This window comes from Parasteatoda tepidariorum, chromosome 10 (assembly GCF_982258835.1).
Source record: "Parasteatoda tepidariorum strain Cologne lab strain chromosome 10, Ptep-v5.0, whole genome shotgun sequence".
In the NCBI taxonomy this organism is placed as follows: domain Eukaryota; kingdom Metazoa; phylum Arthropoda; class Arachnida; order Araneae; family Theridiidae; genus Parasteatoda; species Parasteatoda tepidariorum.
The window spans coordinates 38,379,208-38,523,386 of record NC_141764.1 but is presented as its reverse complement, the minus strand read 5'-3'; the positions used below and the strand labels follow the sequence as shown (position 1 = coordinate 38,523,386).

The following is a 144,179-nucleotide window of genomic DNA, read 5'->3' as shown; positions in this document are numbered from 1 at the left end:
AAAATTACGAGATAGGAAAAAGAAAAAAAAACAGATTGGCTATTCAATATATATATAATTGGCATATTGGTGACTGATTGAGTCAGCAAATTGGTAATTGGGAAAATCATCGTACCGTATAATTAGTGAATGTGTTAATAAGTGAATGAGAAAATCAGCGAATTTGCGAATAAATGAATCAGTGAATCAAATAATGAATAATTCGAGGAATCGTGGAGTCAGTTTATAAATGAATAAAACTTCATAGGCCTACAATTTGGGTTAAGGCTTCATAAATTTTGGGAAGGGATTTCATGCACGCATTCAAATGCTTCAATACAAACAGACAAATTTTTATCAATTAGAAAAAAAATCAAAATTAGGAACAATTAATAATTCAGTAAAACTATCTGCTAGTTATATTTGAAGCATGTGGTGCCATAAATTGACTCAGGTTTACCTATTTTTTCTATTCCCTTTTTAGCCTTACACGTGTTACCCAACTTACGAGTTTGCCAAACTTTATTTACTAAACCCGAAGACACTTCTCCTACAAGCGCAACAATGAAGCCCATGAATCACTTCTATCCCAAGAATAGTTCCGATAACTTTTCGAATTTTGGAACAATTCTTCCATCCCTCCCTCATCCCACACCAGCATCGGTATTTCAAACAGTTTCTCAAACATTGCTTTTCGAGGGGAGTATCTTGGCTGACATCATCATGACGATGATGATTCTCAAGAAGACCAGGCAGTGAGTCAATGGCCCACTGTCTACTTCCATTACTTTGCCATTAAGGCCAGCTGACGGCAAAGCGACGGCTGTTGGGTATTCTCTTTCCTACAAAACTCACTCCACCGCTGTTGCAAAAGGGAGGGTTGTTCAAGCTTTGTTCACTGTATTTCCTACCACCCATGCCTACCTTCTCTCATTTATGGTTATTTGTTTCAATTTTTTTTTTGCACCTTATCATGTGACCGTGGGATGTCGATCAAAAAGTCTGAAAGATTGGAGAAAAAAAACGATACTAAATTTTTTATTTGATGTGAAGTTATCTAACATGTTTTTTGGAGTATGTTAAAGATAGAAATTTAACTGTACCCACCATACTAGACACATCTTAGCTTTTTTGTGTGGATATCAATATTTTTTATGTGCCATGGTTTATTGTATGCCAATTCCAAAAAACGCACCAAAAATATTTTGATAAGTTAGTCATTTGCGAGTTTTTTGGAGCATGCGCCAGAACCTGTATCGCACTTACAAGTAGGTATATTGTTGTTGTTTCGAATGCTTTTTCGAATACCAGCGGGGATCGAACTCCCGACCTCTTGGCCATGGGCCCATCGCCCTAGTAAGCAGGCTATCCCCGCCATTTTCGTTTATAAAGTAAATTGGTGGTTCAAGCAGATTTTCTACCATGTTGATGCTTCTATTTAAGTTGAAAAATCTTTACAGTAGTTTTTTTTTGATAAAAGGGTGTTTTTCTCGAATAAATTGTTCTTTCCCTTAATTTAATTTTGATCCCCAAGGAAAAGTGGGGGCTATCCTCAGTAGGGCTGTATATCCAAAAAAGGCAGTTTCAGTCTCTGGCTGAATTGAATGCTACTGTAACTGAAAACTGGCATAATATTGATCCTACTACTCTCCGGTTATTGGTAAACGTAAAGCAACATCGCATACTTCAATTATAATGAAACGGGTATTTCCGGGTATAATCAGATGTGACTTTTTTTTCGATGGGACACTTTCCCCCCTTTTTTTACTTACTCAACTTTTTCCTATCCAGAGTGTGAGTTAGTTCCTTTAAATAAGCTTTTGGGTTGGTTGCCAGCAGGGATTGAACTCATGACCTCTCAGACGTGGGCCAAACGCCCTACCAACCAGGCTATCCCGGCCTCTCAACTAGATAATAAATATTGAGTCTGTTATGTGCTGAAAGCTAAGAGTTATAAAAATAGTGTTGCCTTTAGGTTTTAAAATTGTTGAACTTGTTCAAAATATGTTTAACAGTAAGCAATTTCTGAAAATTGCAGCAGTCAGGCGCAGGTTCGTTTAGTAAAAGATACTTGTGAGTTATGTGGGTGTGACCAATACGCATGTTTATTAAAATAATTTCACTCTTACAACTGATACATTGGTTTTCTATAAGTGTCTATATTAGGTTTAATACTGGGTTGTTGCTTGTATTGTTTTCTCAGTTATTTTACCGGTTTGAATATAGTTCTCAATCAATAATATTTTTAATATCCGAATAGGTAAAAGGATTGTACCGAAAGCTTTCTGAGGAGCTTTAGTACATAGAGTGACGGCCAGAACAGAGCCACATATCAACAAGTTCACAAAGCGGTTATTTAGTTTTCTCTTCTAATGTAGAAGACCTTGCCTTGTAATGAAGAAGACCTTACCAGTAAGTTTTTTTTAAATCTAGTTTTAAAAAAATAATCACCGGAGTTTTTATTTATGTAAGAGCACAATAAATTTCCTTAGAGCTTTATCTTGTAAAATGTTTGTTCATTAAAAAACTACACGATTTTTTTTTCGTTTGCATAAATGTTATAATACCTGGTCAGGTAATAAATCCAAATTTTACCGATTACTTAGAGTTAACACATAAATTTTTTAACGGGTGCCCAGAATTAGCCGGGAAAAAAATTCAATTTTCAGGGGAACCTGGTCAGGGCAGATTTTAAATTAATGTACTATTATCTTAGGGACAAACTTAATTACGTCAGTATCAGTTTTCGTTCTATAATACGTTTTAGAGTACCAAATTGTTTTTTTTTTCTTCTTCAAATTCTACAGTGCCGAATGTGAAAAGCACCCGAACATTATTTTTAGAAGTTGCTTAAATATTTTTCAGCGAGTAAACAAATTCTTGTTATTACGAACTTGTTTTTTTTTATTTAGTTTCTTTAAACAGCACGGAATTCAAGTATTTATCAATTTTTCCATCAAATATTAAAATGATTTCTTTTTTTAAAGTTTTCACAAAATTTTTATTAGGGGGTGAGGAAATTTCAAAACCTATCTGCCCTTCAAAATCCAATCATCAACCAAACTCTGACACATTTTGGAATCCCCCCTTCTCTCCACCAAAAACCAAAATCCCTAAACAAGCAGAGAATGGATTGCATGCCTCAGTCGAAATCTACATACGCATACTCGAGCACGTGACTCCAGTTTTAATTTATTTCCCGAATATCTCTCTCAGTAGTTCTGTTTCAGTGGGGCGCACCCACGTCAATGAAACCCCCCTAGGGCGCCACCGAGCGTTGTATTTGTTGGCAGTGACCTTTTCGGAATCCCTACCGACCCCCCGGGGTTTCCATTTCCCCTTCCGGGTGTTTACAGGGGGAAGGTTAATGCCTGAGATTTGGCTTATATTGCTTCCTATCTAATACCGAAGGGGTTTAGAGGTCAATATGAAGCCTTATTTACCATCTTAGCCCTGGTCCTGGTACTATACCATAGTACCAGCTGAGAATTATAAATGATGATCGTTAGGGAAAGGATGGTTATTGAAATGTTAGCTATTGATTTTTGAAATTGAGAGGACATTTTGGATGATATCTTTCGGTCAAAATAATATTCATTAATGGATAAAGTTGAGTATGAGATATGGAAAAGGTTGAAACACAAAACATATGAACTTTCAATAATTATTCTTATTTTTGAATTTGTCTTGTTTTGAAGACAATTTTTTTTTTCTTTTTATAAAAAGAAATTTATGGATTTTTCTTAAAACACGATGAAGGCAGTTTTATAACAGATGTTTAAATCCACCACTGCAAAACAATGTTACTTAATATGACGCACATTTAACAAATATAAAGTCATAATAGAAATTGATAGCGTAGTTACTTTTGGTACATACATACCAAATCTTAAGTGATAATAGAAATTCATAATGAGCTTATGTTACTTTTGATACATATTTACCAAATTTAAGGGAAAAATAAAAATAAAGAGCATATTTATGTTACTTTTGATACATATTTAAAAAGTCTAATGTGATAATTGAAATTAATAGCATACTTATGTTACTTTGGATACATATTTACCAAATCTAAGGTGATAGTAGAAATTGACGGCGTAGTTATGTTACTTTTTATATTGTTACTTATGATATTCACCAAATTTAAGGTGATAGTATAATTGTGCAGTTCTGCTGTATTAGTTTTGTCTCATATTTAACAAATCTGAGCTGATATTAAAAATATATAAGCTTTGTTATGTTAATGTTGATACATGTTTAACAAATATAAGGCGATAGTAGAAATGTACAGCGCAGTGATGTTACTTTTGATACTTATTTTTCAAATATAAGATAATATTATAACTTTATAGCATATTTGTGTTGCTTTTGGTATACGTGTATCAAATATTAGGTGAGAGTAGAAAATTTAATAAGGTAATATTAAAAATTTATAGCATATTTGTGTTGCTTTTGGTGTACGTGCATCAAATATAAGGTAAGAGTAGAAATTTGTTACGTTGTTGTGTTATTTTTTACTCATACTTAACAAATATAAGTTGATAGTTGAAACACACAGCGTTATCATACTAATTTTGATATATACTTAAAAATAAGGTGACAGTTGAAATATACAACGTAGTTATGTTACTTTTGAAGCATAATTTGCAAAGGTTAGGTTATATTTAAAATTTATTGCTTATTTGCATTGCTTTTGGTACATGTGTAACAAATATAATTTAAAAGTACAAATTTAAAGAGTATTTTTTAAAATTATCTTGTTTACTCTTTATCGAAAATTTAAAATTGAGTGTGATTTTTAAAAAACCCAAGCCCTATGCTGTTTTCAAGTTCTCGCGTGCAACATAGTAAGACATTGTACAATATCCTACTACATCGAATTGCATTAAAGTTTTTCCTGGACAAATTTATCCCAGAACTCTGTAAGCTGTAAGCTGACACATTCAATCACGTAATCTATTTTAAATTACAAAGTTCATTGAAACGTCATTAGGCAAGTTCACGTGACAAATTGTCAAACTGTTATTGCTCGTCATTCGTAACAATTTAACTTTAAGAGGTTAAAAGGAAAATCAATAAAATCATGTTACTTAACTAAGGTCTTGTTCAAGCGATTGCCAAGTTGCATTTATATTATTGCATCGTTTTGGAATAATTTGTTTGTATTTAATTGACTATCATATGTTGCCCTGTGCTATTACATTTCCAATGCTGTTTGAGAATTTTTGGATTGCATTGTTCTTACATCGAAAATTAATAAACTCCTAGAGATTTACATCTTTAACTAAGTTTCGGATAAAATAAAAAATTTAATATCTAATTTTGAAAAAGTTAAATAATTCTAGATCTTTCCAATGCTAAGATGACAGGTCTAACAGTTTAATTGAAAGGATAATTTGTGATAACATTTAAAATAAAATAAGCAACATTTCAACAGAGAGAGGCCTGCGTCAAGGGGATTCCCTCGCCTGTTAATCTAGCTCTGGAGAAATGTATCAGAGATAGTGGATTAGACTGAAAAGGCACCCTTTGGAAAAGATCAGTTCAATTACTGGCATATGCCGATGACATCGATGTCATAGGAAGATCAGAGAGAGCTGTGAGAGAGGCCTTTCTGGCTCCTGGAAACTTCTGCCACAAATATGGGCCTTACCATCAATGAAGATAAAACTAAATTTATGGAATCTCCAGCCACAACTGTAAATCACGATCCTTTATTCATAAATGGTTACACCTTTGAAAAGGTTAAAGGATTCAAATACCTTGGAACAATGATCAATGACCAAAGCAGCATAAAAACAGAAGTAGACAACATAATTAAAATGGCAAAAAACAGTGTTTCTTTGGACTAAGAAAGCAATCAAGATCAGTCGAAGCAGTAGAATTAAAATTTATAAGACTCTTATTCTACCTGTATTGATGCAAGTGAAACATGGACACTAAACGCAGACACTCAGCGTACTCTTGGTGTTTTTGAAAGGAAAATCCTGAGAAATATTTTTGGCCCAGTACAGGAAAGAGGCTGTTGGCGAATAAGATATAACTTTGAATTATATAGACTCTATGGACAGCCACAGATAGTGCAGGTCATCCGAAGCAATAGATCAAGATGGCTTGGCCATATCTGAAGAGGTCCAGAAAATAATGCAGTCCGAATCGCCACCTTTAAAAATTCTTCGGGATCTCGAGCTGGAGGAAGACCTCCAACTAGATGGCTGGATGACACTGCTAAGGATCTAAAAGTATTAAAGATAAACTACTGGAGAATAGTCGCCATGGACAGGAGGCGTTGGAGGCTAAGTGTGGTTGAGGCAGCCAAGGCCTGTAAGGGGCTGTCGTGCTGAAGAAGAAGATCTAATTGTATTTTTCATAAAGCAAATGTGAAATTTTTAATATATATATATATATATATATTAAAATTTCTTATTTTCTGAGTAAAGTTTCACATCACCGAAATTCCTGTTAAAATTACGAATTATCATGATCATCATGTTAAATGTTTTTTCCCTTGTTTTTTTTTCCATCTTTCATTCACGTAATTCTTGGCAATCTATATATTATTATATTATATTAGAGTTATGCCTCCATCATACACTATTAATTCATTTTTTGTGTAAAATTAAAAAAAGATGAATTTCAAACATTTTTATTGATTTAAATCTTGTTTCTGTCTATATGAATGAAATTCATATTATATTAATCAATAACGCCACGCCTTAAAGTGCAATTTTTTATATCAGTTACTTTTATATAAAAAAAAGAAAAACTAAATGGAATTTTATTTATAGTGACTCTTTATCATGTAAAACCCCCTTTAGTACTTAATATTGTAAATAAAAAAACATGACATTTATTTCCAAATTTTACAATCCAGAATTAAATGCATGCAATAATAATAATAATAATAACTTTTTTTAGTTTGATCACATACATTAAACTCCTTTTTTCACCCTTTGAATTTAAATTGTTATAGTGCTTAATGTAAAATTTCAGCCCATAAATTACTATTGCACAAAGTATTTTACGTGCCAATGTCATAAATTGCATATTATCACCTAACATTACGTACTCAATATTCTTTTTAAACATATGCTAAGTCTGCAAAGTAAATCCGATCCCACGCTTCTGGAATTGTTTATCCCAGCCGAACATATAATAGGTACCTATTAAAAAACCGCTTCTCTATTAACGCTTTCCACCGTACTACCTCGAAAAGTTAAATGAGTCGAAAGAGTTGAAAGAAAATCGACCTGTGGGTGGACGGTCGACTGATTTTCTGAAATTTTAACGAGACCATGAGTAGGGAAAGGGGTTAGACCGTGATATTTTGTGAACGCAGTAAATCATTCCTTCCTACTAGGGGCTATATTCCACACCGTAGTTTTAAAAGTCGTCTTTTTACCACCCCGTTCCTTACTCTAGTATAGTGAGCATCAAAAGCGAAATTCGGCATGTCGCCTCATTTGCATAAAGACGCCTCGTTGCTTTTTGGGGGGCGCGTCGCCAAAGTGAGAGGGTAGAAATTTGTTCTTTTTTTTTATAATGACTGCTATATAAGAAAAAAAATAAATTTTATTATCTCAATTTGGCATTCACTGAAAATTGTCATGATGTTGTAAATCATACCAGGCCAACGGATAATTAAATTATTGGGATTGGTGAGAACCGTTTTTTAATTTATGCTTAGGTATATATTCAAAATATCGAGTTTTTTTTAATAATAAATGCGCTTGCGACAGATGTAAAATCATTAGGGATCAGCTAAATTTGCAAACCTTAGTAGCAAAAAATTTCTACTATATATATATATATATATTATATATGTTACGCTTTGAAAGCCTCAACATTCTAAGTTCGTAGTGTGGCTGGTGCTTCTTGAAAAAGATACAGGAAAATGCAGGAATCATAATATAATTTTATTAAAGTAACGGCCAGAGCCCCAGAATGACAACCTTACATGCTGGTGGATAGGTAGAGAAAAGCACATTTGACCTTGGAAAGAGGGTTTTTATATCTTTCTGGACAATATATTTAAATGTTAATAGGTCTCAGTAGCGTGGGACTGATCAATTTCCCAAGCTACTAAAGCCACATCATCACATTTTTTGAGATAATTAGATCAATATTATTACTTTCTTGTGGGAAAGGTTTTTAAACCTTTTCGCGTTAGATAAATGCTCTATTTATGGATTATATTTAATATATAATTGTTTTAACATTACATAATATTCCCCCCCTCTGAAGAAAGGTCTGATCAATATGCTAGCCTATTGGTCAGAACTTCCCCTTTCACGCGATTTCAAATTAAAATTTATTATTTTTGGTATATTGTTCAATATTATACATTTATATGTAAAGTATTACAACAATAACATTTATATAAAAGTAACTAAATATTTCTGCATAACTTTGAATAACAATAATTAATATCTTTATAATAATTAATAATGATTATGTACATTTTTCCTTTTCCTGTTGAAAAGAATAAAAAATATCAAAACTCTAGAATATCTAAAACAAAAAATACCATGGCATATCTAAATTAAAAATAAATCAAACCAAAATTTCACAACTTGTGAAAAGTTCTTTTCTTGAAATAAACTGGATCCATTGTTCAGGCCTAAATTTATTAAGTTATTCATCCATTTAAGAAGAAAAAAAAGTTAATGTTCTTAATCATCATTGTTTCATTTTCTAAACAATTATTATTCATAAAGTCATTTAAATTCACTCCTCATTTACATGGTTTTTATTTATGATCCCATTAATGATTATGTGTTTTCACAAATATTGTGTAGAATTATTCACAATATATGACATACACTTGAAGAAATCAATACAAATAAAATAATACAAATAATATAAGTAATCTAATTTAAAATGTTTACTTTTCCACATGATAATTAAATTCTTCGATAGCATAAAAATTTACATACAAAGTGACATTATAAATCTTTGTAGAAAATGATATGCTTTATTCCAAAATAATAAAAATATAAGCGTTATGCATTGATAACAATTGATAGTCTAAGTTGGGTAAAATATTCCCAACTAGACGGGGAAAAAAATAGGGCTTTAAGTTTGTTTACTCATGCTTGATCCTTAATTGAGGAGGAAACATTAGTAAAGAAACATTCTATGTGAGGAGTCCCACGGTTCAAAAAACCATTTCTATATATTTCATTTGCAAAAATAAAATTTAGGAAATTTACCTAAATTTTCCGAAGTAACTCTCAAACATCATGTAATAAAAAAATTCAGACATAGATGCATTAAAAAAAAATAACGGGACTCCAAAAATAGGGGAAGAAAATAAAAATGAAAAACATATGAAAATACCAGCATTGAAAAGCTATTGTGAATTTTTTACATACAACTGAAACTGTTGACTTGGATAAAATTTCCTTAATTTGTTTACATGTACTATTTCTGATTCTTTCTTAGTGAGAAAATTAGGTTTATCAATTTCAAATGACACCTCAGATAATTTCTTTAAAATTTTGTATGGACCAGAATATGGTGAACTTAATTTCCTTGTGTTAGGATAATGGAATTCTTCGTAAATTACTAAATCATTAACTTTAAAATTAGGTTCCAAAAAATGAGTGTCATAACGAATTTTGGTTTTCTTAAAAAACTCTTGGGTATTTTGAGCAGCTATTTTTCTTGCTTCATCAACTGGAGGATAAATATTTTGATTTACAAGAGAATCACAAGGTAATTTTCCATACATTAAATAAGCAGGAGGAAATTGAGCTACAGAATGAGGGGTGTAATTATATTCATGTGTTACTTCTTCTAATAACTTTGTCCACGGAATTTTTTTAGAGTTTTCGTTGATTTTACATCTTAACCTAGAGATTATTGTCGCATTAGATTTTTTAACTTTTCCATTTGTTTGCGGATGATGAGCTGAAGTCAATAATTGTTTAACATTATAGTTTCTAAGAAATCTTCTAAATCTAGATGCTGTAAATGCAGCATTACGATCACTTAAAATTTTATCTGGAACTTGAATTTGAAAAATTTGTTTTAAGCAATTTGTATATGTTTCAGGTGTTACACTTTTTGAAGGAAAAGTCCAAAGATATCGAGTAGCATGATCAATAACTAAATGCAAGTATTTTTTAGTTGAGTTGTAATAGTTGAGCCCTCCGACAGTATCAATTGATAAAATTTCAAATGGTTGCTCTGTAGGGGGCATACTTTGTAACAACCCAAATCTTTTTTGGTGAGATTTTTTGTTAATTTGGCAAGTTTCACAACATTTAACATAGTTAGAGATATCAATTATTATATTAGGCCAATAGTAGAAGGGAGAAATTAAAGCAATCAATTTTTTAATACCAACATGACCAAATTGAATATGAGTTTTTTCTAATATTTTTGTTCTTAAAGAAAATGGTATTACTATTTTATGCAAACCTTTTTTCTTAATCGTTAACAAATCATTAATTGTTATGAATTTAGGATTACTTAAATTTTCGTTTAATTGTGCTTCTTTAATCTCATCATGAGTCACAACTGGATTATTATCAAATAAACTAAAAAATACAGAATATCTAGAAAGCATATCAGCTTCATGATTATTTTGACCCTTAATATACTTTACTTCACAATCATACATTGATAGTTTTAAAGACCATCTAAAAAGCCTACCTGTAGGATTTTTTATTTTCTTTAACCAAGTCAACGCGGAATGATCACTATAAATGATAAATTTATTTCCATGCAAATAACAATATTTATCTAAAGCATTAATAATAGCTAAACATTCCAATTCAGTAATAAGAATAATTTCTTTCATGTTGAGATAAACATCTGGAGTGAAAAGCTATTGGATGCATTGAGCCATCGGGATGTTTTTGTTTTAAAACAGCAGCAATTGCTTCTTTTGAGGCATCAACAAAAATATGACATGGATAATTAGGATTATACAAAGTAAAAACAGGTTTAGAAATTAAAGACGATTTTAATTGATTAAATGAGGTATTGCATTCTACTGTCCAATTCCATTTAACATTTTTCTTAAGAAGATTATTAAGTGGCAATCTAAGTTCTGCATAATTCTTAATAAATTTATAGTATACATTAATACTACCAAGAAATCGTTGTAACTCTTTAACATTTTTTGGAGGTTTCAACTGTCTAATAGTTTCAATATTAGCATTTGCAGGTGAATATTGACCTAGTTCTATTTCATATCCTAAAAATTTTATTTTAGTTTTAGCAAATTGACATTTTGAAAATTTAAGTTTTAAATTTTCATTTTCACATATTTTAAAAATTTTCTCTAAATGATCTAAATGTTCTAAATAATTATCAGAATATATGATAATATCATCAAAATAGTTTAAAGCAAAATCAACTTTATGTTTCTGTAAAATTTGACGAATAGCTCTTTGAAAAATAGCGGGTGAATTTTTCCAACCAAACGGTAAACGTAAAAATTCATAAAGGCCAAAATTGGTTGTAAATGCTAATTTTTCAGTATCATTTGGATCTATTGTTAAATTCCAGTAACCACATTTCAAATCTATAGTTGAAAAATATTTAGCATTAGACAATTTATCAATTAAATCATCAATTCTAGGTACAGGTTCAGAGTCAGTTTTGGTTATCTGATTAAGCTTTCTAAAATCTACACACAATCTGGTTTTATCACCTTCATCTTTTTTGTAAACAAGAGTAACTGGGGAGGAGTATGGACTATAGGAGGGTTTAATTATGTTAGCTTGTAATAAATTATCTATTTGATTTCTAATTTCTGCATTATCTTTAACAGATGCTCGATATGGACGCAATGATATGGGCAGTTCAGAAGTTAACTTTACTTTTACAGGTTGAAGTTTTAAGTTGCCAATATCAAAATTATTTTTGGAAAATACATGATCATAACTAGACAAAAGATAATTTAACTTTACCCTATCCTCTTCAGAAGTTACAGGTATTTTATCCTGAAATTCTGAGGGTGGGTTGAGCCTATGCTCATGAATATTTAAACTATTGACATTTCTTTCACCATAAAAATTATTAGTTTCTATATATCTATTATTAACACAATCATTTACATTACAATTCGCATTTTTAAGATCAATTTTTTGTTTATTGTTGTAAAATATATTAGCATGATATTTATTTTTAGCACTATAATAATTATTAGAGTGAGAAAATTTATCATTTGTAACATCTTTAAATTTTTGAAAAACTCTAAAATTTTTAAAATCAATATGTAACTTAAATAATGATATTTCATTAAGACCAAGTATAGCAAAATTATGAGGTGTGTCTATAAAGGCGCATGTTATTACTTTTGTAATGTTTCCTATTTTAACACTTACCTTTTGGAGGTTTCCCTTGATATTTCCTTGAAATTGCGAAATTAAAATCCTAGTAGAGTTCAAATGTTTTTTTGATTGTCCTATAAAATGTTTCGGAATTATAGTGATGTTGGATCCTGTGTCCAATATAGTTAGTAAATTCTTATTGTTCACTCGCGATGTCACACATAAATAGTCATTTGATGGACAGCTGTTGTTATTGCTGGGCTGCGGAGGCTGGGAATCATGCTGAGGTACTCCATAGCGATTAAGAGAATTCACAAACCTTGGCTGCTGCATTTTGTACTGATTTTGGGGAATCCACTGCCTTGGCTGCTCCATTCTGTACCGATGCTGGGGAATCCACTGCCTTGGTTGCTCCATCCTGTACCAATGCTGGGGAGTAGGTCAATTCTTCAATTTCTATGCATTCATTTACGTAGAAAGTAAATAAGTCTTTTTTCAGGTATTCAGATATGTTATTTATTTTCCAGTTTTCTTCCAAATGTAGAATTTCACATTTTTTATTGAAATACTTGATCCAGTTTTTTATTAGGAGAAATTATTTTTATCCTCACGCGGAGAATTAGTACGCGTGCTGGAGCGTCCACCTGTTTTTCTTCAGAATCAGACATTATTCGTTTAATTTTTCTGTTTCTTAATTCCAAAGTCATTAAAATAAAGTTCTAATCGGTGATTAAAGCGAGAAGAAGACAAAACAAAGAGAGAAATAACAGTCCTCGTTCTTCTTTACCACACCCACGCATTCGAATTTCTAATCCAAGGTTACGAATCATTTTAGAAGCGAAAGTCGATTATCAAAAGATGTATTCCATTGTTAAATTAAATAGCATTTTCAGTTTTCAATAATAATTTTTCGCGACAGGAAACTATCCTGCCGACTTATCTGTTACGCTTTGAAAGCCTAAACATTCTAAGTTCGTAGTGTGGCTGGTGCTTCTTGAAAAAGATACAGGAAAATGCAGGAATCATAATATAATTTTATTAAAGTAAGGGCCAGAGCCCCAGAATGACAACCTTACATGCTGGTGGATAGGTAGAGAAAAGCACATTTGACCTTGGAAAGAGGGTTTTTATATCTTTCTGGACAATATATTTAAATGTTAATAGGTCTCAGTAGCGTGGGACTGATCAATTTCCCAAGCTACTAAAGCCACATCATCACATTTTTTGAGATAATTAGATCAATATTATTACTTTCTTGTGGGAAAGGTTTTTAAACCTTTTCGCGTTAGATAAATGCTCTATTTATGGATTATATTTAATATATAATTGTTTTAACATTACATAATATTCCCCCCCTCTGAAGAAAGGTCTGATCAATATGCTAGCCTATTGGTCAGAACTTCCCCTTTCACGCGATTTCAAATTAAAATTTATTATTTTTGGTATATTGTTCAATATTATACATTTATAAGTAAAGTATTACAACAATAACATTTATATAAAAGTAACTTTTTAATTTATCTCTTGAAATCTCGCTTTCAGGAAAACATACAGGTCTTAACGTTTTCAGTTCTACCTTTCTCAGTAGTGTTTTGTTTGATTTCAGTAGCGTGTCTTATAGCTAAGATGTTTAGCTAATGTGTAAGCGTTTTACTTGATTTTTTTTGGAAGGGATTCTAAATGCATATGTATATATTAAGGACAGCCGTTGCGGAGCACCTAGTATAAATTTTTTGTTAATTAAGAAAAATCGTTAAAGTTTACATTTCTGAATAGTTGTTTCTATATTATTAAAAATATTAAAACTTTATAAGAAAAACTATCCAAATACCCACTATTTTATGAAGGGGAAAAAAACTAAATTATCGATAAATAGATGTTAATCAACACTACGAAATCATGCACAAAACTAAACGATATATACCGACACAGTTAATTAAGCTAAAGTAATTATAAATTCTTTATCCTTTATTTCCCTTTCCGATGACTTTATGCTATCAGATTAAGCAGAATAAGTTTTTGGAAGTTCATTCCATCAAAATAAAGATTAATTATATTCAGTATCATATGACCAAAAATTAACATAATGAACAGTTTTTTCCGCTACTTCCCACTTTAGGTGGGCCGTAAAAACCAATTTTCACAGTATCTATAATAGGTATCTTGGTATTAATGTAAGAATATTTAGTACCTATTAAAAACAGCAATTAACATAATGGCAGTAATACCTTATAAAAATTAATTAAGCATTATTGGCCTCAATAATAATAACGCGAAATTTTTCAGTTTTTTTTCAGATGAATACGTAACTTTTCACCATTAGTTAAGCTTTTTAGAGCGAAACTTATTTCTTATTTTAATTTGAACCTATTTCAAAAATTAATTAAACACTTAACGTCTAGCTTTTGTATACTTTTCCGAAAACTTTTCACTGTAGAAAATTCCAAACCTGTGCATTTCAATATTAATTTGAAATTGCAAACAGTTCACATATTTTTCTTAATCACACTATTCTAAATTTCAGTTGTTGCGAAAAGTAACTGTTGTAAGTTTTATTTTAAAGTCTTTCCCACCAGAGGGCTAAAACCATGTGTTGTAAAACAATATGAAATAGTACTGAAAGCCGGATGTAAAGCATCGGCTTCGATGAAGATTATTTTGAGAGAATTTTTTTGATAATTCGGTGAGAATTCACCCGATTAGACATATGATGCTCACTACGTGCTCTTGCGCACCAAAGCCTATCAATTAAAACGTATTAGCGTTTTATATAATATAGATTAGCCATATGATGCTCACTACGTGCTCTTGCGCGCCGAAGCCCATCAATTAAAAATGAAAACTGTTGCCAACGCGAGAAAAGAAATATCATCGGTTTTATTGATACATACGTATTAGCGTTTTATATAATACTAGGAGGCTTCGCCCCCTGCTCCCTGGCGCTCACCAACCCCCGGAACTGCTTTCGCAGTTCATTTCGGATTGCTTCGCAATCCGATGCTCGCTTTGCTCGCTCATTGGATACGTTCTTAACGTCTAGCCTTTGTATACTTTTTTGAACACTGAAGTTCCGAAAACCTTTCATTGTAGAAAATTCTAAACCTGTGCATTTCAATATTAATTTGAAATTGCAAACAGTTCACATATTTTTCTTAATCACACTATTCTAAATTTCAGTTGTTGAGAAAAGTAACTGTTGTAAGTTTTATTTTAAAGTCTTTCCCCCCAGAGGGCTAAAACCATGTGTTGTAAAACAATATGAAATAGTACTGAACGCCGGATGTAAAGCATCGGCTTCGATGAAGATTATTTTGAGAGAATTTTTTTGATAATTCGGTGAGAATTCACCCGATTAGACATACGATGCACACTACGTGCTCTTGCGCGCCGAAGCCTATCAATTAAAAATGAAAACTGTTGCCAGCGCGAGAAAAGAAATATCATCGGTTTTATTGATACATACGTACGTATTAGCGTTTTATATAATAAGATAGATAATTAGTAACGACACAAATATTCTTATGATCATTTTTGGCGAACAAACAAATGTCAGTCTTGATTTTGAAAAAAAATGTCACCAAACTGTTCGTAAATTTTTATTCTATTTCTAATATAATTAATAATATAATTAAATATAGCAAAATAATTTTTTATTATTTTATTTAGTAAATTTCTGCTTCGTAAAACAGTAATATAGGAAATCACCAAAAATTTTTTTAAAACGTTTGTGATTCCTAATTAAATTTGGTATTAAATGTTACTAGAATTGCTATTATAAATATTATAAATACTGAGGTAATGAAAGGCCATTATACGATTAGTGCCTAATGTAGGTACTGTATTAATAGGGCTTTTTTTTACCACCGTCCGAGGCAGATAAGTATCCTAATATCACCATATTACATATTTATAGCTCCTAATAACAAAAATTATTTTATGTATTTTTATTTTAATTTTTTTTTAAATTTTATTTTTATTTATTTTTTATTTTATTTACTTATTTATTTTATTTACTTATTTATTTTATTTACTTATTTATTTTATTTACTTATTTATTTTATTTACTTATTTATTTCATTTACTTATTTATTTTATTTACTTATTTATTTTATTTACTTACTTATTTTATTTATTTATTGTTTTTTTTTCCTGCTGTGTATTCCGATGCGGTTTTATACCATTAGATTTACCGTAATATGAGTTAGTTCAACTCATCAAAATTAAGATTAACTATAAAATAATATCATTTTAAATGCGATATTTAGAATTCACAACAATTTTTCCATGGCTTAATGGATAACTTTAAATTTATTTCACGAATTCTTGCTGAGTTTCCATTGTTGAAATTTGTAGAAACAAGCTTTCAGAGCTTAAATATCTTTATAAGAAACGTGTCGTTTCACATATCTTTTAAAATACAAATTCGGTGAAGTCATCACCATACATGGTGAAATTATGAACATTGGTTTTGCTTGCAGATTACAACTTTGATGAACTAACATGGAAAGCCAAAAATAAATAGTTTATATAAACATACGATGAAACTAATTTTTGATTATTTAGAGCTTCAGGCTACCAAATCACTCATATATTAAAATATTTATCAAATCCTAAGGAAAACTCTTTCTTTGGCATGTAGCGCTCGAACCGATGGTCGGAGAGGGTTTTAAACTAAAAAGTTAGATCCGATGTGTCTTCGAACGTATTATTTCATACTAAACACTTTATTTCTCACCGAATTTGGTGCGAATCAAGTCAAAAAATCGGATTTCTATAAGGTACAGTGCGTAAAGTAAAAAAGGTATCACCCTGAATAGCTTTCGTTCTAATGATCGGTTTTCACGTATTAAGTTCAATCTTAATGATTCCTGAGGGTGACTTTAAATATGCTAATTAATTAGTGCTAACTATTAAGTTACAAAATTAGACACAAAAACATACTTTCTCTAAATAAACATATATTTTTTTTTACATACAAAAAATACACCTTTTCTGAACAAATATATCTTTTTTTTTTACATATTTGGATGTATGACCCTCAAAATAATGGGGGGGGGGGTAGCCTCAATTTAGAAATTGTGATCTTAATAGTTTAGTCAGTTGAAAGTTTGTTCCCCTTAATGTTAATTTCACTTCTTGCGTTTTTGGTCATATCTTTAAAACTAGCAGCGTAATTTAAAAGAAATTGCGCCTACTTATGAACTCGTTTACAAAAAGATAATTTCATGCAAAAAATAATTTTCAATAACTTTTATTTCATTTTTTATTCTAATACTGAATGAAAAAATTATGAATTATGAGCCATAATTTTTTTTTACCTTATTAATCTATAAATTTTTCTATAGTGAAATCTAAAATTTCAATTCTTTTTATTAAGTAGGAGCTAAGAAAAATTAAAATAGATTATTTTTAAGAAAAAAATAATTTGTTGAAAAGGGAAAAAAATATTTAAATGGAGCGATTAGTGCCTAAATTTGGTAAACTTATTTACGCAAGCCAACGGTAAAATTCATTCATGATTTTTCGTTGTTTTGATTCGTTATCGTTTTCTTTTATTATGTATAAAATACGATAATTCTTTTTAAATCGTTTGCAAATTTATGCTTAATTTAGTAACGAGATTTGAATAAAATATTATATTTAACGAATGTCAAGCCTTATAAAAACAATTTTTCGATTGAATGTGATATGCATTTCAGCTTTTTTTAATTTTACTTTTAATTTATTCTTCCCACAATTGATTCAATTTGAGTAATGTGCATAAGTAGGCATTTATTAGGAATAATATATTTATCAATTATTCAATAGATATTTTTATAACTAAACAATAAAAATATAAACGAAGATACTAGTTATGTAAGAGGTATGTTTATATCGTCTTGAAATAAATTCTTTGTGATATCAATGATGATTATTTGTAATACTTTTGATGCTTTAAAAGTTACTACAATGAGTATAAAGATGTAGAACATAAAGAGCTGTCGAATACGTAGCCTAAATTTTCAAGTGTCTTGAAATATCTTATCTATATCGTTTTTCTATTAAAGTTTATCGTTTAGCTATTGAAGTATCTCATATATATCATCCTAAAATCCTAATTTTAAAATTAAGTTTTTATTTATCTGGCCATGTGTGATTCACAGAACTATTCAACCAATTATTTAATTATATTTTTTTCTCTCTCCGTATGTTACTACGTAGATTTTTTTCCCGAGAATATAATTTTAATTATTTTGCAATAGTTCTTAAAGTTTTTCATTAAAGTAACACTTGTTTTAAATAATTGTCAATTTTTTTTCGAGCTTTAGAATTATATCCAGTTAGCTGATAAGAATAACATTTACTTTATTAAAATCACTCCACGCAAAATGGTCTGACATATCGTATTAAATAAGTGCACCCTTTTTCTCGAAGAATGAACAAACAAATTGTTTATTTATTTACCCTATACTTTCTTATTTATTTGATTTGTGAAAAGTAAATACATATTAGTGCAACTCAAAAAAACTGTTTTCTCTCTGCTTTTTCAAATGAACAAAATCGAACCACAATTTGATTTTGACGTTTAAACTTACATATCACACAGTTGACTTTAAAAAGAAAACTGCTTTTTCAAAAAGAGATGTTGAAAAATTTAAGTATGTTGAAATTATTTTTCAACCTTAGCGCAATTCCCGTGTTATTATTATTGTATAATATGTTATCAGGAAAATGACTAATTTTGTTGAGCAACAAATACTGAAAAACGAAAATTGTAAAAAGGTTCCAAAGCCTTGCTACTTTTAGAATCATCATCTGATTTGAAATATGTAATAAAAAATACTCAATTTTTGAACCTATTTTGATTAAAAAAACAAGCAGTGAGAGGATTAACATAGTTTTACAGAAACTATGAATATAAATTTTTCATATTTCGTCATGAGAGGACAGGTAAATTTTTATTGAGACGGTTCCTCCAAGGTCTTATTAGACCTTAGACCTTATTAGACCTTAAGAAGGTCTAGGAATCATCTCAATAATTTCAGAATTTAAATCTGTTCAAACGAAACGTGTTATTGCGTAAAAGATAAAGAGCGAAACAATTTAACTATTGTAATTTATTTAAGCTTATTCCGTTAATTTGTTGATATCGGTATCAGGGATAAGTATATACCCGGGAGGATAAGGATATACATTTGGGTTTTGATCATTATTTTGATAAGAATTTTATGCTCGTAAAAGTAAATATTGTATTTTAGTATTTTAGCAAGGTTCATGTGGTCCTTTAAAAAGTAAGAGAACCGTAACATCAAAATTGTAATTATGAAGTTATCTTTCTTTAAAATCATCAATTTTGAAACCAGATATTTGGAAAATTTTATCTTCATAGCCATCCTTTCAGTATCTTTACGAACTCCGTTTAAAGGGAAAGTTTCGTATCATATGTATGTAATGACGATAATAAAATAAGTCTGTAAGTTAAGGAAAAAATACAAAGAAATCATTGTAGAGGTATTTGGTCATAAATGCAACTGAACGTAATTGAGGAACTTGTTGAGCGATATTTTATGAAGAACTTGCAAAAATAAGTTTCAGAATGTATCGAAACATTAGGATGCTATTTGCAAATCATCTTTATCCAAAGAAAATCATGTAATATAAATATTTTGCTCAAAGAAGCGATTTTTTAAACAATGAATCTTACAAAATATTATTACAACATATTATTCTTAAATATAGGATATTTCAATATTTTTAAAACTGCACCTAATATTAATTTTTTCGGTTGTGAAAAAAGAAATATCATTAATTATATAAAACCTTGTGAATGGGCATTAGAATTACCATACTCTATATGCTTTTTTCGGAACTTTTTTTTTTGTTTCCTTAAATTTTTTGCCTAGAAAACTCGATCAAAGCTTTAAAAATGATTATTGGTGATGAAATGAAATGAAATTTTGTATGTAGTATATATAAGTTATGTAAATTCTCGTGTAAATGAAATAAAAGCAACGTAAAATACACAAATAATAACAGATAAAAAGTTTATGTGTTCAAATTCTGAAAGCCTGGAAAATCATAAATAATTTATAAATTGATTCAAATTTTCTTTTCAAAGGAGATAAAAAAAATCCTTGCTTTTCGATCGGAAATCAGCTCAAAAAATGCCCATTGCCTAGAAACTTCGAGATACTTTTCTCTTAACTGTTCATAAATAAGGAGCAATCACTCTAGGAGCAATCACAGAGCATAAATTTTTTAAATTTTTTATTGTCTGAACTTGGTTGTATAGCAACAGAGTAAAATTGCTCTCCTGAATAAGTCTATGGCTATTATCTTAAATTGCTCATTTGCATTAATTTTCGGGACTATCACCAAATATATATAAGCTTCATAGTCCCCCAATTTACAATATAACCATTTCGAAATTTTGTCTACCCCCTCCCGATTTTGACGGTCAGGAATCCAAATATGTGAAGAAAAAAATTTATTTAGAGAAAGTATGTTTTTGTGTCTAATTTCGTAACTTAATAGTTAGCACTAATTAGCATATTTGAAGTCATCCCCAGGAACCATTAAGATTGACACTTTGTACATGAAAATCCGATCATTAAAACGAAAGTTATTCAGGATGATATTTTTTATTTTATTTTGCGCACTTTACGAAGATGATAGATTTAATGGATAGATTTATGGATAGATTATGATGGATAGATTTAATGGATAGATTATGATGGATAGATTTAAAATAGCGGATTTATAATAGGGTAAAACTTACGAAGTAATTCTCATAAAAACATAAGTATTTGTTTTATTTTATTTTGTTTTGTGTTTTGCTTTTTTTACAATTCTTATTTATTATATTTTATATTATAGTTTATATTGTCTTTTATACAATATTATATTTCAGTATTTTTCATACAATATTATATTTCATATTATATTTTTTAGTATATTATATTTTTTATTACAATATATCTTTATTTATTTATTTATTATTTTATTTTTTATTTTATTTATTTATTTTTGAAACTACTAAAACGTTTCTAACACCTTACTTCAAAATTCTGCCCAAAATGAGTTGAATTCTGTTTCCTTCTAGGCTACCTAATCGAATCCCTGTTTGGAACGATAAAACAGCAAAACTCTTAATGCTGAACCGGCTGTTGCCCCCTTTCCGCCCACTTGAAACTGCCCTCTTTATTCCCATTTAAAAACGCTTAAATGACATAGTTCAAAATCAATAGACTCTCTCCTTCCCTTTTTTTGAACAGCTTGGACTCTTTTCAAAGACTCAACTACATACTCAAACAAATCTGGATGCATATGCTGTATTTTTAGGGATTCGTGAAGAAAAATGTATGAAAAGTTTCAAGACTTTAAACCGTATTTTCTGTAATTCATATTTTAAATTACTTTTTAGGTTATCATAGATGTGTATTAATTATTTTTTGTGAATTTTATGCATACTTTTAACAAATGTAGATGCATATGCTGCATTTTAAGGATTCGTAAAGTTTCAAGACGTATTTTCGTGACGTAGAATGAAAAGTTTCAAGACGTATTTTCTGTAATTCATGTTTTAAATTACTTTATAGGTTACCATAGGTGTGTATTAATTATTTTTGCGAAATTTCATACATACTTTTAACAAATATAGATGCATATGCTACATTTTAAGGATTCGTAAAGTTTCAAGACGTATTTTCGAGACATAGAATGAAAGGTTTCAAGACGTATTTTCTGTAATTCATGCTTTAAATTACTTTTTAGGTGATCATAGATGTGTATTAATTATTTTTTGTGAAATTTCATACATACTTTTAACAAATGTAGATGCATATGCTGCATTTTAGGAATTCGTAAAGTTTCAAGACGTATTTTCGTGACGTAGAATGAAAAGTTTCAAGGCGTATTTTCTGTAATTCATGTTTTAAATTACTTTTTTGGTGGCCATAGGTGTGTTTTAATTATTTTTTGGGATATTTCATGCATACTCTTATAAAATCTAGACGCATATGCTGAATTTTAAGGATTCGTAAAGAAAGATGGATGAAAAGTTTCGAAACGTATTTTCTGTAATTCATGTTTTAAATTACTTTTTAGGCTGTCATAGGTGTGTTTTAATTATTTTTTGTGACATTTTATACATACTCTTATAAAATTTAGACGTATATGTTGTATTTTAAGGATTTGCAAAGAAAGATGGATGAGAAGTTTCGAAACGTATTTTCTGTAATTCGTGTTTTAAGTTACCTTTTAGGTTACCATAGGTGTGTTTTAATTATTTTTTGGTGAAATTTCAGCTTTAAACCATTTTCTTTTTCAATCTATAATTTTATTTAAAGCAATTTAAAAGCTCACGTTTTGGTATGAAAAGTATTATGTTAGGATTATTGATATATGATATTAAAAGTATTATCGTTTTTGTTTCACAAAATCAATTTTTTTTTCATTCACGGTTTCTAATTGCGTTCTTAAATTATTTTAGTTTAAATAGACTTTTAAAAGAAGTTAATAGAAGTTATGAGATTAAAAAAAAATCAAAATAATTAAAAATCATATCGTTAATCAAAATAGTTTTTCCATAACATTGAAATTGAATATTTTTGAGGTTTTCAAAGATCTGGTATGTATCTATGTGTATTAAGCTCTAGCTGCAATTTCTTTCTTGTTTGCAAACTTTTAATAAATCGTTGAGTTTAAATTTTTAAAATAAAAAAAGTGCATAACAATGCAAGTAATATTGTGCAGTGCTGTAAAAGGGAACGCCCTAATTGAGTTTTGGTTCAATTATCGTATTATCAAGTACTCTATGTTAATGGTTTGAGAGCTTAGCTTTAAATATGCTAATTACTCAGTGCAGACGATATTCTAAGTTATAAAATCTGACTCAAAAACGAATTTTCGTTGAATACTTTTTTTCCCCGAATGGATTTGGATTCTTACCCCACAAATAATTTTAAAGTTATTATAAAAATTAATCTGTATTTATTAATAATTATTTTATCAACCGACCACAGCACTGACGTAAATTATCCTCAGTGATAGACGGATCATGGGTTAGAGTTCCATTGTCGAATTTTTAAAGTAAAGAATAGAATTCGCTAGAACTCTACTGGAATAGAAGATTAATAGAACTCTCAATTCTTTACTTGGGGGGTTTGGTGAATAAAAAAATGGGTTATTAGGGGGTTTGTTGCCCTCTTGCAGACACACAGTCCTTGTTGCATGATTTCATACTTGAAATAAGGTAGTTTATCATTTTCTGTGGCTATTTCATACCTTTCGACTCCAACGAATGTTAAGCATGATCATGCATGTCTATTACAATTGTTAAATGGTTATTCGTTTTGTATTATATCAATGTATGAGCATATCAAATTTCATTAAAATTGGTCCAGTAGCTCTAGAGATAATAGACCAAGTTTGAAAAATTCTCTTAACTTCTTACAACAGTATAGATAAAAGGTCCCTTATAACAAATTACCTTTGAATTAGAAGTATGAATGTACGATTATGAGTCTAAGAACTGAAACAACCAATATAAAGAAAGCAATATTTTAAACTTTAATTCTAAATATCCACAAGTGTTTTACACATTAGGATGATTTTCTTTTTACAAAGGAGAGGCATAATTTACAATTCATTTTGTGCATAACACATTTCCATGTCAAGTCCGTGATGCCGCAAAATGTTTTTTTTTCTTGTATCACAGCGAACGATCAGTCTGCTGAGTTCTGATTATCAGTTTTTTTTCTTTTTAGGGAAAATTTCATGTTGATCGTATTTTCTAAGATGTTTGTATCATATCAGTCAATCTAAATAAGTAATAAGTGCAGAACATTTACACTCATACAGATTTATCCTTAGTTCACAATATGTCTTCGTGTTCGCTTTTTCATAACTTTAATTTTATTTTAAAGAAACGTACATTTTTGCTGTATAAAGTTAAAGTTTAAATAATGTAGTTGTTTGTTTTAGATTTTGCATAGATGAGTTCAATTTATTTATGACATGTTGAAGAATATACAGCAGCTAGTTATCGATTGTGAAAATTTTTAAACTAATTTTTCAATGAACTAATTTTGAGTTAATTTTTCAGTTTAAAGAAACTTAAATGTTTGCTGTATAAAGTTAGAATTTAAGTAATTTAATTGCTTGCTTTAGATTTTGCATAAATGAGCTCAATTTATTTATGATATGTTGAAGAATATACAACAGCTAGTTATCGATTATGAAAATTTTTGAACTAATTTTTCAATGAACTAATTTTGAGTAAATTTTTCAGTTTAAAGAAACTTAAATGTTTGCTGTATAAAGTTGGAATTTAAATAATTTTGTCCTTTGCTGTAGATTTTGCATAGATAGGTTCAGTTTATTTATGATACGTTGAAGAAATAGAAAGTTATCCATAATGAAAATTTTTGAACTAATTTTTCAGTTATTTAACTTCATAAGGAAAGAAGGAAGGATAACTAAATATGTTTGAATATTCCCAATCTTACTTTTAAAGTTCAAATTAAAACATTTGAAATTTACAAAAAAGAATTTTTTCAAAAAAATATTTCCAAAAGTTTCAAGTATTTAATTTTTATTATAACTGGCAAAACTGTAAAAAATATTCCTGAATTTCAATTTATTAGATTCAGAATTTAATAAATTTGATCGAAAGTTAATAATCTATGAAAAGCAGTGGGATGTTCTATTCTAGCATAGGCAAGAAATGGAAAATTTTAGCGTACCTTTTTTTAGAAAATATTGAATTGATATTTTAAAGCATTTTTTTTCTATTGCCTTTTCTGTTAATATTGTTGCAAATAAAAATTGATAGCAAAAATAAAATTAGAAAAGATCAAAATTTTGATAAATTGTGCACTATTAAAGTATTATTGTGCACTATTATTGTGGGATAAAAACTGTAATAAAAAGCAATAAAAACAAGTGAAACGGTCATAGTTTTTATCCTTTAAGCTAACAACCACCTTAGAGTTTTAAAAAGTAACGATAATGCACATTGTTTTGTTTTGCAAGAAACGAAATTCTTGCTTTACTTCTTGTCTCAAAGTTTCTCTCAAATTCTTCTGCTTTGAAAGGTGTTTAAAGTGAATGAAAATTAAACAAATATTTAATAAATATCTTCTAAATAAAGGTACAAAAAAGTTTGCTATTTTAACATAAACTGTCGTAGAACATCCAATTCCCCTTAATGCATTTAAACCTATAACTCAGATTGGACACCCGTGTCCTTTTTATATATTTTTTTCTAACGCTCTAATTTCAAGAAAAAATATATTTTGGTACTTTTTAATTATAAATAATCCAATAGTTACTAATAAACCTGTAAAATTATCGAAATTATATTTGTATTGAAAAATAAATTATAAAAAAAGTAGTTTGATCTTTTTTTTTCATTCATATTCGAAAATTTATGAATAATTGATTTTGTAAATGACAGAAAATTCAATGATAAGTAACTGCTGTTCTTATATCTTAATGAATACAAATTTGAAGAAAAAAAATTTTTTGTTCGGAAGTGAGCCGCGTTTGGAAGGTTTTGCCTCTAACTCGGAAAAAGGCAACAATGTTTCATGCTCTATTTCGTAACCATAAGTTATTAAAATAATAAATATAACATTTTTCACTTATTTTAACCTAAATCAATACAAAATAGTTAAAAGAAGCATGAAATATTTGTTTAATAAGAATTCTGCATCAAAGGGTTAAGAAAGATATTTTTCAATTTCGTCCCGTATCTGTGAGAAAACTTTTGCTCAGTTTTCTGGTGAATTAAAGCATTTGTACTTAAACTTTAAATGCATTTTTTCATCAACTAAATCTCTTTTATGTTGGTTTTTGTAAATTGATTATTTTTTTAAAATATTTTTTGTGGGAATTATTTTTCCGTGGGTTTTTATGTCCCTTATCCATATCAACACTTTTTTCTTTTATTCTATAAGAACTTCTTGCACCAGTCTTCGAGCAATACTGTATCTTTCAGCATAGGCCGCTTGCTACTGTACATATTTTTGTCGCGCTATGTACAAATCCTTTTGCAAAGTGAGATTGCTAGTTCGTGGCACCCAGACACTCACATTCACTTGAACTAAAATAGGACGTTTGCATAGAATATAGTTTGTCTATGGGGTTGACGGAAGAAGGGAATATGTGTCCCCCGTCGCCCATGGTGGCCGTCTGGCCTTGGCTGATTAAAACATCCTCAAGGCCACCAAGGCTACCTTCACTGTCCATGCTTATATCACTTTTCATGTACTGTGTGTCCGGATGAGATGAAGAATAGTACTGACCTGGAATAGAAGAACAAAATATTTTAAACTCTTACCATTTAAAACGTTCTTAATCTAGAATAACAATTCGTGAATAAGTTCTGAATAAAGCTATAAAATAGTTATTGGATGCAAAAAGCAAAGCTACATTAAATTTTTTCCGTATGACCATTGTTAAAAACTTGTACTTATGCCAAATGACTAGAAGGTATTGAATGTTCTGAATAAAGTTCTTCATGGATTGTATGTGTTACCAGAAACGCATGAAGTCTGATGTTGTCGGTAATGCCAAGAGTGAATGGCTAAAATCGGCAGTCAAAGTTCAAAATGATTACTAGTCCACAAGTTGCTTTAAGCATCCTATAGAAAAATTAAAAACCTAAAAGTATTCTATTTATTACATGAAATCTGGCAATCTAGTCATTGAGTGCAATGCTAAGAATATATAGTCAAATGGCAAAAGTTGGTCGGCAAAATATGAAATGATTGATAGTCCACACTTTGCTTCTAGCATTCTATGGAATGATTAATTAAAAACCTACAAGCTGAAGCTAATCAAAACATGAAATGATTGCTAGTCCATACATTGCTTGTAGAAGTTCATTAATAATTCTATAAAATGATTAATTAAAAACCTACAAGTATTCTATTCAATGAATAAGCAAATTTGTAATAATTCACATCTTCTAAAAGTTTTCCTAAAGCGCATTGGTTATGCTTTAATGACTAAACAGTATATAGGAATTTTTATTTTTCATATTTTGACTAAAAGACCTAGCATTCTGTACAATGAATGCAACGAATAGATATTCTATAATTCTAGATATTCTAGATAGTGGCTTGAAGCCTATCCAGCTTAAGTTCGTTGGATACTAGCTTGTCAAGAAAATAAAGACGACTTGCGCACAATGATAACCGTATTGCCACAGTTATGCAATTGGCCCGAAATTGTGAAGCCTTGACAGTCATGACCTCACTAGTCCACAATGGACCGTTTCAGGAATGCTGTGCTTCTATATTTTTACACACTTTCTTCTCTTCTGTACATTTTGAAGAGTGGTGCTTGTTTAGATCATTGGTGTTCGTATATGTGGATTTGAAATGCATGTTAAAAGTTTGTGAATTAATATCGGCACTACTTTATTTACAAATTCTGTACAATCACGAAAATTATTCAATGTACAGGTACTAAGAAATCACATGTTTCAATATCAAAAGGAACAACATGCTTTTGACTTATTTTATACATTTATGCAACGCAACACAGGCGAATTTCATGCGAATAAATGGCTAAAAGCAGAAAGCGCATGAGCGTTGATGTAAGTAGGTAGCATAGGGGAATAAAGCAAAGCAGTCAGTTAGTGGGGAAAAAAAAGATTTCAGATTTAGAAATTGTAGTAAATGAGGATTTGGATTTAGATCGAAGGATAAACCGAAATCAGACTGAACTTCACCACTTCTCGTTTTTTGGCTGTTAAACTTAACTCTAAAACTTCATAATTTAAATCTTATTACAGAAAAGATTTGTTGATAAAGTTCACAGTTCTGTAAGTTAAAAAATAACATCTTTATAATGTAACTTTGTAAATCTAGAGAAAAAACTATAAACATATCTTTACTTTTAAATATTTCCGTCCTTCATCATTAGTGTTTAATAACAATCTTAAAAAGATATTTAACAGAAGTATTTTAGTTTAACGTAAATCATTTATCATTCTAATTCATTTAAATAGTTTTTTCACGATCACGAATTAAAGTTAAAATTTAGGCTTCATTAACTTCATCGTAAAAGCAAGTAAAAGGGTATGTTTTTCAAAAAAATTTTCGATTTGATCATTTTAAAAAAAATTAAAAATTTTAATAAATATTATGTAGATAGCTCTACATATTTATATACTCATTCTATTTCATTTTTTAATATAAATATTATTAAAAAAGTAATTAAAGGGCTTTGCTGTATTGCAGTATTCAACACTTTTGATGTTTTTTGAAGTGAAAATTGATTTTGGTTAATTAAAAGTATAACTCAAATCAGAAAATATGAACTGTTAGGAAAATATGTACTGCTCAGATCAGACAGTTTTATTAGAGTTTAAACCAAGCACTTTTAAGGCAGAATAATAATAAACATTTATTCTTTTTTTCTTTTTTTTAAACTTCAGCTTATTACCAATTATTGATTCCATTTTTTTTGTCTTATTATTGATTCTAGTTTTTTATGTGTCTTAAAATGCTATTTAATGTATAATTGAGAAATTAAGAGTGTTTTTTATGCAAATGTTGCGGGGACATCAATAAAAGCAAATGAACGAAATCAGAAGGGTTGAGAAACAATATCTCACTCACCTTCTGTTGTGTAGGGTAGTGCACCTAAAGGGAACTGTGAGGGGTCGGAGTCTCCCACCGAAAGGTGAGCGTATGATGGGGCTGCAAAAAGTAAAAAAAAAAATATTTATTTTCCCCTTTTAAAAATTAATTTTAATTACAGACAATAAAATCTCTTAAGTTATCAATCGTATTTCATCAGGATACCCAGCTTTCATTAAATAAGTCTTCCAAAACGCTTTCTACCATGAAAAGAAGATGACACCAGATGGCGCTGCTAAAGCTAAACATTGAGAAGTTCCATCAAATAAACATAAGCTCTTGTTAAATATTGGGAAGTTTTTATTACAAAATTTATCATTTCATTCTGATTTTTTCTAATGGAATATAAACTCACCATTTTATACTATTCGGGTTATCAGGAATACCACAGGAAAATTAAAACTTGTTAATATGGAACTACCAAGCTATTTCAAACGCTGAAATTAATCTCATTTGACCGTTTGGTTTCGCTGCGATACGCAACTTAAAACAAAATAAAATCTCGCTAAATAGCATCGTGACGATTTTTTTAAAATTTTTCATCTGTCATTTGGTTTCCCTGTCCTATAGAATTCTGGCGAACACTTTACTACCATAACAAACGCAAATAGCTGTAATATGATCTAGAAATATTTGTCAAAATGTCTAAATAAACAAGTTTTATTAATGTACCATGGACATTGTTTAAAAGGAATTTGAAGGATATAACTATTTTAAGAAATTGAAATCTGATCATTAGTTGAAAAATTACAAAAAGAAAAAGAAAAAATCAACAACGCAAAGAGTTAACTTTAAATAAATTGGAATCTTTTTACGGAGTTACTTATTTACAGACAGCCTGTTAGAAAGAGTGTTAAAATCGCTTGTGGTATTGACTTGTCAAATTGAATCATTAAAAGTAGTAGTTCAGTGTTAGTTACCCCTTCAGAAATGGTAAAATGAGAAAGTACTTCTCCACGTCTGCACACTCCGAGAATATACGAGTCCGTTTGATCTTGTGACAGAAAGCCTCATATTATATATATATATATATATATATATATATATATATATATATATATATATATATATATATATATATATATATATATATATATATATATATATATATATATATATATATATATATATATATATATATATATATATATATATATATATATATATATATATATATATATATATGAGAGTTATATTTGCCTATTTTTCGCTAATGATCAGGCAGATAAGTGAGGAGGCATAAATTCTAGAAAATGGTATTTTATCAGAAAGTTATATTTACAAAATTATTTCAATGATCAAACTATGCCACAGTTATTGTGTGCCGAATAAAAGTAAAATCTTTAAATAACCTAAAACAACATTGAGTTTTTAAAAAAAAATTTTTTTTTTTAACAATTACGCATTTAATTCTATCAATACTTCAATAATCTTAACATACGGAAATTTTTGTGTCACTTTTATTAATTTTTAAAGCTAATTTAGTGTTAATCTAAAATAGCAAAAGTGATGAAAGAAAAATCGTCCCAATTGTGGTGTATTAATATTAATTAACTTTTTATTGTTGTTATTTTTTCTCTTCAATATGTCCAACACATTCAACAACTGTATGCCATCATGCTACTTAATGGCCGGTATTGTTGATCCGTGAGCTTACTATTGTTGATCCGTGAGCTTATAGTGGTCAGCTCCCTGACCACTATACAACTGATTTTTGCCAAAATAGTTAATTTCTTTAATTACAATATCGTAACAAATGTCAACATCGTATACTACAAAAAAACTGTTTAGAAAAGGTATACAAATGAAGTGTTATATGTAAATTAACTAAGTCCGAAAATTTTTTTAAAAAAACTAATAGATAATTTGGAAAAGGTTTTTTTTCACATTTGCTTTTTTTTTTCTCACAATTTACTTCATATTGATGTAAGATTATACTTACAATATTCACTAGGGTCTCCGTGACTTAGTTCGTCAGATTTTTTCCCATCTTTTCCAGGACTGGACAAATCTGGATTGGATCCCCCGTTTTGTGAATCTGTGTTTTGTTTTTGGCTTTGTTGCTGTAGTTGCTGCTGTTGCTTCCGCTGCAGCTTCTTTAGCTGGCGTGGAATATGTGGGGAAGAAAAAGAAGTGTTATCAAATTATTTGTTTGGTAATAGGTTGTTGCACATGCAATACAATAAAAGAATGTGATATATTTGTCACCAGCAGAGTTTGAAATCTAATATTTCGGCATTTTATAGAATACCGAAAACTGTCTGACAAAGCTTACAACGATTACGCATTTCATTTTTTATTTAGGTATTCTATGGAATGCTCAGGGCCGGCATAGCCTGGTGGATAGGGTGTTGGACCCATGCCCTAGAGGTAGTGAGTTCGATCCCTGCCGGCTTTAGACTCCCCGTTTAGTAACGGCATAAGACTCCCAGTGATGTATAAATGGGCCAGCCCTATAAACGGACTGTGGTTTGCGTGTGGCTGAAGTCGTATTCTTTGCCAAAGATGGCACCACGGCGACGGGGGACACATATGGTATTAGAAACAACAACATAGAGTGCCAAACGACTAACTGACTAAGTATGAAAAGCATCTGTCATTTTATAAAATACTTAAGGTATTCCAGAAAGTCCTATCATTTCATACATTGTTGGAAAAGCACGCATAATTGTTCAATACATTGTTAGATACACGCAGGTCTCTCTAGTTTTAAATTCTCATATTTTTTAATAGAACGTCTTTTAAATAGTAGCTTGTATTTTACCTCAAGAAATTTTTTTATTCTACAGAGCTCCAGGATAAAGTATATAATTTATTAGTCTAGCTGTTCCCAAAAAGTGTTCCCTAGAGTTCCATTAAGGATTTCAAAGGTTCTGAATATTTAGAATTTTTAGGAATTATATTTATATCCTATCACGAAATCCATGATTAATTTAATATTTAGGTCATTGATATAAAGTTACTTTTGTAAAATACCAATAAAAAAGCAGCTTTTTCAATAACAATAAATTGAATAAATTATAAGAAGGATATGCATTTTTAAAAAATTTAAGCATATCGAGTTTTTCAATTCAAAAAAAAAAAAACAGAATTACGTTTCTCTGATAACTATTCTCAACGCTTTTAAAAGTTCTTTTTTGTAAAACATACACGTAGTACAAATTTGTAATATTAAATATTCTATTCTTCACATTAAATATTAAAATAATTAGTAGTATTTTTTGTTATTTAGTTAGTATATTTACAACTAACAATAAATTTTTTTTATTGCCGGATTCCACTAAAAGAAACTCGATCACTTAAGGTTCCACGTCCGAAACAAATTTAGAGTCAATGCTCTAGTCTAATGAACTGCCTAAAAATACTAGGCATTCTATAAAAAGTCTTATTATTAAATATAATGTTGACGTTTCATACTTTGCTGGTTTGATGATAATTAATGGTATTATAAATATGCCTTAGAAAAATTAGTTAATAATAATATATATATATATCATAATTATTATTATAATTATCATAATTATTATTATTAATTATATATATATCATAATTATTAATTATAATTATTATAATTATGATTAATAATAATCATTATATAATCATTAATAATAATCATGATTAATAATTATCATTAATAATCATGATTAATAATTATTATTAATATAATTATTAATAATAATTATTAATCATAATTATTAATGATAACATAAATACGCATTTTAAAAGTAAGTTTAATTTCATTTTATGAACATTAGCTGGAAAGATAAAAAAAATTTACATATTTTAATTTTCAAAAATTTAGAAAATGCTATCTAAAAAACTGTTAAAGAAATTGATATTTTTTTAATTTAAAAAATGGCTATAATTCTATATTTTTTTCTTCGAAAATTAAATTTTAAAATCCACTATCATATGATCATTACCTTTGCCCTTTGATTTTGGAACCAAACTTGTACGATTCGGACACTCAGTCCTGTTTCTTTTGCTAGAGATTCTCGAACCTGGAGGGGAAAAAAATGAAATTAAAAATTTATGCATTTTTCTTTTCATCATTGCAATGAAAATATAAAGTACATTGTCGAAAAGATACCTGCTTATTAAACATTAATTAATTAAATAATTTCAGCTAATTCTACTTTTAATTATTACGTACTAAGTACTTTGACTATGTTACAAACATAATTATCATTGCAATGAAAATATTAAGTACGTTGTCGAGAAGCAATGAAAATATAAAGTACATTGTCGAAAAGATACCTATTTATTAAATATTAATTAATTAAATAATTTCGATTAATTCTACTTTTAAATATTATAAGTACTTTGACTATGTTAAAGACATAATTATCATTGCAATGAAAGTGTAAAGTACGTTGTCGAGGAGCAATTAAATTATAAAGTACATTGCCGAAATGATAAATAATTATTAAATATTAATTAATTAAATAATTTCAACTAATTCTACTTTTAATTATTACTTGCTAAGTGCTTCGACTATGTTACAGAAGCAATTATAGTTTCTGAAAATGTTTCTAAAAAATTTTCTATGAACCTATTCTTGAAAATATCATATTTTGTTAAAATACCTTCAATGTTGTTGAGAAACAACAGATTTTAAATTTCAAAGCGCATAAAAATGTTCCTTTCAAAAAAAACATATTTGTGCAGTGTGTGTGTCTATATTGGTAACATAAGTGATATTACCTTTCTGCAAGGCTTTTGGCTGATTTCAAAGGAAGCCTTAAAGGCTCTTCTTTGGGCTGTGGTGAGGATAGTTCTCGGCCTTTTAGGTCCCCTTCGTCCATCTTGCCTAGGTTGGCCATTGTGAGGTCCAGTAGGCGTTAGCTGCCCATTCTCTCCTGAAGTAATATGATAATTAATATTTATTAGAAATGCTTAATAACACATCATGTAATTAATATCTATTAGTAACAAGGTTGGTAAATCACTTAATTCAAATCATGACTTAAATTATTTGAATTTTTTTGTTTTAAATTCATTGATTTAAATACGAATATTTTTTTAGATTTTTTTAAATAGCCTGATATGTTTTTAAAAAATTATTGGCTTTAGTTGAAAATATTTTTATGCTGTATAGCTTAAAAATATATTCTTAAAATTGTGAATCTTTGAAAGCTTAATTCTATTGTTATAAAAAGTTTCGAGAGGATATTATTCATTACTGCTTCTTTAAATTACGATAAATTAATTTTCCTCTCCTAAAATGATTACTTTTATGTACTTTTTTCTTAAAATATAGTAAAAGTGTTCAGTACAAAACACCCTATATATATTTTTTTTAAATTCTTGAAACTTGTTCCAGCATGAAGTTCGACAGATTCGTTGATTGTTCAAGTTTCTCTTTTAATAAGCAGGCTTTAAATGCATGACGTAATTTCATAAATTTTCAATATTTATAAAATTTAATGTTTCTCATTTTTTTAATGTACTAAATAACGAACTAATTCATTCTAATACATGCAATATATTATGATAAACATTTTGACAAGAAAGACAATCTTACCCCTTGTGACAATTTGCATGACGGCCATTTCTTTTTCAAAATCCGGCCTGCAGTACAGTCTCCCACTCCGTACAACAAATTGATCACCTTTTTGAAGCTGCCGTCCACAACCAACGCACACAAAACATGGCAAATGGTACACGTGATCTAGTGCCCTCATCACCAGTTCCGTTGGAGCTATGGGAAGTACACAGCCTGTACATTTCACAGCAAAGAGCCTATTGACAGAAATAAAGTCACGTGTTTATTATTAACACTCCATTCCTTTTTGTTAAGCAAGTGAAACATTTTAAATTTATATTAGTCAATTTTAGAATGAACGGAAAAATCGATGCAACATGCCTTTTCTTCAAAATTTAAAAAAATTTTTTTGTACGTTTTAGAACTTTTTTAAATTAATGCATTGTATTATTTTACTAGTTTTTAAATTGTGTAGAAAAGGGTGCAAAATTTTCATTTTCCAGATTGCCATTAACGACTAAATATTAAGAGCTAGCGAATAAGTTACAGAGTTTGACTCTAGTGTTACAGAGTTTGACTCTAGTGTTACAGAGTTTGACTCTAGTGTTACAGAGTTTGACTCTATTGTAACAAAGTTTGACTCTATGGTAACAAAGTTTGACTCTATTGTAACATAATTTGACTCTATTGTAACATAGTTTGACTCTATTGTAACAGAGTTTGACTCTATTGTAACAGAGTTTAACTTTAGTATTACAGAGTTTGATTCTAGTGTTACAGAGTTTAATTCTAGTGCTACAGAGTTTGACTCAACTCGACTCGCCTCAATGTAACTCGACTCGTCTAGGACTAGAGTTTGGCACCATAGCTACAATTGACAGGTATTTCGGATATTTTTATTATATTTTGACTTCTAATGATATGCGGAAGATATTGAAACCTTTGAGAAATTACTGAAGCCTTATTTTAAGTTATTATTATTTTTATTTTGCAATAAATGTGTCCCCATTTTTCAGGTTTAACATTTTTTTATGGTTTCTGTCATCAAAAAGTTCTCTACATCTCTTAACATTTTTTAAATTTTTTATAATTTTCGTGAAAATAGTAGTTAGCAAAAGTTTTAATCTGACTTAAACGTTAAGGAACTTAAATTTCATGCTATGGTTCAGATTTTCGATTTATTTTTTATGATTTGCATAAAAAGTTTTAGACGTACAGTGAAACATATAAAGATTGAAATAACATTAAAGAGCCTAACCATCCGACCTCTTTTCTGACTAAACAGTTGAAACCATGTTTTCCAGATTCCGGTTATTATATTTTGTTACTCAAAAATCTAAATCTTTCAAGAAAAAGGTATGCTTATTCAAAGTACGTTTTTGTGTCCGAGTTCATAATTTAATTAGTAATAAGCCCTTACTGATTAACATATTTGCAGTCAACATTTTAAACGATTAAGATTGACGCTGAAATGTCTGATTAATTCTATCAAAGTCCGATTATCCGAAAACAAGCTTCTCAGAGAGATATCTTTTTCATTTTCATTGTGAAGTTTTATCCTTACATAAATATTCAAATCCATTATAGAGATTACTCACGCAGCTGCATCTGTTAGAGCAGGAAAAGAAGAAAAAAAACCACAAACTATTATTCCGTTCTGTAGTATCAGCTACGTAATAATCAAACATAAATCGCCAACCATCTATGCATAAAAAGTTAGTCTTAATATAAGTTCTACCGCATCAACATCCTCCTCCTATAAATCACGTGAACCTCATAGTGAAGAAATCCTTTGTCTTCTTGACCCTCTGATCTAGAAACAACCCCAGCGTTTTGCGTACTGGTCATCTTTAATGACCGTTGGTCACATCCCCCAAGTAAACATGGGGTTCAAGGGAACCTAGTTTGAAAGCAATAAACCATAGGTCGGAGGATTACGATTTTGGGGTGGAATGGTATTTAGCTCTTTCAGATCAACAATGAGATGAATATAAGTTGTTACAAAGGATCAAATTAAATCTACCAGTAGATGGAGGGACGTAATATGTACAGATAAAGATGGTTTTTATGTGGGAAAAGTCCATATCAGGCGAGTGAGGTAGATTTAGGGTCAAATGTAATGAATTTATCTTTAGAAGACGTGTTGATTTAGGCTTGGATATTTAATATAAACTCGGCAATAATGTAATTGTTGCTTGGATTCAAAATTTTTAACTCTTTATTGAAATATTTTTTATACTTTAACTACAATATTATTAGGTATTTAATTGTAGTAAAATTTATTGATTGATTAAATCATGTCATAAATCATTTTGCTAACAAAAAAATTTATCATTGCTCATTATTCTTATATTCCTTTTTATATTGGGGTGATGCATTTTTATTAAAGATATACTAAAAGAGAATATAGGTTTTATTAGAGACCGCTTAATACCTTTATTAGAGAATCATTACAAAATACCTTTATTAGAGGATCACACTCACATATTATCGCATTTAAAGCATATTTGAGGATAGTTTAGCTTTTTTAGGCGGTCCTAGAGAAATATTAAAGATTAATGCATTTTCTTAAGTTAAAGTGCGTTCATTAGAGGATAACTGTAGGATAATGTACCTTTCAATAAAATAAAATATTATAAAATAATGCATTTTTATTAGAGAATTATAGGGAAAGTAAATAATATATCTGTATAGAGGAAAATTGATAAATTATTTACCTTTATTAGAGATATATTAGAGCATAATGTACTTTTATTATGGGATAGTTTACGAAAAGATCATTATACAATATCTTTATTAGAGGATCATATACTATTATCGTATTTAAAAATATTTGAAGATAATTTATTTAATAAAAGTTTAAGTTCTAGCTTGATATTCTGAAAATTGTATTCATTTCTGTTCACTTTCAAATGTTTATTGAATAAAAATATTCAACTTTTAATAACAAAAGAAAATTTGTTAATTAAAAAATGATTTCCAAACTGTGGTTTTAAATAAGTAACCGTGGTTTTAAATGTGGCTTTAAATAAGAGAAAATATATCAAAGAATTCTGATCATTTTAATGAATAAGATAAAAATTGCACTAGCAATAGTAATATTTCATTAATGTTTAATGAAATCTTTCAATAGCAAAAAAAAAAAATTATATCCTAAGTTAATATCTGTTTCATATCATAAGCTTTAAGAAGTTTATAATTTAAAAGCAATAATATCGGAGCACAAATTTAATCACCTGACATAATTATGCAATTATGAAAAAAACCGTACATGAAATATTCAAATGATGTTTTCACTTGTTTTTCATAATTGCTTTCAAAGAACCGAAGTGAAAAACACTCACTTTCTCTTATTACTCAACTAAACCTAATTATATCTTACCTCATTAAACCATTTCAACTTTTCAATTCATTTGTTAAATGATATCTTAATGAGGACTGGAGCATTAAACGAACGAAATTACTCGACAATAATGTCGATTAATTTCTCCGGAAGATCTTTTCTAACATCTGTAAAACATCGCCATGCAAAACCATTAGCATAACATAAATGCCGCTTCCACCTCATCTCTTGGCGACGTTTGGCAGAAATAATTTAGACACATAACTCTCATTTTATACTTCATTAGTGCGTTAAAGGTAAAAGGAAGGCACTTTATTAAATCACAAGACTTGATTGGCGTGTTTTAATAATCGCCATAAGGAGAGAAGGAAGATATAAATAAAAGTTTCTTTATATATTTCTCAGCTTTTTTTTTTCATCTCTAGGGCACACAGACCTTTTCTTTTTGCAGTCAGGAAGCCATTATGGTTATTAGCAGAAATGGGTTTTAGTCCAAATGAACCATAAAAAGTAATAGCATATCATCATCATCATCGTCTGCTGAAAAAGAAAACTGACACAGGGGGTAGGGAGTGAATAAAAAAAACCGATTTTAGATATTTCTTAACGAAAAAAAAGGAAGCGAGAAATAGTTTAGAAATTCTGACTTTTGAGAGAATTAGAAATATTTCACAAAGAAAGTGACAGTGAACCTTATTTTTTTTTCTTAGTTTAAAGTAATTTATTTTTTGTTAAAAGTCGAATTAATGTCAGAAAAAGGAATAGCGAAGTTATTTCAATCATTATTGGAAATATTTGAATAAAATCGTTAGTTTTAAAGTTAAAATTTTTTTTTATATGAAACTTTTAAAAAAATAAATTTAAAAAGAAAAAATTGTTCTTAAATTATAAAAAGAGCAATGTATCTATTGGGTCAACACCTAGATAGGAAACTTGTGAACTGATGTATATATTTTATTCCTTTGAATATCAGAAACTTGTTCTTCTTATAAGTTAACATTTAAACATACATGATTTATATTTTGAGATATATATTTACTAAAACAATCGAAATCTGGCCTTTTTTATCTCTAAACTAAATAATTCAAAAGATAAGGAACAAAATAATTTGCTTAAATTTATTTATATTTACATAAATTTACTTGCATATCTTATGTGCATGAGCAAAATTGTAACTATATTTCTTGATTAAAAGTTTTTTAAAAACTCAACATCAGTAGTACCCAATCTCTTACGGCCAAGACCACCCGAAATTACAGATGGTAATTTCAAAATTTGTACTGCATGTAATTGTTAATTGTATAAAGTATTGCAACAAGAGAATTTAGATTTCATGAAGAGGAAAAAAAATAGCGGGTAAATTAAGAACTATGTTTAAGTAAAAGGACTATGTTTTAAATAATCCACAATTCTAATCAGCTCTTAATCTATTAATTCCACTTTAAAATGAAAATTCCTAATTTCAATGAACGAAATCTGCAATGTTTTCTTAAGTATTTCAGCGAAAAAATGATATTTGTAGATAAATTACCCGAAACTAGATGCAAAATCTAACATTTTTGAATGTTTTATCATCGCGTGAAAGTGAACAAACTTACCGCACTACATTTTGACTAAAAATATATATATATATAATTTGATCATTAGTGGAGAGAGAAATTTTTCCTTTATTCTTATCAACACATTATCTGAAGTTGAAGCACTAATGACAGCCTGATAGTTACTAAAACAAAAAAAAATTTGCTGTAAGAGTCGCCAATTTACATATTTCTTGACGAATTGAAAGAAAAGTTTGAAGAGAAATGAGAGCTTATTAATTCCGTTAATCGGTTAAGGTTTGCAAAAGCACTTTATCAGTCTAACTTATCTTAAATACTTATCTTTACTTATCTTAAATTTGTAAAAATAAATAATAAAAAGACTTCTCAATTAGATTAATGAAAAAATTGTTATATTTTCCATAAGAAAGTTGTTTTAACATTAAACTGTACAGTTCAAACTTTCAACAACCTTAATAATTTTTTTCTCCATTTTATTAATAATCCGACCCAATTCTGAATTTACGACTATTGATGTTTAACTACGTAGCCTTGCAGTTTTGAACTCAATCCAGAAGACAAGGGAACTCCTGGATTAAGCATTGAGACAAACTTGCCTTCGCGGAGGAAGTTTTTTACTAAAACCTCCTACGGTAAGCCAAATAGCAAGGGCATTTTAACTTAATAAGGTGTTAGTTTCAGCCGATCTTCCGCTAAAGTTGAGAAATAGTAACCGTAATCAAGTAAAGGAATTGTGATAATGTGGTTTAATTTAGCAGCATAATAAATAAATTTATACTATATTATGGTTCAAAACTATATCCAAAATCTCTAAAAAAGTATTAATATCGAGTAAAGTTTTCACTACTTGTCCCATACAATCTGTACGATAATCGATGTGATAAGTACGATAACTTAGCCCCTCTTTAATATTGCAGACTACTTGATTTATATTGTAGTTCAACGTATGTTCTAATAACATACGGATAACATGACCCTTAGGTTATCGTAGTGATATTTCTTTGTTTTAATTTGCTCACTTTTATTCTAATTTGTTTTTCGTCACGTTTAGTTTATATCATTCTTTGAATTCGCTACCTTTGATGCAGTATATGCGGTTCTATACCATTAGGTTTAACATTCAATCCAATTCATAGTAAAAAAAAGTATGAAATCCATCATGTTCGTTAAAGTTTGTAATTATTTTTAAATATTGTAAATTGAATAAACGTTTTATTAAAAAAAAATAGCGTTACAGTACATGTTCATTTTGTGGTTTTTTTTTTCATCTCTGCTTAACTTAAGCTTTCAAGTTGTGCAGAGAATTAGAACTAGACAGTTAAAGACGAACTCTTTTTAGCTTAAGTTCAATTGATATGTACTTACAATACATGTCCAACTTGAAATGTGATTTTAATACGTGTTCAAGTTGCTTACAACACATATTTAACTTGAGATGTACTAACAATGCATGTTCAAATTGAGGTCCGCAAACAATATAAGTTTAGTTTACAATATGTGTATATATCTTCATGTTGTGTTTACAAAACATGTACAGCTTACAATATGTATGTATGTGTTCATGTTGGGATTACAATACACGTGCAGTTTTAGCTATGCACTTCATACATAAAGTTTACATCACGTGTATTCATGTTCATATTGTGTTCGCATTATATGTACAGCTTACAATATCTTTATACGTGAGCAGCGATGACTCAGAGGATGGAGAGTTCGCCTTCCAATGCAGCGAACTGGGTTCGAATCCCAGTCGATACGAATTTCGCATCCGGCTTGCACCGACCACAGTGCTCACGTAAAATATTCTCAGTGGTAGACGGATCATGGGTTAGAGTCCCCTTGCCGTTAGGCTAACCGTGGGAGGTTCTAGTGGTCTTCCTCTCCATGTAACGCAAATGCGGGTTAGCTCCATCAAAAAGTCCTCCACGAAGGCAAATTTCTCCCTATACTCGATCCAGGAGTTACCCTGTCTTCTGGATTGGGTTCAAAATTACAAGGCTACGTTGAACATTAGTAGTCCTATACCCATAAAATTGGGTCGGCTGTTCGACGACGGTTATAAAATATAAAAATAAAATATCTGTATACGTGTTCATATTGTGTTTACAATACGTGTACAGCTTATACGCTGAATGCTCTTTTTATGTTCATATAAGTTTAAATAAATTTCGAACAAAGTTAACTGAATATGGACATTGAAAAAAAGTTGAAATAGTTGAATTTTTCTTTGTAGTTTCACATTGTATTATTGTTAATTTACTCACTTCTAAACATCAAATTCAAGCAAAAAGAAACCTTTTTCACCAGATGGTGTGATTAGTATTTCACTCAACTTCAATTCATTCCTTACGAATAAAAGGCAATGAAAAGTTATTATTAAATTCGGAAAGTTTACCAGGAAGAATCCGTACCAAATACCAACAATGGCGACTCCTTTGTTCTTGTGGGTAGGAAAAGGAAGTCTTTTAAAAACTACTTAATTAAAAGAGTCCTGAATTCAGAGAGGAGAAAAAGAATTCGAACATTTATTCGAAGAGAATTTCGAAAAGACACCCTAACTCTGGCTCCTTTTTAAGCATTCAAATCAACCTGAAGACACGTGTCCTATAGGTTTTGTCTTTAAATAGCTCCATGTTTGAATATGGCGAGGAAATAGCTTGGCGAGGAAACCGTCTATTGAAATGATTCTAAACGTGGCTTCACTTACTCTTTTGTCTCTAAACCTGAAGCAGATGTTCCGCTATAACAAAAGGTTTTGGAGAGACTGTATAAGCAGCAGGTTGAAGGAAATTTGAGTTATAGATCTTTTGAATGTAGATCAGGTTCTTTTTTGTTTTCGCAAACTAAAATGTTTGTTTTAGGAAACATGTTTTTTTAAAGTATTGCAACTTAGCCTAAATGATCAGCACAAGTTATAAAATAATCTTATAATATGGTGATGCATTATTTTTATTTTATTACTTTTTTTATTATTACTTTTTTCAATTGTAGTTTTATTTTTTAGTTTTACTATTACTATTTTAAATCAGTTTAATTCATAGTTTTATTTTTTGTAAAATAAATGTTTAGTCTAAGTCTAAGCATACAATATTTATCAGTCTAATAGTGTTTCTCTGACTCAGTATCACTAACAATATTACAGTACTTTATCGCAAAAATTGGTTCAATTTTTAACCATAACATTGATATATTGAGCCATAATATGATGTAAATGAGCTTAAACCTTAAATAACTTGTTAAAATGAATCTTGTTTCTGTTCAAGGTGAGCTATATTAGTTTTAAGTAAAGCTATCATGTCGTCACGGTTCATTAAATTTTTTTAATTGTAGTTATATTTTTTAGTTTTACTATTACTATTTTAAATAAATTTTATTTAGAGTTTTATTTTATGTAAAAGTTTAGTCTAAGCATACAATATTTATCAGTCAAAAAGTGCTTCCCTGAAATTATATATCTAGCAACATTACAGTACTTTATCGCAAAAATTGGTACAGTTTTTAACAATAACATTGAACCATAATATGGTGCAAAGGAGCAGAAACCTTAATAACTTGTAAAAATAAATCTCGTTTCTGTTCAAGTTGAGCTATATTAGTTTTAAGTTGAGCTATCATGTCATCACTGTTAATTAGTACAATATTATGGTTTAACTTAATCCCATATTAAGGTTGAAGAAAATTGTAACGATATTATGGTTCAAAAGGTTCCAAAGTTCCTAGCAATGTAGTACAAATATTGTACAGATCTTAAAGGTATCCATTACTTTTTAATGTTTAAGAACTTTAAACATTAAAAAAAATAGTAATTGAGTTATTGATAAAGTAGGATAATATTCTCAGCACTCTTCTCTTGCATTAAAGAGGACCGTTGGCGATGGTTAAAAATTTTAGCACTAAATCAAACACCATCCATAATAGTCAACAAATTATTACCGTTTACTATTTTTAATCTGATTAATCAAGGGATAATCAGGGGGGGCTCAGGGAATAGAGCGTTCGCCTTTCAATGAGGCGAACCGGGTTCGAATCCCACTCGATACGAATTCCGCATCCTGCTTGCACCAATCACAGTGCTGACTTGAAGTATCCTCAGTGGTAGAAGGATCATGGGTTAGAGTCTCCTTGCCGACAGGCTAACCGTGGGAGGTTCTTGTGGTTTTACTCTCCATGTAACACAAATCAGGGTTAGCTCCATCAAAAAGCTCTCCGCGAAGCCAAATTTCTCCCAATACTCGATCCAGGAGTTCTCTTGTCATCTGGATTGGGTTCAAAATTACAAGGCTACGGAGTTGAGCATCAGTAGTCGTAAACCCATAAAATTGGGTCGGCTGTTCAACGACGGTTATAAAATAAAATAAAATAAAATCAAGGGATATGAGCCGTGGTGGCTCAGGAAATAGAGCGTTTGCCTCCCAATGAGTCGTATCTGGTTCGAATCATAGCAATGGTAGGTCGATGCGCACTCGGCTCGCACCGACCCAGTGCTGACGTAAGAATATCTTCAGCTGTAGACAGATCATGGGTTAGAGTCCCCTTGCAGTCAGGCTAACCTTGGGGGGAAGGCTTTCGTGGTTTTCCTCTCCATGTAATGCGAATGCGGGTTAGTTCCATCAAAAAGTCCTCCATGATGGCAGATTTCTCCCAATACTTGATCCAGGAGTTCCCTTGTCTTCTGAATTGAGTTCAAAATTACAAGGCTATGGAATTGATGATTAGTAGTCGTAAGCCCTAAATAGGGACGGCTGTTTAACGACGATTATAAAATCAAGGGATGTGAAGGCCGTTGACCAGTATACTCAAAACTAATGTTTTTTTAAGGTTAAATGCCACTGCCAGTATACATTGATCCAGTATACACAATGCTGATTCTTTTTTAAGGTCAAGTGCTTTTGCTCTTGACATTAATTATACTGACCGTTGAGGTGAAGGGTTGTCTTTGTGGTCCCGAATTGGCTCACCGCTGTTTGTCTCTCTTTTACGAAACAGTATCATATTCTCAAAATACAAGAAAAGTACAATTCTGATATATGTTGTATTTTTTAAATATTAATATAAATAATTTTCCTTGCATCTTAACTTAGTTATATCCAAGTATTAGTTTCTGTCTGTATCCTCAAAACAATGAGAATAAAACTATTCTTTTATTTTTTATTTATATTTTTTGACTAAACATTTCCCCAAATGTTTCTTTTGAAAATTTAAGTTGCTATGAAAACTTTAAAGTTTCTCTAGTTTAACAAACTTTTTTTATACTTAAGTGTTTTACTTTAAGTAAGTAAAAGAATAATTTTGCAGTATATGTATATAATAGTTTAATAAAATTATATATATATAATAATTTAAATAAAATTATATCATCCTGATATTATTTTGGAAAATTAAGAGAAATTGTGTCCCAATTAATTTTGAGGAAAATTAAACGTTTAGTAAAAGACTTTACAAAATGATACGGAAGGTATAATTTACGACTGAAAAACTTGCACAGTATAAGTAAAGTCGTAAAATTTCATGTCTTAATGTCTTGAAAGATGAAATTGATTTCTTAACAGATAACTGATATATTGTTCAAAATTTTTAATCATATTTAATGTTGAAAAAAATTTCACATTTAATTCAATCATATTAAATACATAAATTGTTAAAAAAATTCATACATAAGAATATTTTAATTAAAAACTGGTCAAATACTTTTTTTTAGTATATTTCTTTTTTATTTAAGCAAAAAGTAATTGCCCTTTGCTTGATTACTTATAAGCTGTTGTCAAACCTTTAATATTTTATCATAAACACGCTTGCATTATAATTAAACAAGAACAATTTATATTTGTTTCAGAAAAAAATTGAAAAAATATATTCGGAATAATAAAATTCAATTTCTATAATAAACAAATCGGGGCATTCTAGAATTCTTTTCTTGGAAAGAAAAAGGAAGAAAGATCTATACGCTTTCGCGAATTAAAGAAGCAAAATCCAGAATGAAATTCTAACATTTGAATCCAAAGGAATTTAAAAATCTATTACGCTAACAAATAAACAATAAACCAAGCATTTACATTTATTCAAATTTCAATCCTTTTATTTAGTCATGAAAAATTCTATTTCCTTTATTGCTTTATATTTTGTGAAGAAAATTACCTTTTTATACATTTATTCATAATTTTACCGAAGCTTTTCATAAAATCCAATTTAGATTAACTTGTCAATCTTTACTTAAATTGTAGCCATTGAAACACGCAAAATATCGCCTTTTCAATTTAACCCAATACTGATTTAAAGGTATTACGTCCATAAAATATCATTCTCTAGTCAGCGATATTTTATTTAAAACTAATAAATAAAAATGGATCAACACTGTATTCAAATGAGCATATATAAAGCAAGGGATGCATTATTTTATCATTAAATGAACGGATTCTACCTAATAAGAATTTGATTTGCTACGCATTGCAATAAAAATCTAAGTTTTAAAAATACAGAAAAAAAAACGATCCGTATTTCATTTCATATAAAAGCTCTCTACAAACGATACTCTATGAGCAAAATATTAACGCTGTACCATATTTACACTAATTTAATAACGGTGCAACGTATTTTTAATAAATATTTATATTGTGAATTTCAAATGAAATGAAAATAAGAAAATAAACTGCGGATTTTCATTTTGTTTTAAGAGTTAATAAGATTTAAAAGATAACAAGTATATAAGTAGCTGCTTGAGTTCATGTAAATATGTTTTTAATATTAAATTTAAGTTTTGTTTTTACGATTGAAAACTCAAATAAAGAGTACCTTTTTTTTTCAAATATGCAAAAAATATATTGTCATGTATAGTGCGCAAATATGATATAATGTAATGTATCGTATACAGAGTATGAAGTAAAAAACAGAACGTCCTGAAAACTTTTGATCTAATGACTGAATTATTACATAATAGAAATAAGACATATATAAAATCTTTACAATTAAGATAAAAATGAAAATATAAATGTGTGCAAACACACATTTATATTTTCATTTATATTTTCATTTTTATTTTAATTGTAAAGATTTTATATATGTCTTATTTCCATTATATAAAACAAATTTGATTTTAGCCGCCTTGTGCGCTTTCAATTTGATTTAATGATCTAATGTTTCAATGTGTTTATTTACCTCTTCTGTATAAAAATTGACTTCGTGAATTAAATTGGTTTTATGATTTGAATTATTACATACTAAGATGCGATCTTTTAATGGAAAGGTCTAAAGCTAAATATGCTAATTATTTTGTGCAAATGTTACTTTAAGTTACATATGCAAAGGCACAAAATCAAACATGAACAAATATGTCTTTTTTTGACAGATTTGGAATTCTGTATTTCAAAATATGGGGAATAGCTGCAATCTGGAAAATATGATCCCCTTTGTCTTTTCCACTTCGCGTACTTCTTGAACGATTGAACATATTGTTGTTAAACTTGTATTTTGCATAAAAAAATATATTTTTCAAAGCTGCTTATAATTTTTCTGTCGAAAAACAGCATTGTTTATTAATAGTCGAAAAACCGTAAATAGATATTAAAGTTTAAGCACCATTTTAATATAAGTCATTTTAAATGACAAAATTAAAAGTTCAAAGGGAATCTGTGAATAGTTCCTGAAAAATGAAGGTAAAAAATACGACTCTTTTGAAGCAAATTTTTCAAGATGTTTTATAAATATTGTAAATAAATGACGTATATAAAAGCATACATGATATATTGTAATATTCGCTGATATTGAAACATGCAATTTACGTTTATTGTAATGCATAATTTACACATTCATATTATCTACAGATATTGCAATTTATCATTTACACGATATTATGATTGAAGAAAAAAGTTGTTTCAGGATTTGTTTCTAGCATTAAAACAAGTTCCTGTATCTTGGGATCGGAATTTTTGTAATGTTTATCAAGTTAAAAAGAACACGCATACAAAGTTTGACTGGCCATAAACCTGAAATTGTGATATCCCCCACCATCTACAATCGGTCCTCCTTATAGTTGGGGCTTTGGGGCGCCATATTCTTTTAATTTAAAAAGAGTATTGAAAAAATGTAACATAGTTTGCTTCTTTCTCATCATTATGAATAAAATATTTTTAATAAGACGTGAAAATACGTTCCCAATTAAATTACTAGAAGAAGCAGTTCAGCTTAGTGCAAATGTTAATGTCATCGTTAACTGCTTAAGACTCCTCTCAGTAAAGTTTTAATTTTAATACTATTTTTATAATCTCTACTATTTTTTTAATTAGAAGGGAAGTTTTAAATTAATGTGACAAAACTACTTTTCTGTTAGCTACATTTTTAAATGGTAACTACCTTTCTCGCTTGGTAAGGAATTTTTTTTTTTAACAATTGTTGTTTAGATGCAGGTTAATGTTAGTAGAAGAAGATAAATTTTTGGAAGAGAGGTTTGATAAGTTTTTGCTTATTAAAAAAAATAGGAAAATAACGATAAAAAAATCTAATTATCTTATTAATGAAAAAAACTAGTCAAGCATGGAAGGAGATGAAGGATAGAAGAAAAATAAATAAATAAATAAAATAGGAAAAAAAACGATAAAAAAAATCTAATTATCTTATTAATGAAAAACACTAGTCAAGCATGGTAGGAGATGAAGGATAGAAGAAAAATAAATAAATAGAAATAATAAGTAAATGAATAAAAATAATAAATAGATGAATAAAAATAATAAATAAACAAATAAAGATAATGAATGAATAAATTAAAATGATGATTAAATAAATTAAAATAATGATTAAATAAATTAAAATAATGATTAAATAAATTAATATAATGAATGAATAAATTAAAATAATGAATGAATAAATTAAAATAATAATTAAGTAAATAAAAACAATTTTTTACTCGACCAAGATAAAAAATTAAAATTTTAATTTAGGCTAAAAAAAATTAAAACTATTTTTAATTTTCGGTGATTCATCTTCAATAGAACAACATTTGAAGTTATCGACTTGGTTTATATAACATTAATATGTAGTACAGCAGAAAAACCATAAAGCATGAACTCTCATTTTTAAAGCAATAAAGAGCTACCTAATAACTTACAATAAAAACTTCAATAGTAATCTAAAAAAATGAATTCCAATCGGCCGTTATCAGCAAATTAATGTGTGAACAGTCCCTCGTCAGTCTATTCCTTCAACTAAGTAGACTGTTCTAGGGCAATGTGGTCTTGCCATAGGCCGTTAAATTTCTTTTCCATCCATCGAGGCGGAATAAAATATTGGCGAGGCTCTCCTGTAAAAACATGAAGTGTCTTGTAAAGCGGTCTTGGCGTTTTTTTTTTTCCTCTCTTGCTCAAGTTCGCCGCGGCCAATGGTCTGGAAATCCAAACCACGCGAACTCCCCCCTCTTACTCTTTTACTTCAATAAAAATGAGCCAAAAGTTGTTGCTCTACTGATAGATGGGTCTCTTGTTGAAATTTTTTAAAAAGTCGTAACACTTATACTAGAGGAACTGAGAGAAAAATTAGAATAATTGAAGTAAACGAGACTTATGGGCATTAAAGAAACAGAATTAATAGGGACAAGGAACTTTAAAAGAAAGAAGAAAAGTGAAAAATTTACAGTAACGGTAAAAGAAGTTCCACAAAAATATTAATTTTCGGCATAAGAAGTTGCATAAAAAGTCTCTTAAGTTATGTTCAAAAGTTTTTTTAAAAAAATAAAGGATTTTAGTTTTTTTAATAATATAAATTACCTAATAGCTTACTTCGTAAAAAGCTGCAAGAATTTTTTCTTTTAAGTTAAGTTTTAAGGACAACTCACAACTCTTCTGGAAAAGCAGGCAATGCTAAAGAAAATGCCTTCATTCGTGTACTTAAAAATGATCACAATGAAAAAAAGTTGATAGAAAAGACTAAAAATGGTCTAAAAATGATCTTTCACAAAAGTTTTAATGAAAATGACGTTAAATATTGTCTTAAATCAATCTTGAAGAAAAGTTTTAAGGGAAAAAACTATCTTAAAATGATTTACGAAACGAAATATCTTAAAACGATTTAAAACAAAAATTTTAATGAGAAAAATAGTCTTAAAATGATTCTGAACAAAAGCTTTAATGGAAACGACCTTAAAAATATCTTAAAAAGATTCTGAACAAAAGCTCTAATAGCAAACGACTTAAAAATTAGTCTTAAAACGATCTTGAACAAAAGATTTATTGGAAACGATATTAAAAATATCTTAAAATGATTCCAAACAAAAGCCTTGAGGAAAATGACTTTAAAAATAATCTTAAAATGATCTTAAGTTTTTTTTATTGGAAACAACTCTAAAAATATCTTAAAACGATTTGAAACAAAAGCTTTAATAGAAATGACTTCAAAAATATTCTGAAGGCGATTCTGAGCAAACGCTTTAATGGAAACCACCTTAAAAATATCGTGAAAAGATTCTGAACAAAATCTCGAATATTAATGACTTAAAAATTAGTCTTAAAGCAATTTGGAACAAAGGATTTATTGGCAACAACAACAAAAATATCTTAAAACGATTCCAAACGAAAGCCTTGAGAGAAATGACCTTAACAATTGTCTTAAAACGATCTTGAAAGAATTTTTTTTTAAATGAAACGATCTCAAAAGTGGTCTTAAAAACCTTGAACAGAATTTTAAATTGAAACATCCTTAAACATTTTGAAAATGATAGTGAACATAATTTTTAATTAAAAATCTTATAAATAAATTTCATGTTAATCAGGTCAGAGGAATACAAAATAAATTTGATTTTCTTTATTGATCTTTTACTGCCATTGAAAGAGAGAGAGAGAACATTCACAGTTTTCCAGGGAACTAAAAAAAATTAAGAATTTTTTTTCTTCATTTAAACGAGAACTGTGATAATGACCTTTTTCTGTTCCATTTTTTCCTAATATTAATGTGGAATTTTTTTTTAAACTTCCAAATGCTTTAAATTATACAGAATTTTTTTTAAAGTCATTTTATTTACATTTTTACATACACGCTCATCTTTTATTTAAAAAAAGAAAAAATCTATGACTTAGTATGTTATATGATTTTATCAAATTTACACTTTTTAAGATGTATCTTAATTTATTTTTGTGCATGTATGCGAATACATTTCATTAAGGATACAATTTCAGTATTTATATTGTTTTCTAGTTTATGGTTAGCTGGGAAAAATAAGCCCATTATATAGATTGTTTAAAAGTTTTACTTAAACTACTTTTAATTATTTTCAGAATTTCTTTTAGATGTTGATCAAGTAATTTATTTTTCCTGTAGTTTATATCATTGCAAAATAACACTTATCTTGAGAACTTTTATAATGGAACATAATATTTTTTCGCTTTACTTATTTACTAATTAACACGAGCAATTAAATCTAATTATACTAATTATATCATTCCCTTTTTTCTGTCTTTTATAGAACGATAAAAACTATTTAAAGATAGTGGTTTTTTAGATCAAAAAATAAGAATCAGATGAGGTTTAATTTTTTCAAACTTAAGCGCTTAAAAAATCGAATAAAATTAATTCTTCATTTGTGTAGAAGAAGAAAAAGGAAATTCCAGACCAATTACTTGAAAAGGTAAAATTTAAAAAAAACGGCGCATTAATTGTGAAAATAATGAGAATAAGTAACTACATTTTTTACAGTGAAATGTTCAATGGAATTTGTATTTTAATTCGTATTTCGCAAAATTATCTTGAAGGAATAATCATAGTCAGTTAAAAAAGAATACTTCAGGAATAATTTTAAAATAAATATTTAAAACTTATTTTTGAAAGGAACAAATGAAATCTATTTTTTATCTTAAATAATTTCAAGAATTTAATGAATAAAAAATGATTATGCACTCATTTGTCCTTAATTTTGATTGTAATAAAAATGTGTATTAAAATTAAAAAAAAGATTCAAGATACAAAATTTTTTTGGAATATTAAAATTAATAATATCATGCTTGAATAAGTGTTTTAAAAAAGTAAAAAAACATTTTTATATAAATGCGCAAACTAAAATTCTATTAATATAAAAATAGTCAGTTAAAATCAATAATTATCAAATATTTCTTTCAAGCATAAAAAGTAACAATGTATTCAAAATATTCAAAAAAATCTTGGACTTCCCAGTTCTAAGCACTTAAATTGTAATAACTAATTCTTACTTTTCATTCCTTTTGACTTTCCTAGAAAGTCAAGAGGAAGGTTTTTTTACGCATTTTCGATATACAGAAATAAATAATTAAAAAGGTAGGTTGTTTTCACTTATTTTTTAATCTTAATTTAATTAAAAGGAATTATATTAATGCTGATACAGAAACTTTTAATGTTTATTTTTATACATACTAGAGTTTGTAAAAACAAAATAATTATTATTCGGCATTTTTAACTTTTAAAAAAAAGCTGAAACTAAATTTTAAATGTATTTATATTGAAAAACTCTCTTGGAGTTTATTCAGAATTTATATTTAATTTAAACCTTATATCACTTTTAACAGAAAAAATATTTTTCTCTGAAATTTTTAAGAAATGCAATTTTAGTATCTGAACCTAAACTGATAACTAAATAAAATATTGCTTTGATTAAACATTCATGAAAAATATTATTTTTACGATTATTAACCTAATCATATCATACTATAAGCAATAAATTTGAAAAACTATATGAAATATCGTTTCAACATTCCTAATCATTTGATAAAACAAGTGAGCATTTCGATACAATGAAACTCATTAAAGATTTGAGATGTTTAAACAATATTTTTGTTTTATTTTTTCAAATTTTATCTTATGAGAAAACCTAATTTTTATTTATTCATTAAATTATATTTTACGATGTTAGAAATTTTAGACCATGTTGAACTACAATATCGACCTAACATCCTGCAACTTAAGTTTAGCCATATCAACTATATGTTGATATGACAGAGCTATAACTTAATATGACTAAAACTTAGCAGTTGACCATGACTAAAACTTAGCATTGTTAAGTTCAGCCATGTCATCGCACACTTGAAATCAGCTGAGATTTGATTGCATGATATTATGATTCAACTTAATGTAAACGTGGACCAACTTTAAATGAAAATGTGGTTCGGCAAACACAGTGAAACGGTTCAACTTAAATAAAAATCTACAGGGATCAAAATACAAAACGGACCACCCAGAATAACTTTTGATCTAATGATTGGATCTTCACGTTCTAGGACTCAATCGCAGTGGCTCAAGAGGGTGGCCACAAATATGATAATTAATTAGTTCCGATAATATATTAAGTTACGAAATCAGACACAAAAACGCACTCACTGAATAAGCATACCTTTTCAGAAGATTCGAGAGATTCAGATTTCTGACCCCAAAATATAGGGGGTAGCCGCAATCTGGGAAATATGGTCCCAATAGTTTGAGAACCCAATAGAAGAACGGTCCAAAGTTTATACTCCTTAATGTTAATTACAATTCTTTTCGTATTTTGCCAAGTCTTGAGAACGTTTTAAGCGAATTGAAATATTTTTGCACACAGTTATAAAATTCATATATTCGAAGATAATTTCACGCAAATAATTAATAATAATTATTTATAATTTAATAATTATTAATAATAATCATTTTTAAAAATTATTTATTATTTTTTTATTTTATTTAATAATGACCGAAAAAATTAATGCAATTTTTTATTTCATTTTAAAGATTCTAATTTTACATGGCAAAATATGAAATTTGAATGAAATCGGACTAGCAGTTCCTGAGATAACGAATTTCAAGAAAGTCGCATTTTTATTTTGCTCGCTGTATACTTAATATGCTGTGGTGAAAACCTGTCCATGACATGTTTTTTTTTACTTTATAGTACAGGCTTCATTATAGTGGTTTAATGTTGAACCAGTTTTACTGAGAGTGCAATCGTTAAGTATCAGTAGCAAGTTTTAGCTCATACAGCCGTAGGCAGATACAATTAGCCTATTCAAAACAAAACTTTCAAAAGGTTGATTCTTGGTTTTAGATTAAAAAGGGTTTTATTCCCTTTTATAATACAAAATGAATTACTAGGTTCTTGATCTTGGTAGTAAATGTCAAATTAGACAGGTGGTTAACTTGCAAGGGTGATCAACTTGACAGGTTTCATTATAGTAGTTTAACTTTGAACCATTGAATTGTTAAAATATCAATGGCAAATCTTAGCTCATGCAGCCAAAGGCAGGTACATAAAAATAGCAGCCATGCTAAACAAAAGTTTCAAAGGATAAAGAAAAATCAACTTTTACACATAAGAACATATTTAATCGTTAACAAAAACCCGGAAAAAAAACAAAAACTAACGAAGGGAGAAATTATTAATTTGCCCAAAAGAATTTCTTAAAAGGAAAAAAAAAATCAGTAATCGCTTGAAAAAACAAGATACATTATTCACGAGGTTGTAAATGAGAACCGAAGCTCCAGAATCTCGATTGTCCATTGCCACTGGCTCATAAGAAACTTTTCACATAAGGCAGAACTAACTATATCCCGTTTAGTATCTCAAACGATGAAATAGGAAGGTGACTGTGGCACGCACAACCCCTACCCTACCCCATAAGGGAACAGTGAAGGTTGTAGTCAAACTAAAGGAGATCCTCCTGGGGGGTTACAGTCCGGACAAGCATTGAAAAGGCAAAGGGTGGGAGGCAGGATAGAAAGCAGGAAAAGCCGGAGATCTTTTACCACCCCCACACTTCCCTCATAAATCCCTGGACTGGAAAATTGTTCGCATTCCAGGGATACTTTCTCTTCCATTCAGAAAGCTGGGTACAGAGCAGCTCCACAGATAGAAACCCCCTAAAACTCCCCCTCCCCTCTTGAGTTTCAGAAAATCCAATATCAAGACACGAGCACGTTATTGCCGCGCCAAGTCGGGTGGGTATGGTGGATGGGTTGGGAAATTCGGAGGAGCTGCCCCGCGAATGGGAAGTAAGCTTAAAGGGGGATGACAGAATAGGGGGGAGGTTAAACCTAGAGGGCAAACGGTCTGCACTTGGCATTCATCCCCATTGAAGATGTCATTGCTCGCCAAAGAAGGGCGCCATCAATTTCAATTAACGAGGGATCCAGCTCTCGGCGGGAGAATTTTTGGCAGACCCCTCGCCAAAATGTGAGAGAGTAAGTGGATCGGGTGGGTCGGGTTGTTGCGTAATAAAATCGAGCGTTCAGTTTTACAATATTATTAAAAGGACAGAGAGAATCATTCTATTAATTTCTTTGTTATTGCGGCCCCGAACGTTTGAGGTTAATTTCTTCTTGGTTATAAAGCTCGATTAAGTGGTCTTACGCGGCTAATATGAGTTAAAGATCAGCTGGTGTAAATGAGCTTCGTTTCAAAAGGAATAAAACATAAAGATTTATATTTTTTTTAATATAAATATATAGTTGAGATTTTTTTTAATACCTCTTACGGATTGGAATCGGATTTTTGATTCCTATCAAAACAGAATCTAATTTGTTAACAAAGAACTATAATAAAGAAATTTAGCAGTGGCATTCAAATACTCATTTTACTAGTTTCCATTTATAAAATTAATAAATATTAACAAGTTTATTCATACCTCTTATGATATTATTCTTTGCCTTCTATTTTTCTAATTTATTGAATAATAAGTATTCAATAAACTTTAATAATTTTTGGGTGCAAAAGCAATATTTTTTTTCGTTTTTTGTTTTTAGAAAAAGAAACAAATATTTAATGAGTCAGTTAAAATACAGTCATTCATTTAATTATTCTATCGTAACTTATTTAATTATAGATAACTTGCATAATATCACTGACTCATGAACCTCAAACATTTTTTTCATGTTTTTTGAGAAAGTTTGAAATGTATAAATGCTTTCTTTTCCCGAGAATGTTTCGAGCAATTTTAAAGCTATCTTATTTTGCTTTCTTATCTGTTAAATTTCATTACATCAATTATTCTTTTGGGTACTTTAAAAAGAGTTCTATATTTGTTCCAACTTTTTGTGCGTGAATTAAAAAAATAATAATTAAAAGAATTTTGGAAGAATTTAGAGCAATTAAGAATATTTAAATATTAAAAAATATGCGCTTGTATTTGACTTTTTATTCATATAACTGGTATCGATTTTAAAATCATCTGTATTGAAATCTATTTGTATTTATATTAAAGCATTTAGTCGTTAAAATTAGATAACTTTAATAACTAAAATATTCATTTAAACTCTAACAATGTTTAATTGAAAGATTATTTTTAAATAAGAATGTATCTGACTTATTATTTTACACCACAAAATACACTTTTGAATAAATTTTTTAAAACGTAGTATTACCGTGCTGTTTTAATGCTGAATCATAAATAGCTTTAGCGTTGAAAACATGAAAAACAATGCAACAAATGTGTAAATTAAGTTGAAATTGTAACGTACTTTATATCTAAAACTTTTAGAAGAGCGTCTAATTTTCGGTTAAACAAATTTTGGAAATGTTATACAGCAAAAAGTTTCAACATTAAAATTTACCTAATTTAAAGCCCTTTAAATAAATGTAAATAATTATTACAACCAAATAATAATTTGATAACGCATTTGGTGCTTAAGAATTTTATTTTTTATTTTAACCAAATAAATTTTCAAAAAAATTTTTTTTCCATACCTTTTACATTTTCAATAAATTAAAATATTGATAGAAATGTAATATGTTTTGAACTTATTAGTGCTGTATATTTTAGTATTTATAATTAAAAAGTTTTTTTTTCTAAATCCGATCGAAGAGAACCACAGAAAATGATTTATGACTAATAATTCAAATTATTTAGTTTAATTTAAAAGCTATTTCAAAACTGATGCCTTAATTAAGTTTAATTTTATTTTTGGAACTGATTTTACATAAAAAAAACATATTTTTTAATTAAGCAAAAAATAATTTGTCAAAAAATGGTGTGCATTAGGCGTGCGAAATCTCGGTTAGATAACCGTGTCATTTTTTTTTGTGCAATCAAAGTATTATTTACTCTCTCTAAATTTCTTTAACAAAATTATTTAAGTTTTAAATAACTTTTGTCAGGCAGTACTTGAACTGGGAATATTTTATAAATATTCCCAATGCAAGTAACTAAACTTTTAATTAACAAAAAAGTCGAAAACAGTAACATTTTGGAGGCTGATCAGCTTATTCCTTGTTGCTACATTTTATTAACAGAAATTTGCCCTTTTTTTTATCGAAACATCATTACAATTTGCTTACAAAAATTCTTAAAAAAATATCAAATCTTGTGAAGGAAAACGTAGCCATTAATATTTTGAGACGAATAAAACATAAAGTAAAATAAAATATGAGTCATATAAGTATTTTAAATAGGAATAAAAGCATAAAAATCTACTATTGAAAAACTTGGTTTATTATAAGTTTATTCCACTGCGTTTTGAATTTTTAATTTAAGTAATTTTCATTTACATTTTTAAAGACTTAACTATAATATTAAAGATGATATAGTAGTGTGTGCGAAATTCGCTTTAAAATTCTTTTGATATTTTTTCTTTTTCTTTTTTTTTTATCTACCTTAAAGAAAAATCTGTTCAAAGTTGATCAGGTACTTTGAGCCTTAGTCGAATGAACATTTGCTACAGCCTTGGTAATGTATGAAATTGAACCACATTTGAGTTCAAATCAAACCGTAGCGTCTTGTGATCATGTTTAAGAATTACGAAAATATGGTTCCATCTGAAATTACATTAGGGTTGCAGCAGGCACGAGTAAGTATATCCAAACAGCGTAGGAGGTTTTTTGCCATGTAAAAATTAATGCAGTCTTCTAAAAAAACTAATGGTTTAAATTTTTTTTTTTTTTTTTTAATCAAGAATCGATTTTTCAAGAATCGTCTGAATCGATTTTTCTGACACCCTTTAATTATAATGTCCCTTTTCTGATTAACTGTTTAATCGAATTTAGAAAACTTTGTTTCTTTTATTTTTTTGCTACGGTCCTTGCTACGGATTATGTTTTACACTTTTAGTGGTTGATTTTTTTCTTTTGCTTATAAAATCAATGTCTGGAAAAAATTAATTTTTTGCTCTTTCAATTTGATTAAATAGCTGTTTTTCGAAATGAAATTATATACGTTAAAAAAAACTTTTTAGAGTATTCTGGAATTGAGGAATCACATGGGGGTAAAAATATTTAAATATTGATTATCTAGTTTTGTATTTTTATGTAATTTTTAGAAAAAATATAATACTTCTACCCCCATTATATATTAAATATAATATATTGGGGGTACCAGTTTCGGAAATCATAAAAACACAAAACCTTTTTGATCGAGAGAGCACGACAAATTTCAAAAAATTGCTCTCTCTGTACCCCAAAGGTTTTGTAAAATGTCCAGGAAAGGAGAAAAAAATACATAGTACAAAACACAGAAACAAAATACAAAAGTAAATTACATAAACTAATTACAAAAGGAAAACATTGATGAAAAAATCTCAAAATAGTCTTATTTCAAACCAAAGCACACAACTTTCTGAAAATTGGAACAGATCATGAAAACTTTCATAAAATTGTTCTCGTGTTTATAGTTCATTGAGGCTTTTGAAAGTTCCTTCGGAATTTTTAATTTATCTAATTTTGCTATTTAAAACTCTGAATATGTAACTCTGAATATATAAACTCTGAATTTAATTGAATAGAACAATAAAGATTTGAATAGAATAATAAAGAATTGAATAGAATAATAAGGAATTGAATGCAATAGATACGATCCACGCTCTTGAGATGCTTCGTATGGAAGCGAAATTTAGAAAAGGAATAGGAAGTTTAAGAATTCTGCATTTTGTTTTCAAAAATAGAAGTGCACCATGATCGAAAGGACACTTTAATGCGTTAAAATATGGAATATGAATAGTTTTAAAACATTAAAGTATTTAACTATTATCTTTAGCTACACCGCTGAATACGCTGGTTTGGACAAGTATTTAAAAGTAAATATGCCCCCTACCATTCTATCATTTAACACTTAAGTTTAAAATATAAAAACTAAAAAATCCTTAATGGTCATTCAACTGAAAAAATTTATTATATTAAAATTGCTTTCATAAATGTTTTCAAGGTCAAGTACCATATTTTAGTTTTTTTATAATTAAGAAAGCATTTAAATGATATACCTAGACATAATTACATTTCAATGCAGCTGAAGTTTAGCACGTGGGCTTAAGCCTATAAAGTAAATAATCTTTTGTTTCATTTTCCAAAGAGCCCGGTTCGTTAAATCATATGATATTGTACTTTATTTTCATTATAATTCATATCGTGTTGCGGTTTACTTATCTCACTATTATTGGGTTGATGGCATATTGATTTTGCAAACGCGTAATTCCAAAGCCGCTTATTCATTTAATCCCTTATTTTTTGTAATTTTCCGAAATAAATTCAAACATTTAAAATGTTTTAATAAATCATTGGATACCGTCAAACGCAACTGACTAAACTAAATAAAAAATTTATCTTTCTAATGCCTTCATTTAAATTCATTTAAAGTTTCTTCAGTATCTTTGAATGGCTTACTACTGTGACAATATTTAAATTTTATTCACAAAGAGTCCCTTTGTAAGGAAGCAACCTCAACTCAACAATAGTTAATTTCCCCAAAACTCCTAGTAACCATATAACATCTTAAATCTTCTCGAATATATTCAAGTAACGTTAAATCAACTCTATCTTAAACATTCGACAAAGGTTAAACATCCTTCCTCGCTAGATGACTTGATTACTCTAGTAAACACTCTATTTTACAACTTAACAATCACTATACGGATCAGGTACTGTTTGATAAGTTTGCGGGGTATTTTTTAAAAAGAAATATTCGCCAAAACATGGCGATATTTGCGGAGCGTCGCCGAGGCGCCTACTGCAACCCCTGTGCCTCGTATCTGTCTCCTTCTCGTTTTCTCTCAGGATGCCCCACCCCCCGTATTCACCCACTCAATAGCCCCTGTACTCTTTCTTTCCTTTTATCTTCTTCATCTTTCGTGTCACCCTCTCAGCATCCCTCCCGCTATCAGGCTTCCTTTTCTTTCGCTCTCAGCCCCTCCCTGCTGCATCTTCGCCCGTTTATTAAAATCCGCGATTAGCTTCTCGTATGCAAATGAGGAGTTTTCCTACTCTGAGAAAAGAAACAATTCATAGACGCAGGTGGCGTTCTTTTCTTCCTTCTCATCCTCCCACGCACATCCCTCCGCTGTCATCTCCATCCTCCTCATACTCGCATCCCTATCTCGGTCTTCAGTCTTTGAAAACACCAGCATGTCGCTATATTTTAAAGTCTTTGAGAACAGAAGAATGGAGCCTCAGATTTCCTTCGAAAAGATGCTTTTCCTTTTTTTCGGCCCTTCCCTTTCTCTTTTGCCTTTTCGAAGGGTTTTCCTGTACAACAAACCCGGGCACTTTTCGAGAAGGCTCGTATAATTGAAGTGCAAAACTTTTAAAAGATGTTTTCAGACGTCAACGTCGTAGAAACAACGAAGACTGTTAAAGTCTTTTGAGTTAAAAGTATTTTTCTCGGTGTCGAATATCTTTTTTAAGTTGATCACGCATTATATGTCAAATGAAAAATGTGATAAACAAAATTACGAAAAATAGTTCTAAGCAGCTCATGGTGCTATTCACCAGAGCTTACATGATTTAAAGTTGTTCTTTTAAAATAAAGGCTTTCGGGAATTTGTTTGTTATAGTTTCTATATTAAAATCTCAATTCTTTCCAATTATTAAAGTGAGTTGTTTTACTTGTATAAACGACATTTGATCATTTAACAAACACGGTTAACTTCAAGACAAAGATTAAATGTTTATGAATTAGTAACTTTCAAATGTAAAATTAAGCGCATGTAAAAATCACTTGATTGCTTTCAAAATAAAAGCTGAAATTCATCATTTTACTAAAACTCAAAAGCTAGTACAACAATGTGACAATGCTCTGGCACAATTTTTACTTTCGATTCATAAGAATAATGTAAGTTTAAAAATTATAAAATTGTCAAAAGCAATATCATATTAGAATATTTTAAGTGCCAGTGGAAAGAATGCTGAATTTTTTTGAAAAATATCATTTAGACAGTTTAAAGCCTTTTAATTTTCTTGTTCACAAATTATTAATATAAGATTTTAGCAAAATTTGAAAAAAAGGCGCTTAAATTAATAGAAACCTGAACTACTAGTTATTACATTATAATTTTTCCACTTATTTCTTTTTAATTTGCTAAAGTGTACTTTCATATAATTAAGAAAAGTTTAAAATATTTAATTATATTGAAAAGTGATTATTGATTGAAACAAACGTGAAAAGCGTTTTTAATTGTAATATAAAAAAATGGATTAAAAATATTGATAAAGATGTGATTTTATGGTATAAAAATAAAAAATGCGATAATGTGAAAAGTCAAAGAATAATAAATTATCAGATTTATTTTTAAGAATTACTAATTAGTTAAAAAAAAACTTTTGCATAACTCTTTTACATCTATTACATAACTCTTAATTATATGAAATGGCGGTTTAAGTTTGCAGAAAATTTTCACTAGTATAATTCAGAGACGAACGATTTTTCTGAGATAAAACAAGGTATATTTATATTAAAGTAACTAAATTAGAAACTTAAAGGCATTAAAAATTTCTTCGACAACAAAATTAATTAAAAAAAATTTTCGCTAGTGCAATGACTTCCACTTAGAATTCTGGGCTCCGACTTAAAATACATGAAAATCTCACTTTTTTAAAATATGTTTTTTTAGGCGCTAAACTGTTTCATAGTGTCGTTTCCAGATAAGTATGTAATGAGTTGCCAGAATTTGCACTAGATAGCAGCGCCACAACATCTTTTTGCCTACACCCAAATTGTAGTGTTTTTTTTCTCCATCGAAACACTCAATTCAATAATTTGGAACAACAAAAAAAAATTATTGAACGAATATATACTGCACAAAACCCTTTATATAGAATTAATTTTAAGTATTTATCTAAAACATGATAAATAAATTGCCACAACAGCTCGTTGTTTTCCAGAGGGTTAAGGATCCACAGTGTCATGACCATCAACATGATTGTGACAACGTGAGCAGCACTGCGCACAGACCACCTTTACTTCGCAGACAATCTGCTACACATCGATCTGAACTAAGGCAGGTCTTAAGAAGCCTTTCGGGATCGAACCCCCGTGCCTCACAATTAAAGTGTAAGGCCTTAATCATTGAACTATCACCGTTCATCTCTGAAATATAGTACTTTATAATTACACTATTTTGCATAATTGTAAGTTCGCGCTATTAAAAGTTTAACACCACAGGCGTGCATGGATTCATTTTAATGCTGATGGAGCAAATATTGTTACATGGATTTCTCGAAAATTTAATTAATTGTAGGATTTAAGAGTTTTATTCCCAAATTATTTTTTCTTTTTTTTAAAAATTTTCTCGGAGAAAATACACCAAGAGAGGGACAAAGCAGGAGATAAAAAGAAAGTTTTTTCATGTTTTCGTTGTTTTAGTACAAAAACATTGCTTGTAATAATTGTAAGATAATAAACACGTGCGCTATCTTGGATCTTAAGATTTCTCTACTTGTTATAAAAAAAGTAGTAAATAATAAAAACATATAACCAAGCATTGCGACTTCATCATACTAAAGAAAGTTGCCAATTTATATTTGCTTTTTATAATGAATAAAAATTGATTCAATAGATCGCAAATCAAAATTGTTCGTTTGATTTGTGCCAGAAACAATATGTTTATACAAGAAATTAATTGTAACTTCTTTTAATTAAATGAATTGTTTTTTTATAAAAACAATTCATTATAAATTAATTTCCTAACTATTAAATTCTGAAGAAAAAGACTATCTTCAAAGATGAAAACAACTTAATGCAAATAGCAGGAAAATATTCACTTCAATTATTCAAGTAGATTTATTCAAATAGTAGCAAAAAGAAGTAATTTTTCTTAAACGCAAACAAACTGCTTATAATAAGTCCCTTTTATTCCATTCTTAAGATTCAAAACTTAGAAAGAACAATAGTTCGAGAAATTCAAATGTTTTCGAACTAATAGCTTATAAAAAAAAACAGTAAAAAAAGAAACAAAAGTTAGGATAAAATTCTAATCGCAAACATTCAGACTTGTTATGCAAATGTAAACGTTTTTACTTGATTTTTACCTCTGTGTTCAAAATTCATTCTTGTTCGAAGAAAAGCAGTTCGAAGTGCAGCAAAACAAAACGATTATTTAAAAGCAAGTCGCAGCCGAGAATATTAGAATAAATAAATAAATAAAAGAACAATAAAAGATAAAAACAATTCGTGTTTGTTTCGAATGACATCGAAATAAAGACAACTAAAAGAAGCAAGAAAATATAAAAATAATAACCAGGAAAGTAGCAGAGAATAATAACGGATTTAAAGAAAAAAAATATTCGAATCAATATCGTTTGATGGTATTCATAGGAAATCGAAAGAATATCTTCAAATAAATTATTTCTCAGTTTTTCTGCCATTTCAGTTGGAAGAACATGTTTTTAGGAAGAGATGTTTGGCTAACATGTCGTCGCCAGCTGTGGCGCCTAAACTACATATGATCGTTGAAATATATATTAAAAAAGATAAGAAGTTACAGTTCTTGTTTAAAGAACTATATAAATGATCGTTTGAAGCAGGTTGAATTTGTTTTAGAAATCCATTTCAATGCTTCTTCGTTTGGCGCGATTCTTCGTGAAATTTTCAGATGTTGTGATAGCTCGGATTATTATTTTTTTGTTAATTATAGTTTTTGCATACTCTGATTAACTTAAAGGAAATTAACAATAATTATAAGCAAATTAAAATAACATCAAGTACAAAGTTTCATCAAGTACAAGAATGTTTTTAAGGACTTGAATAACAGATAATTAAAAATTGTCGGGATAAATTCATAATAAAAATGTGTGGTAAACTTGTAATTGGAACTTGTATGGTAAACTTGTAACTGGAGCTTGTCGTAAACTTGTAAGGACTTAATGGGATTTTTTTCAAAAATATGTTATACGGTTTTTACAAAACCGTATAACATATTTTTTTTTTCATTTTTTATTCTCGGAACTGAAGTGAATGAAACAAAAAGGGAAATGCTGAATGGATAACGGCTCTAAATAACATTTCACTTCATTTTATAACCAGTGTTGAACAGCTGATCTAACTCTGAGTTTACTACTATCAATGATCAACTTCGCAGCCTTGTAATTTTGAACCCAACCCGGAGACGAAGGAACTCCTGGATAAAGCATTGAGGGAAACTGGCCTTTTTAAAGGACTTTTTTGGTGGAACAAACCCACATTTGCGTTACATGGAGAGCAAAACCACGAAAACCTACCACGCTTAGCCCGACTGCAAGCAGATAATAACTCATGATCCATGTATCACTGAGGATATTTTGCGTCAGCACTGTGGTCGATACAAGTCGGGACAGTTTGGTATCAAACAGTCACCAATGGGATTCGAACCTGGTTCACGTTATTGGAAGGCGAACGCTCTATCCCCTGAGCCACCACGGGTCCCTATTGAATTATTAAATGTTAATGGAATATAGCGAATTATGATTATTGGGTTAATATTAATTGAGGGTCCCGGATAAGCCCAGTAGGGCGCTGGGCCCATGTCGAAAAGGTCGTGGGTTCGATCACCGCCTGCTGAAGACTCCTCGAGTAGTAAATGGTAACTGGTGCACGTTAAATCTGTCGGGGTCACAAAGTCCTCCAAGTTCCCATAACAAATCAGTACCTCTGGGGGTATGGATGCAGGAGCTCCCTTCTCTTTTGGTTTGGGATCAAAATTGCAAGGATACGGAGTTGAATATTGGTAGTCGTAAACCCAGAATTGGGTCGGCTCTTCAACTACGGTTATAAAATAAAATATTAATTGGGAGGCGAGCGCTTTATTTCTTGAGCCACTACGGCTCTAAGTGGAATTTTTGAGAAATTAAGTAAACTAGCTTTAAAGTATATACGCTGACAAAAGGAATTATAGATTAGAGCTTGCTTATATTTCTTGTCCAAAAGTTACCAATTTACAAAATCTTACACATTTTTACGAATAATATGTTATTTTTATAATTGATGTGAAATTGCAACTGTTACTCATGACTGCTGGGTCAATTTTAGCCTATCTAAAGCCAGTGCTGTCTACGTTTATTTTGAAAATGACGCAAAGTTTGAATGAAGGAAAACCACAGTTTTGTGAAAATAAAAAGCGCTTGTGGTCTAATTTTTTAATATTTAAAAACTTACTCCACTGCTGCATTACCTGGGATCATAAAACTTAGCAAAAATTGAGAATACGGTTGTGCTTTTGATAATTTACATCTAGGTGGAAAAATGTCGCCAAGTCAGCGGGTCTTAAAAAAGTTTAATAACTTTCAAGTTATTTGTCTGTTCTAAGGCCCATATAATTCTTCATGGAGGGAATATATATATAGTTTAAAATCATCGTTATGCTTCAAATGTATGGCTTAACTATGGCTTTCTATTTTCCTTGGCGACAGAGTTTCAAAAAACAACGTTAAACTGTTCGCGTCATATCGTCTGAACTTTGGGAGGTTTGATTTTAAATCTTGTGACAGATTTTCTATCATTACCCCTTCACTATGTATAGCCACTTGAAACATTTTCACACTCCGAAAACAATAAGAGACTGTCACGTAAAACCTTTATCCACTGGGATCTGCGAAATTTAAATACTTGGCAAAGTAAATTAATGTTTTATTGTTAAGTAAGACTTAAATAAGATCTTTCGCTGAGAGATCCTAATTTTTTAAAAATTTCATTTAAAACCTTCATCTATTATCAATACCAATGCACGTTTTATTTTAACCCCTTCCTTCTCGCACCCGTGAAAAAGAAGGGGTGCGATTTCGCCCGCTATTTCTCGCTCCCGTGATATTGACGGGCTGGAGTGTCCAGTAGTAACGCGCCAATAAGAATAAAACTAATTCATTTCTTTTGCCGGAAAACATTTTATTTCTCATTTTACACACCTGATGGCGGTACCAGGATATTTTTAAGCTAATTGTGAATAGTTAGTTTATTTTAAACTAGTTGCAGCACTAATCAAATACGTAATACAAATACAAAAGTAAAAAAATTGGCACTTTTATGACCGTTTTCTTAAAAATTAAGCGATCGTTAAGGGGTTAAAGAAGTAGACTAATCTTTGCGCTACTAGTAAAAAATAAATAAATATATTATTGCTAATAGTTCTTAAAATGTTGGCTCATACGAACCACAATAAATTTTATAGAAAAGAAAATGCTTTATTTAAAATATTAACCTGCGTTAAATAAAATTGCTTGCATTATTACGAAAACTGACCCTCCGTATTAAGCTCGTCATTAAAAATCGAAGTACGGTTGTTAAAGATACTTGAAAGCTCTCATTATAAATACCTTACTATCATTAAATTTTAATAAAATAATATTTTAGGAAAATATTTTGCAAACTGTAGATTGTTACTGCACAAATCATTCTCGTGTTAATTTTCCTTCATGAAAATAATTGCATGTGCGCTGAAGTAAAAGCATAGAAAAGAAAAAAGAAGCAAATATTTAACTTTTTTCGCATATAATTAATATATTCTGGTTTTTTTAAAGTTCAATTTTCATTAAAAGTATTTTTTATTTACTTTTTTTTTAGTTACTTTTCTTAAAAGTTGTTTGATGCGGTATGTCTGAGAAAAAAGTTAAATTTTCTGCGAAATCTCCTAAAATGGTTATAAATTTTATTCCACCAATCCAAACCACTATCTAAGAATTCAAATCAAATCCCACCCAAAATGTAACAGATCATTTCGACATTCTGCGCCTTATAAAATTCCACAGTCATCAATGCAAACAGAAAAGAAATAAGAAGTTCAGACAAAGAAGAAGAGAAAGAATATCAAGGTAAGAAAAACCTAAAGAAGTAGAAAGTATGTTTTCGCAAGGGGAAAAAAGAAGAAAAAAGAGGACTTGGAAAAGAAGACGTACCTCCATTTAATGACATTTCCCGGAGCTACAACGACGAGCGAAAAACTTCGAAGATAAAGCACCGCGAAAAATAATAATAAATAGTAAGAAACGAATGCAGAAGAAATCAAAACAAAACCTTCGATTACCAAAGATAAGAAAAAACATATAATAGCTAAAAGAACGCGAAAAAAAAAAACCGAATAAGAGTTTGGATTTCTTGATCGGCGAAGGCTCTGAGTAACTGGAATAGCCTCTGGTAATGAAACTATACGAAGATGAAAGTCTGTTTTAGGGGGTGTTTGTTCGAGAACTGGAATCTAGAGAACTCTCTTCTTTTCGGGAAAGGCCCCCCTTCCCCATCCGGATAAGTGTTTACATTACCAGAGAGTCAACAGTATGGTTCCTCTTTTTCCTTTTTTCCCGTTTTCCTCTTCAACTTTCGTCCTTCCTGATGCCCTTTCAGTTTTCGAACACCTTATTTCAACCCTCTCTATTTTTCCGAACGCGATTTTTTAAAACTCATTGAATCAGAGCTTTCTGTGTGGATTTTAGTTTCAATTAGTCCAGAATAGCCCCAGTCAAGAAACTTTTTAAAACTCTGGATGATAAGTTGAGAGTAAAAGGATGTAAATTAAAGATTAAAAAGTTTTGGTCAAAATTTTAAACAGGCTCTTCAGTTCTTCCTAGACTTTATTACTAAGTTTTGCATTGCCTATAAATAGTGTGAAATGAGTAGTATACATTTTAACTAAACTTTCTAATTACACCAATTATCCCAATTAACCATCAGGAACATATGAAGAATAGTTGAATAGTGAAAGTTTGAAAACATTTAATTTTTAATTTATTTCGGATGCAAATATAAGATTCGAATTTTATCTACTAAATCTTTAATTAATCAGTCATTTCAACGATATCTGTAAAAACAACAAATGTCGTTGAAGGAGTTGTCTAAATTGTTTAATAATAATCGAAATTGTTAGATGAAATTATTAAAAATTTTAGATTAATGAGTAAAAAGTTAAAAATAATTTTAATTATTAATAAAATTTTTTATATTTAATATTATTAATTTTTATTTAACAATAATATTCATTATTCTGAACTAATTTATTAAATACATTTTTTCAAATCCTTCACTATTTTTACTAGTTTTGGTAGCTTGTGAAGAGTGTAATCTAGTGTAAAATTGATTTCACATGTTTAAAAGAATAAAAATATCTTTCCATTATATATTATTCACAACTACAAAATCGCATATTTCTTTAAACTTATCAAATTTTTAATATTTATGAATAATTAATATTTTGGGAAAAATCAATCTATATCAATTTTTTAAGAGTATGGTATTCATCATTTTTATTATATGAAAATGAAATCAAAATATAAATTAGTTAAATTTTGCGTTCTGTGAAATATTTGACTTTTGAAATCCCTCTCATGGAAATTATACTTTTTGATAAACTTTATTTTTTACATGATATTGTCAATTATTTTTCCGTAAAATTTATTTACTTGCTAGTTACCGAAAAAAGTACAAAAAGTCGAAACGTTAGGGACTTAATAATTTTTCTTTTAAAAAATAGCCATTATTAATTTTATTCATTACGCAAAATCATTTATGCTATCAAGCGTAAAGATTACAAAAAAAATACACAAGTTTATCACCTTCTTAAAGCAACTGACTCGTACCTTGATTTTTGAATATATTTTTAGTTTTATTATTTTTTTAAATTAGTCTAAACCAATTTGTTTTAGTAGTATGGTATTTAAAAAATTATTCCTGAATATCTTGAAAATTTTCAACAGAAATTGTTTTGAAATGCAAAAAACTACATAGTTTGCACTATCTAAAAAAATAGAGCGATTATATCTATTTAAAAAACACATTAAAATATTGAATTATATAAATAAGTTGATTAAAAATTTTATATATTGGTTATTATAATGAGTTTGAAAGAACAATTCTTTTGTTAAAACTTTTTATAGAGCTGTTTTATAGTAATGGATCATTTAAGTTTTTGAAAACTACTTTACTGAATAATTTTTTATTGATTTAATATATTTTCTTGTGTATGCAGTAAAGGACGCTAAAAAGTTTCGCGTATTGTGTAGATAAATATTTGAATCCGAAAAAAAAATCAACAAATATGTCATCTTAAAATCTCCCTGGCTTCAAATCAACGCACCACTAACGAAATAGATAATTGGTTTTTCAATTTTGCATTTTTAAAATTCAAGCATCATGAATGTCTCATTATTTTATTATTTTATTTTATGAATTTGAACAAGAGTTAAAAAAAGAAAGCCTTATCTAAAATCTTAAGGCAATGTAAAATCAGTAAAGCCTTATATTACTTAAGCATTTCATTCTCAAGTTCGAATAATTTTTCCACGTGCAACGCATGCACTGCCTTCAATATTTATTGATTTTATTCGAAAAGGTTTTCTATAAAAATATTTAATTGAAAATTTTTATTGAAAAAAAATAGCTTTAAAAAATTACATAGAACCAAGTATACTTTAATTGCAATAAAGATAATGACATAATAATTTTTCATTTCAAAAACTTATACAATATGATTTTAAAATATAAATTACTTTGGAAGATTTAAATACTTAATGGTATAGATTACTTTAACAGAATTTTACATCTCAATAAGATACAATCTCAATAAGATGTTAAATTGAACTATATATCCATTAAATTTAAACCTTGGAGTCATGTCATCAAGTTTTAAAAGTCTGGTAATATTTTTCCTCTTAACACCATATTAAGGTTACAGAACATTTGAACGACGTTATTGTCCGATAAATAAAATGACCAATGAAAGTCTGTTACAAACATTATACAATAAATGATAGTTTCTAAACGTAATCAAAATTTTAATGTAAGAAATTTTGTAACATCTTCCATTTAGAAAAACTGATTTTTAAACGGAATTTTCACAAAGAAAAATAACGTCTTTAAAATAAGCTAAGCTTTAACGATATATTATTTAAGCCTACGAAAGCTTTTTAAAAGATCCTTCAATGCCAAATCATACACACAATTCAAGTTCCGTCGAACAATTGAAGATTTCGAACACTCAACTTGAAAATGATATAGATTTAAGTTAGCTGAATTTTCCATCCTGGTGTTATTTGGTCCCGAAACCATAAATTTCGACATACTTTCGAATCTATGCTTAAGACCAATCTAAGCCGTTATTAAGGTAACTATAACATTTGAACACTCATTCGAATACTCAACAAAAATGACACACTCAACTAAAACACTCTGAACACTCAACTAACATTCGAACACTCAGCTTAATGATATAAATTTACGTTAGCTGAATTTTCCCTCTTAGTATTGTTTGGTCGCGAATCCATAAATTTCGCCAACTTTTGAACTTATGCTTAAGACTAATCTATGTCGGTATTCTATAGAATAACATTTAAACCCTCTTCTATCTATCCTTTCTATTTATTTCTTTTAAAATCATGGCATGTTTTCAAATCTTAGCAACTCCATAATTATAATTGTTTAATTTTTTAATATATTTTTGAGGTAATACTTTATTTATTTATCTTAAAATGTATTATCAAATTTTTTCAACAAAATATTTTTTTCAATATATCGAATGCATTTTTTTAGTTTAATGTAAAATTATATAAAAAGTCAAGAACTCATAGTTTATTAAATAAACCATAGTTTCCAAACATGGAGAATATAAACATTATGTAAGAGTTAATATAATATATATATTTTATATTTTTAGAGAATGATTTTGCAACAGTGACTTAACTACAAAGTAACCCCCTCTAAATTTTAAGTACGTAAACATCTTCTTTAGTGCTACAAATCTTCTTAAAAGGTTTTTCAATTCTAGCATATGAACATAAATCAAGATAAGTAGTAGATATGAAGGATTCGAACGTACATAAAAATAGTGGTGTGGATTTATACTTGCTGAATTTCTCTTCCTGGTTTTTCTTTTAGTTTCGTACCTTAAAGTTTCGTAAGATTTTTTAATTTAGCTTAAAATCCACCTTAGTCATTATTGAGGTAACTATGAAATAAAATTAAAGCTCTCCTTAATTTATTCTTTCGATTTATTTTCTTTAAAATCATGCTTTGAAATCGAAAAAACTCCATAATTATGATTGCGTAATTTTTTTCTTTTATCTTATTTTCAAAGTATTAATTTATTTACTTACTTTAAAAATGTATAATCAAATTTTCCCCACAAATTACATTTTTATGCACATCAAATACATATTTTTAGTTTAAAACTGAACTGCGAAAAAAGTCAACTACTCATAATATTATAAAATTAACAGTAATCCAGAAACAAAATTTAAATATTGTGTAATAAGTTAACAAACACATATTTTCTATTTATAGTTCGATTTTTAAATAATAAATTAACAACAAAATATGTAAAGCAAATTTTAAATAAGCCAATATCTTCTTTAATCCTACAAAATCCATTTAAAAGATCCTTCAGCGCCACTTCACGCACATAATTCAAGTTCAGTCGAACATATGAAGGATTCGAACGCTCAACATAAGAATGGTATGTTGAATGCTCGAATCCGTACAGACTTACGCTCGCTGATTTTTCCATCCTGGTTTTGTTTAGTTCCGAATCTAAAAGTTGCGCAAGATTTTCAAACTTAAGCTTTAAACCAATCTAAGCCGCTGTTGAGATAAACCTGGGATATCGTTTGGACCCCCCTTCAGAACATCTTTCTACCCCCTCTCCCCTTATGTCTCCTCGTGTTTTCACGCGCCATCAAATCTCACCCAATTGAAGTGCAAAGAAAATGTTTTCAAGGGATGGAGGGACGCGAGAGAGATTTTGAGCATCTTTTCGAGAATATTTATCCAGTAGAGTCTTCTTCTGACCGGATTGGAGGATAAAGTTCAAGAGGCTTCCCACTAGAAGATAAATTAGTTTTCGACTGGTGGTTGTGCGAGGGTATGGGGTGGATTCTGTATGAGTTTTATGTCTATGCTTGGGGAAACTACGTATATTAAAAAATGAAGATCCCTTCTTCAAATGGCGCAAACATTCTTTTGTTGTGACAAAGTTCTTTAAGAAGGTTTCGATTCAATCCGGTTAGCTTTATCGAGTTTTCGCCGGTCGAATATAATTAGCAGGGTAGGTTTTGGGAATTCATAATTAAAAATTTTGGACGGAGATTCTTTGGAAGTAAAAATATTTTTGGTACTGGGAATGAACGAGATTTTGGAGTTTAAAAAAATAGCAATAAGAATGAAAAACAGGAGCTTCGAAGTTTTTATTATTATTATTAATCTCAAGAAAAAAAATTTATAAATTTACTTCTAAAGCTTTTTTTTTTAAAAAAGTAAAAATACGCTACAAAGACAATTTAGCAAGAATGTAATTATGTAATGTCATATTATGTAATGTTTATAAAAAAAAATAGTTTTTTTTATAAAATCGTTTATCAGTTTTTCATTTATAAATAACATTCGAAGCATTTTTTTCAAAGAACAATAGCAAGTAACTTATCCTCCAAGTATTACTCCCTAGTTGTGCTGCTTTTTTCCACCTCCTTATTTATCTGTTTTTACCACTCACAGATAAGACGGTATTTTTCATTCCCCACTTCTTTCCCTAGTTGCCACACCCCCTTTGAGTTAATTAAATATTTTTGACCTAATATTTGTACAGTTTGCAAAACAAAACTGACCACCCTGGATAACTTTTGATCCAGTACTCGATTCTTCACGTTCTGTGACTCAATCTGAATGGTTTCAGGAGGTGACCTTAATTATGCTAATTAATTGGTGCAGGCGCTAATTTATGCTACGAAATCAAGCACAAAAATGTACTTTATCTGAATAAACGTACCTTTTCTTCAATGGTTTCGGATTTCTACCCCCCCCCCCAAAGTATAGGGGGTAGCCGCAATCTGGGAAATATAGTCCCAATAGTTTGATAATGAGAGCAGTCCAAAGTTTGAACCCCTTAATGTTATTTTCAATTTTTTCATATTTCACCATATCTCGAGAAATTGTTTTAGAGAGTTAACAAATTTTTGCACTCAATTATAAAATTCGCTTAGCAAAAAATAACTTTTAGTATATATTTTATATTTTTAATTATTTATTCAATAACAGTAAAAAAAATTGAATTGTAAGGTATACGATTTTTGACATCATTTTAAAGAATGAAATTTTACGTAGAAAAATAAAAAATTTGATCGAAATGGGTCAAACAGTTCCTGAGAACTTTTAAAAAATCATATTTTAAATTTAAATTTATAGCTATTTTCAATCTATATTTTTCAAGTACAAACGATAGTTAGTGTTTATAAAATCCGGGATAGAGATTTCTATATATTTTTAATTATTTAAAAATATGCTATTAACTATCTCTAACGAATACTAGGTGAGTATCCACTTTATAATTCATAATACTTAAAACTTTACTATATTAAAGATTAAGCTTTATATACCTTAAAATTTTAAATGCTTTTTTTTCACGTTCATTTTTATTTTCATGTTTTTAAGCAACGAAATATCTCCAAAACTATAAATAAAAAGTAGCTGCAGGAAATTTAAATTATGTATGGTTTTTTTGTTAAAAGAAAATGGAAAAATATATTTTTCATTCCTGAATCATATGTCTTTCAACATAATAAAAAGAAAAGTTCGCTATTTTAGATTTAAGAAATTTAAAATATGTTTACAATAATAAATAATACTGGAGCAAAAGAAATTAATATTTTCCAAGTAAGTTTTAATAAATTTTAAAGTTAAGCTAAATAAGTTTTCTAAAGCTCAATTAATTATATTAAGAATTAAAAGTGTTAAATTTTTAAAAATATTTGAATTTTTTTATAAAATATGTGAGAACCTTTTTTAGACTTATTAAATAATACTACGACACAAAAAATTTAAAGAATACATGTAATAATACATACGCGTAAAGAATACATGCTTCGAACTCCTTAAGGAATAAAATTTTGTATTTTCATATTAAACGTTCAACAAGAAATGTTCTATAAAGAAACTAATATTCAGGCACAAGTCAATATCATTTATAATTACCGTTTTGAAATATAAAAATATTCAGATAAAATTTCAGTAAATTGGTGATGCATTTATTTCCATATCTAAAACTAGTCAAGGACATTTTTATTAAATTTTTTTGGGTACATTTTTTATTGCAAATTGTAAATCTAGAAAGAAATATTTCTTTTGTAAAAAAAACTACGCTTTTACGCTGTTTTTTACACCAGCTTTCAGCTCATATTTCGCTAAATATCCCTTCTCTAGTTCAAACTAAACAAAACAAGATAGAAGTAAAAATATTAAGAAAAAAAATCGTTTGCTAAAAAATGAAGACATATTTCAGCCCTATCTCCACTCCAACAACCAAACGATTTTTTCCCTCTCTTAGGTAAACGTTCGTAAAGCAAACAAAAGGGAGTCTTACGCGTGGCGTTTTTGAAACAAAGTTGTCTAAGTTCGTCTTTTTCCCAGCCACTTCAGAAGACGAGCAGATAACAACCTTTGCAATATTTTGCAACGCCTGCCTCATCCAGTGTTTACTTTTGCAACCACGCGACCAGGCATGCCGCTCAGTTTTGTATGGATGACTTATGATGAATGAGGGGTCGTTCTGAAATATTTCAAAACTTTCCCTCATTTAGTTTTTATCGGAAAACGAAGCAGATTTCGTATATATTAAATTGAATTTCAATTCCAAGTTTAGTGTTGCATTCGACATAAGCGATTACTTTTATTAGGCCTTTTGTCCTCTAATGCACGTTGGAAAAACTTATGTTTTCTCTTTTTTTTTAAGAAATATGTTACTAATAGCTCCGATACTGAAGGATTTGGGGCAGTACAATGATAAGCCACATTTTACTCAAACGTCAATTTTTGCACCGAACTTAAGATTCAGATAATTACTTTACAAGTTTCTGCATTTTTTTTGCAAAATAACACCACTCTACATATGGAAATCGTGTGATGCTTTTTTTTAACATAATTGCTCTACTGAACATTTGTATACATCTGTATACATCTACGTAATATTTCATTCCCCTAAGCCATTTAATATCTCCTAAATTATACGGTAGAGAATCTGTAGCACCAAATTCAAATTATTTTAATCAACAATAAAAGTTTAAAAATCATCATTTTGAAATTTTTTATAAATATTCATCATATTAAAAGCCGTTTGCCTATCCATTATTCGGTTTCCATTAGTAAAATGCGATCTTCTTTTAAATCAATAAGCTGGTTTAATTGGTTAACTGCAGTTTTTCAAGAATAGCTTTTAAATTGCGATAAGCTTAAATTAAATTTAATAAATTTTCCATAGAAAATATTACAGTAAACTATCTTTATATTTTACCAAAGAAGATAAACTGATTACAGCTAAAGACATTGCATTTTTTTTCAACTTTCGTAAAAAGAATTACAGTAAGTCAGTGCAAGATAATAAAATTAAAATGTGAATAGCCGGTAAAATATGTTTTACTTACTTAAATCATAAAAAAAACTTAATATTTTGTTGAAATTGACAATAGAACATTATATGGCCCAAAACGTAACTCAGTTCTTATCTAAAGTGGTAAATTTTAATTCGTTTTATAAATAGAAACAATATTCAGCGAATTCAAAAACGCTTGTTTAGTATTTGGTTCAATCATCGCTTTGACGCTCTCATAAAACTTCATCAATTGATATTGAAAAAATAAACGCATTTCGGATATTCATACAAATGAATCCAGTCTCAATAGCGTATTAATGAAAGCTTAATTTAAAATATTTACAACAAATTATACACCAAATTGAAGAAAACCTAACCTATTTTTCTTTTCTGGTATATCCACTTGGTTGACAAGTGCTGAGAGAATTGGTTGGGTGTATGAGCACATACTGATTATTTATTAGAAAGACTAGGCTAATTTGCTTTCAATTTGAAGCATGAGTTTTCGTAAATAGCTAAAATTAAGCTTTTATAATGCATCACTGAAACTTATACAATTTCTTATTATGCTTTATAATCTTATATAATCTTATTATGCTTTATAATCTTATTATGCTTTCTTCCCTGTATTATGCTTTATAATTTTCCATTATTATGTCTGGTCTTTTTCTTTAAATAAAAATTTATGCATGTAAAGAGAATGTTCAAATACCATATACATTTTGTAATTTTCATTTACTTGGTATTTTATTGTTCTTTGGGTTACTTCGTTTACAGTAAAAACAAATATCTGCATGCAGCCAATTTTTGCAAATAATATACTAAATATATAAAATATTAAATATATAAAATACTAAATTCATAAAATACTAAATATATAAAACACTAAATATGTAAAATCCTATTATAAAATCCTAAATACATTAAATACTAAATATATAAAATACTAAATATATTAAATACTAAATATATTAAATACTAAATATATTAAATACTAAATATATTAAATACTAAATATATAAAATACTAAATATGTAAAATACTAAATATATGAACAGATCAAAGTATCCTTAATTTATATGTTACTTTTTCCATTTACAAATGCAAAACAACTATAAAGGTATTAAATTTAATTTAATTCACAAATACAAAATTTAATAAAATTTTGATTTTCTTTAACAGTATAAAAAAATTCATTTAACAGAAAAAAAATTAGTTAAATTATTCAATAGAATTATACTTTAGATATTTAGTTTCACAATATAAAAATTCTATTTAATTTTAAAGACATTCAGTAGTTTATATTTCATACTTACAGAGACTGAACTACTGTTCAAACGCAACGAAGAAACTCGTTTATTAAATAGCTCATTTAATGACGGATTAAATCAAGACTTTTTTTTCTAAAAGAGAAAGATGGAGCTCTCAAGCAGAAAAAAGGTTCTAAATTGGACAAACTGGTAGCAAAGTAAATCTACGACTGAGCTCTTTCTAACACTCATATAATATAAAATAAATATAAAAACAATTTGGGAAAATATAGGACAGAAAACTTTATAAAGTATATTTCTAAAATTAAACATTGGTAGAAGTTAAGAAAATTTTGCCGACTGTCTAATGAACCATAAATGAAAGATATTACTAGTCTTTGCACATTCTATACTTGATCCGTTTAAGCGTATTTATTAGATTTCGTTAAAAAAAGTTAAAAAAGTAAACTTAAATAATAAAAAAATAGAATACAAAGAATGCATAATGTTCATATTTATGATTAAATATGGTATTGTGTGTCAAAAACACAGACTAAAATCTGAAACTGAAAATCAAAAAACCAAAATAGCATACCATTCTTTTACAGTGATTACTAAACTGGAGAACCACTGATAATTTATTCCATGGTGATCTGGGTCACACTTTAGTGGCTCCAGACAACCACCCCGTTTGCTTTAAGTCCTAAAATTAACTATTAATATTATAAAAAAAGGAAAAATATTGTAATCATATCGAATATGAGTAAAATTTTTAAAAAAAGCAATATATTAGCATAATGACTTTTCTTAATGCTATATTCATTTTCATAATTCTATTCATTTTCTTAATGCTATATTTAATCTAATGGTATTTGAACCACATAAAATAATTTTACAACAACAAACTACCATATCAAATTTTCCTGTTAATGATTTTAATACGAGCATATATTTCTCTCATTTTTGTTTCTATGAAACATTAATCATATTTTTTTTTTAAAAAAATGCTCCTCAATTTGTTCATCTCCCCCACTAAGTCCTATTGAGGATTAGTCGTAATTTTTAGTCGCCTTCGAAGTTGACATCTAGGCTTTGGAGAGAGATTAAAGTCTCTTAGCAGAACCTCATCTTTCAGCTGAGTTGGGAACACTCCACCCCCCTTCCCAACTCCTCTTTATTCCCGTTCTCACACCTCTATTACGATATATCGATGGGAAAACTTGATGTTTGCTCAAGGTCCTAACGCCTCACTTAGAAGTGTGGACCAGGCTTTTGTCCCATCCGCTGTCCCAAGAGGCCGCAAAATACCCGGATTACACTCTTTCCTAACACCTCCGCATGGCACTTCTCAGTCTGTTTGTAAGTAATTTTTTTTCTTCCTTTTTTGCAAACGTGAGGTGTGCGTGTGTTTTTTGACGTCTCACTTTGGCAAAAAGGAGCATGAGCAAGCGTTTTACAAGTGATATTTTTGCATATTTTATTCTCATGGATTTTTTTTGTGACAATGGCAGGGATGGTCGTCCTTTCTGCGCTCTCCTCCTTTCTGTCTTTGCAACTTCAGCAATGATGATTCAGCACGGAGGTGCTAAAGAAAGGGAGGAAGAACTAGGAAGTGCTTGAAGAATTTAGTTGCTAAAATTATGAAAGGTTTATTCTGTTTAAAAATCAACACAAAATAAATGTCTTTTATTTCCCATCTAAAAGTCGATGAAAAAGAAACATTGAATTGTTTCAAAATCAAAGAAAAAATACTAAGGGTTATTTTCTCGCTTGAAGCATATTAATTAATGTGATTAATTAATTATAATAACGTGGTTCTGACGGCTTGATACTGAAGTGGTGAAAGATGAACTGAGAAGAGCTAGAATTTAGTTGCTAAAATTATGAATGATTATTCAGTTTAAAAATCATCACAAAATTAAAGTGCTTTTTCTTCTTTTCTAAAAGTAGACAAAAAAAAACAATAAATTGTTTCAAAATCAAAGAGTATTAAGGGTTATTTTCTTCTTAAAAGCATAGTAATTAAGGGGATTAATTAATAATAAGAGTCTGACGATTTGGTATTGAAGTGCTAAAAGGAGAACTGGGAGGAGACTAGAAAAATTTAGTTGCTAAAATTATGAAAGATTAAAAATCAACATAAAATCAAAGAGTTGTTTTTCTTTTCTAAAAGTAGACAAAAAACAATGAATTGTTTAAAAATCAAAGAAAAAGTATTAAGGATTATTTTATCCTTTAAAGCATAGTAATTAAGGTGATTAATTTATGTGGATCTGGTGATTCGGTACTGAAGTGCTAAAAGGAGAACTGGTAAGCGACTAGAAAAATTTAGCTGCTAAAATTAAGAAAGATTATTCTGTTTAAAAATCAACACAAAATAATTTTTTTTCTTTTCTAAAAGTAGACAAAAAAGAAACAATAAATTGTTCTGAAATCTAAGGAAAAGCACTGAAACCTCTTTTATTTAAAAGCATAGTTATTAAGGTGATGATTCAATAATTAATCAATAGTGTGGTACTGACGATTTTGTATTTAAGTGCTAAAAGGAAACCTCGGAAGGGCTAGAAAAATTTAGAATGAAATGTTATTCTTTTTTGAAATCTCATAAAATAAATGTTCTCTTTTTGACTTATGAAAGATTAGAAAGAAACAATAAACTAATCTAAAATTAAAGAAATACTTAGAGATATTACCCAAGTAAAAGCATAGCAATTAATATGATGTGTAATTAAGCGATGCAGAGTTATAATAAAACAAATCTCTGTTACGGAACCTTATTACTTACAATCTACTTTCTTAAATACGAACAAAATTAGTCAACAAGTATACTATACGACTCGGTAAATTTTATCACAATATTTTTACAATTTTCAAACAAGCATGAAAAAGAGTATAAAAAATGACTTCTGAACAACTTTTGATCGAAAAATCGAATTTTCACGTACTTGCATGCAATGTTAATTGTTCGAAGAGTCTAATTTGAGCATGTGATATTTTAAGTTACAAAACCGAATACAAAAGCTTACTTTATATAAATAAACATAATCTTTTCGAATTCGCTGTTTTACACTACCAACTAAATGTCGTCAAAAGTTTCGAACCCTTAAAGTTAATTTAACTTCATGGTTTTTCTTTTTATCTCCGAAACTATTTATGCAAATCAAAAAGAATTTTACACTCAAATGCAAAATTAGTTAATCAAAATATAAGCCCATAGTAAATATAGTTTATCATAATTAATAATATATTTTAATATTTAATTTAGTTAATGGTTGTAAAACATTTAAATTACAAGATACTCAAATTTTCAGATCACTTTGAAATCTTCGATTTTAAATGACTAACTTCAAAGTTTAAATAAAATTGGTCCTACAGTTCTTGAGAAAGAAACATTAAACAATATTAATCGATGAAATTTTATCATTCAAAAACAATTGGGTGATTTCCCGTCAAATCTTGAATAGTTTTTCATTTAAAAATACATAGTTTAAAATTAAAATTTGTATATTTTGAATTTCATAAGTGATAGATCACTAGAGAAATATAAAAAAAAAATAATAAAAGATATTTTCGTGAAATTATCTTTTCGAGAAACGAGTTCTACGATTGTATACAAAATAATTTTGTTTCAAAATACTAGTTCTATCTAGAGGTTTATGATCAGAGCAGTTAAGATCAAATGTTATTCATCTATACCTGTTCTTAATTTACGTACATATCTTTCTTTTAAGCATATAGTTAGTATAAAAAATGTTAATGATTTCTAAAACAAAAAAATTCAAATTCTTCATAGAAAACTGCAGATATTAAATAAAGACGGAAACGTTATATTAAGACATAAGGTAAATGGTAATACAGGAAATAAGTAACAAATGGGATCAATCGAGATCAGTCATTACCTATTTCTTCCTAACTCCCATTTAAAAACTCATTCACTATATTGTCCACTGCACAAATTTTGGCTATTATACGCGATTCTCAATTTTTTTGCTTTTTTTACGTCTTCTTCACTCTTTATAATCACTATTCCTTTTATGACCACTATAATTTTTATAGCCACTACACTCTTATTTTGAGAGTTTTAGAGAAGACACTATGTGACCTAATTTTAATTTAGTAGCGTAGCTTCAACCTGATTTTAATTATCTGGCAAAAAGATTGTATTTTGTATAAAAAAGTGCTGAAGTATTAATTTTATTTAATATGATAAATTTTGGAATTCGAATACTTTTCCTGAACCATGATTTTTTTTTTATTTAACTTGCTTTATTTAATATTTGTTTCATCAGCATTTATGTCATTTAATGCAATTTCAACGTTATGTCTTTATCATATTAAATGTCATTATGACATTTTATATGATTAAGCTCAGTTTTTGGAATTCGTATACTTTTGCGCTATTATGATTATATACAAAACTATTTGTATTCACTAATAAAATCCTAAGGTAAATAGAATAATGTGAAATTTTTCATACTATTTACCGATTAAATTTGACCATTTAATTTAAAGAAATGAATTTTCAAAGTAGAAAGAGGGGGAACAAACGCAAGCAAAAAGAATTCTTTATAGTATATTTTAAGTGAATAATTTCCACTTTCGTAGAAAAACTGCTTTATGCTAAGAAACAACAATTATTGCGAAGCAATCATCGAGGTTGGTGAGCGGCTGCGAACAGGGGCTCAGCCCCCTAGTAAGAAATAATTTTCGGGAATGAGTCTGTTTGAGTCTGTTTCTCAGTCTGTTTGTAAGTAATTTTTTTTCTTCCTTTTTTGCAAACGTGAGGTGTGCGTGTGTTTTTTGACGTCTCACTTTGGCAAAAAGGAGCATGAGCAAGCGTTTTACAAGTGATATTTTTGCATATTTTATTCTCATGGATTTTTTTTGTGACAATGGCAGGGATGGTCGTCCTTTCTGCGCTCTCCTCCTTTCTGTCTTTGCAACTTCAGCAATGATGATTCAGCACGGAGGTGCTAAAGAAAGGGAGGAAGAACTAGGAAGTGCTTGAAGAATTTAGTTGCTAAAATTATGAAAGGTTTATTCTGTTTAAAAATCAACACAAAATAAATGTCTTTTATTTCCCATCTAAAAGTCGATGAAAAAGAAACATTGAATTGTTTCAAAATCAAAGAAAAAATACTAAGGGTTAATTTCTCGCTTGAAGCATATTAATTAATGTGATTAATTAATTATAATAACGTGGTTCTGACGGCTTGATACTGAAGTGGTGAAAGATGAACTGAGAAGAGCTAGAATTTAGTTGCTAAAATTATGAATGATTATTCAGTTTAAAAATCATCACAAAATTAAAGTGCTTTTTCTTCTTTTCTAAAAGTAGACAAAAAAAAACAATAAATTGTTTCAAAATCAAAGAGTATTAAGGGTTATTTTCTTCTTAAAAGCATAGTAATTAAGGGGATTAATTAATAATAAGAGTCTGACGATTTGGTATTGAAGTGCTAAAAGGAGAACTGGGAGGAGACTAGAAAAATTTAGTTGCTAAAATTATGAAAGATTAAAAATCAACATAAAATCAAAGAGTTTTTTTTCTTTTCTAAAAGTAGACAAAAAACAATGAATTGTTTAAAAATCAAAGAAAAAGTATTAAGGATTATTTTATCCTTTAAAGCATAGTAATTAAGGTGATTAATTTATGTGGATCTGGTGATTCGGTACTGAAGTGCTAAAAGGAGAACTGGTAAGCGACTAGAAAAATTTAGCTGCTAAAATTAAGAAAGATTATTCTGTTTAAAAATTAACACAAAATAATTTTTTTTTCTTTTCTAAAAGTAGACAAAAAAGAAACAATAAATTGTTCTGAAATCTAAGGAAAAGCACTGAAACCTCTTTTATTTAAAAGCATAGTTATTAAGGTGATGATTCAATAATTAATCAATAGTGTGGTACTGACGATTTTGTATTTAAGTGCTAAAAGGAAACCTCGGAAGGGCTAGAAAAATTTAGAATGAAATGTTATTCTTTTTTGAAATCTCATAAAATAAATGTTCTCTTTTTGACTTATGAAAGATTAGAAAGAAACAATAAACTAATCTAAAATTAAAGAAATACTTAGAGATATTACCCAAGTAAAAGCATAGCAATTAATATGATGTGTAATTAAGCGATGCAGAGTTATAATAAAACAAATCTCTGTTACGGAACCTTATTACTTACAATCTACTTTCTTAAATACGAACAAAATTAGTCAACAAGTATACTATACGACTCGGTAAATTTTATCACAATATTTTTACAATTTTCAAACAAGCATGAAAAAGAGTATAAAAAATGACTTCTGAACAACTTTTGATCGAAAAATCGAATTTTCACGTACTTGCATGCAATGTTAATTGTTCGAAGAGTCTAATTTGAGCATGTGATATTTTAAGTTACAAAACCGAATACAAAAGCTTACTTTATATAAATAAACATAATCTTTTCGAATTCGCTGTTTTACACTACCAACTAAATGTCGTCAAAAGTTTCGAACCCTTAAAGTTAATTTAACTTCATGGTTTTTCTTTTTATCTCCGAAACTATTTATGCAAATCAAAAAGAATTTTACACTCAAATGCAAAATTAGTTAATCAAAATATAAGCCCATAGTAAATATAGTTTATCATAATTAATAATATATTTTAATATTTAATTTAGTTAATGGTTGTAAAACATTTAAATTACAAGATACTCAAATTTTCAGATCACTTTGAAATCTTCGATTTTAAATGACTAACTTCAAAGTTTAAATAAAATTGGTCCTACAGTTCTTGAGAAAGAAACATTAAACAATATTAATCGATGAAATTTTATCATTCAAAAACAATTGGGTGATTTCCCGTCAAATCTTGAATAGTTTTTCATTTAAAAATACATAGTTTAAAATTAAAATTTGTATATTTTGAATTTCATAAGTGATAGATCACTAGAGAAATATAAAAAAAAATAATAAAAGATATTTTCGTGAAATTATCTTTTCGAGAAACGAGTTCTACGATTGTATACAAAATAATTTTGTTTCAAAATACTAGTTCTATCTAGAGGTTTATGATCAGAGCAGTTAAGATCAAATGTTATTCATCTATACCTGTTCTTAATTTACGTACATATCTTTCTTTTAAGCATATAGTTAGTATAAAAAATGTTAATGATTTCTAAAACAAAAAAATTCAAATTCTTCATAGAAAACTGCAGATATTAAATAAAGACGGAAACGTTATATTAAGACATAAGGTAAATGGTAATACAGGAAATAAGTAACAAATGGGATCAATCGAGATCAGTCATTACCTATTTCTTCCTAACTCCCATTTAAAAACTCATTCACTATATTGTCCACTGCACAAATTTTGGCTATTATACGCGATTCTCAATTTTTTTGCTTTTTTTACGTCTTCTTCACTCTTTATAATCACTATTCCTTTTATGACCACTATAATTTTTATAGCCACTACACTCTTATTTTGAGAGTTTTAGAGAAGACACTATGTGACCTAATTTTAATTTAGTAGCGTAGCTTCAACCTGATTTTAATTATCTGGCAAAAAGATTGTATTTTGTATAAAAAAGTGCTGAAGTATTAATTTTATTTAATATGATAAATTTTGGAATTCGAATACTTTTCCTGAACCATGATTTTTTTTTTATTTAACTTGCTTTATTTAATATTTGTTTCATCAGCATTTATGTCATTTAATGCAATTTCAACGTTATGTCTTTATCATATTAAATGTCATTATGACATTTTATATGATTAAGCTCAGTTTTTGGAATTCGTATACTTTTGCGCTATTATGATTATATACAAAACTATTTGTATTCACTAATAAAATCCTAAGGTAAATAGAATAATGTGAAATTTTTCATACTATTTACCGATTAAATTTGACCATTTAATTTAAAGAAATGAATTTTCAAAGTAGAAAGAGGGGGAACAAACGCAAGCAAAAAGAATTCTTTATAGTATATTTTAAGTGAATAATTTCCACTTTCGTAGAAAAACTGCTTTATGCTAAGAAACAACAATTATTGCGAAGCAATCATCGAGGTTGGTGAGCGGCTGCGAACAGGGGCTCAGCCCCCTAGTAAGATATAATTTTCCCAAACTTTTCATTAAAGATGTGAAAAGGATGACGTAGGCAAAAGATTTAGTTGATAAAAATTCCATACGAATTATTTAAGTATTAGTCTAATATAATTTTAAATTAATTTATTATTCCTTTTATAATAGTTCTTGATTAGCCTCATATTTTTTTATCAGGAGTAACCTGGTGAATCATTATATCACTGATTGAGTTCGATCCTCTGTTCTGCTATTTGTGATGTTTATACGCAGCAAGTTGCAAATTAAATTCGTTATGATTGAAGGTCTTCTTGTTGGTGTAATGTAAAATTTAAGAGAATGGATAGTCTCAGAAGTTGACCATGTCGTCTCCCAGGTATCAAAAAAATATGTTTTTCTATTGTTTTATAAAAGAAACATTTCTAAAAATAGAGCTTAGAAGAGTGGGTGTATGAATGTATGCTTAATCATTACTTAGAGTTTCTTAAAAAGTTACTTTATTTTGCTCGAATTCTATAACTACTTTTAAAGAGATTTTACAGTTTATGAAAATTCTTTTGTAGAATATTGCTTGTAGCTTTCAGTTCAGCAAATACGACGCCTATTTTTCAATCTAGAGTTATATATTGTTAACTGAATTACGTAGGTAGCTTCTTAAACTTTAAACTATTTCCCAAATGGAAGTTAAGTTTATTTTAGTCAGAAAACTTTAGTATTTGTTTCAAATTCCACCAATAACATAATTCAAATCTACTGGAACTAAACCTTTTCCCGAAAACAAACGGGAAAAGGAGAGAAATATTCGGAATTCCAAACCGGAGGGGAGCGATCAGTTGTCAGTGCCAGGTGGTCAAAAAGCTGCCACCTCATTGGTGGACGACATGCCTTTTCCCGTTGCTCCGGATTCGGTCGCCTAGGTTACCGACGACATGTGCAAATGGGTGTATGGTGGGTGTGCGAGGGGAGGGTAAATGTCCGGGATGCTACAAAGGTTGTCTTCTTCCAGAAGTTATTGTCTAGATTCACAAATTCGGTGAAACTAGTAGAGTAGGTCGCCTTTGTTTTCCATCATTAAATGAAATGAATGGTTTAACTTTGGACGGCATGTAGTTTTCAAAAGATCGAAACTGATTTATTATTTACCAAATTGATAATGTCACCCTTGTTACAAACATTTCGTGAAATTACCACTTTAGTCTATGTTTTAAATTATAGTTTAAAAATATTTTAAAACTCATAATATAAGGGCTTAAGACAATAAACTGATAAACTATATTTTTAAATCGTCTGCATCCGTAAGTGATTGTCTAGATTGACAAATTTGGTAAAACTAGTAGAGTATGTTGCTTTTGTTTTCAATCATTAAATAAAATAAAAGGTTTAACTTTGGACGACATGTAGTTTTCAATACGTCGAAACGAACTTATTATTTACCAAATTGTAAGTGTTGCCCTTCTTATAAATGTTTTGTGAAAATTCACATTCACCATTCTAATTTACCATGAAAATTTTAAAATATATTTTTAACTATTACAAAGTTTATAGTATAAGCACTTAGGATAGTTAAATGATGAGTCACATTTTCAAATTGTCTACACTCAAAAGCCATTGTCTAAATTCGCAAATTCGGTGAAACCAGCAGAGTAGGTCACTTTTGAATTCAATTATTAAATTAAATGAATTGTTCAACTTAGATTGGCACGTAGATTTCAATCGAAATGGCTTTATTATTTACCAAGCTGTAAATGGCGTGCTATGTTGTAAAAATTTCGTGAAAATCAGATAAAAACTTTCTAATTTAAAAGTGGTACTATGTTTACATTTTCAGGGCTTAAGACAAGAAAATGATAAGCCATAATTTCAAATTTTTCAGTAGAATGGCCAACATGTGATTATTTGCAGGCTTCAATGGCTCAAAAAGCTTTATAAATTAAAAAATTGTAAGGATTGTTTTACGACAAAAATATTTCAAGTTTTTTTTCATTTCCAATAAAAAAGTTAAAATTAAGTTTAAGAGTATTATTAGAGTAGAGCTTGATATAATATAACAAGCCTCATTTTTAAATGACAGAGGAGAACATGCTCAGATAGCAGGCAACTGTACGGTAAACATTGTATTTTCCTTTTAATTTGGTTAGCATAAAAATGTTGAATAATTAATCTTTTTTCAAACTTAGAAGAAATTTTAGTATTCCATACTTGTTTCCTTAAAGACTGAATAAAGACATGCAAAAAAAATTTATTCCTTAGTTTTTACTGTAAACTTCGTTTTTGTCTTTTCTAGCTTTGTCAAGGCTCCCAAATGCAGCATTTCGTTTGTCTTAAAAACTTACTAATCAGGCCAACCTTCATTTTCACAGTGTCAATATTTGTAAATAAAAACCTGCTCAAATAAACCTTGTTTCAGTGATCATCATAAAATCTAAAATAAACCTTGAGAAGGTGAATTCAACCTCAGTTTGAGAGCACTTTTCTACTTGAGATTTACTTAGGATGATTCATCCTCAGATCATTCAGAAGGTTTTAGTCCTGTTTTGTAAGGGCAGATACAATTTTGATATAAAAGGGTTGATTATGCAAGCTTAATGTAAACCTCGTTACACGTAAACTAATCTAGTTAAGTTCAGCATTGTTTCAAACTTACATGGTTTATTTGCTATTCATTTATAAAACTTGATGGGGGTTTTGTGATAAAGGTTGTTGCTGACATTAAAAGCAACCTTACACTGCTATCTGAGACGGGTTATAATGGAGGTATGTATTTTTGAAAAAAATTATAATAATTGGTAATTGAAAAAAATTATATTTATTCAAAAGCGCTATTTTTTTGGATATATGAGGATTAGTTTAGGGTATTAGATTCCTATAATTAAACTTTGACCTCCTTCAATTGAAGTGCTTGGGGTGATATGATAAACAACATTTACAAATAATTTAGCAAAGAGTCCTTTTCCTTTTTTGTGTGTGAAAAAATTTGCGATTTCTGTGTAGGTAAGGAGATGTTTCTAAGTATTTTACTATTGTTTAAGTATACAACCTAAATGTTCTGTCTAGGAGCAAAATAACTGAGTAACAGTTTCTGTAAAAATGACACTATTGACGTCCTTCCCCCAAAAAGCGCTCTTAAATATTTTCTTTCTTTATTCACCTTAAGCTTTCCAACTGAAACTTTGGCAATACTTTCTTAAAACTCAACTATTTATTATATAAAATATTTAATAATATTTATATTAAAAGAATATTCTAAGATACGATGCTTGGTAATAAAATATGTGAAAAATTTCTTGATTAATATCATTACTTAAGTTTTTGGCATAAACTTTATTTCTCGCTATTAATCTAAAATTATCTTAAATTTAACAAATCTAATTTAAGATAATTTAGCAAATTTCAATTTTAATTTTAATTAAGTTCTTATAGCATCATTTAAATTAAATCATCGTATCATTTCTTATATGCCCTAAGCTCTTCAACTTAAAAATTTAACAATGTTTTCTTTAAATTCGAAAGCAATTCAAATATTTAAAAGGATATTCTACGATACGAAGCTTGATGAATAACTATGTCAAAAAAATTCTATGATTCATTGCTTAAGTTTTAGGTACAGACATCATTTCACGCTATTAATCTAAATTTATCTTAAATTTAACAGATCTAACATAAGATAATTTCACGAATCTCAATCTTAAGTTTTGACTATAAATGTGATTTTTTTATTTGCATAAATTATATTCACCATTGGAGGAAACTTTCAAGGTACATTAACTGCTTTTCTCTATTTTTTCTTTTTTGAAAGCATAATGAGCAGAAGTTGTGTTTTCACACGTCTTAAATGTCCTCATCATAAAGGTGATATCATGAGGGAAAATTACTTTTTAAATAAAACCTGGACCATTTTTTTTCTACCATAATCACTCTTTAATTCTTAATCTCAAAATAATATGGTGCCTTTATTTTCACCCTGTCTAGCTTAAAGGTAATTATATGAAAAAAGTTTAAGAACTTTCGAATAAGCTATGAATAATTTTTTAGTGGAATCTCCAAAGGTTGCAAATACATGTTAAAAAATGTGTAGGATCTGTATTTAATTTAGTATTTCGAAAAGGAAAATAAGTTCGCAATTAATCCTAATTTATATAAAAATACATTGCACGATATTTTAATAAGTTATTTTACACAAATAAACTGCTTATAAAATTAAAAATTTTGAATAAAACAATATTTTTTTAAAAATGCACAAAGATTGTTTTGTTAATAAAATCTAAAATTACTATAATTTTATGTAAGAATATGTTGTTAATATTCTAATAGTAACGAAATGAACAATTCTATGAATTTGATAAATAATCAACTGCACTTGAAAGAAAATAAAAAAAAATAGTGAGTGTGAGATAAACGAAATAAACGAAGAAATAAACGAAATGTTATTTGACTCGTTAACGTTATAGAACGATAACAGTTTAAACTGGAACGGTTTTTGTCGCTTTCGAATAAAGTTAAAATTCTATAAATGTTAAGATCTACAACAGATAATATCTAATATTTTTCATACTTTTTAACTACTTTCGACACCATTTCAAGCACGAGCTTATACAATAAGGATCTCGAGACCAATGAATTAACTTTCCAATAAAAATGGATAGATAGTCATTTAAAATAAAATTTGAAAAAAAAAAGAACTATCAAAACGTTTATAATTCATTCTATTAGATTCGCGACTGTTACAATATTTTAATACATATAAGTAAATATAAATAGGATAAAAATCTGGGGACTTAAATTTAATTTTTAAGCAATGAAAGCTAATACAAAAATACTTGTAGAATCCTTATTACAAAATTGTGTCAAAATATAAATTTTTTTATGAAATCTGAAATATTGATTAAAATTTAAATAAATCAGGATAAGTGTATTAAAGGGTTTTTTTAAAGAAGAAACTTATTAAATTTAACACTGAACTATTCTTTAAATAGATGCATTTTTTATTTCCCTCACAATCAAAATCACAAAACAAAATTTTCAGTTTGAAACTCAAATTAATATTTTTTTTTAAAAAAAAAAAAGCTATGTATCCTTTTACTCATTAAAAAAATTGAACCCTATACTGTCATCTACCTTTCTTTTTTTTTATGTTATCAGATTTATTCAAACACCTGTCTCTGATTCGAACACCTGCGTGCACGTAATTCTTTGTGATAGAAACCCCCTGATCTTTTGAAACTCGTCCATTCTAGAATGGGCCAAATAAAGATAAGAGTATAACTGTTTTTTATAAAAAAAAAATTTCAATCAATAAAAAAATATTTTTTATTGTTCATTTTTCAGTGAACTGGTTAACATTTACTACTTTGATTTTGAATCTGAAATTGTTCCATTCTAGAATGGGTCAAAATAAGATTGGGTGCATTATTGCTCTTTTTTCCTTCTTTCTTAAAAAAAAAAAAAAACCTTTTAATTAATAAAAAAAATATTTACTATTGTTGCCTTCTCTGTAAACTAGTTAATATTTGTTTTAATTTCAAATTTAAAACTTCCATACTAGAATGGGTCAACTAATAATGGATGTATTACTGTTTTTTCATCTTACCAATTATTAAACTATTTACCTCTGTTGACCTTACAACAAAATGGTTAACATTTAATTGTTTTGTTTTAAAATAAGCTAGTTGATACTTAGTGGTTTTGACCTATTTGCCTATTACGGGCTTTGTTATATGCTTCCATTACAGGCTCAGTTTTTAGTATATAATCTTTACTAGTTTTTAATCTTTAACAGGATTTGAATTTAAAAAATACTGGTTGACGCCAAACATTTATATTTTTGAGTTTTAACTGTATTTCGCAAGATCAAATATTTTTCAGATTTGATTTATTAGATTTTGTAAAATAAAAATAAAAAATAAAATAAATAAAGAGCTTTAAATGGAATGCAGTAAAGTATAGAAAATTTCCTTATTATTTATACCACTTAGTAAATTAATCAGAACGAAAAAAATTCAAAAACAAATTTTAAGTATAAAATGAAATACTAGTTTCATATTTTACTATATACAAATATAAAATCGACGAAGTTTTATACGGTGACACTTGTTTACTTATTTGCTAAATTCATACATAATGCGCCTTACTTATATTACATACTTATACTACAAATTCATACATATACTACATAGTCATACATAATACATAGAAAATTACACATATAATGATAATTCTTAAAGCTATAAGATAATTTAAAAAGAAATAATTATTGATTTTAAGTTATGTCATTTTTTTTAAAGTTGAAAAAGAAATTGTATTTTCTGTGTTTCTGGAATTTACCAAATAATAGTAAACAATATTACCTATTCATAAACAATAATGAATTTTCATCTACAATTAACAATTGTATCATTTATAAATCAATGAATAAAAAGACCATTATGATTTTTTTTCGTTACTTTATATGTAACTTATTCTATTACATATCATACAATTACATTAATTATATAATTTATTTCAAAGCTATGCATGCAGCAATCAAAAACCAATTAAAACCAAGCCTAAAGGGGTTGATATTTCTTTTTACGTTAGACTCATCTATACGGTTTATAAGCGTTAAAATATATATTTAGCCTATTACTTAAAAAAATAATAATAAAATAACAACAAAAATTTCGACGTTGATTTTGATGGTCAGAGTTCTTGAGCACCAAAACTTGTTCGATTATGTACACTATTGTTAAAAATATGCTCATGAAAAGGAATAAACTTATTAATAAATGAACTGGAAATTTAATTTTAAGTTATTTTGTCATGCATGATATTGCGAACTTTAAAAGTTGAAATATGGAATAATGCAAGATAATCATTAATATCATATTTTTAAATTTTGAAGTCGCACGGAGAGTTCTTCAGAACATAAACTTTTTAAAGTATTGTTAATATTATTATTGCAAACTATTGTTAAGATTATGCATATGAAAAGATGGATAAAACCTCATTAATAAGCAAACAGAAAATTTAATTAATTTATTTTGCCATGCATAATATTACCGACTGAAGAAGTTTAAATATGGAATAATGCAAGATAGTCATTAATAACACATTTAAAAAAAAATTGAAGTCACAAATTTTTGAAATCCATTGAAACTTATTATTAATAATTAATTAATAAATTATTAATAATGGATGGTAAAAAAATTAAATTAGAAAAAAGTTGAAAGAATAATAAATACATGATCGAAGGAGGAAGCTAATAAGTGTTGAAATTAAAGAACAAGGAAGAAATTAATGAAAATTTGAAGAAAAAACAATGTTTAGAAGAAGAAATAGAGACATGAAGGAGTGAGGGGGGAAAGAATTGTAGGTGAAATTGATGATGGGAAGATAGAATGTAGTATAGAATATAGATGGGTAGTTTCAGATTATTAATAATTAAATTGATGAATTAATTAAATTGATGAATTAATAAATTAATAATTAATAAATGATGAAGTCATGTAATCATGTAATGTACTCGTTAGTTGATGGATAACATGATTATCTTTATTTTTTTCGAGATGACGCAATCAGAAATGACTTTTTTTTACCATTTTATTCGTTGCAATATATTTTCTGCAGACCTATTACTTCAATATTAAGTTAATGTAATTTGAACCATAAACGAATGGCATCTGTTTGTATACTCTCTTATGTTTATGCAATAGTAAACTTTTTGTAACTGAAACTTATAATAAAGATCAAAATGGTCTTGTCATTAATTCCGTACTTTCTTGGTGAAAGCATTAATTCAGCAGATAATTAATCAAATTTCTTAGAAAAGCATATTAATTTACAATTAAGAAAGTTTGAGAATCGGTGGCTCAAAGGATAAAACGTTTGCCTTCGTGACGTGACGTGAACCAGGTTTAAATTCCAGCTATGACTGATCGATACGAACTCCTCCCCCTGCTCGCACCGATCGTAGTGCTGACGTAAAATATCCTCAGTGGTAAATGGATCATGGGTTAGCGTCCCCTTGCCATCAGGCAAACCTGGGGAAGATTTCGTGTTTTTGATCACCATGTAACGCAAATGTGGGTTAGTTCCATCATAAAGTCCTCCTTGAAGGCTAGTTTCTCCCAGTACTTGATCCAGGAGTTCCTTTGTTTTATAGGTTGGATTCAAAATTACAAGATTTTGCATTCGAACATGGGGAATAGTAAACTCAGAATTGGGTCAGCTGTACGACGCTATAAAAAATGATAAAGTTTGGTGGAGAATTTTAAGGTAGATTAGTTCAAAAATATAGAACAACCATTGCTTTGCTATGCAAAAAAGTTCTCCTTTTGCAGCTCCTTTTTTTAAATTATCATTTTACATCTTCTTGCCGCATGCTAGAATCCTTTTTATTTATCTTTTTATTAACCGGACACTCTTAAGAATCAAAGTCCCTCGCTCATTTGATGCATAATTGCGAATTAATTCACGCATGAATTGGAAATGGTATATAAGGTAGAATACCTTACACTTTGCTTATAATGATAAACAAAATAAATATTTTATATTCGGCAACTAATCCATCAAAATACTTTTTTTTTATAACTCCATCATTGCATTTTGGATTAAAATCCGTTGAGGCTGTATATTTCACTTTAAATTATGTCTCGATTTATTAACTCCCTTCCCAAATATTAACAATAATAAACCATATCTCCTTATGAAGTTGGTTTAAAATGACTTCAAACGGAATAAAGTTATCAAAATACATAATAGAAGGTCCTGAAAATATGGCTATAAACTCTAACCTATGACTGTTTGAACTTATTACTAACGATTAAGTCCATTTTTGTTCGAAAGTGCCTCTACTTTTCACCTCTAGAGGGGAATAAAACGCGGATTAAGGATGGAAATAAATTTTCTATCGCCTAAAAAAGTTTTTTCAATGCCTTTCACGGACACAGTTTTAAGCGCGAAAAGGCAAGCACGTGTTTACATCTAGACATTGGCTTTGCCCTCCCCTTGTTGGGCTTAAAAAAATTATTCCAACAGGGGGCGCAGCGGAAGAATCATATTTGAATGAGAATAAAACCGAGAAATCGGAGACCCCCTTTATCCCGACAGGGGTGCTCCAGGCTCACTCCCCCCCTATCGAATCTTGGAAGCACGTGGCGACGCCCCACCATCTTGCTGCGGACAAGAACAAAGGGCGGCCGGAACAAAGAAAGGGCTTAAAAAGTTTCCACCTTGTGCGAGTCGGATTGTCCTCCCCACCACGTGTCTGTGCAGATTATTGCTATCCATAGCACGTGGTCCAGAACGTAATCTACCCGGTTAAATTAATTCGAATCGGCTCCACGCGAGAAAGGCTAGGAAAAAACTGATAAAAATCTCCATGTCTTGTACGATGCACGCGCTCTGCACTGCATATATTTGACCACTAATAACTAGCAAGCGTAGGTTGAGGTGTAAAATTAGCATTAAACGCTGAAATCTATAGGGTGTGTGGTAAATGATCACCTATGGTACTTAGCAGATTTATATCTATGAGTAAACCTATCATTTAAGAGGTTATATTTATTAAAAAAGTGCTATAATCGAAATTCGGAGAAAAGTGTCAGGGCTGTTTGTTCCAATGTCTACGAACTTATTTAAAACGAATGATTGATTTCCTGCAAGCATACTGCCTAAAGTTTAAAATATTCATGGGGAAAAAAAAGCTTTAAAAAATTTGTATAACTAAGCTGATTTCTTGCTTGTGAATCGAACTTTTTGCCAAAAATGAATCAATCAAATTATAGATGAACCATAAATGTGTCCTCTTAAGCGATTTAATTATTTTTATAAAAATTATATTAAAATTTTATAATAAGCGGCATACATATGAGAAAAAAGTGGGTATTTCTGTATTTGTGGGAAGAAATTAAATTAGCAAATCATAAACTGTTTTGAAAAACAAAGGAAAATTATCTAAACATGCTTGAAAAAAGCACGTGTTGGAAAAATGAGAGGTTGTCAAATTACTCACCAGCTATTTTTAAAAATATGAGAACAAGCTAAAAAAAATTTAGAACGAGCATATGGTATATTAAATGGGGGTCAAATTAGGCACCATCTCTTTTAAAAGTGTCCTATATTAATTGGTTTAAAGTTCGTATTCCACATTTATCATCGAAAAGTCCTGCTATGAAAAAAAGCTTTGAATACAGAATTATATAACATGAGAATGAATGCAAAAATTAACAATTCCCACGGAGAAAAAGTTAGCTTCTTGAAAGTTAACGGACATCCGTAAAGTGATTTTACAGTATCTCGCTTATGGTAAATACTAGTAATTCTCATGACTAAAGCAATGAAATGAACTGTTTAAACAATATTTGATATCCCAAGAATCATGTGACACGAACTAAAACACCTGCATGAGAATACTGCCCCAAAGACAATTTTGGTTGCATTATGACTGAATGGATTAAAAAAAACAACCAAAAATACTGTAATTGTTTTTAATGATGATGAATTAATTATAAATACTAATAAAAAAATCTTTATTTACAAATAATTGCCATATTAAGAATAAGTTAATGGAAGCAAGATAAAATTTTCTTAATTAATTACAATTTAGCGAAAGATGCATTTGATTTTTCACTATTTATTACAGCTATTGTTCTTTCTTCAGTATTTAAGCTACTTTACCTTATTTTTAAATTTTGTGATTGAGAATTTTTTCAACGCTTAAGGTCAAATACAATATAATAGCACAAATGTTCAATTATATTTCAAATTCCAGTGTAACTTTTATTTTAATGTCAACAACAGCCTTTATCAAAAAGCCCAACAAGGCTATTAAATAATTAGAAAGTAAGCCATGCAAGCTTGAAATAATGTTAAATTTAACCATGCTGGATTACGTGCTATGAGGTTCACATGAAATTTGCATAAACGCTCTTTTTTACATCTTGAATAAATCTGCCCATTCAAAAGAAGACTCGAAAAACTTTCGGAAATCCAAAATTTGGAAAATCAAGAGTAGAAAGCGCTCTCAAACCAAGGATAAAATTTCCCTTCTTAAGATTTATTTCAGATTTTATGAACATGACTGAAACAAGGTTTATTTTGGCAGGCCTTGATGCACTTTTTTTTAACACTTTAAAGTGAAGGGGATCATTAAGTTTGCAACACAAAGAAAATGCACTTGAGAAATTTGAGAGCCAGGATAAAGATTGAATGAGGAAAAAAAGGCAAAAATTGAGTTTAAAGCTTTACGTACTAATATTTCTACTAAGTTTAAAAAAGGATTATTTAACCAACCTTTCTAGGCCAATCAAATAAAAATGAAAATACAACTATTGCCATATGGTTGCCTGATATCGGGTATTGTGTTTATCTGAACCTAAGATTATTAATTAAATTTATTTAATAGCTAAAATTATTATATAATTATTAACTAAGCAACTAAGTTTTTTTTTTGTAATTGCAGTCAGAATGGTTTGAAACATGTAAAAGTACCCTACTCTAATTTTTTAGAATCATTAAGAAAATATAAAAATTATTACCGTCAGAAGAGTTACTAATTTTATATTAAGTATATGCTAACTGCTTCTGGGGACCCCCTTGGTCACTTTTCAAAAGTATTTTGTACAATACATAAACTTTAATATTAATTAAACCGAATGCACAGCACAACTGTACTTAAGTATTCTAATTTCTCTACCCCTCCTGCAATCCCAACACCTTAATTTGCCTCAAATATTATGTAAATCAAATTTTTTTCACCGTAAAGTTTCTGCTACAGCTTTTCTCCCGCGGAATTGCTTTGATTTCAATTTCAACTGTTTTTAAGAATGAAGATTATTATTAATCTTTTATTTAACTTTTAATCCGCGTTCTTTTAAAGTTATTTATATATTGAATTATAGCAACAATTTAAAACCTGTCCGGCAGCCATTCAATCACACAAATCACCGACATTACTAGTTATGGATATATCAGCATAGTAGGCAGTAGAAATATTAAAAGGATTTCCCTTTCTGTTGTGAAATAAGGTAAGTAAAAAATACTCATCCAAATGCTCCATTATGTCCACTACTACTTTACTACTTCTTTATTTACTACTTCTATATTTACTACTTCTTTATTTACTACTTCTATATTTACTACTTCTTTATTTACTACTTCTTTCAGCACCACTTGAGGCCTAATTTGAGCATCGTATTATATGCTATCGCTCGAAAAAGCAAATTCCAATAACCCCGGTGACCAATAATATATATGACAGTATGCGGCCCCATAGCACTGTTTATGTTTAAAACTTCTGTAACCATTTTAGAAAAGATCAAAAATAAATCTAAATATAAACTTCGTTGCTAAGTTTTTATTTCTTAAGAAATTCAGAATTATTCTAAATAAATACTTAACGCAAAACAATTCAACACTAAAATTATTACTCAAGATAACTTAACAAACTGAATAATAAGTACAGTGTTGCCAATAGATAGAGATATACCCGAGTTTATGGTGCCCTATAAGGGTAATATATAGAGAGATTGTAATGTTAAAAGAGCCGCTCTAACATGAAGAATATAAAGTTTTAGGAATAAGAAGTTTTAAAAATAAAAGTTTTCAGTTCTTCAATATTTAAGGGAAATATATTCGCATTTATTTAAAAGTGACAAGTGAAAACAATCTCTTTTATCCCTTTGACAATATATGTTACATCAAGTTTAAAACTGATTTTGCTCGAATATTTGGCACATTTACCAAAAAACATTGCTCTCATACTATTATTAAAACTTTATTCGAGATTTCTGTCAGAAAAAAAATGCATCTCGGCTATATTCATGAGAGAAAATATTCATTTGAAAAATACTTCACTAGAAAAATCATCTTTTAATATTTCTGTCAATAAGAATCCCCAATATGTCCCAAGAAATATTAATAAATATGGGTAAACATTTCAAAACATTTTATGAAAAATATGGAATTTATACACTTCAGAATAAACATTTCAATGAAAATATCTCACTTTGGCAGAAGAAGAAAAAAATGCATTTCATATTTCCATATAAAAACACACGTTTTCAATTAAAATAGTAAAAGAAAAGTTCTCGAATGATAACTTTCATCTCCATCGAATATTCTATTTTCTCAAAATAAACATCGAAGAAAAAACTTCGATTTTTTTTTCTTGGCGCAGTGATTTTTAATCATCTTCAAATGATATCTGCCTTTTTGAAAATGTAAAGTATCGCCTTCGCCTTGAAGAATTATTTTTTTTCGCCTTGAGTCTCATAATCTAAATATAATGTCGTGAGCGGGAGTTCGTGCACTTTTGGATATCTTTTAGATATCTCTTAGAGATCGATACATAAGTTTTATTTAGATTTCCAGCAGCAATATCTTTTATCTTATGATCTGAACGCCCGATGTTACTCAATCTGATGTAGTATTCCTGATGTGTCAAAGGATCTGGAAAATGGAATGGGGGGGGGGGGATCTTAAGAAGAAAACCATCAATCTTGTAAAGAAGCCTGTAAGGCTGCCATCCTTAAGGAAAATTCTGGAAATGGATCGCTGCTTTATCGTCTGTCGATATGACATTTATCGATTATGAAGTACAAGGGAAAACTGGAAAAACAATATTTTTTTATTTGTGAACTAGTATAATATTTTTTGTGAAAAGAATGATTCACTCATTAATGTTTAAGTTTTCGTTTTTGAACTGTAGTTTGTATATTAATAAAAAACCTGAGATCGTTTGGAAAATTTCTAAAACTATTTGTCTGAAAAATACTTTGTTTTCTTTTTAAAAAAGGTAAGGTTTGAATAATTTTTTTAAACCTTTTTTATAAGTTGAATAGTTTTTACTTTCTTTTTTAAAGTTTGACAGTTTTTTTTTACACTTTTTTGTAATTTGAATAGTTTTTTTTTTACCAATTTTTTTTAAAAGCTTGAATTTTTTTTTCAATTTGAATAGTTTTTTCACCTTTTTTTAAAAAAAAGTTTGAATAGTTTTTTTTTTGTTTTTCTTATAATTTGAATAGTTTTTTACCGTTTTTTAAAAAAGTTTGATAGTTTTTTTATAACTTTCAGAAGCGAAAGGTAAGAAAATACTAACAAAATTCAAAGTTAAATCTAAGAAAAAATGTCATTGCATTTGGGTTTGCAAAAATATTTTGTAAATACAAACTAGTTAACTGGTTAATAAATTTTTCATGTTCATTTTAAAAAATTATTTTCGTATTGGTCTTAAATTTTTTAGAAAAATTTAAAACGCGTAGTAGATGTAACAATTGATAAAGCTTAAAAGAAAGGAATGATTATAAATAACTGAAGGTCTTACTGCAAAATAGTGATAAACCATATTTTCTCCTAAGGGGGCATGTTTACGTGATACTAATTTTTGGTATTATTTTCAATAATGTATTTAACAAGTTTCTGCCACATACTGGATGATAGCACAATACATATAAACATTATTGCCTGCTTTTTTAATAAATTTATTTTAAGATGCATTTTTCTGAATAAATTAAAAATGTGGCTTACCATTGCATTGACACCAGCTCATAAATTTTTACCGAACGGAAATAAGATTATGCGTGTTAGGAGTTACGTAAATGTTTTCAAACTCTTAATGCTCGTGCCTTCCAATTTAAGTGAAAAAATTCATGTTGTTCATAGTTCAGATAGAATGTCAATTTATGTTCCAGTAAGCATATGATGCATTTTTGATACCATCCCTAAAAATTATCATAATCACTATTAGTTTACGATATATTATTTAGCCATACTTCTGATTAATTTTAAAGCCTTTTTTTAAAAACTTATGATGCAATTTTTGCATTTTTCAAATAGATAAAAATGTTACTGAAATATATTTTTTAGAAATATAAAATAAAGCAACTAATGTATTGTTTTTGGAAAAATAAAAAGTATTGCTTATATAAATGATAAACTTACTTCAAAAATACTTTTAACTTTAAGCTTAGTAAACCTTCTTAAAACTGTTTCTAAAAATAAATAATAAAAATTTTAATGATTTTGGAAGACATTTTATGCAGTTATTACAATTACAGTAGTTATTATATTATTATGAGTTTTTTTTAAAAAAAACTGTATCTTTAAGAGCCCATTTTTTTGTAATTATTTAATCGAAACATTTTAAAATAAATTTAATCATTTTATGCAGATATGTTTTACTCAGCAAATGCTAAACACTACTTAAGAAGAAATGAAACTATGATAGATATTCTTAAAAAAGATGTCGGATATCACTTTTTACACCAAAGATCTTGAACTGAAGAATTTCAAAAGAAATATTTATTATAGTGACCTTATATTCAATTCAGTTTGATCTCATAGCAAAAATATAGTAAACACATTTAGTATTTTTACTTTTTTATGAAATCCTACATTTTTTTAAAATCTAATTTAGTCAACAAGGGGAACATATAAATTACCTGAAGAGCATTTTGTGGAAAGATTTTGAAGGAAATGTTAAGACCATGTAATTAGCGGATTTTAATGTTGAATACTTATTTATTCTTCAAGATTATTAAACGGTAATTATAGAAAAATATGTCTTTTTGCGTATTCCAGAAATGTTTATACTTAGTAAAGCTTAATTTTTTTTAAAAAAACCCGTGAAATATTGTTTTACAGTTTTAATATATTTTTTTATATCCTCTTCTAATGTACGAGGCACATGATACTAATATCCAAATATTGGGAAACAATGAGATTGCTTCTTAGTCAAAGTACTCTCGCCTGAATAAATTTTGAAGTGCTGAACACGAGTATCAGATTGATAAAAGCTCCTTTTCCTTTGGAATAATGATCCGAAAAATAAAATGTTTACGTTTTTTTGTGTTATAAAATCCATCTTATTAATGTAGTAAAGATATCTTAAATATATTTTAAAAAAAATGTACTTAATAATAGAATAATTACATTTTCCAGAATTTCTAAAAAAAGCAAAAATTATTGTCCTTTAGTGACATAGTATAATAATATTTTCTAATGAAATGAAAATTAATGTTATTTATAACACTCATCTAATGGAACAACTAGAATATAAATATCAATATAATACTAAACCATAATCATGCTCAAATTATAAAAATATACGCTTTTTTTTTCTTTTTTTCCACCATAAAACAACTTGAAGAACCAGCTGAAACAAAAAGGCATAAACAAAAAAAAAAAAAACAACAAAAAAAAAACGATGGCGCAACTATGTTCTAAACAATGACTCCATCCCAACATTAGCACATGAAAAGAGAGAAACGACAAACCCCCTAACGTTCCATGTCCGAAACCATTCAACATTCCATCCACCCTCTTTTGTATCCCTTTCCCCTTGCCTCCTACGATCCTCATCCACTTGTATGCTCATGCCCCCCTCTCATGAGAGGGGAGAATTGACATTGCTAAACGGGCATTCATCTTTCTTCTCCGTCCATCCTTCCTACCCCTGCACCCCGATTGATCGCATTAGCTGCCTTTTAAATAACGCAGCCAGGTTCAACAATTAGTAAGATCCTTTGACTGCTAGCATAGGGTATTTGGTGTAAAACGATCGGCCAGATCGTTCGTTACACCACCCTTTTATTTAAGGGGGTGCGCCAAAGAATCAAAAGATAGATGGGCTATAGGGTAAGGGAAGAGAAATGATCAGGAAGATATGGTTAAAGTGATCGGAAATTTAGTAGGCTTCGTCTATTGTTGCCCTTTGTTATTTGGAGATAGTGATGTCTTTATAATAGGATAGAGAAAAATATATTTACATCATTATTTAGGTATCTATATAATTATACACCAATTACATCGATAAAATAAACTATGTGATTGTAACAATTGCGGTATCTAGAGAACTCGCAAATAAAACTCGAATATAAATGATGAAAATAAAATATATTGTAAATAAAGGGAGGCCTCCAATAGTGCAAGAAAATATAAATAAAATGCAATATGATGTATTTAAAACGATATCTGAAGCCTGTAAATTAGACGAATGATACGAAAAATAAGGTAAAATTGTTGTAGAAGTGTTCTAAAAAATTAAGATTGTGTTTGCAAGGTTGAAAAATTCGGTAAATATTTTCATGATTTATGATTTCTTCTATGTCATTGTTTTTCAAACTCAAAACAGAAATAATTTCAAATTTTAATTTCATTATTTAGTGAAGAGAAACATTTTTATGATATTTTTTATGTTATTATTTGATCTTAAATAAATTATTAAACGAATTAAAAAATTTATTATTTTTGAATTCAATTTTGCATTTAAATTTTTAAACATTTAAGAAAATTTACTTTATACAATAGCGTAAAAACGTTTAAATGATTTACAAAACTCAGTTCTCGTTTCTCTGTATTTTGTTTTAATCTAACAAATTGCTCATATTTACAGTTCAAAATCGGGAGAAAAAATTTTTTTTGCATGACGGAAAATTTTAAAAAAGCATTATTTTATTTAAGTGAAAACTTTATTTTACGAAAAAATTAATAATTTATTAATTACAATATCAAAAATTAGTAGAGATCACCTAATCTGCATTTATATTTATAAACGAAAAACTTTTGAACAGATAATGAACATGTTTTACCTTGCAAAAGTTTATTTAAAATTTAAATAGAGAGATTAAATAGAGATAAATTAAATAAAGATAGATTAAATAGTGAATGTGCATGGATATTGTTGTAACTTCAATGCTGGTTTTTAACTACTTTTCTGCATTTAGTTTTATTCAAAGAAGTCGCTATAGCTCGAAGAAATCATTTACAGTTGTAATACAAGCCTGATGTGGTTAAATTCATGGTGACTTTGTAAATAAGTTTGTATTACAGTAACAACTGTCCAATATTATTTTTTTAAGCTATCCTTATTTGTAGGTTATTTCAGTTATAGAAAATATTTTTATCCTAGTTTGTTATACGTTTTTTAAGGATCCATACACTAACAAATAATGAGGATTTAGTCCTGCAGTAATATGGTTCTGTTTCGTTTTGATAGCCTCTACTTTCGGGGTAAGACCAAATATGGAAAGTTGAGTATGACCGAGTTGGGGTATTCTACCTTCACCATATAAATTCGATTTTGAATATTAGAAAGAAATGTTTTAAAAAATGTTCTATCAAGAATGAGAATTTTGGTTTAGATTCCTAAATTTGTTGATAAAACTTATAACTTGCATTTTTATTTTTTTCAATAACTTTATGAATTTTTTCTAAATATTATTATTGTTATTGTCATTATTACTACTATTATTATTAATTATATTATTATTATTTATACTATTATTATTTATATTATTTATATTATTATTGTCATTATTACTATTATTATTATTTATATTATTATTAATATTATTATTATTTATATTATTATTATTTATATAATTATTATTATTATTATTTATATTATTATTGTTATTATTATTATTATAATGATGATAATATACCAAGACACTTCCAATGTCTAAAATTAACCATGTTTATTAAGCAAGCAGAATAGTATTGCATTGTAACTTTGCTGAATTTTATAAAATAATATTTTCAAATTGCATTTTTAACTATGAACATATTTTAATCATTGTCAACAACAAATCTCATTGGTATTTACCCCAATTTAATTAAAATAAGGTTATCATCAACAAAATATGTAGCATAACAGAAAAAATAAAAATTTTCTTTCCATTTTAATTTCTAAATTTTAAGCTCTAAAACTTTATATTAAACTATTCAAGAAAATGATATCCTTAAGCCAGCATCACGGTTATTAAATTCAACTTAAAATAAACTCATTTGATCATTTTTTTTAAAAAAATGCTAGAGTAGAATTTGTAAGTTATCTTCATATCTAAGTCATAATCAAATTATAGTCGTAATCAAATTATGATATATCACGAAACATTCTGAAATTCATCTAATAAATTACTCTAAATGAAATTACTACATTCTTTAATATCAGAAAAATGCTAACTTCATCTTTATTGAATTAGTGTGAATTAATATGCTGGCTAATCTTATTTTGGGAGATATTTTTAAGTGATATTATTATACAATAATTCTGATTTAATTATACAATATTTTCTTCAATTAATTCAATAATTTTTAAGGCATTGAAAGATAATAAATTACTTATTCAATTAAATCAGTTCATTTCTTAATTCAATGAATAATTTTAAATTATGTTTCTAATTCAGTACCAATACATTTTAGACTATTTGTAACTACTTTATGCAAAGCAGTCTTATTTAAGAGTATTTTTAAGCTGTTTTATTTCAACTGTTTTGCGATCTCCTTTGCTTTTGGTTCAATATAAATTGCGGTTGTATTTTTTCTGGATACTATTTTCAACAATAATTTGACTTTTAAAATAAAGATTGTAAATATTTTAAAATTAATTTGGTAAAAATAATAGTTTTAATATTCCCTTCTAAACAAATGTGTTAGTTTGTTCAATACAGTAACTTCTCGTATCTTGAAATTATTGTATAAAAATATTTTTTCCAAATATGTATTTATAAAATTGCTGTATAAAATTGTAGCCTTCATTTATTTTAAAATAAAATATTGAAAAAAAAAATAAATTTAATAACATAAAAAAATCGAATAAAAAATATTGCGGCAAAAAAACATTTCTATGAATTTTTAAATATTATAGAGAGACAATTTAAAAAAATTGTTATTTCTTATTTTTACCGTATAAATATCTCTAAAAATGTCTTTTATTACAACTGAGTAAGCTTATACCAATTAAGTTATTTGTATCAATTTCATTAACATCAATTACATCATACTTAACCAATACCAACTTATATCAATTTAAGATAAATAATAAATTTAAAACTCAGAGTTTATGTAATGTAGAAAGATGTAATAATATGGAACTCTACTTTTCTTATTTTTCGACATCTTATATTTTATATACGTTAATGTATAATACCAGTAATATCCAAAACTCTTAAACTCTAAACTAAATTTATTTTTAAAATAAATACTATTTAGTACAAACAATAAAGACACCAAACGTAGCTCCAAAAATTCTTTAAAGATAAACTACAATTTAATACAACATTCAAAACTTCAGAGCCTTAAAGCAATTTAAATATAAACTACAGTTTAGTAAAATGCAAACAATACCAACCAGTTTAATAAACTACGGTTCGTTTTAATTCAAACACTATCCAAGATGCCAAAGAGCAACTTTAAAAATTCTTTAAAAATAAACCATAATTTAGTATTTTAGAAAACAGTATCCAAGATGCCAAAGCGTAGTCTTAAAAAATTTTTAAAAATAAACTATATTTTTGTAAATTCTAAACAATATTCAGATTGGTAAAACACAACTTTAAAAATTCCTTAAAAATAAACTATAATTTAGTATATTGCAAACAATACCACAGATGATTAAAGCTCAGCTTTGAAAATTCCTTAAAAAATAAACTATAATTTAATATATTCCAAACAATATCCAGGATGTCGAAGCACAAATTTAAAAATAAACTATAGTTTAGTATATTCCAATCAATATCCTAGATGCCAAAGCACAACTTTAAAATGTTTATGGAAATAAACTGTATATTACGAACAATATTCCAGATGCCAAAACTCTTTAAAAATGAACTACAATATAATAAAACAAAATTAATATTCCAGACTTGTTACAGATAAGTGTTGCAAACTGTTCGAAAAACTTATCCGGCTTGCAGGGTTTATAAATATTAAAGATCGAGTTTGAAATTATTTAATAAAATGCGAAGAATTAACTAGGACAAAACATTTATTATAAATAAAACAAGTCAGAACTAACGACAAGCCCAAAACACAAACGTTCCATAAAAATTATAAACAAGCCAAACTGATGCCACTCACAGCTTTTAGAAATAAAATAAATAATGCTGCGGTGGCCGAGAGTAGCATTTTCTACAATAAGTGATGTTGTAGCAAGTACTTACTTGTCGTAGTCTGCCTTGCAGTAAAGCTTTCTGTCTCTGGAGTAGCATGTGTGAGATAGATGAATATGGCAGACAGAACATGTTAGACATCCTTCGTGCCAATAATTGTCCATCACTCGCATGATGTAGCGGTCAATGATGGGCTGTTGACACGCCGTACACAACTCCTTTTTCATTTTGCCCCCGCGGATGGTGCCCGCACCTCCTGAAAATTATAAAAAAGAAAATCTGCTTACGAAACTAAATATACGAAAATACATTGAATTCTGTACATACATTTTAGAGACCTGTTGTTTAAATTATTTTTAGTCAAACTAACGAAGAGATTATTTTTTAAATCCTATTCCAGAAAATTCCTTTCTTCATATTTCCTTCATGAATTATTGTAGTGTATCTACCACTACAAAAATACAATTCCAATTCCCTAATATATAAGACATGTTAACTCGATTCTATGGTGGGGTACCTTAACATAGATGAAGGTTGACATGGTCGATGTGACTCTCCCCACATTGGGGATCCGGACGTAATGTGAACGCGCCTACCTTGACAGTAACGCTCATTTGAATGCGACAACATCGACTGAATGTCCACATCGAACAGTTGACTTGCTACTTGTGACTGCGTCGTTATGCGCCTCCTCGTGCTGTTGATACTCTGTCTTGATCTCACACAACGTTGGCAGCATACACGTGACTGCTAATAGCAACATAAGAGCAACCACGACCGTGAACTTAATACCTCTCTCGCGATCAGCAAGAGCACGATGATCTTAACACAGCACTCCCGGTTTCGCACAAAACAGCAATGATACAACTGGTGGTATCAGTTCATCGAATCCTACCACGGCTATAATTCTGGTGGGGGAGTACTGCAGTGTGTCTACCACTACAAAAATACAATTCCAATTCACTAGTATATAAGATATGTTAACTCGATTCTATGGTGGGGAACCTTAGCATAGATGAAGGTTGACATGGTCAGTGCGATTTTCCCCACTGCAATTATATTCTTAGAAAAATTACTTCGACATTACTATTTATGTTTAAAATTAAATAATATTTTCGATACCATAATATTATGTGACCATAATATTATGTGAATACGACGTAACCTTTCATAAAATAAAAGGTTGAACCAGATTTCAGTTCAAATTGAACCCTACTGTCATATAATCAAGTGAAATCCTAGTTTCGATATTTTAAACTAACCGTAATATTATTTGAATAAGACGTAACCTTTCATAAAATAAAAGGTTGATCCAGATTTCCGTTCAAATTGAACCCTACTATCATATAATCAAATAAAAGTCTAGCTTCGATATTTTAAACAAACCATAATATCGTGTGAATAAGACGTAACCTTTCATAAAGTAAAAGGTTGAACCAGATTTCAGTTCAAATTGAACCCTGCTATCATATAATCAAGTAAAATCCTAGTTTCGATATTTTAAACAAATCATATTATAGTGTGAAAAAGACGCAATCTTTCAAAAAGTAAAAGATTGAGCCAGATTTCAGTTTAAATTGAACCCTACTATCATATAATCAAGTAAAATCCTATTTTCGATATTTTAAACAAACCACAATATCGTGTGAATAAGACGTAACCTTTCATAAAGTGAAAAGTTGAACCAGATTTCCGTTCTAACTGAACCCTACTATCATATAATCAAATGAAATCCTAGTTTCGATATTTTAAACAAACCATAATATCGTGTGAACAAGACGCAACCTTTTATAAAGTAAAAGGCTGAGCCAGATTTCCGTTCAAATTGTTGTTCCGTATAATCAAGTAAAATAATATTCTCAATCTTTTAAACAAACCATAATATCCTACGACTAAAACGTAAGCTTTCATAAAGTAAAAGATTAAACCTGGTTTTTGTTCAAATTGTACCCAACAATCATGTAATAAAGTTTAAAGAGACCTAATTTGCTCAAAAATAAAATTAATCTTGATATTTCAATAATTTTAATATGACTGCAGTAAATTTGAACCACAATCTGATTTAAAAGGCTGCAATATTTTTAACTTTGTACGTATTGAGTGGGATCCGATCCTAAACTAAACAGTGATACGCAATATCGTTCAAAATATCTGTAATATTTTTAATATTGTGCACATTATTGGAATTCAATTATAGATTGAACAGCGATACAAATACTTTTAATCATAATATTTTTTAAAATAACTGCAATATTTGATATATTGTGCATAAAGGGATCTACTTTCAGGTTGAATAGTGATATCAGCAAAGTATTGCCTCAGCCATCATAGTATGAAATGTGTTCCGTTCAGTTTTAACCAAAATATCCCTTAATCAAGTACAAAAAATTGAACCGTCATGGCTATGTGATCCCTTTATATGATTACTACAATATTGCATGATACTTAGTGATTCTGTACGGCAGTTGAAACTTAGGAGGTAGGACACATCGTAACATGGTCGTAACATCGACATCAGAATAACATAGTAATGTGGCTGGAAATGACACAATACGTTGTTAAAAGCCCTTGAACTACTTATGTCCATGCGTCAACTAGTACTTTGATTTAGCTTTTTTATCCCCATTTTACGTTTTCTAATAATCATTACTTAAACTTGCGTCCAGATAGGCCCTGATATAGGTCTTAAATCGTTGCTTATAGATTTGGCGATTACTTACGGCATTCGCCAATTAACTTGCCAAATCAGTAAATTACGATAAACAGTTATTCTAGAGCTTATTTAGTTGTAATTTCTGACTATATTCATTAGAAAACACAAATTTACCTAAAAAAATAAGAGATAAATAAAAGTTCCGATTCAAATGTGAACTAACCCCCCAAGCGGCGTACAATGACAATTTTGAACTCGAGTTACTCTGCTATTCTTAATCTTTTTGATTTGCCTTAACTCCCCTCCAAGTTTATAACCAATGTGCCGTTCACATTGTATACACAGAATTCAATTTTCTGAAAGAAATTAACAATAGGTTCGTAGTTTCTCAACATTTAATAATTACGAACGGACCAAGTATGGATCAATAAAATTTTTAAAAATATTTTTTCCTTAAACTATTGCTCTCCTTTTTAAATAAATGGGCCTAAAAAAACTTGACCATTTTGTATCATTGTAGAGATAAAAATGAGTGCAGTTACTCTTCGCGAAAAAAAATTTGTCACTTTATTTTTTGTCTCATTAAAAGAAAAAAAAAACTTTTTACTTAGAAAGTTTTATTTTTTCTCTCCCAACTGCATTTAAAGTTAATTGTCCCTCTCTCATCAGGGCTCTTAATTGCATTTTCATGAAGCTAATTAGGATCTCCTAATTAATGAAAAAAACTTAAGAAGTTTTAAAAAATTAGCTAACGTTTTACTTATAGAGCATTTTTTACGAATAATTCAAAATCAATCAGCTTTATAAATTCAGACACTTCAAGAAATCAATTAGCATCTTTTAGATTCTTTAAAAATAGAGTATCTATAATACAATTTTTTACAAAATGTACAAAACATTGTGATAATTGTTTTCAGATTTTTAATAAAAAATGTAACGTATTACAAATGTATTTATACAGCATACTGAATGTATTTATAAAATACATTTGTAATTAGCTTATACATACGTATAACTTCATTATATTATACATATAACTTCTATATTATAATGAATAAATGTCCTTATTTAAATTATGTGTAATAGTTATTCAGATGTTAATAAACTGTTTTTCCAAACGTACTTAGTTCAAGTAGAATGGGGTTTTATTTAATCATTTTTAGATGCGTATAATTTCTAATTGATCAGGATATTCTATAAATAATTAATTTTGAAACGCAAAAACGCGTACACTCAAAATATACAAGTTTTGACAAATTTTTAAACTTTAAATTTTTTAAAAATTTTCTGAGACTGTATGAAAACATTTTTTAGATTTTTTAATAAATAGCTGAACGATATTTATGAAATATTTTATCTACTGTGATACTATTTTACTGTTTTAGTTGGTTAAGTTATTTTGAGATGCAATAAAATTTTTAATTTTAATAACTGTAACTGTAAAAACTGTAAGAAATTCAGACCATTTTAAACTGTAAAAAAATTCAGATAAAATTGCAGTGAAAAGCACAGGCATTCAGGGTGCCGGTACTTTTTACCGCAAAGTTTTAGGGAACAAAAGAATTTGATGTACTGTAATTTTTACCGAAATATTAGCTGCAAAATCATTCAATCACTGCAATTAAATAAATATTACTGTAAAAATATTACATTTATTTAATTGCAGTGATTCAATGATTTTGCAGCTAATATTTATGTAAAAAGTACGGTGTGCAACTTGACGGTAAAAATGGATTTTATGGATGCTGTACTGTAGGGGCCAATACCGTAACCTGATCCGGAATTTTTTACAGTAATATAATAAGCGTCATAGAAATAACGAATAATGAAGAAAATACGTAGTATTGTAATAGAATAGTAAATATAATAAACACTGAATAAGTATATTATAACTATTAATTTCTAAATTACAACATTTCAACAATTTTTGCTCATTGATATTAGATGTCATGATTTTAAGTAAATTAATTCAATGGTTTTGTATCAAAAATTTCCAAAAAAAGAATCTATAAAAAAAGATCCTTACAATTTTTTCCCCAAAAGTATTTCTGAAATTCAAATTATTTTAGTAGTAAGTAGTGTGTAAAAATGTAACTTATTTCTTTTGGTTAATTAGAAAAACAATTTTCTTGCAAATTTAAAAATTAAAAAAGAGGTTACATTATCAATAAGAAGGCATTATACTTTCTGTCATTAATGCAATTGTAATTTGTGTAAAAGGATGGTTTATAACGATTTGTGGTGAAAAAATCTTTTGCGCTTATGGTGTATTTTTAGATACGACTTTTAAAAAAAAACCATACGTACTATTTGTAATTAGTCATCCTTTTACACATTTCTGATTTTTTTTTAAATTTCTTACAATATATATAGTATTTTTTTTAAATCTTTTTAAGTAAATATGCCTTAACATATTTCTAAAAACTATAAAGTGGACTTTTATCTAAAAAAGTCTTGCAAAGTAAAAATTTTAAGAAATAGTCAATAAAAAAGTAATCTAAGAAGAATGGTAAACATATTTTCTCATTATTGGTTTTTTCTAAAAATATTTTTAAAACTTTTTCACCTATTTTAAATGATGCTTGCACACTTCTAATAATTTTTTAGTATTTGAAGAAAAAAAAAGTGGTTAGACTCGATTATATTACTTATAGATCTGTTATTACTTAAACTTTAAAAAAATTGACCTAGCCTGTTTATTTTGGAAATATCATAATTAGTTTAACAAAAAATAATTTTTTATCATGTAAATTAGAAAAGAATTAAAAGAAATTTACAATTTTAAATAACCCTGAACCATTGAAATATCCCAGGTAATTTGATTCTGTCATTTTTGCATTTGATGTTTCTTAATTATTAGAAATTTTGTCAAACAAAAGACAATAAGTAAAAAAAATTTGTTTTACCATATTTTAATTTTGTAAACAACAAATCTCAAAACATAAATAATTTTAAAAGCATTGAATGGATAATCTTTTACTATCAACATATAACTGCTCATTATACTAAACAGTTTGAGAACTTAAAAAATATTTTAAAATATCGCATTTCGGTGATTGTGGGTAATGCATTATAATTCAACAAAGATCACTTTAAATTAAAATTACATGAAATTTTTTATTAAGTTTTGCCATTCAAACTTAATTAAAAAACAGATTTTTCAAAAACATTCGATATTAACAAACTTTTTTTGTTCATTAACACAAAATAAAATAATCCATTCATCAACTGCTAAATGATTTCTATCGATTTAATCACTAATTGTATTTGATGTTCCTACGAAAAAAGTATATTAATTACGCTTGGAAAATCGAAATTAATGAAAACATCTGACAAGAAATAAAACCAAGATTATTTTGAACGCTGTCATGTGAGACCTAATTATTAAAATGCTTGACGTTCCTTAAGAAGTTATTATATAATTAGGTATTCTAAAGCAGAAAAGGGAATTTCAGATTTATTTCGAAAAACTTCATAGAAGTTTTCACGAAATTTTTTACTCGGTTGCTTGGCTATATTTAATGAAGAAACGACGATAAGAAATCCTCCTTAACTTCTTTTCTAATTAATAAAATTTTTTTACTGGAATTTAAGTTTTCATGCTGAAATTTTGACTGGGTTAAAATTTTATTTACAGATAATTCAAATTCAGAGATTTCTTTTCTTAAACTCTCTAATAGAGAAAAAAAAAGATTTCAAAATTAAGAAAATAATTAAATTTCTGAGTTGTTGGGAATTATGCTGAGTATTAATACTTTAAAACAAGTAAGAATATTAACATATAGTCAAGTCTTTATTCTTGTATTAAATTAATCCTGTCTTCATATTCAGAGGACACTTTCCTTAAATGTCAGTCTGTTTCGATAGGTAAAAGAAGTTTCGTAGATTTTTTCGTAGAAGTTTCTTAGTACTTTCGTAGAAGTTTCGTAGATATATATATATATATATATATATATATATATATATATATATATATATATATATATATATATATATATATATATATATATATATATATATATATATATATATATATATATATATATATATATATATATATATATATATATATGTGCGTAAATCATAGATTCACGCAGAGGACTATATCATAATTTTTTACAAAACATAAATATAATGCACACCACATTTTTTATTTTATAACCGTCGTTGAACAGCCGACCCAATTATTTAGTTTACGACTACTAATGTTAAACTATGCAGTCTTGTAATTTTGAACCCGATCCAGAAGACAAGGGAACTCCTGAATCTAGCATTGGGAGAAATTTGCCTTCGTGGAGGACTTTTTGATGGAACTAACCTGCATTTGTGTTACAGAGAGGAAGGTCACGAGAACCTACTACGATTAGCTTGACAGCAAGTAGACTCGAACCCATTATCCGTCTACCACTGAGGATATTTCATATCAGCACCGTAGTCGGCGCGAGCTGGAATTCGTATCGACCAGACATGTTTGCAATTCGAACCAGGTTTACCTCATTGAAAGGTGAACGCTCTATCCCCTGAGCTATCGTGGCTCATGCACTCCACATTAAAGTTTGCTTTTCTCAAAGCATCAGCTTTATCTTAACAGTTGCACAGTTGCTTTACTTTTAAGAAAGAACTAATGTACTGATTCGAGCAGAGAAACTACATTGTAATTTTCAAAAAGCATAATTCTATTGTTCATTTAATTGTAATTTGCTTCTCTGAAAACAGCAGATTTATCACTGCATCATTGTAAAAGAATTACTGCATTTTATTTCTCTCAGAAAAAAAATTTTCTAACTTTATATATTGATTATCTTTACGGAATCATTTCTGTTTAAATAAATAGTGTGAGAGAAATATCATGTAAAATGTGGTATTGAAATTCTTTCAAAATATTACCACTGTCTCTAAAATTATAAAAGAATTTCCCAGATACATTTTTAAGAAAGAGTAAATATCGGCGAGAAAATGCAATGAAATTAAACTCTAAAAACCCATATAATATAATAAAACTAAAGTATAGTTCACATCATAAAATTAAATTAGATATGTCTTTAAAAATAATTGATATAATATGGAGATAATATTGATGTAATAAGTATTTTGTAAGATATAATAAGTCTTTTGTTAATAATATTGATATAATAAGTCTTTTGATGTAATAAGTCTTTTGATATAATAAGTAATTGATATAATAAATCTTTTTTAAAAAACTATTTTAGAAATTTCCTATTTTTCAAAAGTTGCCAATGTGAAAAACAAATTGCAAAAGTTGCAAATAATAGATCGTAAGTAATTATTTCAAACCGTCTCAATTAAGCTTTTGCTAAAACAATAAAAACATCTACCGTTTCTTTCTTGAAACTATCCTAAAATAGATCTTGACAGCTCTTAAAAGTTGAAATATAGTAAATAAACTTCTTTTGGGGAAGTTTAATACTAGATGATAAATTTATGAGTCCTTCTTTCAGATCCAAACATTCCATCTTGGAATCTAAAATAATAATTTAAATTTTTTATCCGCAGCATAAGGTAAAAATTAAAAATGCATTCCGTATTTATGAGTCATAACTGTGGAACAATAAAATTGGGTTCTTAATACTCAACCAAAAAAACTAAGTACTCTATAAGAATAAAAAATCAACTGCAGAACAAACCGAATGTTTCGGGTCGATTCCTTAAGAAACAAAAATAATAATAAATCCTCTTTTAGAAGAAGAAAGTATGCTTTGGCTTATTTTATTTGGCGAGCAGTGGACTGAAGAAACCGATGAAGATCTATTATTGCTTTCTTTTTTCTATATTATTTTCGATTCCTTTTTAGTGCTCGCCAATAAGCCCTCTCAGCTAAACAAGAAAAACTCGAACATTTTCGATCTTGGACTTTGATATTTCTCAAATATTTTGTCACATAGTTTAACATTGACTTCACAAAATTTGAACCCAATTTTGAAGCCAATCGGTGGAATATTTTTTTTTCGCTGTTAATGAATTATTGTATACTATTTACAATTTTGTACACTAAAATTGTTTTTTATTTTAATTTGTTGATGATGACGATTCGAGTTTTGTTTAATGATTCGAGTTTCAGCCTAATGTTTTTAGAAGAAATAAACTTGTAATAACCCCCTGGAAAATCTATAGAGAAGATGTTTAGAATGTCGTACAACTCAAGAAAAATTCTCCTGACTTTAAAAAATGTATAAAGTTTTAATACGCCAAAAAAAAAATTTTTTTTAATGAAAATTCCATAATTTATCAAAGGATAGAAGAAAATATAGAGCCTATCTATTTAACACTAGATTTTATTTAAAATGAATTTTATTCAATCGTTTGAAAACTATTCGTTTGAAACCTATAAAAAAAATAGGTGTTGATATTATTCCAAGCGTTTTTATGTAAAATCGTAGCTTTTTTGCCAAAATGGTGACCTCCTAATAAATCACCGGATTTCTCAATTTTTTTTTCATTTCAGTCATATTAATAAATTTTCTTTTTATACTTAATCTAGGATTTGTATGACTCGAATTAAATACATGTTGATTGTAAGCTTTTAGCTAAAGACAAAACAAAAATCACATTTTTTGAATTATTTTTTCAGATTTTTATTTCACAATCGCTAGCGTAGTTGTTAAGAACACTTATGCAGATTTAGCCAACTGCAAAACAAATTTCAATATACTATTTGATGAAGCACATCGTTTGCGTTTGCTTTGAATTCAACATAAACCCTCGGTTTCATTCATCTATTTTTCAGTCTGAAGAAATAAGTTTGATTTTAGACTCTAGTTAATAAGTTTTTCACGCATTACTTATTATATCCTACTTTGAGTTCCAGAGATAAGATAAAAACCCCATACCAAAAAAATAATCAGAAGGATGAATTCTCTTGTAAGATAAGATAAGATAAATGTTCGATTCAATGCTAAGCAAGGCGGTTTCAACGATTTCAACATCAGCAGCATGATGTGATCAGTGGTAATAATACTATTATATCTACTGTTATAATAGTATTACAATACTATTATAAAAATATTATAACACGATTATAATTAATACTAATAAATTATTTCTTGCAATAGCCCATAACCTTAAAAAATAAACAAAAGTGTGGGAAATACTGTGCATTTCAGATCTTCCTCCACCCTAAAAGGAAATGGAGCATTCCATATATATATATATATATATATATATATATATATATATATATAAACACACACACCGAAGAGCCATTACGTTATGACCACCCTCCATCTATAACAATGGGCTCGACCAGGTTTTCATGGTTTCTCGCCCAGGAACAATGTTTTCATGGGGCACATTAGGACCCATAATCCTCATAGAACAATCCCTGACGTCTGTAAGCTACTTAGTTTCATAGTTTCAGACCAGGTTCACCCATTCATGGCAACAGTTTTTCCTGCGGGAGATGGTGTTTACCAACAGGATAATGCACCATGTCATAAGGATCGAATCGTCGAGGAACATTCCAGTGACTTTCAAGTCATGTCTTAGCCCCCAAATTCACCTCACCTTAATCCAATAGAGCATCTGGGTCCTACTTGAAAAACCACATTTGTGCTGCCACGCTACCCCCTCGCAATGTGAAGGAATTGCAGGACCAGGTGTAATGGCTCTTCGGTATATATAAATATATAAATCTTAAGTGGTCGTCAAGTCATGGGTCGTCTTGCCATCGGACTAACCGTGTAAGGTTTTCATGGTTTTCCTCTCCTTGCAGAGCAAATAAGAGTTAGTTGCATCAAAGAGTCCTAAACGACAGTTGGTTTGTCCCATTTCTTGATCCAGGAGCTCCCTTGTCTTCTGGATTGGGTTCAAAATTACAAGGCCACGGAGTTGAATATTGATAGTCGTGAACTCAGAATCGGATCGGGAATTCAAATCAGGTTATAAAATAAAATATTCGAATAAACTTAAAATTTATTAAAACAGCGGGAAAACGCAAATTTTGAGTGAGATTAGTCATTATAGTATGTAGTTACAGATTTTATTAATCTAGTTTAAAATCAATAAAAATCAATAAAAATTTTCCACGTGTCATTTTTTTCCCCTGACAAATAAATGAAAGAAGAAATTGCTGTCTACTTCTCCTGGGACTTGTTATTATCCTTCTATTTCTGGTAACAACGACGACTTTCCAATCCACTTTTTTCAAATAAGAAACACCCCCCATTTCTTTTTCAGTTGAAAATCCCTATGTTTTTTTCCCCAGTTAAAATACTTGGCGGTGTTTGACATGGGGATGAGGACATCTCAATGATGGATGATTCTAAATATAGGATTTTGAACTGGACAAAAAAGATCAAAAAAGTTTGGGGAATGAAAAGGATAATTGAATTTTTCCAATATCTATTTTTATCCATTTTTATTGATTTTAAATTTTGCTTCAATCACATATATTTTTGGAGCTCAAGCTTTTTGAAATAAAAAATGAATCAATTTATAGAACTAAAGTTGCAATGCGTTAAGCACTAAAATAATCATTTTTTTTCTTTATTAACTTTTGATAATTAAAAAATGACTGTTTCATTATTTTAAGGAAGTTCGGGGACAGATTTTTAATTTGTTTTTAAAAATTTGTGGTACAATACAAAAAGTATCTAAAAAGAGCTCGCTATTCTTTGTTAAATCGTCATTAAAAAATTTAAAACTTTAAAAATTTGTTTCTAATTTTTAACGTGTTAAAAAACATTTTTCTTCAATATTAAAATTTCTGGTTTGTTTTGAAAAAACAATGACCATAATGTGATTTAATAACATAACTTCTGTCATTAGTTTTTAAAAAAAATAACAAAAGATAAATTTTGCATTTTTTCTTCTTGATTTTTTGACGAGAAATTTATGTAAAATTAGTAATGTATGTCTATTCAATTATTATTAATAAATTTTAATATCGAAATGCACAAGATTCTCTAGGTAGACAGGTAGTTTTTCGTTTTGAATTTAGAAATGGAACAATAAAATAGTAATCGAGAAAAGAGCCTTCAAACTTTCAAAAATACTTGAAATACAATATACAGGAAGATAAAGAATTCTGGTATTATCATACTGTGTGGTAATAATATCTCTGGTAAAAAATAAAAATGAACATATAATTTTAGTATTAGAAAATTAGATAAAGGGTATTTAAAACATTGATTTGGTAATTTTTCCATTAATATAGTAACGGTTTACCAGAAATTCTGGTTTTCAAAATTACAGTTGTTGTTACCACAAATTTAGTAAAACGTCCAAAACTTGAAAGTAAATTTAAGCTAATAAATGATTTTCATGGCATGTTCTAAGGTATTATCATAACGTTACTAAATTTTATCACATATAATAAAACAATATTCTATTGATAATTTTATCAAAATCATTACTGAAGCGATTCTCTACTAGTTTCAGAAGTTTAAGTAATAAGAAACTCTGGATTTTATAAGACACCGTAACAAAATAATGGTTTTAAAGATTCTCTTAAAAGTTTACTCTTATTTTTAGGTTGAAAATATATGTAAATCAAGTAGCAATAAAGCAAACAACGGAAAAACAATTAGCAGAAAGCAGAAAATGAAATAATAGACAATTAAAATCTATTATTAGATTGCACATACATTTTTTATTACTTAGCATCCACAAAAATAGATTAAAAAAGTAAAATTTTCTTTACCCAAAAAAAAAATAACTATAGTCTTATCCCTATGGAAATAATTAATTTATTTTTAATAAAAAAATGGAATAATTAATAAAAATAAATTTGTTATAAAAATATTAATTTGAAATTGTTTTGAATGGTTAATTCAAACTAATTTATTTAGAAAATAATTATCAATCAATTATTTAATACAAAATAATATTACAAATACAGGCATATGAATTTAGACAAAAGATTGTCGATTTTGCATAAATAAATACATGAAATTTTAAAAATACAAAAACGACAAAAGTTCTGAAATCTAACATAAAAGATTTACATTTAAAAGTTTTTATAAGAAAAATTTCTTATTATAGTTAGTTAATATACATATAATAACATAGTTATTAAAATAGAATAGAAACATTTATTAATTTTGCATGATTTGTATCCTTGAACACGACTGTTAAAATAAATAAATTTCTTATAACATAAACAGTATTTCAATTTAATTATAATTTAATATTCTTTCAATGTGTCTTAAATTATAGCCTATTTTTTGATGTTTCATTTTAACTATGTGTGGCCTTCTATGATACAGATTTGTGACTGAAATAAAAAAATATCTAGTATTCTATTCCTAAAGTAATTGCGCTTCAATCGTAAAAATTATGCTTCCAATAAAAAAGGTATATAACAAGTTATTTAATTAATATGTAATATTATCCTGTTTAATGCAATATTATCCTTCATTATAAACAAAAACAAAAAATACAGCCATATTTTCTAGAAAATCAATTTATAGCATGAACATGAAAACTGCTTTTATCGGATATTGCATATAATAAAGTAGATTTCATAAGGCAAGCAACTAAGAGTACAATAATTCTCATAATATAATCTTGCCTGTTCTATAAAAGTTTAGGAAAAAAACGCTTGTAATCTTACGACTTTTTTTTCTTAAGCCAGTTTCAAAGTGCATAGTTTAATACAAATAATAGTATTTTTTTAAGAAAAACATAACCAAAAAACATATTCAGGGCCCATGCTAAGGACTTTAAATTATTAGCCAGTAAGTTAGCCAAATATCAAAAGTATTTTTGAAATTCTTAGTCAAAGGTAAAGTTAACAACATTTTATGATTGATTTTTTCTCGTAAAAAATTTCAAATTAAAATACAAATTTACTATGAATAGAATAATTATTAGTATGCAAGCTCAAATCTAGAGTGATTTTGCAGTTGGGGAGGAGTAATCGAGCAATTAATGGGAAAGAAATAGGTATAGGTTGTGGTTAATTTTTGATAACTAGCAGTAATGTAAGGATAAACCTGAAGCAACATTATGTGGTTGTCTCGTTTTTGTATATCTCATTGTCACGAGAAAACGTATTTTTTGCAAAAATAGTTCATTGATAATATGTATCTTGGGGAGGGGGGCTCTGCCACTTAATCTGTTTTATTGAAAAAAAACAATAGGAAAGAATTTTGTCTCGGGATCCGGCAACGAACGTATTAATCTGTAATTTACGGTAATTTGTCTCATACTTACGTAATCTCTCTTTTTGCTTATGCTTACAGTATCTGGACTTCATATAATTCTTATTGGTTATGGTCGCATCTAACGGAAATTACTGTAATCGAATAAAAAATACAGGATTTGCTCAAAAAAGTTCGATGGTAAGATCGAGGATAATATATATATATATATATATATATATATATATATATATATATATATATATATATATATATATATATATATATTTCTTTTCGGTAGAACGTAAACTATTTGGCAATACTTTCGCCAAAATAAAAAAAAATTTCCCCCTGAGTTACCGACTTTATCTAATTTGGGGAGGTGGCAAATGCTTAGCGCGGACCCTGCATATTTGAATATTTTATAACATATATAAACGAAATAAGATAATTATTTTTTCAAAAATTGGCCGAAATTGATTTTCTCATATAAATTATTATTATTCAATTTTGTTACTCTTTGAACATTGATATATTGTTAAGTATAGGTGCATTTCATCTGTTCATTCTATTTTTCAGTCTTAGCTGAACTTGTATATTTAACAAAATTACAAAAAAAAATTGCTTTATTGTAAACGAAAGAGACATTAAATTTATTAATGAATTTAAAATTTTAAAATATTTAGGAATAATATGTCATTTATAGAAAGAAAATTACTTATCATTCTAATTTAAAATAAAACGTTTAATTCAGAGATAAATCAAAAAATTGTTTTTATTCAAAACAATATTCTATTTGTTATATTTTTTTTTCAAACCTATAAAGGAAAAAAATATTGGTTATTTTTATCCTATTTTAGCTGGAGTGTTTTGTTTTGAAACAACATTCTACGAAAGATACAAGACTCCTAAATAAAAAATGCATTTAATTTTCTATTCTTGAATAAATCCGAACTTTAAGGTATTTAAACCTAATTTGATTTTTATAAAATCAAATTTGTTTTTACTATAACTCAAAATGTAAATAAAAAATTTTTTCATTGTAATGTAAACGGAATTTAAAAAATTAATCTATTGAAAAAAAACTTATGATATTTATTAGAAAATTTTCAAGTCTCTGAAAGGTTAAGTAAAATCCCTATCGTACACTCTCGATGAAAACATGATTCAGATGAATATTTAGTGATTGAATTGTATTAAAAATGGAAAACTTCAGCTAAAAAATAAATTTAAATTATAACATATTAAAATGAGGTATAAATTATCTATAAAAATAATTACGTGATTCTTATTTAATCAAAATTTAATAGTTAATTTTAAACATTTATTAAGTTTACTTTTAAAAAAATGTATTTAAGAAAAATTTACTTAAAGTATTTTCTAACTAAAGTAAAAATTGAATGACATTCAATATCCAAGCGATAAGTATTTGGTAATATATAATATTATTTTTTTCTGTTTAATCTTAATGATGGCATAAAATAAAAAATATAATATTTTCAAAATTGAAAAATTAATAAATTTTTATTTAATCTATTTAAATATAGAATAGATTTTTATTATAAAGAAAAGCACTAAAATAAATAAAAAATAAATTTTTTATCATTTCTAAAGAAATTAATATAGATTAATAAAATTTTAAAACATTACTTTTCGTCAGAGAAAACGCAGCAAAACAAAATAACGTCCGACAATGATAGATATTTTAAAATCTTTTAAATACGAACTATTTATGAGATTCAACAACATCAGTAAGTACGATTGAATTTATGGAAAACTTTTTGGAAAACTTTTTCCCTCTTAAGAAACTTTATTAATTAATTAATTTTTAACAGACATAAAAGTTAAATTACGAATAAGTTAATTTTTATCAGACTTATAAGTTAAACTATGAATGCCATATGTTTATTGTATTGAGTGTTTTCACAATTTATGCATTTATAAACTTTTCTTAATCAGAGAGGGAATTCCTAATTTAATTTTTTTCTGACATAAAACATAACTTTTATATCGGAATAAAGTTATATACATCAGATTAAAAGTTAAATCCGATAACAGTTAAATATGTCGGTTAAAAGATTATTAATGTTGATATCATATGCACAATTTGATATTTCATATACCGTATATAAATATTTCATATATCATATACCATACATCCGATGTCATATATAAATTTGATAAATTTAAAAATATTTTAGCCCAAAATGCTTATTGAATTAAGTTCTTTTACTCTTCACGTTTTAATAGAAATTTTTTTTCGAAAACTTCTTATCGTTCCTTTCAAACTAATTTTTATTCATAATCTAACTTTTATCATATAAATCATCAAAAAAAAAAAACAGTCCTCTTGAAAAAAATAAAGCAACTTTATTCCACTGTATCGAACACAAAATTACATCATTTTATTTCGGTAAAATGATTCAGCTATTATGATAAGCGTGGAAACTCAGTTGTATTGAGTTTTTCATTGAATAGATCATTGTATTTGAATTTGTCGGTGGAGGCCGCGTATTAAAAGCGTCAACGCGTCTTAGATACTTCAAAAAGCTCCCGGTTGTTTCCCATTTTTCGAAATTTTGTTCCCATTTGTTTGTTAACTGTAACTTTGAAGGTGTTGAAGTGCGAAATATAACGGACTTCCCGCTGTGCCCTCTTTTAGTCCCGGTTCTGACTACTTGGACAATCATAAGTAGCACCTCATAGCGCGTGGGAACTGTTTGTGATGTGGGAGGTTTCTGACCTAAGAGCATGCATAGAATCAAGAGTTTTCACAAAGTAAACTATGAATCAGTAGATTTGTTTATTGTACACTTTTGTGGTTGGACAAAAATAAGGAAAAAAAATTTTCAATGTTTATTTGAGCGAAATATAAAGTTAACTTAAGGCAGAAATCAAAATACTTTCCAAGATTTTGTTTAATGAAAAAAAAAATATTACCACGTAGAAGTTTAAACGTTGTTTTATTCACCTTATTCTCGACCGCGTTACATGTTTTCCACGGTAGGGGGCAGTATTTGTAGAGGTTGTTTCAACTTCCGGTATAAGATTCCCGTATAAGAATTTCTGCTGGTGCAAATTGCGTACATCCACATCTTAACTATCATGTAATTGCAAATCAATTTAGGATAATTTCCCAAAGTACTTTATTTTTATATCATTATATGATATTTTAAAATATGAAGAACACATTCTTTCACAAAATCACGTCCCAAAAATTAAATTAAGAAAAACTAAGTATTCCGAGCATGTACAAACAAATACGCAGCGTCAAAAAAAGAAATAGTCACTTTAATGTTACGACATCAGAAGAGGATCTCAAGACTTCCGGTAGCGTTTGTTTGTTTTTTGGGATAGATGGTGAATAGGATTAATATTTAATATTGTTCACTAGAAATGAATTTTTTAATATTTGTATACGCAAAAAAAAAAACAAAAAAAAAATTTTGTTTTGAGCACATTGTAAAGCGGGACAACTTTGACATTCAAGAGATACTTTATATTATTGTTTTGAATAAAGATAATATCAAAGCTAAAAGCAGCTTCTTGGATCAAACAATCATTTGATTTAGAGGGAAAAAATTGTCTCGCATATTTGTTTGATTCAGAGAAAATAATGTGTTCTGCTATTACTTGAGTATGAAAAAAGTGGTCTCTTCTATTGTTTAGTTTAAAGGAAATAATGGGTTCCTGACTTTTAAATCAAACTGCAGAAAAGAACCCTCTCTTTTACAATTTCGAGAAACAATTGTCTCATCTCTTGTTTGGTTTAAGGGAAATAATGGTTTCTTATCTTGCTTAATTTTGAGGAAAAAATAGTCTCGTCTAATTTTTAGTTTAAAAGAAATAATAATATTTCAACATGCATAATTTTGAGAAAATTATAATTTCTTCAATTGTATTGGCTTAGAAGAAACATTTTTTCTTCTGTTCTTAGGTTCTATATCATCCTTTCTGTTTCGTAAAATGACACAAAATCACGTGTAATCTATTTTCAAAATCTTACGATTTTTTTTTTCTGTTTTTCATACTGCAATCCTTTAAAGAATTTTATTAACAATAAATATTATGTAATAATTAAATATTACCACAGTAATCTCTCGCTACACCAATATCTAGTACAGCAATAAATCTAACTACATCAAACAATAATATTTTTTGACGCCGGTGCATTTATATGTGGTATGATGCCAATCACTCTTTTATCTAACTATATTCCTTATCCTATATTTTTATCTAACTATATTCTGCACGGTAATAAATCCTTATAAAACAATATTACAAAAGTACCGGGTTTAGCAATATTTAGTTTCGAACATCAGGTAAAGAAACATCATTCTCCAATTTTATTGTTCCTTGTCACTTTTTTTTGTTTTTACTAGAAGAAGAATACTGATTTGAATTAACACTTATGATCTTTAAACTCCCCCTACTTTTATCAATTCAAAATTTGCCATTTTTAAATTCAGATGATTTTTTTGAAACCTTTTATCTGCAAGTGAAAATTATTGTCATGCATAAAACTCTATTCATACTTAATTTAAAACAGGTAAACAAAATAAATAAGTAAACTGAAATTAATGAATTAATTTTGATAAATAAGTTCTCTGGAAACATTTTTAATTATATTAATACATATCTACGTTATTAAATTTTTTTTATGCACATTATGATTCTTAAAATTTTTCTGGTACTTTTTTTTACGAATTACCCATCATATTTTCATCATACATATTAAAACTGGCTTATAAATTAGCATAATGTTTTTGAAAAAAATTGGAGCACTGTAAAATTAATGTCATACTCGTAAAATTTAGGATTTTAACTAGAATGTGTTTGTTTTAGAAAAATATTTGCAAAACATAAATTGTTTCAGGTTAAAACAATTGTTCAATTTTAAAATCCTGTATACATTTTATATAATATCATGTATTATTTCAATAATAATACTTTCTTACATCATGATATCATGATCCATTTTAAATTTAATTTTTACAATCTATTGATCAATATGGGTATTTTTTAAAGCTTTTCTCAAATGTTATTGTATTTGAAAACAAATTCTGCAAAAGCATTTTCTATAAAAATAATGATGAAATTCAGAATTAAAACTTTACGGATTACAATTTAACAATGTAAATTATTTTATGCTCCAAGAAGAGTTTTTATGCTCTATATATGTTATTGTAATTGGAATTATATGTTGAAATTAGAATCAAACTTTTACAGTTAACGCTGGAAATTTATTTGTGTTCTAAAAAAATTTCCGAGAAATGTATTTTTGTTGAAGTTTGTTAAAAGTAAATGTTGATATTTTAAATAAAGCTTTACGCAACTTACAAAATTAACCCTGCAAATTAATTTATGATATTAGAAGAGATGTTCATGCTTTATATTAGTTGTTGAAATTTGATGAAATTAGAAATAAAGCTATAGATAGTTTGTAAGCTAATATTTCAAATAAACTTATGCTTCAAGAAGAAGTTGCATGCTCTACATTTTTTGTTGAAAAGTAAAAGTTAAAACTTCGAAATAGTTCCTACACGCATTACTTATAAAATTGTTTCTTCATTTAAATTCTCTTACTTTTAAATATTTTTAAAATAGTAAAGCTGCGCAATACCTTATTAAAGAATAAAATAAGGCGTAAGGGTGTAAAAATTTATTAATTTTTAAACTTTTGAAAATTATTTTACCATAATTAATGAAATAAATATTTAAGTGAAACTTGCTAGTTCATTAACAATATGTAAAATATAAAAGTTTAAAACTAACATAAAATTAATACACACCAAATGGGTAGATGAAGGTATAACTATAAAAATAAAACTATTAATATGATAAAACTACTCGCTTATATTAAATGAGAAAATAAATAAAAAAAAGATGTTTAAAATAATTTCTGAGCCAAAAAAAGCCACTTTTTTTAAAAATAAAATGAAACAATAAAAAGAAAAAAAATATTCTTTAGAGTTGAAATAAATTAAAAAACTAAAAGTCATTTTTCCCAAAATAAATTTAAAAGAAACAATGAAGAATAAAAGTATTGTTTGCAAGTAAAAGAGTTGGAATGCTTTTTTTTTAATGATGACACATTCATAACTATAACAACATAAAAACTTCAGAGCAGATTTTTAAAATATCTTCAATTTAAAATTAAAAGAAATAAATTTTTCGTTGATTTCAATTCGTTTAAATTTACTTTAAAGTTTCATTTGTAACAAGCAAAAGCTTAGAGTTTCCAAAATAACAGTTAACCGATCAAAAATACGGAAAAAAAGTCAAATTATAACAAACCCAATTCTACATGAAATTTACATTTTACAAAAACATGAAATAAATAAAAGATATAAAACCCCAATTTTCGAGTTTAATTCATATCGGAGTCGAGTCTTAGATGAATTTTCCAAACAAACACTAATCAATCAAAACAAACGAAAAAAAGTTAAGGATTACAAACCCATGATTACATGTAGTTTAAATGATTCATAAAAGTGCGATATAATTAAAAGTAAAACTATTTTTTAGTGAGTTGAACTAAACAAAAAAACTAAAGAAAGTTATTTTTCTCAAAATAAGTTTTAAGGAAACAAATAAAGAATAAAAGTGTTGTTTGAAAATAAAAAAGTTTGCTTTTTTAAAATGGTGACAAATTTATAAATATAACAACATAAAAACTTCAGAGCAGATTTTTAAAATATCTTCAATTTAAAATTTATGTTGATTTCAACTCGTTCAATTTTAATTTCAAGCTTCATTTGTAACTAGTAAAGGCTTAGAGCTTCCAAAATAACCATTAACCGATTAAAAATACGAAAAAAGTCAAATTATAGCAAACCCAATTTTACGCGAAATTTACATTTTAAAAAAACATGAAATAAATAAAAGATATAAAACCATAATTTTAGTTTAATTCATATTAGAAATCGAGTCTTGGATGAATTTTCAAAACAAACACTAACCAATCAAAACAAACGAAAATATTTAAAGGATTACAGACCCATGATTACATGTAGTTTAAATGATTCATAAAAGTGCGATATAATTAAAAGTAAAACTTTTTTTAGTGAGTTGAACTAAACAAAAAAACTAAAGAAAGTAATTTTTCCCAAAATAAATTTAAAAGAAAAAATTAAGAATAAAAGTATTGTTTGAAAATAAAAGAGATTGTTTTTTTTTAATGGTGACACATTTATAAATATAACAACATAAAAACTTCAGAGCAGATTTTTAAAATATCTTCAATTTAAAATTAAAATAATTAAATTTTTTGTAGATTTCAATTCGTTTAATTTTACTTTAAAGTTTCATTTGTAACAAGCAAAGGCTTAGAGTTTCCAAAATAGCCGTTAACCGATCAAAAATACGAAAATTAAAATTCTAACAAACCCAACTTTTCACGAAATTTATATTTTATAAAAACATGAAATAAATAAAAGATATAAAACCATAATTTTCGAGCTTATTTCATATTAGAAGTCGAGTCCTGAATAGATTTTCAAAACAAACGCTAACCAATCAAAACAAACGAAAATATTTAAAGGATTACAGACCCATGATTACATGTAGTTTAAATGTTTCATAAAAGTGCGATATAATTAAAAGTAAAACTGTGAGTTCAACTAAACAAAAAAACTAAAGAAAGTTATTTTTCCCATAATAAATTTAAAAGAAACAAAGAATAAAAGTATTGTTTGAAATGAAATAGTTGGAATGCTTTTTTTTTAATGATGACACATTTATAAATATGACAACATAAAAACTTCAGAGCAGAATTTTAAAATATCCTCAATTTAAAATTAAAAGAAATAAATTTTTTGCTGATTTCAATTCGTTTAATTTTACTTTAAAATTTCATTTGTAACAAGCAAGGGCTTAGAGTTTCCAAAATAACCGTTAACCGATCAAAAATACGAAAAAAAGTCAAATTACAACAAATCCAATTTTACACGAAATCTACATTTTATAAAAACATGAAATAAATAAAAGATATAAAACCATAATTTTCGAATTTAATTCATATTAGAAGTCGAGTCATAAATGAAAATTCAAAACAAACACTAACCAATCAAAACAAGCGAAAAAAATTAAAGGATTACAGACCCATGACTACATGTAGTTTAAATGATTCATAAAAGTGCGATATAATTAAAAAGAAAACCCTTTTTTTAAAAAAAGAATACAAGCCCGGGAAATGAACTACAATCTATCGGGAATGTTAACGCATAGGAGGCCGCGGCAAATCTCTTTCTTCTCCCGTCAAAATCTCCAACAAGTGTAGTGCGCTTTTCCCGCGAAACTTCCCCTCGAAGTCGGGAAAACGATGGGGTGAGAGTCCCGTTAATCGACCGGTTCATTCGAAAAGGAGTTCTTCAAATGGATAGTCCTATTCCAAAGGTCAAGGACAAGGTTGTTTGGTTTTGGTCCATACCTTTTCAGCTGTTAACATTTTCATTAAAAAGCTACTTCCTCCCGTAGGTGGCTATAGTATATATATATTTTTTCCTGAACTAGGAGGTTTCGCCTCATGTTCGCTCCGCTCACCAACCCTCGTGGTTGCTGCTCATTCATCAATAAAAAATAATAACAGTTGATAAAAAAGATAATTTTATTTATAAATATGTAATTGTTATATTTTTAACGATGCACATTTTTTTAATATGTTAATGATATCGAAATTAAAGGATACCCAGATTTGATAAATAATCAACATAGCATTAAATTAAATTAATTTAGGAATACCGACTGTACGACACAATGAGAAGAAAAAATTGAGAAGCAATTTTACTTTTTAACAATATATAACGATAAGCTTATATCATCTATCGTCTATGTCATCGGAATCAAGATTTTATATATCATTGCAAACAATTTTTATTTTCTTTATACATTTTTATTTCCTTTATACATACAATTTTTATTTCCTTTATTTACAATTTTTATTTTTAGTCTTAGCATTTATATCGAAATTTTTAAAAATATAAGGATATATATATTTAAACATCTAATATATCTCCAATTTTTTACTTTTTTTCAAATTTCGTTACTTTTGACATCAAGTCAAACTCGAGTTTACAAAATGAGACATACTTTTTTCCTTAATAACGGATAACTGATTATCAAAGAAGAAATAAAATGCAATAACTATCTAACAAATTGGAATTTTTAAAAAAGAAAAAACGAAATAAATGAAACCTCGAAGTTTATGATTCAAAAACGTTTTAACTGCGCGTCAAATTTCAACTCTGTCGTTGCAATTTAGCGGGCAGTAGATCTGACAGCATGTTTATTTTTAGTAAAAATTATTAGTTAATTCTAGAACTAATAATCGAATTCTAGTTTGTTTTTGTTTTTTTATCTCATCACATTCTTTCCATATTTTATACACACCTGTGTAATTTTTAATAACAGGGGTGGAATTTCAAAACAGGGGTTGACGCCCTTGCAATCTTTTAATATAGAGAGAAAATAAAATCTAACAATAGAAATCAGCTTGTTATAATCTTTATTTTAGTCTTTTTTTATAATGAAATGAAAGAATGTTACATGATTGGATAATTGATTGGATCTTAAAAAATCTCACTTTTGAAAGTTTAATTTTTTCTATTAAGTTTTAAATTTAAATGAGCAAAATAACGTTAATATTGTTCACAACAGCTGTATTAGGACAAATATTCCAAATACTTGTGAAAATTGATAAATAATTTGATTTTTAGGTAAAAACCAAGCAAAACATTTCTACTCATATTTTTGTTTCTTTATGCACTTAATTGTATGTACAAGTTGTTCTGAAATCACTGAAATTTTTTTTCTTTAATATATTTTCAAAATCTTAATTAGAAAAAAGTCCTAAGTATACAAATTTGAGAGAGTAATAATTAATATTTCAGGGAGAAAAAATTAGTAATAATATTAATAATTTGAAACAGACAGAATCCACCAAAACCTGTTTCATTAGCTAATAAAAACGAGGAAGGGAAAGGAGGTTATTAGAGACATCTTCAAGTCGAGAATCAAACTGATTTTTATGATTTCGCTCCTGCCTTCTCCAATAGTGATTCGTCAAACTTTTATAACGTTTTTGTATCTTTTTAATATATCAATCACGTAATACTTCGTTGATTTTATTTATTTCAGGATATAAACTGTAAAAAATTTGAATTATTAACAACAAATTAAAATGCTTTCAATGAGCAAACTATTCATACGTTACTATTTCCATAATACATTTTCTATTAAATAGTTAATCGTGGTTTTAAAAAAATTTTTAAAAAAAAGAACACAAAACATTTTTACGGTTGCTTCAAAAGTTTCATATGAGAAACTTTGTTGTGAACTTTAAGATTAGAACTCTTGTGTTAGAATCATCAGAAGTTTGTCGTATTTTTGAAATTTTTATAACTGAAAATGATATGAAATAGTATAATTGGGTACTTTTTAATTTCTCTGACACAAGCGATAAAGTTGTCAAAAACTCGTTGGGTGCATGTAAACTTAGCTCTTTTTTAAAATTGTTTAAAATTAGTTTTGGTAATTTCTATTAAAAAAACTTGAAAAATGAATAAAATAACCGAATTTACCTGAGCCATCATGATGGAAAAGCAACGATAATTATTTATAAGTATAATTATTTATATTTAATTGTTTATAAGTTTAAACATTTAAAAAGTTATAATTAACATTTTTATAAGCTATAAAACTAATTTTTATTCAATAAAAAAACGGGCTAATGTAGGAACCAAATTGCAACTGCAAAAAATGGTGATAGTTTAAAATTATAACTAATTGTTCTAAATAAAATAGACAGGTATTCTTACTTAATACATAATAATCTCAATAGAACGAACTAAATCTGCTAGTACGACGAGTTTTCAAGTCACTCTCAAGCGCTAGTTTTAAGTATACAAAAATTGCATGTTTACATGTAGTTATAAATTATTAGTCTCTCGATATTGCAGCATTCTTTTTTATTAAAATATGTTTTTCGTAGTTTATGTAAAAAAAAAGAGCTGACTAGAGCATATTATTTAAATTCTGGTATCAATATGGAAAAGGGAAAAATGAATGCAATTTCACTAAATTTCCTACTTACAATCTTAGCCCCTAACATTTTTAAGATAAACATGCGTATGAGACCCCCGGAGTAGTTATTTTCTGTAGAAGAAAAATTATTCTGCTATTTTAACAAATCTTGCTTCACACTTCAAAATATTCTTTTGTTTACCCCACATCAATCAGTTCCCTATTTTAATCAATGTTATCGCGTTATCAAGGACTTTAAGACTCAATTTTTAAACTCCATTAATTTTTTTTATTGCAACTTGAAAAACTTTTTGCTCTCTAGCCATTTGTTTTTAGTCTTAACTATAAAACTTTTTCAAGTTCCACTATTAGTTGAAGCTTAGAAAACAGTAAACGTAAAACTTTTTTAAGTTTTTACTGTTATTTGAAGCATAGTATGTGGAAGATATTAAAGGTATTTACATTTCAACAATAAATTTGTATATTTTCTTATAACGACAAGCTTTCTATGTAGACAAATCCTTCTGCTTTTGCGAATTGTCGTTATAACAGTCTTTTGCTGTACAAGAAGTCATTGAAACTTGTATGTTAATTATTAAAAGTTTAAAAAAGTAGCAGCTACATTTTTATTAGATCATTGCCTCCATAGATGTATAATAATCCCAATAAATGGAGAATAAAAGCATTTACAAAGAGGGAAGGATAAACTACCAGTAAAAATTTATTTAGAATAATTGTTTACAATCTCAGTCATTTGTTATCATTTTAAGGTAAGTTATGTGCAAAATTGTGAAACTTCTGTTATAACAGCTTTTTTTTTTCTATTGTTTCTACAGTTTATAATGGTTGCTTTTCAACAGAATATAAAAACATATGATAATGCGTTTTAAAATAAGTAATGCAAAACAATTTATGTCAAACTGGGCTAAATTTGACTGGGCTAATTCAAACTGGACAAGGTCAAGGTTACAAAATGGGTAAGGTTTAGCGCATAGGGAAAAGGTGCGTCACACGTGACACTATTGTTTTGCATTCATAATGATGAGGTTTTATAAATAGATAGTAACAAAGTTTTGCTCTTAGAAAGTCTTAAAAATCGAAAAAATTATAATTTTCTCATATAAATAATGACTGGTTACATTTGATAAAAGGAATTCTAATGACTTGCCATTATTGGTGGTGAGAAAGCCGTTCAGCTTCTCGGGCGAGTCCATCCCCCGGGTGTCCTGTAGTCGCACCAGCTTGAACTGGAGAAAGGACGGCGTCCGAAACAATAATTCGTGGGTTTCCAACCCACCACCTTCTTCTGGTAGCACAGACAGTTTTTTCTGCTGATCGCGTCAGCATACGAAGCTAAAAATCACCTACCACTACCAACTGTTCTATACCTCAACAAATTCATCAATACAAAGATACGAAGTTTTATAAAAATCTGATTCACCAGCTGCAAATCAACCTGAAAAAAATAAATAAATACGTTTTAGAAAAGAAAGTGATCAAAACTTGCATAATAATCAAAGAAATGTTTTTTTTTTCAATGGAGGGCACTCGGGTCTATTTCTCATTGGATTGGGTCTATTTAAATGCCAGAATTACTACTCTCTTATCGTTACCCAGTGGGCACCTGCGGCTATGCCACGTCCAACGATCAAAACTTGTATAATAATCAAAGAAATGTTTTTTTCAATGGAGGGCACTCGGGTCTGTTTCTCATTGGATAGGATCTATTTAAATGCCATAATTACTACTCTCTTATCGTTACCCAGTGGGCACCTGCGGCTATGCCACGTCCAACAATCAAAACTTGTATAATAATCAAAGAAATGTTTTTTTTCAATGGAGGGCACTCGGGTCTGTTTCTCATTGGATAGGATCTATTTAAATGCCATAATTACGACTCTCTTATAGCAAGTAGGCATCCCCAGTAGGCATCTGTGGCTATGCCATGTCCTACAGCCACAAACCCGTTTATAGGGCGGGTTATAGTCACACAGAAGAAAGGACATAGAACACACAGAGAGAAAGTTACATCCATGCCTATGGTGGGATTCGAGCCCACAACCACTGGCCCTGTAGTCCAGTACAGTAACCACTAGACCAGTGATAGACGAAAATTAAAGAATTAAGTTACAAAGTGAATTTGAATAAATTAGTTTTCTAGTTTATTTTTTTGGAATTGGAAACGCAAATTATGACTCGCCTATATTCCAATTCTGACTAGTAAAATTTCTAAATTCTCAACATCAATTAAACCAGCTAGCGTCATTGCGTTACCACTCTTGGAGTTTTAGTTTTGGCGTAAAAGACCTGATTTTTTTTCTGGTTAATCGTTGACTGTTTATAGCCAAATGCATTTCTTGCGTCAAAATTAGTTTGGCTAAAGAAAAATGATTGAATGAATTTCTGTGACAGCAAAAAATTTAAATAAATTGGGATACGCTTCTGAATATAGCATAATGATCATAAATAAAAATAATTAGGCATGCAGCTGCTTCAGTGCTACCAGAAAGTTTGTTCTTTTCGAGAAAACACGAGTTCTACGACCCGGTGCTATATTCCGTCTTTATACCTTTAACGCTTTAAAAAAATCTTAGTTCATGACACTGTTTTATATTTCAACCCTTTTTTAACCGTTTAAGCTTGGCACAGCGTAGCCGAATCCATTTCTCTGCGCAAAACTTTGTCTCTCTTTGGAATTCTGAGTTTTGACTCTAAATGTTCCGCTTGTTTATAGTATTGAAACAGCTATATGCTTTTAAATTAATTTTTTTTATTCATTACTTTGAACTATGTATTGCTCCTTCCAGCATAGCGATAACACTCCCATATTTATGAGCCATATTTAATTTACATATAACTGATGTTTTTAAGTCTTATTAAGTAGTTCGTTGAGATATTACGTTAGTTAATTACTTTAGTGAATTATTTCACGTTAACACAGTTTTTAAACAGATTAGTTACGCTAATAACAAAGCATTATGTGATTTTAAATATATTTTAAAAAATCCATTGTATTTATTTATTCATGTTTTCTTGATTTCTTTCATCATTGCTTCTAAAAATTCTTTATATTATTGAATTATACTTAACACCTTATTAGTAAATTTTATTTTACAAAAATAATCAAATTTTCAAAATTCATTTCATGAAAAGTAACTTATTAATTTCAATTAAAACCTTTGTGTGAAGAAATACGAACAACTAAAAAGACTGTAAATAATATTTTTAGAATTATAATGTATGCATAGATATCTTATACTATCAATTATAAAGCTTTTCATTTTAATTTCATCAAAGGGTAAACAATAGATGCCCAAATGATAAGTGAACAAGAGAGACTTCTTTAGAAATACAATGGTGACACTATTATATATTAAGGTAAAGGATGTGCAACGTGGTTAGAGTATGACAGATTAACCAGTTCACATGAGAGAATTTAAAATGAATGAAAAACTATGCTGAGATAACTGTGTTTAGAACAGAACTATGCGCAATAGTACCAATTTTTAATGATTGAAGGTGATGGAAATGAGGACATTCCTCGTCGTTTGCTGTTTATGGCAAACACTATCTAGGACAATCAACTGGAAAAAAATGGTCAAGTTTTCGTGGAGGGCGTGTATAAAAATCGATGCTTCTAAGACTCGGTGCAAGAAATTGCTTTGATTTTCCATAAATTCACTGCTGTTGATGATGAAATTATTAAAAATAAGAGGAGAATTACAACTCGAGACATCTTTCAAGAACTTTGTCTGACACGGGTAAAAAAATAGTTGAATCACCTTATACCACTATTCATTATACTCTTTCGTATTCTATTCTGGAAGTATCCTTCTTAACTCGACTTTACATTCGCTTCAAATGCTCTCATGTAAACTGTTTTATGCGCAGTCTATGGTCGATTATTTTTGCTTTTCCTTACAGTTCGCTATTATGAAACTGCTATCGGTCGCTTCCACTTGTCCACTTTTTGTTTCGGCTACCTCTATATTAGGGGTACCGGAAAGTAATGTCGTTTCGGCGCATTTGACCTTTGTTATCAAGATTTTATTCTTTAATCAATAATGTATTCACCCTCGTTAGCAACAACCTTTCAATGCCGGGTTTTAAAAAATGAATTGTTTTTTATAACCAATGGATATTTAAAGCACCGAAACGACATTACTTTCTGGTCCCCCTAATAAAAATCACATAATTTTGGAGAATTTCTAATCATGTTACATGGAAATATCCTTAAAAGTTAAACATTTTCATAATTCTATACTAGTATAGAACACTTTTGTATGTCGTATGAAATACTTAATCATTTGGTTAAAACTATGAATACAATCGAAATATTTAAATTTCAAATAAAAAACTGATCATACTTGTTTTATTTAACATAAAAAATAATGTAATAATGCTATAAATACATGATGCTATAAATTACAAAAATAATTAATTTGAACTATGAATATATTCCAAATATTTCCAAAGTGTGTTCGAGAATTTCCCCTTATTTTCTCCCTAAAGCATTAAGAATAAATAATACAACAATGCTATAAAATGAATAACTAACTGGTTTAAACTATGGGTTGAGATTTCTAAATAACGAATTAGCCGTATTTCTTTTATAAAACATAAAAATTCATAATACTTGCTTGTGTACATAAACATAATAAAGATCATAGACATATAATGCTGTTTTTTTAGTACATTTGAATGGAAAATGGAAATATACTTCTAACAAAAGTCCGAAGTATCACATTTTTAGAATATTAGTAAAAAAAATACTCTCTAATATTTCATTCTTTGTATATGAATACTTGAATACGCCTTCTTAGAAGGAAATAATTCTATTTTCGTCCACGAAGAGTTTTCTAATATTGTTTTCTAATAAATTGAAAAATGTGTTAAAACAAATAATATTTGATGCATTCAAATCCCAATATTTATTCTAAATTTTAAGAAACATTTAAGAAAGGAAAATTACAGCTAATTTGATTAGTCTAATTTGATATGTATAATTGAATTAGTGAGCTAATTTGATATCTAGTTTGGCGCTAATATGAGAGTTTAAACGCTTACAATTCTTAAAAATAAAATTTTGACTACAATGATTAATAAGGCTATTATTGAATAATTTCTTTCAACTTGTCTTTTTACATAAATAATCCCTTATATTTTATATTGCTGCATTAATTTACATTTTATTATTTTTATGCAATATTTATGCATAATATTTATTTTTCATAGTTATATTTCATATTTATATTTCATATTTCACATTTATATTTCGCATTTATATTTCATATCGATATTTAATACTTGAATTGATTGCTTATATTTTAATATTTATATTAAATATTTATTAATTTCAATTTTTTATTAATTACAATTAAATTACATTTATAAGTTAGTTTTACTATTAAATTTTATTTGTATTGCTTATTAACTCAATATACATATTAAATTATAACAATTATAAATGTCATAATAATTATATCAAAAAATAACATTCTAGAAACACACAAAATATCTTGCATTATTAGAGTAATCAATTTCAACAGTTCAAAAATCTTCCTGAAATACTGAAATAACTCTCGGAATATTACCTAAACTACTTTTTCAATAAGTATTATACTTTATAACAGTTAAATATTTATTTAGTCATGATTTATTTGTTGGTGTTACAGTCGAAGAAACATTTGTAATTTTAAAGTTGGTAACCAGACATATTCACTTTAATTTTTAAAAAAAATTTAAATATTTCCTTATCTAACTTTTGAATAAAATTGAGTAAATTTCATAATTTAAGAGGCTGACATAAATTAAATAAATATAACTTTAATGTAACTAATGTAAGTTATAAAGTGATATGAATCAGCAATAAATAGTTATTAAAAACTATTTTTCTACTTCTTTTTAGCATAAAAAATTTAAACTAATAATTTTTGTTACTATTCTTTAATATTACAAAAACATAAGCATTATTTATCTAAACATGTGAGTTATTTATTGCCCCAGTTGAAAGAATTTAAAAAAAAAAGGTTTTGAATTAACAACCTACTATTACCATATATTTATATATATTCCCTTTTCAAAATATATTTATAGTTGATTTTCTTTCTTATAATTTTCTGATATCACTTTGAAACTTTTTCTTTCTCAATATTTTTTCACTTTTTATCACTATTAATATATTTTAGTGATTTATATTTTAGTATATTTCAGCTTTTTATCACTATTATTAAAAAGCTGACGCTTAGCATAAATGTACAAAGCACAAAAATTAAATTTGCTGAAAATTCCAATTTTTTTTTAATGTTAAGTTAGAAAGCACGTTTTATCATATTTTAATTCAAATTACATTTAATTTTTTTATAACCGTTGATATCATGTTTTATTAACTTTAAAACACACATTTTTCAAAAAGTTATTAATCCTGAAAATATGTTCTGTAAGACAAAATTTTATATTTAAAATAAATAATCGAAGAATCTTCTTCAAGTTTATATTTTCCTCTTTCATAGGCACAAAAAAAATTAGTTTTCTTATAACAATTCGAAACTAGGGAAATAGTGGTTTTATTCTGAAAAATCTTTAAGAAAAATTTTATATTTTACAATTATTTTGTAAATTTCTCATAAATAATAGGAATATATTCCTTAAATATATACGTATACAGGATTTACGATATTAATCTGCATTCCCAAAAATGTTAATGAAATACTTTCCATTTTTTTCACTGAAAAAATAAATTATTATATTATTTTAAAATATGATAGTTAAAAATAACCTTATATGTTTTCGAAAGATTATAAGAATTTAATTTTAAACTAGCTGCGTGCAAAAGTTTGCATCATTTTGATTAGATATGCGCATAAGTTTACATCTTTTTGATTAGATACGTGCATACGCTTATGTCAATATGATGGGATCTTCTGTAAAAACAAATTATCTAACTTTCTTTTAAAAAACACTCGTAATTAAAAGATATCTGTAATAAAGTTATTTCCGCAACAATAAACATTAATTGATGAAAAATTTAATAATTTTATTAGTTTTGAATTGCGTCGCAAAAACATGTCTTATCGAATATTCAATAAATACAATATTTTGGTGTTTATGATATAAACTATTATTCATTTATTGATTTTATAAATTTTTAGTCATTTATTGTTTTTATAAATTATTAGTCATTTATTGTTCATGTTTTCCTGATGAATTAATCCAAGTTACGTTAGCTTAATGTTTATTATGTTCAACATATACAAGTAAAATAACTATACATATATAAGTCATCAGCAAATTTAATTGCAATTTAATAAAAATATTAATTATTTTTTATTAAATATAAGTTGCTGAAAATATATTATTATATTATTTAAAATGAAATTTCAATTAAAAAATGCGAAATATATTAAAACTAAGAGTAAATCTTTTTTTTTTTAAATTTGTATAATTTTTTAAATGATGGCTATGACTGGAATAAGTTTTCTTAATTCCATAGTTTATATATTACACATATAAATTTCATGTAACTTATAAATAAAAACTAATAAATAAATTTTGATGCTCTTTTTATTATGATTTTAGTACATTATAATTAAAAATAATTTTAATAAATAAAGAAAAATTGCATAAAAGTGTGCTTTATAATTTATCCATTAAAAATGAATAAAAAATGTATTCTTTTCATGTGAAACTAAAACGAAGTTTTATTATCTCAGTATCCAAATTAATCTAATACTTTCCTAACCTAATTTTAATATAAATAATATTTTTCTGTGCTAGCAATTGACAATCATTTTTACAATTATTTATCCTCAAACATAACAAATTTCAATTATATAAAATTTTACTTTGTATTTTCAATAATAGTTGTACAATAGTTAAGAAAAGAATATTATAAATTAAGTTGAAAATTTGAGTTTAAAAATTTTACCTAGTTTCTGCTTTTAACGTTGTATGCATTGTATTTTAACACAGATTTCAAAAGGTTAAAATAGCTATTTTCCTACATGTATATCAGAGCACATTTATCTTTTTTTTGTTTTTTTTTTGTTTTCTTAAAACTTACAAAAACTAGTTATTTAATTGCAATCTCTGACAATGGAATGTCTTTCGATAGAAGGGATATTTTTAGAACATTATAGATTTTTAACAATCTGAAAATGATAAACAAATAGTTATCAAAATTCAATTTATTGTGATTAAAAATGGATTAAAAATTCTAATTGCTAAACCGATTTTTACAAAAGTTAATTTAAAATATTTTTTTAAAAATATGATTTTAATTGCATTTTTACAAAAAAAAATAAATACTTCTAAAATAAGTTATTGCTCATATTGAATCCAATCACTTTCATATTAGCTTTTGTTAAGTGATTCCGAAAAAATTATCCGTTAACATTATAACATATTAAAATTGATGCTACTATTTTTCGCTTAATAAAAATCAATTAAATTATATTTTATTAAAATAAAATTTAGAAATGATATTTTTATCAATTATTAATTTATATAATATTTTTAAATATAAACTTTATATCCTTTCAATTTTTGTATACCATAATTTAAGTTGTATTATTCCCTGTAATAATATATTACTCTTGTCATAATACTTCAGATTTTTTTTTCAAAATAAAAATAATTGTATGTAGAATTAGATTTCTATATTACAATATTATATTTATTATCTACTCTTATATACTATTATATAATATAATTATTTTATAATCTTAACTTTATTTTGACTTGCATTTATATTTTTTGATAATAATCCCTTTCATTGCGTATAGAAACATGAAATAATTACATATTTAGCACATAAAATGCTCTCAAAATGTATTGGTAGTTTATGTTAACTTAAAAATTTAACAGCTAAATTCTATTATATAAATTTTTAAGACCTATTATTCATTAATATATTTTAACTATAAACTCCCTTTTTTTCATTACATATTTTCTTAAATCATTGATTCAATAAATCAATTTTACAATCCATTTGTGTCCTTATTATTGTTTAGATAATCTTAAAAATCGTGTCCTTAAGTGTGATTATACTGAAAATTTGATTTTTTGTTCCTTAATATATTCCAAAACAGTATATCACCTTTCTTTCAACATCATTTTACTTTTAAAAACTTTCAAATATGTTAGTTCCTTTATAAATAAAATTAAAAATGAAGAACAATTAAGATTAAAAGTGTACTTACAGAGAATTTCCAAGATAGAAAACTTTTATTTGTAAACATTTTTATCAAGACTGAACTCCAATATTTTTCACTCAATTTTGACAAAATTCTATGATTGTTAGCGTGTCACCAAAAAAAAAACATTTACATTTTTTTTCCTCCAAATTTCAATAATAATTTTATACAAAAACTAAAACTATACATAATTAGGAATACACGATGAAAAACATTTTTGGCAATGTGTTCCAGAAAGGTAATAAGTATGTTTAGAAAAGCACATGCTTCTCAACAAAACCTGTTTGAAAAATATGTTATACTATTTGTTACAAAACTTTTAGTGTGTTATAAACATCTCTTTACTTCAATAAATATTGCAAAAATAGCCATTATACTCTTCTTATAAAAATGATGAAATTCAGCAAATTCATATTTTTTATTAAGTTGTTTAAAAATATTCGATTAACATTTTGTCTCCAAACATTATTACACCTAATTAATTAAAATATTAACTATTTAAAAAAATTAAGTAATTCATCAAATTAAAAGTTTAATTAAATTTATGTTTAAATGTTTCCTAAAATACAGAGCTTATTGCTAAAGAATAAAAAATTACAAGAACATATAGAGAAATTTAATTTTAAATATTTAAAAGAACGTCTTTAAAGACCCTTTTTGTTTCGTTTTATTAATGTTGTTAAACTTAATTCTGATATTAATTTTAAGAATTTTTTGCTATTTATTGCTCAAAGTGGTCACTTTCCAAGCAAAACCCAAATTCCCTTCAATTTCCAGAATAAAATTCGTGATTTGTGCTATTTTAAATAGAGTAAGAAATTTTAAAAATTACATTTTGAAAACAACTAGCATAAAAAATGTACAATAAATGCAAATTATTTTTTAGAAGTAAAATTTTCAACTTAAATTTTGTTTAATATTCCGTTCTTAAAAGTTTCATAATAATAAAAGGATAATAAAATTTTCTATTTTTTTAAACAAAATAAAGAAATAAAATTTTTATCTTTTTTAAGGAATTCATTATCAATTTCACTTCAAGTTAAAATAATATTGATTCATGAAAAGATTAAGTATTTTAATAATATTATTTAAATTTAAGAAAAAATACTTAGAAGTAGAAATAACACTGACGGTAGAAAAAAAATAATAGTACTACTGATAAAGGTGATAGAAAATAATGGTAAATCGAATAATAGTGTCTTGTAAAAGTTTTTAGAATATGTGACTTGATTTTCCCAGTTTCTTGAGGAAATGACCACCCTTTATTTTACTCAAAAATAAATCTTAAAAAACAAACACAATTTTTGATACTTTTTTTAAATGTTTAAAGTTTTAGAAACAAAAACCATATCATTATTGAGATTTTATAAAACTGCTTTAAATAAATACTAAAATAAAATTAACGTATTTATTAATGGCATAAAAAGCATCAATTTCAGAAATACTGTACCTCAAAACACGCAGAATTCTCCAAAATCCGTAACCATTATCATCATTTAAACAACAATTCTTATTTCAATCTCAATTATTCAATCGTAATCAAACACAAATAGAGCATTCCTTAGGCGTCAAATTAAAATACCATAGATCGTTTTTTTTCTCACTTAGTAATAAAAATAATAATAATATGGCACTTGTTCTATTAGCAGTAAGTGAAAAAGAAGATTAGATGGGGGAGAACTATGGGAAATCGTGGACGTCAGGTTCCAGTTCCTGCATTGATAAACTAGTCTCCACCTTACGGATAACGGTATCCACCCCTTATGCGATTGGGGAGCGATTGCAGCGGCCCCAACGGCGAACCCCTGATATTTTCCCGATACGATTTTTATGCACAAAATAATAATCATATTCTTTCCTATCTTTTAATCATACAAAATACATTTTTACGATGCATAATTTTTTTCTAATGAATTTTGATTTCACACCTATATTGACATTATACTTTTGGTAAATATAATGAGAAATACATTTTTATGCTGCACGGGCTTTCAATTTAATTTAAAATCGTTTTTAATGCTTAAAGTATAATTTACGGTTAAAGTTTACGCATCTACTTCTTTACAAAAAAAAAGTTTAAAATAAATTATAATCAATACAAATTCAAGTAGTTATTTTTTTATTTTTTTATAATGCAAAAATAAGCTTAAAACGCTATAAAGGAATTTTAAATATCTATTAAAGAGTAATTTAGAAATAAAAATTGCCGTAGCGTTTGTAGTTTTTTCTTTATAAATGTTTTAATTCTTTCCCAATACGTTTAATTGTCTTCGATAAAAGCAAACTTAAAAACAATACATTTTCTTAATTTATAGCATTAAAATTATTTAAGAATTGGTTTCATACACCTTTTCCTAAGTTTTGCTGGTTAACATTTTTTTTAATTTTGCTTTATTTTGACAGCCGCAAAAGTGCTTTCCTTTATATTTCAGAAATTGACATTTTAAATGCAGTGACCACTTTTTAGCTGTTTTTATCTACACTTAACAATCTCATTAAAAAAATTCCAAATTGCGTATAAATTCTTTTTCATTTTTTTTCTTCATTAATATATCTTTCAAGCTGTTAACAATTATATGCAATCACCATCATGTTAGTTTTAAGAAAGGATAGCATAAATAATTGACTTAAATTCGATTAAAACTCATAACATAAATATGTACTTTAATTAAAAAAATGATCTAAATAAAAAGTTCGAAAAGAGTTTGTTGACCAGTTTATACCATATCTACCATAATAACTCATTAAGCTAGTTAAGTGCATTTTCTTAAAAGTGTAATTGCGTCACATATAATAGTTTAGAAGGAACGGAAACAAATAAAAATTTTCTCTTTTATTACCAAAAGATATGGGGCAGAGAAATTGTTGTTCATAGATAAAAGGTGATAATTATGATTGCATTCAGTTACTTTTTAATTTTTTTTTTAAATTTGTAACAATTCCAAAAAAAAAAATTCACGAAAGATCATAATTCTGACTACTAGAATGATATTTTTTCGGTTTTACACATAATTAAAATCATGAACGATGCATAAAATATAAAGAAATGATTTAAAAGAAGGTTAAAAACAAATTTGAATTATTTTCCTTAAAAAAAATTAAAAAATAAAAAAAAAAGATTAATAAAAAAATATTTTGCAGTTTTTTCAGCTCTCGAAATGGGGCAACCGAAATAAAGGAACTTAAAAGTTTTTAAGAATTTCTTCATTCTCTTTGAAATCGAGTGTGAATTTCCTATATGACATAATGGTATTTAAAGAAATTTCAAAAATAAAACACATTAAAAAAATTTTATATCATATTTTTCCGAAAATTACCTCTAGTTTTCCTTCTTTTTTTTCATAAAACTAAAGTTTTCACAATAAAATAAGATGTCTATCAATAGAAATGAAAAATAAATTAAAACCCCAAAAAAATATTGTTCACCTTTATTAAACTTAACTCCCCAAAATAACTACGTTGATTTGTCTGTACAACATGTTTTATAAATGAACTACATTAGTAAATAAAGAAATATTTAAATCCTATGAAAAAAAGTGGTTGATCTTCCTTTAAATTTTACAAGGTACAATTTTACAAAACACTTAAGTTTTATACACCGTTAGATAGCTATCCGACCAATTTTTTAATTTTATTTAAGGAATATCCTGTAACTTACACTAGGTATGTTACCTATTATAGCACTGAGCTCTCATTATGTAGAACCAGAGCTCTGTCCCCTGTGATGGCTCAATCCATTTGTGTCTGACGTCCCTTTATTGAGACGGCTTCTTTTCCAAAAAAGATTATCACAGGTGTTTTATTATTAGAATTCATTTAGCAAAAACAAGGTAGTTCTATCTATCACAATGTATCAATGATATGAATATTTATATTAAAATCGAAAGACAAAGCATAGTGTTTTTCTAAAATCTGAAGTGGTAAATAACCGAACGAAACATCAACTTAGTATGAACAAATATAAACTACCACTTTTTTCTATTAGTACTTTTCATATCTTGAACACTCTTTGGATGAGGCATGGCATTTGAACCAGGATAAAAGCTTATCCAGATTCAAATCGGTGGGTACTAGTTTATCTGAAAAACAAAGATAGCTGTTGTGCATTACTGACGGCATGTCCGAAATTATGCCATTGGTCTCGAAATTGTGGCTTTAACCTCCTTGACCCCCTTGCCCAACAATTGGCAGTTGCAAGAGTTCTTTACTATATGTTAACAATTAAAATAATTACTTTTTACGTTTTATATTTCAGATCATACGTCTTAAAACACAGAACGTTGATGTGTTGATATAAGGTCATTGGTCCACTGTTTATTACCTTTTTATATTATAAATAATTCTACTTTGATAAAATAAAAATGTTACAAATTTCCCAGCTTTATCAAATACTCATAACTTCTAACTCTAAAAAATTATAAATTTAAAAGCAATATCTTATTTTTAAAATATTTTCATTTCTTTCGTAATTTTTATATTTTCCATTACAATTTTTATATTGTATAATGTCCTTGACATTTACACAAATTTCTTCGAATTCCCTAGTTACAAACATTATAAAAAAAAAATTCAGAAATTTATTCCTCTTTTTTGACAAAAGGGATTTTCATTTATTCATCTCGAGTTCTCCTTTCTAAAATAGAAATTGTGAGAGGATTTCAAGAGAACCTTCTTCTTAAGAGACATCCACCAATAAGATAGCTGCAAATAGTCACGTGGAAGAGAAGGCGTTTCTTATAAGATATGATTTGAAGTGCACTTTTGAAAAATGATTTCAGAATTTATTTCATACAATACCATAGGTTTTGTAGGTTTGCTTTATCAAAAATCATAGGAGATGATTTGTAAAAAAATATTATTACATTCTTAGAGTAAAAGATAAGTATTTCAGTGTACTATTCGAGTTAAATGGATCGGTTTCTTAACTCTGAATATAAAATAATATAAAACGACTTTGTCTTTATTTAAAATGTGTCATTAATGATTTTTCTTCCTTTAAAAATAAGGGATAAGAGTATCTGAAAATATTTAAGAAACAACAACTAGTTATGAAACGCATTTTTGCAAAAAATAATTTTTTTAGGAAATGTCTCCATAAATGTATTTCATTTTTTCAACATTTTATAATAGTATTTTGACCCAATAAAATATTTCGAGAAAATTAGAAGTTAATCAAAATTTGAGATTTAAATTGACTTACAACTTTTAAATTTTAAAAAATATTTTTGAAGATTATGCATAGTTTTTTAAGGATTAAGGACACTTAAGAACTT

At 27.9% G+C, this 144,179-nt stretch overlaps 1 protein-coding gene across 2 annotated transcripts; it reads right to left on the bottom strand.

Annotated features, from left to right (window-relative positions):
• Nucleotides 1-23,793: 23,793 nt before the first annotated feature.
• LOC107442768 (LIM homeobox transcription factor 1-beta) lies at nt 23,794-140,641 on the bottom strand. 2 transcript variants are annotated; one of them, XM_043039028.3, is made up of 9 exons: nt 140,357-140,641; nt 130,881-131,168; nt 104,990-105,194; nt 34,425-34,642; nt 33,605-33,759; nt 32,824-32,901; nt 30,843-31,002; nt 28,880-28,960; nt 26,130-26,554 (listed from the first exon to the last, which is right to left on the bottom strand). In XM_043039028.3, the coding sequence occupies exons 2-9, from the start codon at nt 130,924-130,926 to the stop codon at nt 26,316-26,318; spliced, it is 1,182 nt and encodes a 393-aa protein (XP_042894962.3). In that variant the 5' UTR covers nt 130,927-131,168; nt 140,357-140,641; the 3' UTR covers nt 26,130-26,315. The 2 variants fall into 2 exon arrangements, with proteins under 2 accessions (XP_042894963.2, XP_042894962.3); XM_043039029.3 differs by lacking the exon at nt 28,880-28,960 and having other exon boundaries at nt 23,794-26,554.
• Between the last annotated feature and the right edge of the window lie 3,538 nt (nt 140,642-144,179).

What these genes read in the sequence shown, in the direction of transcription:
- LOC107442768 (XM_043039028.3), bottom strand. Translation starts at nt 130,926, where the DNA reads ATGGACTCGCCCGAGAAGCTGAACGGCTTTCTCACCACCAATAATG. An exon ending in CATGCAAATTGTCACAAGGG is followed by an intron (nt 33,760 to 34,424) that starts GTAAGATTGTCT and finishes ATATTACTTCAG; the next exon opens with GAGAGAATGGGCAGCTAACG. An exon ending in TCCAAAATCAAAGGGCAAAG is followed by an intron (nt 31,003 to 32,823) that starts GTAATGATCATA and finishes ATTCCACGCCAG; the next exon opens with CTAAAGAAGCTGCAGCGGAA.